The 130,511-nt window shown below is 40.9% G+C and overlaps 2 protein-coding genes across 2 annotated transcripts; one reads left to right on the top strand and one right to left on the bottom strand.

Moving 5' to 3' along the window:
* Nucleotides 1-24,906: 24,906 nt before the first annotated feature.
* LARP7 (La ribonucleoprotein 7, transcriptional regulator) lies at nt 24,907-50,543 on the bottom strand. Its single transcript, XM_075286312.1, has 13 exons — nt 50,484-50,543; nt 49,261-49,474; nt 45,279-45,379; nt 45,113-45,196; nt 39,911-40,075; nt 38,236-38,344; nt 35,497-35,868; nt 33,708-33,843; nt 29,734-29,882; nt 29,209-29,309; nt 27,516-27,675; nt 26,775-26,866; nt 24,907-25,232 (listed from the first exon to the last, which is right to left on the bottom strand). Exons 2-13 carry the CDS (start codon nt 49,472-49,474, stop codon nt 25,152-25,154), a joined length of 1,764 nt encoding a protein of 587 aa, XP_075142413.1. The 5' UTR covers nt 50,484-50,543; the 3' UTR covers nt 24,907-25,151.
* A 2,762-nt stretch (nt 50,544-53,305) lies between these two features.
* On the top strand, nt 53,306-110,868 carry ZGRF1 (zinc finger GRF-type containing 1). The gene is made up of 27 exons (XM_075284261.1): nt 53,306-53,368; nt 53,450-53,527; nt 55,664-55,723; nt 56,643-56,816; nt 58,819-60,337; nt 61,347-61,489; nt 64,147-64,326; nt 65,664-65,757; nt 66,609-66,709; nt 69,611-69,737; nt 72,434-72,879; nt 72,981-73,119; nt 79,412-79,593; nt 83,339-83,535; nt 88,938-89,077; nt 89,456-89,602; nt 91,162-91,276; nt 91,509-91,762; nt 93,621-93,780; nt 98,466-98,543; nt 99,636-99,783; nt 99,919-100,046; nt 102,279-102,402; nt 103,225-103,401; nt 106,021-106,155; nt 107,422-107,686; nt 110,747-110,868. Exons 1-27 carry the CDS (start codon nt 53,333-53,335, stop codon nt 110,866-110,868), a joined length of 5,469 nt encoding a protein of 1,822 aa, XP_075140362.1. The 5' UTR covers nt 53,306-53,332.
* Nucleotides 110,869-130,511: the final 19,643 nt, after the last annotated feature.

Here is a 130,511-nt window from a genome sequence, read left to right on the forward strand (position 1 = left end):
TTTCATTAATTATTCTTCATAATGTACTGGGAAGCTGGAAAACAATTCAGAATGGGGTGGATTTGAAGAAATAGTGCATTTGTGAGACTTTCTTACGGGTTTCAGTTTTACGGTGTTCACTGTGCAGCCAAAGTGACTTGTCATCTGTATTCTATGTTTTGGTACAATTCCAGGGATACCAAATTTATATGGTTTTATTTACATTTTAACCCCTTTACAAAAATCCAAAAGTGCATTAAAAATATTTTTTTTCTAAAAGTTGCTTTATGGTGACACCCGTAACTGTTTTTTATACTTCCGTTTATGGGGATGCATAGGGCGTCTTTTTTTGCGGGGCCGGGTGTACTTTTCAGTTCTACTATTTTGGGGATTTGCTTTTGCTTTGATCACTTTTTATTAAAATTTTTATCAGAGGCAAAACAGTGAAAAAACAGCATTTTGGCACTTTTGACTTTTTTCCCGCTACGGCATCTACTTTACAGGAAAAATATTTTTATAGATTTGTAAAATGGGCGTTTTCGTACACAGGAATACCTAATAAGTATGTGTTTCACAGTATTTAACTACTTTTATATGTGTTTTAGGGAAAGGGGGGTGATTTGAACTTTTAATCTTTTTTTTTTTTTTTTAATCTTTTTTTTCTTCTTTTCCTTTTTTTTTAAACTTTTTTTTTTTTTTTGCATTTGTTAGACCCCCTAGGTGTCTTGAACACCCAGGGGTCTGATCACTAATGCAATGCATTACAATGCTAATGCATTGCAATACATTGCAAAATACCAGCGATTCTATTGTAGGCTACCTAGCGTAGCCTGCAATAGAAGCAATAGAATGACAGGCCGGGGAGCCTTCACAAGGCTCCTGGCTGTCATAGCAATGTGACGCTGGCACTGGAGCTTACTAAATGGCGGTGCCCACACACTGTCAGGAAAATGGCGTCTCGGTCAGCTTTGATTGAGGCTCCGGAGAGGTTAATGCCCCCAATCGGTGTGGGCGTATAAAGCAGTAGACACCCAGTGGCTACGGAGGCTGCTTGGCTCCCGGGCAGCCGCCATAGCTAAACTAGTATGGCGGATGTCAGGAAGGGGTTAAACCACTCTAAAAAGCAACTTACAACAAAAATTGGGGAGAGATGACTTAGGAGATGTGTAGACAGATATCTAGACAGAGAGATGCTAGATAGATAGATAGATAGATAGATAGATAGATAGATATTTTCAAAAAGCAAGCAGCACTCTAAAAGAAGTAATAACTATTACTTTATTCACCCACGATAGACAGATAGACATATAGATAGATAGACAGTCCAGAAAAATGATCAGCACTGCAAAAAAAAGTGCAATGAGAGTATACAAAAAGCAGTGGCATAACTAGGAATGGCGGTGCCCCGCGGCGAACCTTTAACATGGCCCCCCCGACCGACGCCCGCTGAAGACCCCGACCAACCCCCCCCCCTGCATTCCTGCACGCTCTATCATGCCCCATTGGGGACCCTACACACAGTATTATGCACATAGTGGCCCCTGCACATAGTATTATGTCCATAGTGGCCCCAGTACACAGTATTATGTCCATAGCGGACCCTGCACACAGTATTATACCTCATATACCTTATACCTTTTCAGATCCCCAAGTATAATAATGATGTCTGTGGGGGCCTTGGCGTCACTTACCAATCCCGGCCCCTGTCAGGATCGGTAAGTAAATAGGACCCGTAACCAGCTGGAGTTACTCGGGGGGAAAAAACGCAGCGATAGTGGCTGTCGCCGGGCCCCTAATGTCCCGGGCCCTGTGGCAGCAGCTACCCCTGCTACCCCAGTAGTTACGCCACTGACAAGAAGTATACATAGTAGGAAGGGGCCACACGGTGGCTCAGTGGTTAGCACTGCAGCCTTGCAGCGCTGGGCCCTGGTGTTCAAATCCCGCCAAGGGCAAAAAAACATCTGCAAGGAGTTTGTATGTTCTCCCTGTGTTTGCATGGATTTCCATCCCATATTCCAAAAAAGCATACTGATAGGGAAAAATGTACATTGTGAGCTCTATGTGGGCTCACAATATACATTTAAAAAAGAAAAGAAAAAAAGAAAAAAAAAAAGTATACATAGTAGGATCTCGTTGTGCACAATGCTCATGCACACCACCTACATTGTGGCAGCCATATACTAGCATGGAACTAAATAGTACAATGTGGTGGACCGCCATATTAACTCAGGATAATGACATATATTGAAGAAAACTTCTTAACTTAGTCATCATGTTTGTTAAGGGTAAATCCATATTTACCACACTCACAGGGTACTGGGATCTGTCTATTATTAACACACACACAGCGGACTCCCATCTAATAAATAACTAAAACATAACTTTTAATGGTAACAATTAAAAACATACACTCTCTTGTCCACACATAGATTTACTTCACTAGTTGGGTTCTCTAATATGTTCAATCCAACTATGTATCTCTTTTGTATTCAAAATAAATAAAGCCTAAACAATCAGGCACACATCCTCTACAGATTACTGCATTGTGGCAATGACTCTAACCTTGGTACACACTAATCTGTATGTCCGAGTCCCTTTTTCCCTATACCACCAGCAGTTTAAAGAGTTGTGTCAACCGCCATCTGCACTTGAATATATTTAGCTAAAGTTTAGGCAACAATGTAGCTACTGGCTGATCACTAATGAAGCTAAATGGCTCAGGGATATTGTGTATACCGGTCGGCCACCCTCCAGCACTGCTTCTACTGATCTATAGAGACCGATACAGATTGCTTTCAGCCGTACTTTGCAGCCTGCCTACATATAGAAGCTAGAAGTGCAGATCCTATTTACTAGTTAGTAACACTTTCCTCTTCCTCTACGCGTTTCACCACCTTAGTGGATCATCAGGAGGCTAAATTAGTGAAAATGCAAGCGGCATTGATGTGCGGTGAAAAACGCAGTTCCCGGGGCCTTAGTGGTAGACCCCGGTACCAGTGTGGGCTCGACACTGAGCGCTGTGTGAAGCGGGTCTATATAGTCCTCCCGTCTCACAACACGCCCCGATACCACGCCCCTAGTTTTTCCCCTGGCCAATCGCCTACTACAAAGCGGTCAGCCTCTTGTCAGGGGGCGGGGTCATGTTCCGGGACACGTGATCGGCATTCTTCACGCATGCGCGTGAGATGGAAGACGCGGCCGCTGTCATCCCGGTATCAAGAACTTCGGGATCAAGGTAAGTATGACACATAGCCATCAATCAAAGTCCCTTTTCTGTTAATACAATGACCGATCACCAGAGAAAACCTGGCAATCAGCTCAGATGTACCTCAGCAAAGTCCCCAGCTAAGAGTATGCATGCAGCCATAGTTGAGTGACCCTATTAACCCCTTCACTGACGGGTTACAGTAACCATTCATCTTACTGGATCCATTGAAGTCTCGGCTATTAACCCCCGGTGACATCTTATTATTGAGACCATGGTAGCCGACAAATATCAGTCCATTCTCATCTCTAACTCGATGTTGGATCGCTACATATTCTACTCTATTGAACCTAAGAGGTACCTCATCATGGAAAAAGTTTACTACACATGCATGAGCTAACGCCAATTCAATATGCTGGCTAATAATTCTCACATGCTGAACTCAGATTTATGACTCACAATTTATTACCCCACTCTTTATTCAGAAAGGCTGGATACTTAAGTACACTTACTGTGCTTTTCTAGCACTCTCCCTCCATGTTGTTATAATGTGGAACTCAGAGCCTAAGTTCTCGCCTTCCCCCAATAGAGTGTCACCACTCGTAAGGGGGACAGAGACAAAGAACACAACCAATCCCACCCAGTTTAAAGGAAAGGGAGAAAGGAAATAGAGTCATTAAGGCCCAGTGGCTTCACAGATTTAAAACGGAAAATCCACTGGGCCTCCCTCCTTAGTATCACATTATCCCAATCTCCCCTCCTCACTGATTTTGGTACCTTTTCGATACCCTGGAATTTGATTGCGAATGGATCCCCATTATGGTAGGACCAGGTATGATTAGCCAAGGGAGTTTCTCTTCTATTCACTATATCACCCACATGCTCCAAAATGCGTCTTCGCCATTCACGTTTGGTCTTACCAACGTAATTTAAGCGGCAGGAGCATGTGGTGGCATATATTACTCCCTCTGTTCGGCAGCTGATGAACTCTCTTGTGGTAAACACCCTATTTGCTGCATAGGCATGAACCTCAGCCCCTTTCTTTACATAGCCACAGGCCCTGCAGTTACCACATTTGAAAGTCCCCCGCAGGTTTGATCTACCCAACCAAGTTGACTCTGGTGGTAGGGGGTTTAGGTGACTATGTGTCACCCTATCTCCAATATTGAGACCTCTTCTGAAGGTTATAGAGGGTCGATCTGGAATGAGGTCCCTCACCTCTGGATCTTGCTTTAGTATCCCCCAGAATGTCTCAAAAATTCCCGAGACCTCTCTTGCATGTTTGTCAAATGTTCCTATTATCCTTAATGTCTGTGTTCCCTCAGATCTCCTCTTAGGGACTAATAGGTTTTGTCTTGGAGTAGTTCTTGCTAAGTTCTGTGCACTTTCCAATAGTGGTCTCGGGTAACCCCTAATTTCAAATCTGCGGAGGAGCTGTTGGCTTTCTCTTTCAAAAGCGTCATCTGTGGAACAGTTTCTCCGAATACGGAGAAACTGTCCCTTTGGTATTGCTCGTTTTAAGGGGAGTGGATGATTACTATTCCATTCGAGTAGTGCATTGGTTGCCGTCTCCTTTCTGAAAAGAGTGGTCCCTAATGTTCCATCCTCCAGGATGAAGATGTTTATATCCAAGAACGGGATTTGACTCGTATGTATAGATGATGTTAAACGCAGGTTCAGGTTGTTATTGTTTAGAGATGTAACAAATTGATTGAACATCTCTTCTGTGCCGGACCATATCAGTATAATGTCATCTATATAACGTAGCCAGGTTACTACATATTGGGTCCATTCCTCATTATGTTTGTTAAAGACAAAGTTCTCCTCCCACCAACCTAAAAAGATATTAGCATAGGTATACATCGTAGGATCTCGTTGTGCACAATGCTCATGCACACCACCTACATTGTGGCAGCCATATACTAGCATGGAACTAAATAGTACAATGTGGTGGACTGCCATATTAACTCAGGATAATGACATATATTGAAGAAAACTTCTTAACTTAGTGCCAAGTCATCATGTTTGTTAAGGGTAAATCCATATTTACAAATCAAACAGATCTCAAATATAATAAGGCAAATATATGTATATCTAATCAACGAAATAGCAACGTGTACACACGGCCAAGATGTATATTTCTGTGGACACTGTAATACATGCCACACTAGGTGCTGCATTGACAAAAAACCCTCCGATATGGGTCTGTTGCAAAAGCCTTAGAGCAAAAAGTAAAGTCAAATCGCATCCGTAGTCATGGTTTTCTTGATTAAAACATCCTTATTTATTAGTCCAGAATTAGAAATATGTACAAAACATGAAACCAGTGAAAAAACACATAGCACTTACAACATGATGAGACAGACATATAGACGACAAACGACAAACTGAGTGCCTACGCGTTTCAAGGCTGTAGCCCCTTTCTCATGGCAAGATAAAATGTATACTAGCTGTAGCGATATATATACCTAAAAGCAACCTGGTATCAAACCGCCCACATTTGATTGGGCTGACTGGTAGCAGGTGTACTCCCAATTAGAATGATCTTGTTTGTAAACACACATAACATATACGTGACTCCATTTGTACACAGAAACACTGATGACAATCATATTACATACATAATCCCCATGTGACCAAAATGACGACATTTATCATGATGTTACTATATTGTGTTACTGCACATCTTCATAACTCCTAATATCTTATGTTACTATTTTAATTCTACTTATATGTAGATCCCTTATTCTAGTGATTATGTGTATACAGGAATACATCATTGAATAAAACGAATAAATACCTGGGTGGATGTTTGCTGGATTAATATTTCACCCCATAGTTTAGGCCGTTCTCCGGAGCTACCATGACTTAGTAGATGGTGAGTAACCTAGCAATAACCGCTGCTAGGAGAAAAAGTCACGTGGTGTACATCACATGGTACAACCCGTATCACATGACTTGGATGCGAATTGCCGATGTATACTGGAAAAATGAGGGGAGAGAAAAAAAAATAAAAAATACTCCACAGGACTAGTACTACAGGCTGTACCTGACATCACACAATGTGAATGTGTTCCTAACCCGGAAATGAACTCGGGTGTGGATCACATGGTGAAACCTGTGTGTCCTGATTTGGAATTGAATTGTTGATATATACTAACAGGATAAGGGGAGAAAAAACACTACACAGAGTTGAAAAAATACGGGCCACACCCTACACCGCACAATGTGAATGTGTACCTAACCCAGAAATGAAACTTGGGCAAACCCATACACCAGAGAAACCAAAACTGGTGACTGCTTGTATATTCCATACATGAGTGTTTACATGCATTTTAACTATGGTACTTCAGCCATGGCACATCATGAAACCTATTGATAAATATTAAATACATGCACCTATGTGAAAAAGTACATCACATGGTAAAAATGAAAATGCTGAAAATGCGATGGGGGCGTCCCCACTGCAGCTCGAGAACACGATCCTGCGACGCCTCTATCTTTGGCTGGATCCTCTCCTTCTCTGTCGTCTTCCTCCTGCGTCACCTCCGATGCCTGCACAGTTGGCTCTGCCAGTAAGACACAAGCAGAGACGAGTGCGAATGCCGGCCGGCGGCCATTTTTGGGAGGCCGCTCCTGCATTGAACTACAAGAGCAAGAGCCGCCTCCCAAAAATGGCCGCTGGCCGGCATGCGCAGTCGGCTCTACTAGTGTCTCACTGGCAGAGCCAACTGCGCAGGCGTCGGAGTTGACGCAGGAGGAAGACAACAGAGAAGGGGAGGATCCAGCCGAAGATAGAGGCGTTGCAGGATCGTGTTCTCGAGCAGCAGTGGGGACTCCCCCATCGCATTTTCAGCGCTGGGGCCCGCCCCCATCACTGCGAGAGAACTAATTTGCATACCAGTAAAAAACGGTATTTCTAAGGAACGGCACGGCAGAGATCACATCTAAAGGTAAGAGACGAATAGCCTTTCTAAAGGCTATTCTGATGTCTTATCCACAAAAAAAGAGGTATTAATGGTAGAATCCCTTTAATAGAAGCATAGACCATGTGAAGACATGGTCCTACTGTAAAGGGGTCTCCCAGGTTGATGGATATAATACAGCCAGGAGCCATAGCTGACAGCTGTAATCGGTGCTGACACTGATCACAGCTGTTAACACTTTAGATGTGTGGCTGCCATGGGCACCGCCATCTTTGAATGATCACCACCCTCCAGATTGTCATCGTGAACACTCCCAGGCTATTTTACTATTTACTGTAATATATTAGTATTGCAGTGAATAGTATGAACAATCAGAGCCCTTATCGTTCAAGGTCCCTAGGGGTCTGAAAATAAAAGTAAAACCAAAAATAAAAAAAGTTTTAAAAAGTATAAAAACACACAAAAAATATAAAAGTTCAAATCACATCCCTTTCCCTTGATCACATATACAAATAAACAATAATAAACACAAACATTTTAGGTGTCCCCACCCTCCAAAATATCCGAACTATTAAAATATAAAAATATTTATCCCATATGGGAAAAGGCGTAGAGGGAGAAAGAATCAAAATGGCCAAATGGAAATTTTTTTGGCAGCACTTTTCCTTCTACAAAAAATGTAAACAAAAAGAGAACATCAGAACTTCCCCAAAATGGTATAAATAAAAATGTCATCTTGTGCCACATAAAAAGACCCCTTATCCAGCTCCATACTTATAAATATAAAAAAGTTACAGGTGTCAGAACATGGCGACACACATTTTTTTCTATTTTGCAACGTTTTACATTTTTTAAAATGTATCAAAAACATTACAAATATTATAAAAATTTGCTATGACAGTTATTATACTAATTGCCAGAATACAGGTAATATGTCATTATTATCACATAGTGAATGTAGTAAAAACCCCATAAGGAATTGTTGTTTTTTTCCAATTCCAACTCATTCAGATTTTTTTTCTAGCTTCCCAGTACATTGTAGAGGATATTGAATTGTGCCATTACAAAGTACAATTTGTCCCGCAAACAATGAGCCCTCATGTGGACTGAAAAATGAAAAAAATTATGACTCTTAGATTGGAGACAGGGGAAAAACATAAATGCAAAAACAAACATTGACAGAGGCATGAAAGGGTTACGATGGAAATACCCTTTTTAATCATTATTCTTAATTTCTTTCAATGTTGTATTCAAATTTCCATAGGTTTTGATATAGCTGTAAATGGGCTAGTTTTTTTTATTTTTGAATAAGTAACATTTTTTTTTTTTTTTTTTTAATAGTGCCTAAATTAGAGTACAAATAATGCAATGATTATCTTTAATTGAAAAAAAACCCAAAAACCTATTTCCGGGGGAATGGAGCAAACAGCAATAAGGGCTAGTTCACACGTGAGTATAAGGGGAGGTTTTTGACAGCGGATTTCGCGTCCAAAACCTCCCCTTATAATGGTGGTCTATGGAGACCGCCGGGCTTCTGTTCTCCGCTAGCGGCGAGCTGCTGCTAGCGGAGAAAAGAAAGGACATGTCCTTTCTTCAGGCGGAAGCCGCGCAGGCTCAGCCGCGCGGCTTCCGCCCCCGGCAGCTCCCTCCTATGTCGGCTCATTCATTTGAGCCAAAGCAGAGGGTTAAGCCGCGACAGCGATGGTCGCGGCGGGCGGGCAGTTCACGTGTGAATTAGCCCTTAAGGTGATGCCAAATGTTTCTAATGGTTTAATAACTTACTCTAAAAAAAGTGACATATTTTGAGAGCCATAGTTTTTTATCCCATCAACAAAGCTGTGAGCAGGCTTTTTTTGCAGGATGATATAGTTTTCATGTAACATTTGATCACTTTTTATTCCATTTTTTTTGTACGAGGGGGATGAACAAAAACAGATACTTTGATATTTTCTTTGAGGATAAATAATGTAACAATACTATAGTCTGGGATTTTACGGTTGTGGCAAACACAGCTTATGACCAGGCAGATGTCTGAGTACTGTGCTGTGACTGTAACAAGCTGTGCATCTGTGTGTCCATCACATGGCCATGGACTGTATATCACATGGCCATAGATTTTTTTTTCATCAACTGGAAGTAAGCAGAATGAATGGAAGCAAGCAGAGATCTAAAAAAAACCATGAGGAATGATAAGTATATAGGAAAATTGTATAACTTATTTTAAAGTATGAAATAAATATTTGTCTGAAACTGGACAACCCCTCTAATTATTTGCATTCTCCAATATGTGATTTTGTACCAATGAGTTAATAAATGATTAACTGGAACTTCCTGTTATCTCACACATGCAGAATATAGACATCCATTTAAGAGTTGAATATTCTTGGCTTAAACCCTTGCAAGGAGGCGTTCACACTTACGCCCGTATCTGCCGGCTGTGTTTCCATCCTAATCCCTGGAGAAACTGGCTGGCGGGACGGCTTCCCGGTGGTCAGTTTTAAAACCCATTCATTTGAATGGGTTTTTAAAGCAAATCACCAGTGTCCGTATGCAGCCTCTCCATGGGGAAACCGTTTTTTTCGCTTGGACATAAAGGCAGACATGCAGGACTTTGAGTCCATGCAAAAAAACGGTTTCACCGTGGTGAGGCTTCCTACGGACACTGGTAGTTTGCATTAAAAACCCATTCAAATGAATGTGTTTTAAAGAAGACCACCGGCAAACAGTCCCCTATACAGTTTCTCCGGGGATTAGGACGGAAACCCCTGGGCAGAAAGCAGGCGCAAGTGTGAATGCCGCATAAGCCATCTCGAAGGCTTCTAGTGTTAGCACTGTCTGCTCTTCGAACACAAAAGGACAAACAAAATAATTGTTATGCATGACTATGAACAAACTAGCGAAACTCTGAAGATGTGACAAGAAGCTTGCTCAAAAAAATGTGCCGTCCATAGCTGAGAAATTGATTTGGTTATAACCTCGCATCATGCAGCAAAGGCTTCTGGGAAGTCGGGCATGATGTTCAGGGTGCTTGCTATAGAGGGCAGCATAACAGAGGCACTGTCTCCCTGTTTACATCTTGGGAGACAGATTTGCATATTCTTCCCATGTTCCCTTGCAGTGGAGCAATTATGGCTGTATAAGTCTCCACACACCTGAGAAGGTGGTCTCTCCCTAAGGATAGACGTTATCCCCACAATCTGGTCTTTCAGCCTCTCACTTAACCGGTTAAGGACCGGGCCCAAAAGTATGTTAAAGACCAGGCCTTTTTTTTCAAAACTGACGTGTCACTTTAAATGGCAATAACTTTGAGACGCTTTAACATAGACAAGTGATTCTGAGATTGTTTTTTCGTAACACCTTGTACTTCATGTCAGTAGTAAATTTTGGTCGGTATGTTATGTCTTTGATTATTAAAAAATATGAAATTTGGTGAAAATTTGGAAAAAAATGCAGTTTTCAAACTTTGAAATTGCATGTCTTTCAAATAGAAAGTCATACCACCCAAATTTTTTCATAAATATAATTAACCATGTCTTTCATTTATGTAGCAATCAAATTTTAATCACTCTTTAATTTTTTTCAGATATTATAAGGCTTACAAATCAAGCAGTAATTTTCAAAATTTTCAAGAATATTTCCAAAACACATTTTTCAAGGGACCAGTTCAGTTCAGAAGGGAAATTGAAAGGCCTCTGTAATAAAAACCCCCATAAGTCACCCCATTCTAAAAACTGCACTCCTGAAAGAATCCAAAACAGCAGGTAGAAAGTTTTTTAACCCTTTCAGCATTTCACAGCAATTAAAACAAAATGGAGGTCAAATTTACATTTTTCAATTCCTATCACTAATATATTCATTTAGCCCTAGAATTTACACATTTACTAAGAGTTAAAAGAGGAAATGCACCCCACATTTTGTTGCACAATTTCTTCCGAACACGACAATACCCCATAAGTGCTGTTACCCTAATGTACGGGCACACAATCGCTCTCAGAACGGATGGAGCGCTAATTGGATTTTGTAGGCCAGATTTTGATAAAATAGTTTGCAGGCACCATGTCCCATTTGCAGAGCTCCCAAGGTGCCAAAATAGTGGAAACCCCCCAAATGTGACCCCATTTTGGAAACTAGACCCCTCAAGGAATTTATCAAGGGGTATAGTGAGCCCTTTGACCCTACAGGTGTCTCACAGATTTTTTTACCATTTAGACGTGAAAATGAAAAATTACTTTTTTCATAATAAAATGTTACTGTAGCCCCAAATTTTTCATCTTTACAAGGGGTTAAAGGAGAAACTGCACCCCATATTTTGTTGCACAATTTCTCCCGAACACAACAATACCCCATATGTGCTGGTACCCTAATGTACGGGCACACGGTCGCTCTCAGAACGGATAGAGCGCTAATTGGATTTTGTAGGCCAGATTTTGATAAAATAGTTTGCAGGCACCATGTCCCATTTGCAGAGCTCCCAAGGTGCCAAAATAGTGGAAACCCCCCAAATGTGACCCCATTTTGGAAACTAGACCCCTCAAGGAATTTATCAAGGGGTATAGTGAGCCCTTTGACCCTACAGGTGTCTCACAGATTTATTTACCATTTAGACGTGAAAATGAAAAATTACTTTTTTCGTAATAAAATGTTACTGTAGCCCCAAATTTTTCATCTTTACAAGGGGTTAAAGGAGAAAATGCACCCCATATTTTGTTGCACAATTTCTCCCGAACACAACAATACCCCATATGTGCTGGTACCCTAATGTACGGGCACACGGTCGCTCTCAGAGCGGATGGAGCGCTAATTGGATTTTGTAGGCCAGATTTTGCTAGAATACTTTTCAGGCACCATGTCCCATTTGCAGAGCTCCCAAGGTGCCAAAATAGTGGAAACCCCCCAAATGTGACCCCATTTTGGAAACTAGACCCCTCAAGGAATTTATCAAGGGGTATAGTGAGCCCTTTGACCCTACAGGTGTCTCACAGATTTTTTTACCATTTAGACGTGAAAATGAAAAATTACTTTTTTCGTAATAAAATGTTACTGTAGCCCCAAATTTTTCATCTTTACAAGGGGTTAAAGGAGAAAATGCACCCCATATTTTGTTGCACAATTTCTCCCGAACACAACAATACCCCATATGTGCTGGTACCCTAATGTACGGGCACACGGTCGCTCTCAGAACGGATGGAGCGCTAATTGGATTTTGTAGGCCAGATTTTGATAAAATAGTTTGCAGGCACCATGTCCCATTTGCAGAGCTCCCAAGGTGCCAAAATAGTGGAAACCCCCCAAATGTGACCCCATTTTGGAAACTAGACCCCTCAAGGAATTTATCAAGGGGTATAGTGAGCCCTTTGACCCTACAGGTGTCTCACAGATTTTTTTACCATTTAGACGTGAAAATGAAAAATTACTTTTTTCATAATAAAATGTTACTGTAGCCCCAAATTTTTCATCTTTACAAGGGGTTAAAGGAGAAACTACACCCCATATTTTGTTACACAATTTCTTCCGAACACGACAATACCACATATGTGCTGTTACCGTAAAGTACGGGCACATGGTCGCTCTCAGAACGGATGGAGCGCTAATTGGATTTTGTAGGCCAGATTTTGCTAGAATACTTTTCAGGCACCATGTCCCATTTGCAGAGCTCCCAAGGTGCCAAAACAGTGGAAACCCCCAAAATATGACCCCATTTTGGAAACTAGACCCTTCAAGGAATTTATCAAGGGGTATATTGAGCACTTTGACCCTACAGGAGTTTCACAGAATTGGCCCAGCAAATTGGAAAATGACATTTTTTGCTATAAAATGTTGCTTTAACCCAAAATTTTGCATTTCCACAAGGGGTTAAAGGAGAAAATGCACCCCACAATTTGTTACGCATTTTCCCCCAACTACAGAAATGCCCCATATGTGGCTGTAAAGTGATGTATGGGCATGCTGTGAGGTCCAGAATGTAAAGATCGCTATTGGGATTTTGGAGGGCAAATTTAGCTGGAATATCTTTCAGGCACCATGTTGCATTTGGAGAGCCCCTGAAGTGCCAGAACAGTAGAAACACCCCAAAAATGACCCCATTTTGGAAACTAGACTCCTCAAGGAATTTATCAAGGGGTATAGTGAGCACTTTGACCCTACAGGAGTTTCACAGAATTGGCCCAGCAAATTGGAAAATGACATTTTTTGCTATAAAATGTTGCTTTAACCCAAAATTTTGCATTTCCACAAGGGGTTAAAGGAGAAATTGCACCCACATTTTGTTACACAATTTCTCCCGAACGTGACAATACCCCATATGTGCTGGTAATCTAATGTACGAATGGATGGAGCGCTAATTGGATTTTGTAGGCCAGATTTTGCTAGAATAGTTTGCAGGCATCATGTCCCTTTTGCAGAGCCCCCAAAGTGCCAAAACAGTGGAAACCCCCAAAATATCACCCCATTTTGGAAACTAGACCCTTCAAGGAATTTATCAAGGGGTATATTGAGCACTTTGACCCTACAGTTGTTTCACAGAATTGGCCCAGCAAATGGGAAAATGACATTTTTTGCTATAAAATGTTGCTTTACCCCAAATTTTGCATTTCCACAAGGGGTTAAAGGAGAAATTGCACCCCACATTTTGTTACCCAATTTCTCCCGAACGTGACAATACCCCATATGTGCTGGTACCCGAATGTACGGGCACACGGTCGCTCTCAGAACGGATGGAGCGCTAATTGGATTTTGTAGGCCAGATTTTGCTAGAATAGTTTGCAGGCATTCAATAAGTGCTTTAGCATCTTCTTAGAGTATCCAGATTTTTTGTGAAATGTTGAAAAAGATGCAAAAAAATGTAATTAGTATTTTTGTTCCCCAATGTATTCATCTAGGGGTATAATTTAGGGAATTTAGAGTTTATAACAATAGGAATTTGCAGGTTTATGCAAAAGATGGGGCTTGGTGGCAATCACAAAATTAGAAGTGGAATTTTCTGGGGAAGAGATCTAATAATGAAGAACAGTGTGGTATCTCTCAAAGCAAGGGACAATACACAGGCCTGGTTTTGAGGGGCATGAGGGACAATGGTAACGGGTATCTCTGCGTCGCCCATTTTTGGTGCAGACACGGCATTTTTTTTGCGCGTTAGCTCGTGTTGTTGTGGAGGGAATTAGACTAATAAAATGCCTTTCAGTGAGTCGTTTGACATCTTCAGACTGGGGGGTCTCTATGGGGTCCTGAGGGTCAAAAAGGAGGTTGTGAATTATTTTTTCCTGGAAATCCAGATATTTGTCGGTGCCTCCCTTCTTTTTATAAAGTAAAAAGGCATTTTGGATTCCAATTTGAAAGAGGTAAATGGCCACTTTTTTATACCAGGTTTTGGTTTTTCTTTTTACTAAATAGGGCTGTAAGATTTGATCACTTAAATCCACCCCCCCCATGTGTTTGTTATACTCGGACACACTTATTGGCTTATGCTTGTCTGCTGTTGCCCCTCTTTCCCTCACTGCCACTGTTCCTGTGGGGTGTATTGTGCTCAACAAATAGACATCTCTCCGATCTCTGTATTTCACCGCCAACAGCTCCTCACAAGAATAAGAACAGGACTCCCCCTTTTGTATGCCCTTCCCCACTAGCTGCTGCGGAAAACCAATTCGGTTTTTGCGCATGGTTCCACATGCTCCTGTGCTTGCACAATGCAAGTGTCTAAATAGGGCCACACCTGAATAGAAGTTGTCACAATACAAGTGGTACCCTTTGTGTAGCAGGGGCTGCATTATCTCCACCACTATTTTACTACTGATGGGAAAATTTGGGGGGCATCCTGGGGAATTAATTTTTTTATCTCGTCCCTCATATATTCTGAAGGCGGCGGTGTAGCCAGAACTGCTTTCGCAAAGCTTATATAGCTTTATGCCATATCTTGCCCGTTTGGAAGGGAGATATTGGCGAAAGCTCAGTCTACCGTGAAAACTAAGGAGGGATTCGTCCACACTGACGTTTTGCTCTGGGGTGTAATGTTGTAAAAAGGAGTGGTTCAAATAATTTATGAGGGGTCTCAGTTTGAATAACCGATCACGGTTTGGATCATCACTTGGGGGGGCCTGTGAATTATCACTGAAGTGAAGGAACCTCATTATTCGCTCATAGCGAAGCCTGGACATGACTGCCGAATATATTGGGGTTGACTGTGCGGGACTTTTTGACCAATATGATCTGATTGAGGGCTTTTTTACAATACCCATATTTAGGGTGAGGCCCCCAAATTTTTTCATTTCCACCAGATCTGTGGGTGTCCAATCTTTGGCATGGGCAGAGGAAGGTTTTTGGGTTATGTACTGGGTGGCATATAAATTCGTTTGAAGGACAATTTCATTGAGGAGGTCATCGCTTATAAATAAACTAAAATAATTCATGTGGGTAAATTGGGAATCATCCACTGTTATGCCAGGAGATGCAGTAAATGGGTGGACTCTAGGGGCAAAAGATGGAGGAAGTGCCCACTGGAGGGAACGCACATCAATTAGTGGGAAAGTGTCACTGTCTGCTGCCGCACTGCTAGTTCCGGCACCTTCACCATCTGAAGAGTCAATGTCATCAGGGAGAACGTCCCCTGAAGACAAATCTGAAATGACACTTGTATTGTCATTTTCATTGTCTGCAAATGTTTCAGTGTCAGACGCATCTGATGCATCTGACCAAAGAATGGCGTATGCCTCCTCACTAGTATAAAACCTCCTCGCCATAATGTCACTGATTGCGAGCCCTCTTTGGTAGAGTGGCTGTAAAGCGCCGCAGAATATGTTAGCGCTATACAAGTCACAGATATATATATATATATATATATATATATATATACCTATATGGTGGGTATATATATATATATATGTATATATATATCTAAAATTTATACGGTAGATATATATATAGTGCTAGAGAGCTGATTATTGTGAGCCCTCTTTGGTAGAGTGGCTGTAAAGCGCCGCAGAATATGTTAGCGCTATACAAGTCACAGATATATATACCTATATGGCGGGTATATATATATGTATATATATATCTAAAATTTATACGGTAGATATATATATAGTGCTAGAGAGCTGATTATTGTGAGCCCTCTTTGGTAGAGTGGCTGTAAAGCGCCGCAGAATATGTTAGCGCTATACAAGTCACAGATATATATATATACCTATATGGCGGGTATATATATATATATGTATATATATATATATATATATATATATATAAAATTTATACGGTAGATATATATATATATGGTGCTAGAGAGCAATTTATTGTGAGCCCTATAGGGTACGGTGACTGACACTTTCTGTAAAGCGCCACAGAATATGTTAGCGCTATACAAGTGACAGAAATATATATATATACCTATATGGTGGGTATATATATATATATCTCCCTATCTAGCTCTGATATACACAGATATATATATATATATTTATTTTTTTATATATATATATATATATATATATATATATATATATATATATGATCTATATATAGATTTGGGGATAGGGGATTAGGAATTAGGGGATCGATGGGTTTGGGGGCAGGATCGGGCAGTGGAAACTGTGTATATGGGTGTTTTTTAGCAAGCAATGTCTCAAGTCTCTCTCCTTCTTCTCTTCTCCTCACAAAGTAACAATGTGTAAGGAGAAGAGGAGAGGGAGGAGACTTGAGACGCTGCCTGTACTGTAAATAAAAGAGATCGCTGTGACTTGCTGTCACAGCGATCACATGACCGGGGACCAATCAGATCGGTCCCCGGCATCTTCACCAAGTCCCGGGCTAGAGGTAGGGGCGGGACTGTTACCAGGGGGGGGCGCGATCTGCTCCGAAATGGCACCTAAAGACCGGACGTATTTCGACAATAGTCCGGTCTTTAGGTACCAGCACATGAGGCCGTAAATTTACGTACGGCGGTCCTCATGTGGTTAAACCAAATCAATTCTCTCTAGGCTGCGCTGATGAAGTCCAAAGAGACAGAAATGGTGCCGTCCGTAGCTGAGAAATGGATTTGGTTATAACCTCGCATCATGCAGCAAAGGCTTCTGGGAAGTCGGGCATGATGCTCAGGGTGCTTGCTATAGAGGGAAGCATAACAGAGGCACTGTCTCCCTGTTTACATCTTGGGAGACAGATTTGCATATTCTTCCCATGTTCCCTTGCAGTGGAGCAACTATGGCTGTATAAGTCTCCACACACCTGAGAAGGTGGTCACTCCCTAAGGATAGACGTTATCCCCATAATCAGAAAAATGTGGACACATTGCTTTGCATTCCACATATAAACAGACAATGACGAGGCCCAAACCTTCTTCAATTATTTTCAACCATCTTATTTATATAGGTCAACTACTTACAGACTGTGAAAATATTGCAGCCAAGACAGGCAGGGGGGGGGGGGCGGAGGAGCAGAATAACAGCATCGCTTCTGCTGCTGCTGGCTTCATGCAGGGCAGGAGCATAGCGATGTTCCAGGCATCTGTGCCGGCATCTGTGCCGGCGTCTACGCTCCCCGGCATCCGCCTCTCTATTACAGTGGATGCCGGGTCTGTATTCACATATGCAAAGCAAAGCAGCGAGATGCCGCTGGCCCTGCGTGCACGCTCATAGACCAGTCTAGCCTTCACAATGCGAATACAGACCTGGCATCCACTGTAATAGAGAGAGGCGGATGCCGGGTCTGTATTCGCATTGTGAAGGCTAGACTGGTCTATGAGCGTGCACGCAGGGCCAGCGGCATCTCGCCACTGGTTTTGCATATGTAACCCCGCCCACCAATGACGCAACAAAGCCGGAAGAAAGAAGAATTTACAGCAACGAAGACTGGTGAGTATGCCACATGGGAATACCCCTTTAAAGGATACCTGAGTTGTTTAAATATCTGCAGGTTCCTAAGCAATTTGCATAAACTTTACTACAAGCTTTTCTATCAATTTTTCTGTTAATAACCCCATTATTACTGCAGCCCATTTTACATTTCTGTCTGAGACATAGAGTGTGTACAATACAGAGAATCCCCCACTCTCCTATCCATTATTACTACTATGAATTCCTCTACATGTATTTCTGCAATACAATAGAAAAGAAAAAGTTGAGAAAAGCCCAAGTAAACAGTATAAGAGATACCATGAGTAAGGGACTGATGTCCTGAAACGTGTAGGCTTGTCTGCTTTTGGTGCTGGACGTACATTTATATATATAGGATTGATGCTGTAAGTTTTTTTCTTCTTACGTGTTTTTTTCATTTCTGTATCTGGTGTTCATTTTAATGCTTTTCATCATTAAAAGCTAAGTTTTATTTTAATACCTTTTGTGCTGAAGACTTTTTTGCATTTGGATCTGGATCATTTAACCCCTACCAGGGGGTGGTTTTCGTGCTCTTAAGGCTGAGCTGGTACTTTACATTTTTTCAGCTGTGGACTTTTTGTGTTTTTTCGAGATTAAGAGATACTGGACTGCAAATCTAGGTTATGATGCAGCTAAAAAGTTCCCTGATATAGAAAAATAGAAATCTGAGAACAATAAGTAAAGCTGTATGGTGTGTTTAACTAATATCCCATCAGCAATAACATGAGCACCTAGTATAGACTCGCCTTATACGCACTCTGCGCTGGCTGAGTGCTGGCAGTTGCTTAGGAGCATCAGCAGCAGTACAGTAAATGGAACATGATGATAGGGTTACAGTGACACCACTATTCGGAGGCATCAGTGGATGGTGTTTGAAAATCTTCACAGATATATACTTAATTCATTGTGATAAAAGTAATTTTTTCCAGACTAGTGGTGGACAGTTTTGTGCTTTATGTTGTTACAGTGCCACTGGGAGCACTGAACACAAGGACAAGATAAAACCTCCATGGCAAACTGGGCCACTGTTCTAACCTACTGGTCCAGAGCTCCATGAGGTCTGAGTTATCTGCTGAAATATAGATGCACTCTAGGCACAACTGTACTACTGGTGCAGCCAGTGGGTGTCAGTTGCTGTCTGTTATCATCCAGTTGGTGCTGTGAGCCAAAAAATTTCTGGCTCATCATCTTCCAGATACTGTACCAGGGCATGGCTGCTGCTGCTGCTTTGATCTCTCCTGACAGCTAGACTTGTGGTACTGGCTGAGGAGGTGGAGTGCTAGCTGACTGAAGTGGACTGGGCGCGGAAAGAAATCACCTAGGTACTGGTGCGACTAGCAGTTGCATTGGTCTTCATAAACAATCAATGCAGAAGTGTCAGAAGGGTGGTGTCAGACAGGGTGGTGACTCAGAGCTCCAATCAGAGGCAGCCAGTGTCAGAGCTCAGAATCACACCCCTTGTCTGCTCCTGCCTAACACCGCCCTCCTGACAGTACAGAGCCTAAATAGTTGTTAGGGGTAGATCTGGGACCTCTGCAGTCACGGCTGTAAGGTTGCCAGGCTTCTCCTCGCATGTGTTGGAGTTTTGTGTGTGTTTATTTAAGCGCTGTCTGTGTGTTTCTCCCGAACCTTTAGTAGCGCACTTCCATTTCTCTTGCACCACTGGTTATTCAGTTCTTCTGGAAGAAAGTGTCTACATTGTACCTGTAGAAAACCGCTGTTTTTTTTTACCTCTTAGCTCCGTTACTTGACCCCTTCCTCTGCCTGCCAATTCTTCTCCTTTTCTTCTCTCTGTTATTACTCCTGCTTGCCTTCTAGATTCCTCTGCATCGATCCTATCTCTGTATAACGCTGATCTCACCTTGCCAAACCGGATTGCTGACCATTCTTCTGCCTGACCCTCCTGCACCACGCTGACCTCTTGTTGCGGACCAGACCGACGACCACGTGACCATCTCTGCCACATTCTCCTGGCTCCTCTGCTTCTTCTGGCCTTCTTTCAGTTTCAGTTCTGCTCTGGCGAGTTCCCTAAATTCTAGGTTTGCTAAGTCTGGCTGAAGGAATCTGCCAAGTCCATCCCCACCACTAGGGGCTCTGTTGAAGACATCCAGAGGCCAGTCTTGGTCCTGTGGAGGTGCACTGTGTGCTCAGGGCCATTTAATTTATCGGCTCCGCTGTACCTGTTTTTGGCGATACCTAGTCAGCCCAAAGTTCAGAACTGCGTTTGCTCGTAACAATAGTCTATCAAGCACCTATTAATTGATTCAAAAAGCTGGACTTGTTGGGAGTGGTGAACACATCTGTATATTTGGTATATGGCCAGGAACTTTCCCAATGCATATAGATGAACATAGCCTTAAAAGGGGTTGCTTTTATTATTTTGGGAAAACCTCTTTAAGCGGTCTGTAGCTAGATCATTTCACTTACCAGAAATGACTGACATATAATCTTTAAGAATATGCACCTGCTGTAAATGTCTGTACCTCTTTAAAAGCATTGCAAAACTGCAGCAAAGGGCTTTTTTTAAACCATTTGTTTTGATGGCCGTACATTCCCAAGCAAATGCACTTCCTCATTGTCAGGATGTAATTAGATAGATCTCTTTAAAAGGCATTAAAACATGTTACACAATGCAATTTGTATCTGAATTCCACTTGTTCATTACAGAGCATAATGGTAAAACGTTCCTTGCTGTTGCTGGCGGTGGAGCGGATGTGATAAATAATGCACTCTGTTTATATTTTTGTATTGTACTGAGTGGTGACAGGGAGATGTTCTCTGATAGCAGACAACTCTGGAATGAAAGTGTACCTGTTTTGTACATGCAGGGAAAGAAGCCAACATGTCCTGAACCAATATGTATAATGGATACAATAGAACCACTCGTATGGGTTGTCCTGGGAAATGAAATGTTATGAGGTTGTTGTCCAAAGAAAATTCATAAAATTTACTAATTATACTTTCCTTCTACATACGGTCCTGATTCCAGACCCCATGTTGTGGTCCAAAGCAACAGGGCGGTTACTTTCACCTCTCTGTCCTGGTGACTTGTCTCATTTTATTAGCTAACCCAGCCCCTTTCTCTATCTTTGCATCAACCATGATAAAGAGGCTACTATTGGCTATTGAATTGCGCCAGATAGCTCCTTTTATCATATCACCAACACCAACGGGGATAGAGAGCTCCACGTCATGTTGGAACCAAATGAAGCTGCTGAGACTGCAGGCTATGCTTCATTGGTCGCACGGGGATGTATGGAGGGGGCTCAGGAGCAGAGTTCTCTCCATACACTGCTATGCTATGAGAAGAGACTGTGGTCTCGAAACCTCTCGTAAAAGATGCCCACATTTTTCCTATATTTTTATTTGAGACTGTGTAATGTCTTATTTTATAGAACGATGCATTAAAAGTTAAAATGTTAGACTTTTTGTTTGCCGATGCTGGAAGTCTTTTACCTGAGGATTCACAATTTTCAGCCTAGAAGTCCAGGCGGTTTCTTTATTGACAAGAAAGAGTTGGGTTTTCAACCGATTAAGCACAGTGTCTATGAGAGGGGTAACTGTCATTATTGTCAAATGTAATTTTTACCACACAGCGAACACTGTAAAAATTAAAGCCATATGAAATTTGGTGCAAATGTTTTTCTTTTTTTTTTACAATTCCACCTCATTCTGAATTTTTTTTCCCAGATTCCCAGTACAGGATATTGACTACTGTCATTACAAAGTACAATTTGTCCTGCAAAAAACTAAATGCCATAATTTGACTCTGTGAGAAAGATGTGCAAAAAGCAACTCATCTAGTAGATAATAGCTTGACAGAAGCTTTAGGTATATTAAGATGATATAGCATTTAATTTGTGTGTCTAAGTGACATGACCAGAGTTAGATCTCCCGAAGAAGGCATTAGGTGTCCGCCGGTCTAGTAATATGAACCTATATCAAAAGTTGAGAGGTTTAAATTAATTTATTGGGAAACTGATCCTAAGGAGGAGTTGCCTGATATCAGAAACCACAGAAGGAGAAAAATGGATTTTTGTATTCACTATTGTATTCATTCGGGGGAAACTACACAATGGTTATAGGCCTGGCCACTAAGACGCTGACTAGGAATAACAAAATAGGTTGGCTCCGCCTCTGGGCTATAGCCTTTCCACAGACACTATGATAGCCACTTTGTACAGCAGCAGGACTACAGACAGCAATAAAAAATAAAAAAAAAAAGGAACACAGAACAAAACACCACCACTATGTCCATAACTCGAAAACGAACAAAAACAGCCCAGGCAGGAACAACAAGAAACAAGGGTGGGATTTGTATCACCCAATGAATAAAAAGAGAAAAGGATTTTATGGCGCGTACAAAAATCTATGGAGACCATCGTGCCCAGGACCAGTATGCAGAATCGAAGAGAACACCAAGTTCCTCCAAAGGTGGGAGACAATGGATAGTAGGGAAAGCATTTTGGACTATAGGAGGAGAATCTTGCACTGGTGCATATTGAAGATCACGCCCAGGAATTCAAGCCACTGAGAAGGCAGAAGATAGGACTTTTCCTCGTTGATGAGCCAGCCGAACTGGCGAAGGAGATCCAGAGATCCATAAACTAGTCAGATTGTTCAACCTGGAGGGGACTTTCACCAGGAATTCATCAAAGTATGGAATCATGGTGATTCAGATGGAGTGGAGGATGGACATGAGAGACACCATCATTTTGGTAAATACCTGTGAGGAAGGGGGGGGGGGGGCGGAGGCCAGCCCTAAGGCAAGCGCAACAAACTGTGAAACTAAGAAAGCGCTCATGACACAGTGTGGTCGTGATCTCCATGAATGCCACCACCAACCTCAAGGAAATTGATAAACCGGTTGAGCCCCTTCAGGTCCAGGATGGCATGAAGGGAACCATCCTTCTTGGGAATGGTAAACATATTGGAGAAAACACTCTTGGAATGCTTTGAAGCAGGGACAGGGATAATGATGCCCTTTCGTTGTATAGCGGAGAAGAACTCTTAGCAGCTGGTTGACACCACCTCTTGGACGCTGGCAAGCCAGATTTACTGAAAGACCAGCTGTCCCCCCACCTGAGAGTTCACAAGCAAGGAAAGACCTTCATGCAGAGGAGGACTTGGAAGTGGAAGGTCTGGAGGGCTGGGTGTGGGACTGCCAGGCAGGTCTGGCCTTGAAGGAGGATTTCTTTGAGCAGGAGTCCCAGAAACACTGCTCTCTGGAAGGAGAGGTGGAGCCACAAAAGGAGTGAAAATGCAGAGAATGGCTGAAGGAGGGAAGTTGGCGCTCAGAACACCACTGAGGGAGGAGAGAGCAGAGATTAGCTTCTTCAGGCCTTTCCAAAAAAAGCCTGCCCTGTTCGTCCGGTGGAAAGACAGGTCTTGCTGACTCAAGATGCAACGAGGAAGTTTGAGGGGGCAAATTTTTTTCAGGTAACCATACACAAATTAAGACATGCAAGCACAAATGTCCTTACATATCTAAGAAATACTAGTATTTAATGGCAGTCTGGTTATATAGTGATAACATTCATAATGTAGTTTGTAAGAAAATGTATTTCAAATTATGATTGTCTCTATAATGCTACTTATACATGTATTAAAAGAGAAGGAAGGAACCAATAACCAAAGTGTTCTATTCCATCAAATAGTTAAAAACGGAATAATTGTTTAACAATAAGACTAATGTTTAAATGGTTGTCGGGAAAATACAAGATTGATGACCAATGTCTGATCGCTGGTGTTCACAAAACTCCTCTTTAGGGTCAGTTTCCTAATAAATTAATTTAAACCTCTCAACTAGAGATGAGCAAGTACTGTTCGGATCAGCCGATCCGAACAGCACGCTCGCATAGAAATGAATGGACGTAGCCGGCACGCGGAGGGTTAAGCGGCCGGCGTCAAAGTGGAAGTACCAGGTGCATCCATTCATTTTGATGTAGTGTGCTGTTCGGATTGGCTGATCCGAACAGTACTCGCTCATCTCTACTCTCAACATGTTGGGACTTCTTGATCACTAGAACTAAAGGGTTCACCAAAATTAAGTCATCATCATAAACCAGAGATCAAGCAATGATAACCATAGCCTATAGCAATTAAACACGTGAAGTTCATCCAACTCTGCACATTTGCTATTCATGCACCTTTGTACTGGATTTAATTTCTTTTCGTCTATTAATATATATGCTTACCCAAGTTGAACTCATAACTTAAAAGATACGCTTTAGGTGTCAGTTAATATGTTTCTATGGGCACGTTTACTGGATGTCAAGTCTCTATGTTTATGAATACCTCAGAAACTTAAAGAGGACCTTTCAGGTCCTCAGGCACATGTGGATTTATATACTGCTAGAAAGCAGACAATGTGCCAAATTCCCGTTATGTGCCCCGGGAAAAGAGCTATTGGTGCCGTAACTGATAGCTCTTCACTGTCAGAGGGGTGTTTCTGTGAGGAGCACCCCTCCTGACAGTAGTGTCCATAGCTCTATACTGTCACAAAGGGCGTTCCTTACCGCCCAGAGATGACGTTGAGCAGTGAGGAATGCCCTACTCTTCCTGACAGTAGTCTCCCATAGACTAGTACTGGGGAGGCATTCTTCACTGCTCAGCATCATCGCTGGGCAATAAGTGAAAACACTACAAAAAACAGAACAGTACAGTATTTCAAATCATGCATGTTCAGAAATAAGGGTAAAACTTTTATCCAGGAATAATTTCCCAGGTAGTGTCCATTCAATTTACGTTGGCCCTATGCTTATGCTGCAGCTTCATCCCATTCAAATGAATAAGGCTGAGCTGCAATACTAAGCACAGCCACTATACAGTGTGTGGCGCTGTGCTTGGTAATCAAACTCTTTTAAAGAATGTAATGTAGGGGATACCATGTCAAATCTATTGCTCACTATACAACTACTTACATTCAGTTGATGCGTACAGTAAATGTATATTTTATTATAAAACAATGTTTCAGTCACTTTAACACAAAGATTTGATGTGACGGATTTTTGAAGCACAATGTACAAAGATTTGACAACAACAGTCTTGCATAAGAATACTTTTGTGTACTTCTGTATCAGAACATCCAATATGGAATTTCAATCTTTAAATGAAGCGCAGTCTAATTTACAAGCACAGGGTTCAAAAATAAAAACTGCAAAATGTAGAAACTGCTGTCACTCAAGGTTCATCAAGGAATCGGATGTGCTTGCTTGCCTCCTGTGATTTCAGAAGCCTCATGTTTTCACCTTTGGCAACCAGCTGCAATAAAAAACGCCAGTTAGGATATAAACTAGGACATGATGTTTATTTGCACAAAATAGGGACCAAAGGTTAAATTCACCAGTCTAAAGGCAACCATGTTACCCAGCTGACCCTTCCCAGCCTCCATAGGTTCCTTATGGGAGGGTTATGTCAAGGAAAGCTAACAGAAGGTCTCCTAAACATTATAAAGGACCATTACTAATTCCAGTAAATATGGTATAATTTAACCCCCTAACAGTCACATTGCAAAAACCCTCCCAAAAATGACATTTTTTAATTGCAGAATTTCGGACTAAAGTCTATTACTGGAATAGAGGTCTGGCTCCTTATATGCATTTTAACTAGAGATGAGTGAACACTGTTCGGAACAGCCGTTCCGAATAACACGCTCACAGCACGCTCCCATAGAAATGACTGGAAGCGGCCGGCACGCGGGGGGTTAAGCGTGCTTCCATTCATTTCTATGGGAGCGTGCTGTTCAGATCGGCTGATCCAAACAATGTTCGCTCATCTCTAATTTTAACCCTTTAGTGATCCAAATAATTTAGCCTTAAACCAGTAACATTTTGTCCCTGTCTTTCATAACTTTTTTTGATATTATTTCAATATAGCTTTACAACACCTTGTAATAAGATCTTTTGATTAGCAAGAGAAATAATGGGGGCAGGGAGGGTGATATCATGAACATCCTCCATGGAAGCCCCCCTCCCACTCTGAAGTGACAGGAGAATAAGAAATCCTTTTTCTTTCCCTGCACACTGGCTGAAGTGAAAGATGCAAGTATATGTAGCTCCATTTCAACTAGTGTTAAATCAGGATCTAGTGGGGCAACAGGCACTCTCAGGATTATTGGCTTTAAAACCAGATCAAAACTGTAAGCACTAGCCCCAGTGGCTCCCTCTGCAGTTTCTCTGCCCATCTCCAGCTGGGGCAAAACAGTTATCTACTTTGCTCAATGCGTGGGCAGGAAATGGAGAAAAATGTTAGGGGATGTCTACTTTGTAAGGCACGGAATCCTCCTCAAAATCCACCCCCTCACAATAGAGGTCTATGTAGACCGCTAGTAGTCTTTTTTGCGCTAGCGGTTTTTTTTCCCGCTAGCTGTTTTTTCCCTCTAGCAGAAAAAAGAAGCGAGCTGCCCTTTCTTGAGGCGGATTCCACCTCAGGAAATCAATACAAGTGAATGGAACGCGGAAAACCACTCCAAAAACCGCCTCGATGTTAAAAACCACTTCCTAATTCCTGAAGCGTTTTTTTTCTGGACCAAGTTCCACCACACCCTACTCACGTGTGAACTAGCCCTAAGTGAACAGATCTTCCAGTGACTAGCTGATGTGTATCTAGATAAGAAGTGTGCATTGGTACCTGTGAAATATTGCAGTTTGCCTACTGAAACCAATGAACTGATGGCAGAAGTACTCCTAACTGATGAACCACCTTCCAGATTGCCCATTTGTCCAAAAAAGACTACCCTTTTACTACATGCAATATATAGGAGGCGCACAATATTTATAAAAAACACACAATGAAGCATTCTACCTTTTGAGTACCACGTATCTTTTCACGAGGTCGGTTTAGTTTTGCTTGTCTGTCCACCAAGATCTTCTGCCAGTATCTCTGCTCACTATCTCCTGAGGAGGGTGGAGGGGGGTTTGGGATAGAAAAAAAACTTTAGCATTTACAAACACACAAGTCATGATAGAGAGTTCAATGAATGATAAAAACAAAATACTAAAAAAATCAAATAAAAATTAGCAAAAGCAAGCAATTCCATGATGTAAAAAACATAATCATCATAGGAATAAAATAATATAGCTTAAAGGTGCGTTCTCATGATGTAAAGTGGAGTGTGATCAGGCACGTCTATGCGTGACAGCAGTTTGCGCGCTCAAAAAGATCCTATTGATTTTAAATGGGAGTTATGAGCGTATACGCCGCGTTATTTTGCGCCTGCAAAATTACGGGCGCAAAATAACGCGGCATATACGCTTGCAACTCCCTTTGAAATCAATGGGATCTTTTTGAGCGCGCAAACTGCTGACACGCGTAGACGTGCCAGATCACGCTCCACTTTACATCGTGTGAACGCACCCTAAGTCTCAAAAAAAAAACAGAAAAAAAAGGCAGAAAAAAAAAAAAACAAAGATATGCAGCCATTCTGACCTTGTTTTGCCCGGATCAAGGTAAATTTTGCATGGAAATACTTCAGTAGCCATGTGAGAGGAGTAAGAAATATAATAAGTCATGAAGACAGCTAATGCCTACCAACCAACTACTTACCAGACAGGATGTTCATTTTCCAGTTGTGCTTCTTCTGCACTTCTGGGCAGGAATTAAGGGCCGTCTGGGCATCTTCAGGGGTTTTAAAACGAACATGACACTCTGTATCTCCTTCCAGCATATCTACATATGCCACTTCAGACACTCCAGCCAAAGCTTCCTGCAGGGGAAGATGCCATAGGCTAATTCATTTGACACTGGACATCCACAGTAGCCAGAGGGCACCTGCAGTGACTAAGAAACTATTTCCTATACACAAGGGGGCAGATTTATTAACAAAGGAGACCAGAATTCTAGCACAATCCGTGGAAAAAGTAGTCTAAACACATTTCTCATATGCAGATAAAACTTTATCACTATAAATTATATAATGGAAAGGGATGCTTCTTCTTTGAGGTTCAATTTCTCACTATTTGGACTTTCTTTGCTTGCTGTTAATGTGAACATTTTGTACATACGCCCAACCCGTGCTCTCCGTTCACTCAATGACCTAACACTTACATCCTCTATTACAGGGGTAGGGAACGTACGGCTCTCCAGCTGTTGCAAAACTACAACTCCCAGCATGCATACTGGCTCTGCTGTTCTGGGAACTCCCATGGAAGTGAATGGAGCATGATGGGAGTTGTAGTTTCACAGCAGCTGGAGAGCCAAAGGTTCCCTACCCCTGCTCTATTATCAGAACCTCCCACGCTCGTATACAAGACTTCTCTTGAGCTGCACCACTTCTCTGGAATGCTCTACCCCGGACAATCAGATTAACTCCCAATTTCTACAGTTTCAAACGCAAACTAAAGACGCATCTTTTCAGACAAGCCTATCACAATGTCTAACGTAAACCCTTAACCCTCCTCTGTCCCCACTCCCACATTTCCCCACATGATATGATGTCATCTCAGGATAACTTTATCTGTCCAAGCTCCATCCACATGTTACAGGACACGACTGGTGACGGCTCATAAAGTCTTATGTTTGTGTAATGAGTCACCTCTATTACAAAGGTGTCTGACCTCTGTATAAGTAATACCGCCCCTGCTACCTCTTGTGTCACCCCCTCTACCTCATAGATTGTACGCTCTTGCGAGCAGGGCCCTCAGTCCCATTGTGTGAAATGATTTTCTTTGTAATGTATCTGTCTGTATTTGAACCCTACAAATTGTACAGCGCTGCGGAATATGTTGGCGCTATATAAATAAAATGTATTATTATTATTACTAAATCTCATCCTGTACACAACTGCAATGCATTAAGTCCTAACCCTTTTCCATTGCACCCATTTTTTTTTTTTAATTATTCACTCTCTGCTTTCCAAAACTGCGTTTGTTCCACTTATTTACCTTTTATTTTTTATTTTTTTTAAAAACAGCATTCATTGTGCAGTTAAAATTATATGTTAGGCCTGGTTCACATCTGCGTTCGGTATTCCGTTTGGAAACGTATACACCTAGAAAAGCGGTTACCTGGGAAAACACGCAGACCCCATATACTATAATGGAGTCCGTGTGGTTTCCATTCTGTTCTCTCCACATGAAACAGGCGCAGAGAAGAGTCCTGCAAACGGATTAAAATGGCAGCACTCTAATAAATTCAAACATCCAGTTTCTTTATTTCAAGAAATTTTCATTCCAATATATACAAATACATAAAAATGTTTTAAGGAATATATATTAGAAAATCTTAGAACAAGATTTACCTTAACTTGTTGGCGATTTGAAAATGGTTCCGCACTGGTGATCTTCACAATAACCCCACTGACAAATTGGGGTCCGAGTGTTTCATTTTTCACAGTATCCACTACATAGACCACAAGCAAACAAAACAATGTCATGATGAAATGCAGAAATACCATATGTTTTACATCTACAAACTGGGTCATAATCTTTATCAGAATAGGTAACAAAACGATGGGGGGGGGGGGGCGCAAAGTGACCTGTGTATGACCAATTGAATACCGGTAGTTTGGTATACAAATATCCAGACAAGCAGGTTTAAAATGGCCATCCTATTAAAAGAACATGTCACCTATAAACATCATAGGTGAGAGAGGTCTCATTGCAGGAATTGCAATAAAAGGGTCAGTGTCCACCCACATGAACAGAGGATAGATTGCGCATAAAAGCAAAGAAAACACAGACGAAAATGTATTATTGTACAAGAAAATTTACACTGATGTAAGAAAAAATATCTTTTCCACTTAATAACACTGAAGATCATTTACCATTTTTCACACTGGAGTTCAGGCTTGTTTGTTCAACTTGCATTTCTCCCATTGAATCATTATTTCGTCCACTTATTGACTTTTTAAGGGTAGACATGCTGACTCTCTGCAATGTCAAATATTCAGCCTTGAGATCTAACCATTCTTGCCTGTAGTGAAAGGAAAAGGCGCAAATGTAACAAAAAACAATAGGATAAGACAAGGGAACATTATTACAAGTGGTAATGCTTGGTAAATGGAGATATACAGTATATATACTCTGAGCATCCTTGTCATTTTCAAGATAGATGCGTTTGCTGTCAATAAATGGACAGAATTAACATTTACTTTTAGAGGCAGATGGTGGAGTAGGGTTGCCCGGAGTGGTACTATAGCTGGAGATGGCCAGGGCCCTGTAGCACCATGATAGTGATCAGGGAAAGCCTGGTTCCTTGAGTGCTATACACATAGTCTGCACAGGGGAGGAGATGAAAAATAAACATACTCTCCTCTCCTGGGCTTCAGACGATGTACAGCATTATATTCCGGGCTCTTCCGGCTTGTGATTGAGATCACACTTCCCAGACGCCACTGCTGGGGCATGTGATTGGGCCCCAGCAGTCATGTGGGACACGTCGGCATGATGATATCAGTACGCCCGCACGTGACTGCTGAGGCCCAATAAAAGGCCCTGGCAGTGAAGCCTGGGGCACGTGACCTCAGTCGCAGGTAGAAGAGGACCGAAGAAGATCGAGGATGCCCAGGAGAGGTGAAGCAAGGTGAGTGTAAGTGTTAATTTTCATCACCTCCCCATGGTCTCTGATTATTATACACTGGTGTTTGAGAAGAATCCAGTGTATAATAATAGCATCGGGCCACTGTGGAGGAGCATATTATACTGAGTGGGGGCCATGGTGGGGAGCATATTGTACTGTGTCGGTGCCAGGAGGTGCAAGAACTTTAGGAGAAGAAAGCCTGCGATGCCCGTATATGCCTCCATTATGTGACTGGTGTGTCCCACATTAACATAGGCAAATTCCACTGCAGAGCCCCCTGTCGATGTTGCCCTGTACCTGTTGCAAAACTACAACTCTCATCATGCTTGGACAAGTTCGGTTGATGAAAGCTTTAGTTTGGCAACAGCTGCAGAGCCACACAGGTTGTGCAACACTGTTGCCCCTATACACAAGTGTTGCACAACCTGCGGCCCTCTAGCAGCAGATCCGTCCCATAATATATATGTTTTTTTTAAAAAACGGTTTTCCTCCTAAAATTTAGGTGCGTCTTATCATCTGGTGCATCTTATAGTCCGAAAAATAAATGGTTACTTGTTCAGCTCTGGCACAAAAGACTGCCATTTTATTTGCACAAAAATTCTGAAAAAAGCTGAAGCCATATTTACAGGAGACATTTTATCACCTCCAATAAGAAGCGGAGAGAGTCAGAGCTCTGAATCACATCCATTGCCTGCTCCTGCCTGACACTGCTCTCCTGACAGTACAAAACCTAAATAGCATATCAGGCACCAAAACTAACAGCACTGATGGATTGAGAATAGTAGGGGGCTAGAGACAAAATTCCAACTGTGCTATAGTCTGTAGAGAAGCGCCTATTAAATGATCAAAAGAGCTAGACTTGTTAGAAGTGGTGAAAAATACAGGAACCAATGGAGTAGTGCCTATTAAAGGATGTAAAGAAATGTAATTGTTGGAGGAGGTTTCTGGTCCTCTTTGAACAGGTGTTGGCAAATGCCGCTTTGTATGAAAGCAATTCACCCAAACCCTCCCACTCGCACTTGGCAGAGCATGCATGTGTTCTCAATGAGGAGAGAGAATGAGAAGTTCTCCATTGTTCTCACTATCTCCAATCACACATTAGCAAGGTATACGGATTGTCAAGACTCTGCAAAATGTAGTTGGCAAGAAAGTTGCTCCTATGATTTGTGAGGGTAAACAAAGTTGCACTCATCATAAGGAATGTTCCAAATACAACACAATGGTCTCCTGTTTGGGGTCAGTAAATCATGTGCATTTACTCCAGGAAGAGAAAATTGGCCTCATAGGGGATCTAACTCTTGGCACATAAAACATTCTAGAGCAGTATCAATTGATATCCTTTCAGGGATAAAAACAGTTAAATAGCAAGAGCAATCCTCTGCTCATTCCTAACAAATGAAACAAAAAGGTCAGAAATATCCACTCAAAATTGTACATTCAAGTGCATTTCAACAACAAAAGGTCACTGGCTTACTCTTCGGGATTACATGCATACTATAGACAGCCAGGTATAAAGTCAGAGCAGGGAGGCAGGCCCAAGTAGTCCTGCCAGGAACACAGGTCATGACATACTCGCTTCTTAGGTGAGTCACCACTTCTAGATAAATAGAATCTATCATTGCACTATTTATAGATGTATTTTGACCTCACAATATATATAGAACAAATTAAATACACTGGCTCCTAAAGTACACGGTCAGACTATAAACATACAGAATAGGTACCAATGAATCCAAGCACTCCAGTAGCATATTGAAGCAGTAGTAGACTAGTAGGTCTTTCTATTATCCTGATAATTCAGTATTAAACTACTGCTTCAATAATACTACTAGAGTGCTTGAATTCATTGCTATCCAAATCACTGGTTGGGATCCTATCAAAGCACCCACAGAATAACCTGTGCTGAATGCTGAATACAAATTGCAATCTAAGAAAAAAACATCCACATATACAATTAGGTGTTAAACTCTAACATTGTTCAGTTTTTAAATATGGTCTACCAAACTTTAAGATGCTCATTGCTCCCCTGCAGACATCTCTTTGTTGATGGTGTCTTCTGGTGTCTGCCGCCTCTATCGACCTGTGCATCACATACATTTCCTTTTTCGGCAGAATTCAGTGCCACATGACCATTAAGGAAAATCAGTGGCAACAAAAAAGGAACCGGTGATCCATCACTCACATTCGTGGATGCTACATGCTGGACCGAAGAGATGGGGCAGACACCGGAGCAGGTGAGCATTTTATTTTTTTTATATGTTTCACCTTCCCCACCCTCTTCACAGAGGTTCTGAAATTCTTCACCGGAAGGGAAAAAACCAGCAAGAAAATAATTTCATCAGAAAGAAAGCAGCTGACTGGCCCGGCCTGCCTTGGGAGGACACCAGAGCATCTGGAGACAGGAGAGTGTTTTTTTTGTTTTTTTTTGCATTACCTCCTCCGGCCTAATAATAAAGGGGTTTTTCAGACTAAAGAATATTTTAAGTGAGAAAAGTATACCTATACAGAAAATGGCAGAGTTTCTGTAAGTATAATTGACATGCTGCAATTTACAAAAAGGCTCACATTTTTTTTTTTAAATCGCAGCAGATTTTTTTGTAATGTGTGGATTGGATACTCAGCTGTTCCCAGTGTCTCCCACTGTGATTAAGTCCTGTTGCTCCGGGGTCTTGTTCCGGTGAAAGTCTTCTCTGCGTGTGAATACTGAGGCCAATCAGCAGCTTAAGTAAAGGAATTGTGGCATCACTTGCATACGTCACCTGTGATGTTCCGTGTCCTTTCCTCAGGCTGCCGATTGGCCGGTCATGTGCAGCGAGAACTTCTACCGGAACAAGACCTTGGGAGCAGCACAGAATACAGGAGAATATGTTATTTTTGTTTTCCACATTCCCCGACCTCCTTGACAACCCCTTTAAACCAGATAATTGAACAGTTGCACTTTTTAGTCCCCTGTGTGATATACACAAATTCTCCCTGTATTGTAAAACAAGTCATGTAAATAAGGGTTTGTTGCCACCTGATTCAATAGTAATCTGTCTGTGGGCATCAAGCAAATATCCAAAGGTTTCCAGTGAAGAGAAGCAATAATAAGATCTTTCAGATTGAACAACAAAGCTTTTTTGCCCTATTGTTTCCAGTGGTCAGTATCACAAGGGTGGACCAGCAGCTGCTTTTCACTTTATCTGTACATCAAAACGCACTTTAAAATATACAACATACTTGGGCAAAACTCTTAAGGGGATGACCTCCTCTCCAACTCTATGTCTCTCCCTATGCTTCTTCTTGCGTTTTCGCTTTACTTTGCTAGCAGTATCCTTCTTGTCACCTGTGTCCTTTTCTTCTTCAGTTGAAATCTCTGGAATGAAAAAGGGAACAAATAAAATGTAAAGACCTGCACCCTCTGTAGACAAAAAGGAACCTACTAATTATAGAAGTATTGCCATCTCAAAGTAATGGCATATTACTAGACTATACCACCGCTTTATGATAGGTAGAGGCTGAGGTCGCACCACACAAATTCTATCCAAAAGAGTAAAAAAACAAAAACAAAAAAAAAACCTCCTCTTACTTTTGAGGAATATGAAGTTTGCAGAAATATAAATAAATTATATGTAGGCATAATAATACAAAGAGATTTAAGCAAGGAAACCATTAATATAACGCCCTTCCAGAAAATTTAGGGTTTTTTTTTTTTTTTGCAGTCTTCACTGTATGGTCAAAATGATGTTCCTTACAATCTTTCGGTTTGCATGATCATACAGATACCAAATTTGTACAGTTTTTGTTATGTTTTAAAACCTTTATAAAAATTCCAAACTTAGAATTTGGCAACCAAAATAATTTTTCACATTTTTCACACACCTGTAACATTTAATGTTGCCATGTACAGAGTTGTGTGTTTTTATTTTATCTACACTAATTCAATTTTTTTTTTGTTATTCTGACATGGCTTCCCGTGTCAAAATCAGGACCAAAATATGCCATCCTGTGCTCCGTGTGGGGGCCTAAGGAGTGAGTGCCCACTGGGTTTTGGTTTTTGTGGAACACAATAGATTCCACAGCATGCAGATTGTCTCACAGACTGCAATACAACTGTATTCCAGTCTATGAGACAATCAGTGTAGAATTACTGAGGCCAGCCACAGGCAATTCTCAATAGTTATCTTTATACTGACAAGTCTCAGAGCCTTCAAAAAGGCTCCTGATGCCATAGACATCGGGCGGCTCCTGAGATTGTGACATGCAGGAGCTATACTGGCATCTAAATGTAAGAGGAGGGGTGAGGGCTGAGACCAGGGAAAGAAGGGCACAGAGAAGAGCTTGGGGGCCTTAGATGCACTAAATGCTTGAAATCAAAGAAGACTCATCGCAGGCATTAGCACCAGGTCTCTGCTATGTAAAACAGCAGAGATCTTGTGATTGTGGTCCTTGCTCTGCTGTTTTACACAGTTGAGAGACTGTGTCATATTTAAAGTACAGAAATCTGCTGTAATCATCCAGCGAATGTCTGCAAGAGGAGTGGAGGAGGAGCTGAAATCCAGGAAATGTCGTAATCAGCATCAGTGGAAATTCCCTGCTACACCCCTATTTTGAGATGGGAATAACTTTAGTGTAATGGGTGTAGCAGCAGATTTTTGTTGCAGATTTGAGGTAAGAGTAACAAGGATTCAATTATTAAATGGATAAAAAGGATGAGGGGAAAACGGATTTCCCTTATGGATCTAAATCATACATAGAAAAAGAGAATAAAATGGTCAATAGATCTGGTTATTTACTGGTTAATCAGCTTATACCCACAGTACCCGCACACTTGAGTGAAAACTCTATGGAGCTCAGAAAGATCCTCTGTCCTTATATAGCACAGGAGAAATAAAGTAACAACTGGACCTCAAGCCTCGTTCACACTAGATAGTCTGCTGATTGTAATGCTTTTACCAACACCTCATAGAAGTCTATGAAAAGCTGAGGAAACTCATTTATCTGTGATAAAACAGGACTGAAATCTCACCTCTACATTCTGTCAGCTCTGAAGATGCCACTTTTGATTTTGACTGTAGTTCACCTTTAACTTGTAGTTTCCTATACTTGGAAGAGTCCTGCTCCTCGGAACTGCTGCGTTTTCTCTTGAGGTGTCTGCCTTCCTCTGACTGGTCTGAGCTTTCTGCTCTATCCCGTTTCCTTGATTCCTTCTTCGAGGTCTGTTTGTTAGACTCTGATGTATCAGTCACTGAGCTTTCAGAAATACTGCGGTGCCGTTTAGATTTTGTGGATTCTTTAGTTGAGAATTCCCTAACACTCTGGTCATTGCTTTCGTCGCCTGCAGTTTCATCATTCTCCTTTTTGCTCTTTGACTTTTTCTTTTTTTTCTTTTTCTTTTCCTCTACAATGAAAAAAATAAATCGTATTAAGTTCTGGGGCTTCTGTTCATAACAATCAAAGAAGCTGTCTTGGATCAGTTGCATGACAGCTCTGAATAACTCCACAATGGCCCTGTTAGGGCGGGTTCACAACTGCGCCCGGTCTCCACTTTCGGGTTTCCGTCTTCCGCTGAGAGAAACTTTACAGGAGACGCAAACCTGGCGGTCAGTGTTCAGACCCATTCACTTGAATGGGTTTGCAAAGTTAGTTTTTTTTTTTTTTTTTTATTCGGACAAAGTCTGACATGCAGGACTTTGTGTTCGGTTAAAAAAAAAACGGTTTTGCCGCGGAGAGGCAGAAGATGCTCATGGGCGGTCACTTTGCAAACCCATTATAGTGAATGGGATTGAAAACGGACCGCCAGGTTTCCATCTCCTGTACAGTTTCTCTTGGCAGAAGATGGAAACCCGAAAGCAAAGACCGGGCGGAGGTGTGAATCCGCCCTCAGCTCATAATGGAATCAACAAGTTTCCATTGTTATAACAGCAAGAACTGACCAGCATACATTGCTATTCTTGGAGTCAAATCTGACATAATTGCTGACAGGATCCATAGGATAGATAAGTGTCCGATTGCTGCTTTACTTTGCAGTCCCATACGCTTGGATCTTCAACATGCATGCGTGACTGCTACTCTATTCATGCAGGAGACAAGGGATTCTCATGAATGGTCACCTATTTTGCGGATAAGTGTCAATTATGGGACAACTCCTTTAAGGACTTGGTTAAGAAGAACTGGTATAGATTATGTACCTTTTCAAGCGAAGTGCCCCCTAATGATAAAAAATTCCCAGCCGAGTACCCACCAAAGTAGTAATCTCTTATAAATGACTTATAACAGTTCTATAATGGTCCTCACAGTGCCCCCATGTGAAACATAATGGCCCCTACTGATGTCTTTATTACATGTTGCACTACATGAAGGTCCTACTGCACAGGACGGAAGCCCACAGCCATGGCTGTGGGAGCCATTCTTACTTTAAAAGTGTAGTGAGCCCGGGAGTGAGTAGTAAGCTGCATTCATCACTCTGCTCCATGCTTCCTTTCTGCTTCAGGTGCCAACTGCTGACATCGCAGCAGGCCCCAGTGAGTGATGAATGCAGCTTAAGGCTGAGTACGCGTCATTGCTGGTCTGTATTACATGCTACACTGTATACAGTTCACCCTGCCCAGTACTGATGGAGGCAACTGCTGGTGCTCCAGGAGTGAGTGATAGGCTGCCTTCACACAGAGTAACGCCGGGCTTGTAAAAATCCTCATTCACAGCCGTACACGCAAGCGCTGCGGAAGGCTCCTGAACTCTTCCCATTCACTTCAATGGGAGCGCTCGTAACGCCGGCTTTACAAGCGCTCCCATTGAAGTGAATGGGAAGTGTTCAGGAGCCTTCCGCAGCGCTCGCGTGTACGGATGTGAATGAGGATTTTTACAAGCCCGGCATTACTCCGTGTGAAGGCAGCCTATCACTCACTCCTGGAGCACCAGCAGTTGCCTCCATCAGTTCTGGGCAGGGTGAACTGTATACAATGTAGCATGTAATACAGACCAGCAATGACGCGTACCCAGTGGGGTACATAAACCACAAGATGAGAACCACTGATTAATACTGTTAAAATGGAACAAGCAGCATAGGCTTGGTTCACATCTACATTAAGGGACTCTGTTCCCCTCTCCACATGAAAAATGTGAAAAGAAAAGCGCTGCAAGTAGTACTTTTCTCTCTGCATTTCTCGTGCAGAAACCACACGGACCCCATTATAGCCTATGGGATCCACAGATTTCCCCAAGTGGACCTCCCAAATGGAAATCTAAATGCTGAGGTGTCTAAAAGGTCTCCCTTTCTCTGTTCTTCATGCAAAGATGTGCAAGATTGTATTTTGAATCCTTTAAGGACGCAGGGCAGTTTTTACCTTAATGCTCGGTGACTTTTTACAAATTTTCCTTTCAAGTATTCTGGGAAACCAGAGTAATAAATGGAATAGGAAGACTACAGTACCCAAAAACATGATAAAATTAAGATTTGGTTTAGAAGTAAGATGGCTGAGGGGCAACCTATTAACTATGTAGAAATCTATCAGTCAGAACAGGGGTCTTTGCAGACCCAGGACTTTACTATGAGGCAACCTAGCTCAGCCTGTTGTAGAACCTCATTGAAGACAAGCCTTCAGAAGTTTAGAAGAACATTTCCTGGCTTCTACCTCATGGTGCTTTTGCGTTCTTCTGGACGAACGTCTTTTATCAGTCTTATAAGCTTTGTTACTATGTAAATGAACAAACAGAAGAATGGATGTACACAGCTGTATAATTCCAGCAGTTTTACTATATATCATACCTGATTCATGTGTCTCTTCAGCTTTCAGCTCTGGAATAGGTTTGTTTTTAACGGTTTTCGGAAACATGCCTGCTTTCCTTGGTGCTTCCTCAGGTGGGTTGTTTAAAAGCTAAATAATGTGGATGTAAGAAAGTAAAGAGAAGTTTAATCACAGCTCCTATAACAAGATGTTGATAGCTGACAGACATTATCTTGGCAATGTAATTTACTTAAAGGGGCTCTATCATTTGGAAATAGCGTTTTTACATAGTGATATGTCTGAATAGCCTTTAAAAATGCTATTCAGGTGCTACTAGTAGGTTTTGAAAAGACCCCCTCATTTTTTTTTTTTTCCATATCGGTAAAACCGATATGCAAATGAACCTTTCCATGCACCCTGGGCATTCCCAAAGCCATCATGGATTGCCCCCTCCCCTGTGTCATACCTTTGTAACTCCCCCTCCTTTGCTTGTGCTCCTGAGATGCCCTCCTCCTCTGTAGGTGTAACCGCCTCCACTGTCTGTAGTCTCGATCACTGTGCTTTGAAATCTTAGGCATGCGAAGTAACGCTCCCTTCTGAGCGCTACTGCACATGCCCGAGTGCCATTTTCTTGTGCGCTCTCTTCCATGATCTAAATGAAAATGGCGCTCGGGCATGTGCAGTAGCGCTCAGAAGGGAGCGTTACTGTGCATGCCAGAGATTTCAAAGTGCAGGGATAGAGACTACAGACAATGGAGGCGGTTACACCTACGGAGGAGGAGGGCATCTTGGAACACAAACAAAGGAGGGGGCGTTACAAAGGTATGACGCATGATGGCTTGGGGAACACTCAGGGTGCACCGAGAGGTTCATTTGCATTTCGGTTTTACCGATATGTAAAAAATAACAGGGTGGTCTTTTTAGAATCTACAACCAGCACCTGAATAGCTGTTTTAAAGGCTATTCAGGCATATCACTATGTAAAAACACGATTTCCAAATGATAGAGCCCCTTAAATATACAGAAAATTTATTACAGTGGTAATACAGAATTACAAAATAAGGTCTTCTTTTTAGAAACATTTTCACTCCTGTCCACTGACTGTGTTTTGTGGTGCAGTAAATAAAAATAAACTGTAGTTTGCTTTATAAGATAAAGTACGTGGCCGGAAAGATGGAAATACGGTTATATACATGGGACACCTATTTACATTAAAAGTCAAATTAAAGGGAGTCTAGCAGCACCCCCTCTCCAACTTATTCAACTGTCACCACCATGTTAAAGATTTTTGTTTTATGTTTTACAGTGCATTCACTGGATAAACAAACACTCTTAATCATGTAGATGAGGGTCAGCCCCCGATTATTAGATTTGTAGAGTGCAGAGGTGTGCCAGAAGTCTGTATCTTGATTCTGCTCTGGCTCTCTGGGATGTCACAGACTCTGCTCTAGTCCAGCTGCTTTTACTCAGCAAAGTTGGCCATGTGACCTAGACTTGGAGCATCAGCAGGGGAGGCAGAGGAATGAGACTAGCAGCTCCCTGCTGCACTCTGCAAATCTAATAATCAGGGCACAGGGGATCTTCATCTGTATGCAACAATTTGCTGATTCTCTTCTGATCAGTGTATATGGAGATCATTCAAAGTACAACTGTTGTAACTACAATATAGTCAAAACGCTAAACAAACAAAAAGACCAAACCTCAATAAATATTCACCTCAATTGCTTTCACAGCTTCTTCTTGCTTCTCAAACTCAATGAATGCAAACCCTTTTGTGTCTCCAGTGGTTTTATACCGAGGGATGCTTATATAAACCACAGTGCCACATTTGCCAAACACCCGTTTTATCCAGCTGTGCGTAACATTTTTAGGAAGCAGCTCCTAAGAACACAAAGAATAAAAGAAGAGGTGAAATCGCATTGAACGGGACTTAAACATATTAGCAAAAAACTGAATAATTAATATAGACATGAAAATATGCGAATGGCTAACACTTGACACATCTGCTGAAGCAAACATAGTGGATTGTTTTGGTGATTCTTCATCTGCACCGGTATGGGTATATACAGTGGGATGGGGAAAATAAAGTACACTGCCTCTGAATGTATCATAATAAAATGACTGAATTTTCTCTACTGAAAGTAAGAAGAAATTGATACAGAAAGTATATTAGAAAATTGTATAATTATTCAAACAATAACACTAAGCATAGCTGAAATGAATCAATGTTTTACTTACTAAGAAGTGTAAGCACTGCAGGTAACTGTGTCAGGTAACTATATCAGGTATCATGTGGCATCACTTTACTAGGCCATAACATTTGCCTCTAAATATTCGTCTAAATCTGGACAACCCCTGAAAATACTGACGACGTGCGGCCAGTAATGAGGTACTGATAAGTGAAAGCACTGGTGGGCCCTTGAACTGAGTGCAGACATAGCCGCAACCTTTACATTACATGACACCACCTTCACCCCACATTTACCAACAAAGTTTCAGCTGTGAAACTCGGTCCACGTGTTGGTCAGAATTACTGCCCTGAACAGCGTTTTGGGTGAGAAACTCCAGGCAATACAGTTATCTATGCTACTAGTAGGTCCCACCACCCAGTGACATAGATGACTATTCTGCTAGCAATCCCTGTTCCGGCCAGTATATCTGAGCAACACACAGTTTTTGTGTGAATGCAGGGTTACACAGCACAATTGTCAAATTAATTATAGGGATCAAATGTACAGTGAATACCCTGACTAAAGATAGCCATAGACAATAGGGAATGTTCACGCAATTTTGTGAGGTCTTCAAACTCTCCCATATATTTCAGTGGGAGTCAGTGACAGATTCTTTTCCTCTAGTTGATTTTTCAGCTATAAGAAAAAAGAAGCAATATTGCCTTTAGGCAGATTACCATTTACAAACATTGAAATGAATAGGAAGTAGAAGAGAGCTGCTAGGTGGGGGGGGGGGGGGGGGGTTTGGAGCGATTTTTGTAAAAACAAGTTTTTCTGCCTAAAATCAGTGAAACACAGATTAAGGCTAAAGCAGATTTTGCTGGGCCAGATTTTTTCAGCCAAAGTCAGAAGTGGATTTAGCAAAAGCAAAAATGCTACTTTTATATTTCCCATTCCTTTTCAAGCTCCACTTCACTCAATAAACCGCAGCAAAATTTGCAACAACAAAAAAAAGCAGCATTATCGCAGCTCGGAGCCTTATTCTACACCAGGGCTATTTCTTAAGCTAACCAGGCCTGCAATGAAAAATAGCCCAGAATTAAAAGGAATTATCCAGATTCCAAAAATCATACAAATACATCCACAGCAGTGCTAAATATTCCCTTGGCTTTATTTTACTGGAGACTTTCTGTATCACTGTTATTTTCATGCAGTTAATCTGTTAGCAAACTAAAGTTTGTTTCTAAGTATGTGAAATACAGATTAAAATTACAGGCCATTGCTCTTTACTGGCCTTGTAGCAGCAAACTTCAGGCTGGGTTCATATGACGCTTTTCTTTGCAGAAGAACTGGACACGTTTTTTTAATTGCAGTAATGAGTACATCGAACTCCATCTAACCTGTATGTTAATGAGTATTAAACTGAAAAAATTCTGGTTTAATGGCTGTTAGAATAAAGGTGAGATGTATAGTAATGTGCTACTCATTACTAAACTAAAAACTGTATGCAGCGAGTCTTAACTGATAACTTGGCACCCCAGTTCCACTCTCCCCTGAAATTTGACTCTTTGATATAATGGACGAAGAATTATGGCCACACCACTCTCATATCTTTTTGCTGGAGTCCCTGTTTATAGCCAGAAAGGCTATTGCTCTACTTTGAATGGCTCCCTGTCTACCCTCCCTGTCAATGTGGAGGAAACTTGTGAACTCCATCTTGCCTTACAATGAAATCTTATTAATATTATAAATGTGAAAGTTTGTGAGTTTGGATGTTTGTGGGTTTGTGTGTTCGGATGTTTGTTAGTCAATCACGTAAAACCCGCTCGACCGATTTGGCTGAAATTTTCCACAAACATAGTTAATACACCCCATTGCGCAATAGGCTACTTTTCGTCACAATAGCGCACATACGTTTTTCCCAGGACCCCCACAAACCCCAAACTCACATCACCATCTCTGCAATCTCACACACTTTGGACCATAGCAAGCCACAAAATTCATATTGCCCTCTGCAGCCTCGCCCCTAACCCCACACAATCTCATATACATATACTTTACCACTTTGCCCCTCACCTTAACGATACTCCAGGAGGCTCTCTTTAACGCTCCGGAGCAGCCATGTTTGCCAACCCCCACCGCTCTGACAATCCGCGACACCGCCCACCCATGTCAATACCCCTAGGCGGTCTAATAAATGCAAAAAAAAAAAAGTTTAAAAAAAGTAAAAAAAATATTAAAAACAAAAAAAAAAGGATTAAAAATTCAAATCACCCCCCTTTCCCTAGAACACATATAAACGTAGTTAAAAACTGTGAAACACATACATGTTAGGTATCCCCGCGTCCAAAATCGCCCGCTCTACAAAGCTATACAAATATTTTTCCTGTTCGGTAAACGCTGTAGCGGGAAAAATGGTCAAAAGTGCCAAACCGCCATTTTTTCACTGTTTTGATTCTGATAAAAATTTGAATAAAAAGTGATCAAAGCAATAACATTTCCTGAAGATGGTAGAACTACAAAGTACACCCAGTCCCGCAAAATAAGACGCCATATACATCCCCGTACATGCACGTATAAAAAAAGATACGGCTGTCGGAATATGGCGACTTTTCAAAAAAATTTTTTTTAACAGTTTTGGATTTGTTTTTAAGGGGTCAAAATGTAACTAAAACCATATAAATTTGGTATCCCCGGAATCGTAACGAAACACAGAATACAGGGGACATGTCATTTTGGTTGCACAGTGAACGCCGTAAAACCAAAGCCCGTAAGAAAGTCGCTGAAATGCATTTTTTCTTTAAATCCACCCCATTTTGAATTTTTTCCCTGCTTCCCAGTACATTATATAGAATAATTAATGGTGGCATCATGAAGAAAAATTTGTCCCACAAAAATTAAGACCTCATATGGCTCTGGGAGCGGAGAAATAAAAAAGTTATGGGGTTTAGAAGGAGGGGAGTCAAAAACGAAAATCAAAAAATGCCTTCAGCGGGAAAGCGTTAACTTCAAATCCCTCTGTCCCAAAATCACTATGTAAAGTTTCTCACAACACCGTATAGCAGCTCAAATACAAATTAGCTTCAACACAAAAGTCTCACGTATTCTCTGAATTATAGCAAAAACAAGATACAAACTTACATTTCATATCCCATACCTTATACACACTACGAAAACCTTAACCACGCCTGTATATACCCACTTCTACAATCACCGCAGACGAAGTCGCGGGTACCAGCTAGTAGTATATAATGGAGTAGGGGCTGCTCTCAATTTCAAAAAGTTTGTTCATGGAGTAACTTACCGCTGACCTGGTATACAGCCCTATCTTTTTACACAGCCCTTGTTGCATTTATTGCTTAAGTGGAGGAAGATGATGGGAATGCCTGCAACCCAACTTGTAGTTTTTGCATTGATCTAATCTTCGGGACCATCCGTAGGGACACTATACTATCTAGAGAAAACAGAGTCTGTTTTGTTTTTATATGCCTTTATTCTCTACAGGTCAAACTGGATTTTATTAGAGATGAGTGAACACTGTTCGGACCAGCCGATCCGAACAGCACGCACCCATAGAAATGAATGGAAGCACCTGTGACGCCGGCAGGCCGCCAGCAAAGTCAGCGTCACAGGTGCTTCCATTCATTTCTATCGGTGCGTGCTGTTCGGATCGGCTGATCCGAACAGTGTTCGCTCATCTCTAGATTTTATCTGTCTTTCTGCTTCCTACCTTGACTCTCATCTGGCCTACTCTTTTAATTTTGCTTCTGAGTTGGACTTTGCAGCTTTGCATCTGGTTGTTTGCAGTTCGTTCATGGATATATTGTACAACATACAAATGGTAACTTACTGTACTTTCCCTTGTATTATTTTTTGCACTGTAAAACGTATTGTACTTTATTGTTCTTCAGGAAAAAAGCGCCATCGAACCCAGATTTCCAGTCAGTATTGAAAAATAGGCTGTAATTAATCAGCGTTTCACTTACTTAATAAGAAGTGAAAGCACCAGAGTACAGTTTTAGCATCCAGGTACATAGTGCGCTGTCACCCCAACGGTGATGACACTACATAACCTACACTTACAACTGTAGCTACATCGCATCCCATCCAATGATATTTCACTTCTATAAAACACAAACAAATTTCACCTGCATACCATTACAGACTGTGAAATTTATCGGTTTTTCACTTACATACAAATGAAACACTGGTGGCTGGGTTTATAGAGACTATAGCGCCTATCCCAGGGTACATAGTGCGTCACTACCCTAAGACTACCGGCAACACAACTCCCTCTGTAAACAAGGCTGTACTGTTGATAGTATTTTAACTGAATGGAAGAGAAATGATTCTGCTAACAATCATTTATCCCCCTCATAGTTTGCATCAGTCTGTATGAAAGCCAATGCAAACGAGGGCTGATTCATGGGTTCTACTAATTAGCCTGAGCAATGGGCTGTGTAATAAAGACCTTAGTTTGTGGGCAACTAAAAATGGATGCTTGGCCAAGAGCCATCCAAAGTGTCTGAATATCTGAATTATCCTTTTTTTTTTTGTTTCCATTGCCTCATGCCAACCTGGCATACATTAGGTGGCAGTAGACAAACATCGACAGTATACTTAACAGGGCAGTAAGATCTTTAGTATTAGCAAACAGCATTCATATTATTGGAGGTAATAAATAATCAGGTGAAATAAATGTATTTCGAGTTGCTTTTACAGCCTCAGACTATAAGCAGTCACTTACCGCATATACAGTTCGTGCATCAACATCTTGTGGTTTTTCCCCAAGGGGATGTCTTCTTCGGATTTTTGTACCATCTAAATTTACCTAATAATAATAAAAATAAAATAATGAGAAGCTGTCTAATGTAAGATCTTATGTAAACGAGCTGACAATAATAAAAACTCACCTCTACTATGGAGGAATTTTTCAGAGCTCTGGCAATAAGCTTGGGATCTGTAGTAAGTTTTTTCATTTTATTAAAAGATGCCAGTAGGGATAAGTCTATATCTAGAAAAAAAAAAAAAAAAAAAAAATCACGAGGGGTCCGTTAATTGCATGACATACTGAAAAAAAAAAATCATCTGAAGACTGACGTTACGTTACACAATTATTCACATTGCACATTTCCCAAATGTTGGTAAAATAATGCATGTTTCACACATCTATTCACATAGTAATCCCATGGTTAAAATTCATTATACTAATCCATATAGGAAAACATATATGAAAAAAAAAAATCAGACAAACGAACGCCATTCCTGTCCGTGCGTCGTGACCTGTATTACAGCTCAGCTTCATTCACCTGAATGGAAATTCAATACGAGTTAAATCCTAAAGACCAGAGTGGCACTATTGCATAGTCACCTACTGAAGTGGGCTCCATGTAGAAAAATGGATTGCTGTACTGACTGTAAAATCCTTTTCTTGTTGTATTCATTGGGGGACACAGCACCATGGGTATAGATCATTAGGAGACTAATCTTAGGAATAACAAAAGATGTAGACTCTCCGCCTCTCCAGACACTATGCTAGCCTCTTTGTACCGTATGAGAGACACACAAATGAAAAAAGAAAGCAGAACACAGAACCAACAGCCACAAACATGTCCTGAACGTAAAAACAAAAACAGCCCAAGGCAGGAATAACAAATCAAGGATGGGATCGGTGTGCCCCAATGAATACAACTAGAAAAAGATTTTGAGGAGAGCACAAAAATCCAATTTTCTCGTTTATTTCATTAGGGGACACAGAACCATGGGTTACCCAAAATCAATTCCAGAGGGAGGTAATTACACAGTCATGTAAACAACCTAGAACACAGCCACATGCAGAACCTTATAACCCAAGCTGGAATTAGCAGAGGCCACAAAATAAATCTGGTAGAACTTGGTGAAAGTGTGAACAGAGGCTTAGGTGGCAACCTTACAGACCCAGGCAGCAGAAGCCCAATACCGAACATCCCAGAAGGCTCTGACAGCACTCATGGAATGAGACATCACATGGCGTAAGTGGCCGACTCTTGAACCGATAGGCCTCCGTGATAGACAGAATCCACCTGGAATGGAAGCCTTGGAAGGAGGCAAACTTTTGCAAGGGTCCTCAGGTAGAACAAGGCGTCCGAACGACAGAAGGGGTCCATGAGAGACAAATAGACCTAGATCACGTCCAGACAGTGAAGAACGCGCTCATGCAGGTACTTGGGGTCGAGGCATGTCCTCATTAAATTGGAGAGAAGAAACCACCTAAGGCAAGAAAAATGGTGGATGATGAAGGACAATCTTGTCCTTGTGGAGAACAAGAAAAGTAAGCTTCTGGGACAAGGAAGCCAGTTTGGAGATCCTGTGGGCGGAAGTAACAGCCACCAGAAAGGCATCCTTCCAGGACAGAATGCAGACATCTTGCACAAAGGCTTGAAGGAGGATGCCTGAGGTGCCTCAAGGATGAGATTAAATTTTAAGAAAAGATGGTAGGGAGGAGCACAGTGCCTGCAGTCCCTGCATAAAAGTCTTCACTTGTGGCTGGAAGGCCAGTGTCTTCTGAAAAAGAATGTAAAGGGTAGACACCTCCCCTTAAGGGAAGAAAGACCAAGGATCCTGGGGAGAGAAAAGGAAAGTGGATGGAAGTCATTGCTCTAGCACCACTGCACGTAGGCCTTCCACATGCGATGAGAGATCTTAGCAGACTGGGGTTTTCCAGCCTTGAGCATGGTCTGGATAACAGGCTCCAAAAAGCCACAACACCTCAGGATCTCAGCTCCAACAGCTATGCCATTAAATGCAACGTATGGCAGGGTGAGACAGTGGTCTCTGAGTTCATTAGCAGGACTACTTCAGGTACTCAACAGAGTCACAGGATCTCAGATGTGATAGTGAGATCTGGGTGACTGGTGAGGCGCTCTGAGTAGAGCGCCGTTCCCCCAGGGGGGTGAAACTAGTGTGGCATACGAGATGAAGACCCCCCCCCCCCCCTGCACCTGAAAAAGAAAGAAAATTGTTTGTTAATCCTAGTGTCAGTCTCCCACTAGCCAGGTCTATATCCATGATGCTGTGTTCCCCAATGAAATAATCAGGAAACTAAAGCAAGTTACCACATGTGGATTTTTTGTGTGCCAACTTGATGCAGAAATCCATGGATCAGCTGTGTGGATTTTTTTTCTGGAGTGAAAGATCTGCTGTATAGACATAGCTTTTCTAGGAGGGGGGAAAAACCAAAACATCTCAGGCAACCACATCAAGGTTTGAGCTAGTTTGACCTCTGAGAGTCTAAAACAAAGACATCACTGCACTTGCCAGAGCACCTCTGGTTTCACAAGGGTGGCCCTTTATATCATGGACTTTCCACATGTCTCTTTTCTGAGATTTCATCCTCTTGCCATTCCTATTTATCCAAACATTAAAATGCACTGCAAAACCATATCTTTCCCAACAAGCTTACAACTTTACATAAAGATGTAGCACTCAGCTGCTCTTCTTCTACGTCCCTTAAAGAAAAGCTCACCCATCCCCACCAATAAGTTACTCACACTAAATAAACAGCCAACTTACATTTGTCCTAGGCCATTGTCATGAATCACTTCAATATACTCTCATTGTCCTAACAAAAGTCAAAAGTATCCCCTACTGGAATACTGTATCCTAAACCCATTTCTATGCTATATGGCGATTTATCAACAAGTTCCGTATTTGAGTTTGCAAAGAAAATAAGACCCTGTCACTATTCATTAGATCAGAGGATAAAACTAAGTTTTAATCAAACATAAGGCCTTTTACCATAGTTGTTACAATAACAATATTTGGAGCTATTCTCACGACTGTTTTTTTTTTTGTTTGTTTTTTTGACAGACTGTGATTTTCCTAAATCCCTGAATAAACAAATGTATGGAGGATTCAAAATGGGTACCTCAGAGATGAAAATTCAGTGTGAAAAATGTACAGTTTCTACTCATGTCCCACCAACAGAGTTTCATTTGAAGAAAAGATCACTGCTCAACCACTGTGCAAACTAATTGTAATTTAGCTCCTAAATCCGAAATGAGACACTCTTCTGGATCCCAGCCAATTGCACAAGTGAGTATGAAGCATTTAGGGAAGGTTATATACTAGAGATGAGCGAACACTGTTCGGATCAGCCGATCCGAACAGCACGCTCCCATAGAAATGAATGGAAGCACCTGTGACGCCGGCCGTCCGCCAGCAAAGTCAGTGTCACAGTGAACAGTCATCTCTATTATATACCATAGCAAAGCTGATGGTGTGCTTCATTCAGCGTGCTTTCAACTTTGTTGGTATCCTTAGCCATTGCCGAGATATTGGTGCCACTAGTTTTGGCTAACAAGATCAGTGCATTCGGCCGGCCTCAAAGCTTATGGTCATCACTGGGTGGTGAAGAACACACCTCTTCACAGTACAAGTCTATAGATGTATATCACCATCAAGGCTTTTCTCACCACCAAGTCATGACACTGAGCTCCTCTGAAAGTACAGGGGTATCAATAGCCAAATCTAAAGGCACCAATATCGCTGCAACAAGGTAAGATGCCAGCAAAACTGAAATTCATCACAGTGTCAACTTTGCTAAGGAGGACATGCTAGTGATTAAATGAAGGAAGCGGAACAACTCTTTGGACGCCTTCCCTTCATATAACAGCACTTTCAGTAATGGTCTTTTTGAATGAGATTTCAATCAAGTGTGCTAACAGTGAACCAAAACACGTGAAAAAACAAAACAAAAAAAACAAACATATGGTGTCCAAACTTTAACAAAACTGGTAAACCTTTAGGGTTGAGGTAACAACCGCTTTGTAAGGGAGCTAATAACTTAAATCTACATTCCAAGAGGACATATTCGTAAACAAAAGTCAGTATCAGCAATGTAATACTAGTACTTACAGCCGTCTCTGGATTTTTCAATTTGTTCCATCAAAAAACGATCTTTGTGAAGGTTGACATCACCAAACCAGAAGTCAACCTGTTTGGCGATGTCAGCCAGTAACTGTTTCACCCGATAACGTTTCTTTTTCTCACGATCCTTTCTCGTGTCAGTGCTTTCATCTTCCTTTAGTTCGTTCCTCGGTGTATCCATCTCCATCATAGCCATAGTCATCTAAGTAATTGAAAAACAACAACTGTATAAATAGATGATGATACTGATACTAAACTCTATCTTTAAATATTTCTAAAGGGAAACTTCACAGTTTTTCCTTCAGGAATTAAAAAAAAAAAAAAAAAAATTAAGTCTGCAGATTTTTGAAGGATATTTGGAAACAGGTTTTTTTTTGCCTAGCACAGAGGGTTCAGTTTCTTAAAAGACTCAGCATTTTTGTAAGTAGGTTTTGCTAAGGCCAACTTGAAAACTTTTCAGAAACTCTCCATTCATTTCTATGACAGTTTTAGGCTTGTTGTTTAAAGCTGTGGTCATTTCCATAACAGTATAGACGGCACTCATCTTGTGTATACAGCTATCAGGAAGACATTTAAAAGGGGTTTCCAGTGTTAAAAGCATTTTCGATAGGTCATCAGTATCTGTGGGTGTCTGACACACACAGATGTGATGATCTGCCTGTTAACAGCTAAAGGAAGCGATAGCAGTGGTAGGGAGCAGAAACAGGTCTGCTAGAGAAGAGCTGCACTTCCATTGCACCGCTGTCTAATTTATATTGGTAGCAGCAGACCTGCTTCCACTCCTTATATACTCCTTATAGCTGATTCCACTGCTTAGAGGAAAAATAAAGAGCAGCACCACCTACTGGATCCATAATATTAGTAGCCACATGACTAACAGCATGACAAAGTACAGGGAGCAGTGTGTAATTATATATATATATATATATACACACACACATACACACGAGGCATGCCTAGAACATGGGGAAGGAGTGCCAGAAAGCTGTAAGCAGTACAATGAGTGAATGAGCAGGGGGTTCACCCATGGACCAGTCTGAGTCTGTACATAAGCCACTACGATCAGACCAACACCAGAATATCTCCTCCATAAGTAATGTGACAGCCTGTGAGGAGGACCAGTGACCTCCAGAGACTACGACCCACTTAGTGATCTCCATAACGAGACTCTCCACAGACATCCCCAACATTGCCGACTTCCCGCAGCTCACCTGCCGCTCTCACATGTCACTCACGGCTCAGCAACAAAATACTATTGGGAAAGTGCCTGACGTCACTAGTACGCAACCCCCGCAGTCTAGGACCCTACACTAGTAAGGGTGCCCTTACTAGTGCCTGTGTTCCCATAGTAACACCTCGCTACTAGGAGATACAACAACTATTATTAAGTATTTTATTTCAAGTAACACAACGAGTATTGGAAATAGCTCGGAAAGGTTTATTAATGCAGTTCCTTTGAGTCTCTCCAAGTAGGTCGCTGGGTTATGACGTCACGTTGGCGCGAAGTGTTCGAAAAACGTCAACTGTAAGTATTGTAAGGCTGTGTTGTATCATAACTGCGTATGTGCGGTGGTGATGTCTTGTGAGTCGTCATGTAGTGGCCATTGGGGGCGTCAGTGCTGCTCTGTGTGGCAGCTGGAGTAAGGAAAGTGTTACATACAGTATATGGCGCACAATATACAATTCTCACCACTATGGCTTCTAAGCAATCTATATGCAGTTAGTGACGTAGTGAATGTATTTCTTTGTGACAAGGTACAGTGTTCCTGTGGCTCCTTCTCCCCTTGTCACTGAACAGCTGCATCTATCAGGCTTTATGTCAGAGGGCCGGGCTGGATGGCAACCATAGTGTAGTCTGTCAGCTAATCTGTATATGACGACAACATTGCGCTTTGTCAGAAAAAGCGCTGCGTCACTACCTGGCCCTATAGCGGCATATAAACAGTTTAGAAGGGATTTTGGTGAAGCCAGGCTGCTTTTTAACCTTCTTCCTGATATCATATTTCCCTGGTTTACCTCTCAAAATAGTGATCAAAATGTCATACATTCTCCAATATGGTAGCAATAAAAAGAAAAATGGCCTATTCAATTCAGGAAAACTCACAATGTTTCCTGTATGAGTGTCTTCTTTTTTTATTTATCTTTTCTTTATTTGTTTAAGTTTGTGTCTTTACTGTGTGTGTGCTTTTTGTTTGTTTTTTCCACTTTTCACTTGTCTCACAAAGGGGACTTGAGGCTGGGATTTCAGATCCCCTGTGCAATGTACTGCAATATGGGGCAATCTTGGCCCTGGATGCTGTGATCGTTATTGATCACGGCATCCAGGGGGTTAATCCACTGGAGTTGGAAGCTACTCTTGTACCCGTGGCACTATAGCGCCATACTACTGCCACACTGAGTGTTAACTATGCGCTAATTGCAACATAATAATAATTGAGTTTTTTGGGTTTTTTACTGTAATTGTCTTTAACCCCTAAAGGTCTGATCACTAAAGCATTGCATTACAATGCTACTGTAGAGATCTGACCGCTATGGCGGAAGCTCAGCTTCTGAGCAGCTGCTAGATTTAAATAAAAAACTTCCACTGTACTATTATAAATAATAATGTGTATATGTTATATACTGTATATATATATCTATCTAAAGGAGAAACAATAAATGCCCTATAGGCTCTGCTGCTAGCACTGGATATCCAAGAAAATGAGTATAGCAACACAACAAGAAAGATATTTGGATAGGGGGCAACACGGTGGCTCAGTGGTTAGCACTGCAGCCTTGCAGTGCTGGGGTCCTGTGTCTGAATCCCGCCAGGAACAACATCTGCAAGGAGTTTGTATATTCTCCCCGTGTTTGTGTGGATTTCCTCCCTTTCTACAAAGACATACTGATGGGGGGGGGGGGTACATTGTGATCCCTATATGGGGCTCATAATCTCACATTCAAAAAAAATATATATATATTTAGACTAAATATCCATCCCTCTGTATGGAAGACTTGAGCATATGGCTATCACTCAGCTATTAGACTGGTTTGTGTGAATAGATCTTTAAAAGGAGTTTTTCGATGGGAGAATTGATATCAAACTAATGAATGTGCCTTGTAGAGCTGTTTGTACAATTGTGTTTCTTATTATGCATTGTAGCTTCATTTTAGCTGAAAAGCGCTTTAGGGGCGCTTCTTCTGCTGGGGCTTCGCTCTGACCACGTGTCAGTTTTTAAAACCTGTTTTGTATAACTTTTTTAACTGAAAAATGGATGACCTTCATGGACGTTTAAAAACACATCTGTTACACGTTTGTTGTAACAGGGCCTAACCTATCTCTGTCGCACTGGGTTGAGATTCAGATTAATCTAACCACCATTCTGGAACAGTCAGTGCAGTTAGTTTTGGTCCTTCATTTGTTATTTAGACTCTGTCCTGTCGGGTATGTAGGTATGAAATTCGCCATTTCACTACTGCATCACACTAAAAATGACATTAGCAGCATCATAACACATGGTATTCACAGTTGTGGTTTTCTATTTTGTTTTCTGTCACATCCCCTTTAAAGAGAACCTTTCATATCCTCAGGCACATGCGGTTTTATATACCGCTAGAAAGTCGATAGTGTGCTGAATTTAATGCTTTCCAGTTATGTGCCCCGGGGCAAGAGATATCTGTGGCATTATCGATCTCTGCCAACTGTCAGAAGGGTGTTCCTGACAGTCTAGCTGGGCTGTGAGGAACGCATCCCCCCCCCCCCAACTGTCCTCGTCCATAGCTCTGTACTGTCAGAGGGGGCCTTCCTTACCATTGAATTCAGCATACAGTACTTCCAGCTTTCTAGCAGTATATAAAACTGCATGTGCCTGAGGACATGAAAGGTCCTCTTTAAAGTTAAAGAGGAAATTATATTATACAGTATGTCTTAAAAATGTGTCTCTGCCTTGGATGGTGAAAACTGTCTTGCATGTTAACAACATGGTATAGACTATATAAAAATACTAATGGATTTATTAATTCAGGCTTTTTTTAACAGGTGGGATTGTGAATGTGTATAAATAGTTCTCAAAGTGAAACTATGGCTTCCCAGATAACCGCAATAAAAGTATTCACTGTAAGTATATTTGTTTACTTATTTTGTTTATCAAAGGAAAATCCTAATTAATAATAATCATCATCATCAACTTTTGTTAAGGTTCTTTATACACACCAGAAGACTAAAAAGGCTAAGGTTTGGCAAGATGGTATTTTGAAGACATCAGGAGGACAACAGGTAATGTTTGTATTGTGTCTAATGTCATGATAATAATATGGCCCGCTGGTTCTGGTTCTATGTTTTTACCAGGTGATAGGCTATACATCCAACTCCACATCCTGGTCATGATAGAGTGGGAGATGAGATCTCCTGATATTTGTTAGTCTGTCTATAGGCCGTTGGTTATTGGAAACCTGTGATCAGCCCTATTCCCTCCTGCTCTTACAGAACTTATAATATGTCCCCTGCGTTTATTATAGTGTCAGTGTTGATTTTAACATACCCCCTCTTCTTCATTATTCCTTATTATTGGTGGGGTTTTGTTTTATGATTCTGTGACAATTAGCGTTTGTTAGACCCAGGGCGCTTGCACAACCCAATAATAGGAAAGATGCATCTTTTTTTCCTATTATGGGTTGGATATTTGTTCAGCAACACAGTGCCTATATGCTGTGAAAGCTTTAAGGTAAGCTCACACAGAGTTTTTACCGGCAGATTTTGAGGCAGAACTGCCCTAAAAGATGACCCTCAACTCTCCCGTTCATTTCAGTAGGAGTTTAGAACAGAACTTTATTGAAAGGGTGAAACTTTGCATTGAACACTGGGTGAATCAATTAGCTTTTCATTATTATTATTATTATTATTATTATTATTATATATAATTTTTTAAATTAGTGTATTTCTTCTTCCTTTTCAAGATTGTTGCCCTACTGACGTAGGGATCACCACATGGAACCTGTTTCAGCTCTTTGCAAGTGTATTCAGAAATCATATTTTACTCACAGATTATACAATATATAGCATACATTTACATATTACCACCATTGACTTCTACTGTTAAAAAAAAAAAAAAGAAAACTTTTGGCCTATTGGGTCCATTAAAAAGATATAAGACAGTCACAAATTTTAGATGAAAGAGGCCATCAAAATATTCTTTGGCTAATGAGAGAGTGCATTGTAAGTGAATATATTATAGTTATAATAAGGGCAAGTTAACAGTCTTGTCAGTAAACAAAAGTACAGTATACAGAGTTGATAGCCTACTGATTTATAGCCTTGACAACTGTGAGAAATATAACCAGTTTATACAGTCCACTATTAATATATACAGTACTGTAGACACATAGGCACAGTCTGTTCGACCCACCTTCTCAGCAACAACCTAAATCTGAGAACTGATATATTTCCTTTGTAGCAACGGATGTTTTTTTTAAAGTCAGATTTCTGTTGCTCTTTTATGTCCTGAATAGCCTTACATGACACACTGTTCTGTCCATTACAAAAAAATATGTAAACCTAAGTACAGTACATATTATTATTGTTTGTGACCCATCACAATCCAATACAAAATCTATGCTAACAGATCCGTTATATTTAGGGTTGAGACGATCTTGAGATTTCAGGATCGTTTTTAAAATCCGATTTCTGATCATTTTCCATTCGAACCTGATCCCAATTTAATAATCGAAGATCGGATTTTAAAACCAATCCTTTTCACTACACAGCATGGAGTCCAAAAATTGAACGCTTTAAATTTTAGACTCCACGCTGTGTAGTGATTTTAAAAAAAAAATCCTCTGACTACTTAATCCCCCGTGGCGTCCACTTACCTGCACAGATCCGCTGCCGCTCCCCATTCTTCTCACTCCTCTTCTCTCTCATTCACATGCCTTCAGAGCGCCGTGCGCACCTCCCTAGGCTAGTGTTAGAGATGCTGGGAGTAGGCGGGGCCTAGGGAGGCGGGGGCGTGCATGGCGCTCTGAAGGTATGTGAATGAGAGAGAAGAGGAACGAAAAGAACGGGCAGCAGCAGTGGCAGTAGATCTGTGCAGGTAAGTTGAGCGATCAGGATCGGAATTCCGTTCCTGATCTTTTTTAGGCGGGATAGGAATCGGATCGCGATCGTGAAATTTACTCGATCGGGATACAATCTTTTCCGATCCCTCAACCCTAGTTATATTATAAAACAGAAGCCATAATGTCAGTGTTAACAGAGCTTAATGGCTATATACTACATATAGATCCACTATTAAGGGATGTATTGAATAGTGATGCTACAAAAAGATGTAGGTGTTTAAACCATAAATTATATAAAGTAAAATAAAATACTTTTTTTTCCTATAAGAGTTTATATTTTATAATTCTCCTTTAACAGGCAGCATTATATAGTGACAAAGGACAACAATTGGACAGTGTCTATCTAAAAACTGGATTGGTGAGTGATGGCTGACATATTTTATTTCAGATGACACTTTGTATAAGGGGATAAATCTGCTCTCCAGTGATCATTGAGAAAAGGGGTGTGGAAAGAGCAGTGTACTTCATTCACTTACCCGACTGATGCAGAAGCATGCACACCAGTCCTTTTTGCATGGGGGAGGGGGTACGCTCCTGTAGTTCTATGGAGAACAGGAGCGTAAATCACATGCGCGCGTAAGCGGCCTCCAAAAAAATGGCCGCCGGCTGACCTGTGCACTCGGCTCTTGCCTGCGGCGCGATGGCAGTGCCGACTGCACAGGTGCCGGAGTGTGACCCCAGCCAGAAGAAGACACAGAAGAGGCGGTCACTGTTGAAGATGGAGGCATCGCTGGAGAGAGTTCTCTGGCAGCATTGGGGACGCCCCAGTGCTGTCTGAGTGCTGGGGCCCACCCCCATTGCTGCGAAATAACTCAATTTGCATACTGGTAAAAACCGGTATTTCTACCGAACAGCGGGCCGGAGGCAACTAATAAAGGTAGGAGACGAATAGCCTTTCTTAAGGCTATTCCGACGTGTCAGCTAGAAAAAAAAGTGTTTAAATGATAGGATCCCTTTAAATTGTTAGCCAAGTCTGACAAGCAATGTGTATGGCCCTTTTTAAAAATATATTATAGGCTTGTCAATAGGTCAATATTTTTAAAGGGTTTCTGTGCTAAAAAAGTACTGGTATTTGACTGAGGAAAGTTTAAAATAAACGATGCTCACCTTGACATGGACACTCAGATGGGCAAGGATAATGACAGTGAAAAATAGATGAGTAACAGTTATTTTATTATAGTAAAACCTTCTCCTCCCTGTGTCAATATCTTTAGCCCAGAAAACACCTTTAACATGTATGATACTATGTTTTTTTTAAATTCCACTTTCTCTCATAGGTGGGCCCTGGAGATGAACTGGAAAGTGATCGGTATCTAATCACAGTGGAGGAAGTAGCTGATAATACCTGCTCCGCACAGAGCACTACTGAAAATCAGGTTCAAAACTTCAACAGGGAAGCTGTGAAACCCATTGGCCTGTGGCCCCCAGCTGGTTTAAAGAGAAAATTTACTGTGAGAATTGTTTGTTTGTTTTTTTTGATGATTGACATTCAGGACATAACTATCAAAAATGGTGATGTCACGGGGAGAGTAGAAATTTCAATTTGGAATACCGTACTGTTCAAAACATGTAAACATGTAAGGAACAAAATTGTATACTCTCTTTTAGGCCTCACATGGAGTATTTGTTGCAGACTCTCCATGTGGATTCTGCCCTGAAAACACTTTATATTACATTATTAGTGGAGAGAGTTTCGTAGCTCTTAACCATAATGGGCAGCAAAATTTCTGTGCAAGTTGTGTTTCAGGATTTTAAGTCAATAACTTGTAGTTATGTTACGGATTTGCTGCAGATTTCTAAAGTTGATTTTACACGTTGCAATGTTAAGGGCCGTTTACACAACCATTGTTAATATCTATTGCTGTCTTTTGTCATATGATGACCACAGCAGACATTTAATTGTCTCAGAAAATGGACATGGACTGATTCTGCATCCTTTCCCATTGACATTAATGTAAACAACTTGACTTTATCTTCCATTACAAAGGTAAGCAAACATGATGGAAGATAGCTTCTTTCATGTTGTTTACATTAGTGTCAATGGGAATGGACATTCAGTTCATTCTCTTCAACAGTTTAATATTCATTGCTGTCATCCTAAGATGTAAGACAGCAATGGACATTAACAATGGTAGCGTGAATGCCCTCTTATTAAATGTTATGTTCACATCAGTGCAGCAGTGTCCATTGTTCTGCACCGTTGGAGGGCCAGAGCAACAAAAACATAGACTGCTAAAATGGCAGAACCAAAGGTGCCTGAAGCACTACAGTGATCATAAAGGGTTTTGTCGGGTATCTGTTGTTTTAAATTGAAACCAGATGAAAAAGTTGGACTTGCAGAACTTGCGATTTTTAGCGGTTACTGTGTCAGGGTCTGGGGTTGCTAGGTGGGGTGGCATAGACACACAAGTCCAGTTTCTTTAGTCCAAAACAACGGCAGAGTTTTATTTTCAATCAAAAGTGTAGTGCAGCAACAAAAGGAAACAATACAAAAATAAATACCTGCCCGGCTAGGCTCTAGCTAAACATAGAATAGGTTACCTCACCTAGGATAACAGAAATTCAAAAGCCAGTAGAATCGTTCAGGGCACAGCTCCAAAAATATGACCTCTCTGTCAGCTCTCCAGCCAAGCTCTGCCAAACTGTTGCTGCTGGAGCTGACTTCTTAAGCCTCCCTTGATGAGCAGACTCTCTGCAGCTGAGTCTCTGCCGGAAACTCCCCAAAGTCTGGACTGGAGGAGGGTGGAATGACAGGTCCCACTACCAACCTACCTGCCATTCCTAAAAATCCAGCCCAATACTGAGCATTTACCAAAATGCTCAGCAGATGAAAGTTATCTGCTGAGAACAAACATTCCTGGAGTTTTCTCATCTCACCCACCTGAGTAGTCTGGGTGAGATGTACACCCCTTCCATTACCTGACCAGCCATCGGCTTACAATATATTAACCTGTTGATGCACTTTATCATTCAATTCAATTGTTGTTCTGCCAAGCATGAGAAATGAGCAGCTTAAAGAGGTCAAGTCCTCTTTTCTGCAATGGCTATTTTAGTATACCATTTGTGTTCCCCATAACATAACAGTTCTGAAGAATATTTTATTTTAAGGCTATGTTCACATCTGTGCCAAAGTCTTGTGGTGTCTACTTGAAAATCTGCTGGTTTCAGTTTTAAAACAATGGATCCCAATGTAGTCAATGGGTCTTTTGGAGGTAGGTGTTAAAGCAATTTCAGTGCTCTGCCTCTCCGTTGTTCTGGAGCTCCAGTGCAAATTTGTTGGAAGTAAAAACAAGAGCGTATCAGAAAAAAATTGCAAGTAAAGATGCACCACAATTATGATATTGTAAGGAACACGATTATTTACAGAATTAGACATGCCAGGAGAAATCTCAGGTTCTCTATAAGAACTGGAGGCAAGGTAACGTTTACTAAAGCATAGCATTTATTTTCCAGGGCTTTCAAGTTCCTCGTGAGATTACAAAGAAGCCATCTCTGGAGAGGGAGGAGACTGCATCTCTTCAGTTGGCACATGGCCATTCTCCACAGGCTCCACAGCTATATACTACATCTCCCTTATTTGCTGTCCCATATGGAAAGCAGGCAGACAAAGAAGAACACTTAAATTGTTCTTCTGATCACACAATAGTGACTTCTACAAATCCAGATGTTAGAAAAAATATCTTTCCCAGTAACAATTCAGCTTCTCCACGCTCTACAATTGCAACAGAAAATGTTGACAGAACAGTGCAAGGAGAAAAGCCTAAACAGAATCCAAGAAGCACTGCAGAAATTTTGGCTTTGCTGAACACTCGACCAAGTCAACAAGGACCAGTAGCTGATCCATTACCTGCTCCTGTGTCTACTACATGCAGTAATGAGGTCCAAAAAACTTGTAAGCTCTCCCGTGAGCGATCACCTGTAAAAAAAGATCCTGTCAAGAGTCGATGGGATGTTTACTTAGAGAAGCCTGTAGCTTCCAGTACTGTTCAGATTGATCGCGATGGCTTTGTAGTGCCACCTGTTCCAAACAAGAGGCTTCGGATCAGCCACCCTAATTGTCAAATGGATAATAAAGCAAAACAAGGAATACCCAGAGAATTGGACAAAAAAATAGATACAGTAGAAAGCAAGCCTTTGTCTGATTCTCAAATATCTGAAACTGGCCTAACTAGTACTCAGCCACTTATGCCAGAAACATTGACTGATGATGCCAATACTCTTATCCCTGATGTTGAGAATAATAATGGACTGGAGGTCACGTTTAATCTAATGGATAGTTTTGATTTTACAGAATTAGATGAGGCTTATTCTATGGAAAGTGCACAAGACTCTACTGAAACACATGCAAATGAAAAACAACATCTTCTACCAGAGAAAAATCTAGAGAAACACAGTAATAGTGAACATGAAAAGAACGGATCACTTCATGAAAATATCACAGATTGTGATCTCTCTACAGTATCTGAATTGTCATGTGACAAAGCCAGAGGGGAACCTACTAAACAAACACTCCTGAATGGTCAATGTAATATGGCCCAACCTGGTGACAGTGACAACAAAGCAGAGGTAAAGATTGAAGCCAGTGGTATACAAACAGTAGGAAAGGGTTCGTTTTCAAACAAAGCTAATGAAGGACATATCCCATCCAGGCAGGTTATGTTTCAGTCAGTTGATCTAGCAAAACAGAAGGTATTTCCTAAATATCTGGATGACTCATTTTCAACTCTTAGAGGCAGTTCACCATATGTATTTCCAAATGCCAAAATGCCCCATGTTGACGGGTCGAATGAAGATTGTACCTTATACAAACAATTTCCTTCAGGAAGCTGCAGTTCACTCTTAAAATCTTTAACTGAGCCTAGAAATGCTCTAGAGAGTCTGAATGTGCTCAGAACAAGAGCGAGGACCCCAACCACTACCAAGAATACAGACCAGGATGACCAGTCATACTTGAAGGGGGTAGAAACGCAAGGTCAGGATTACAGATTTTTTATTTGACAGAAATAAAACCAAACCTATGCATGTTACTTTAAAAGCAATATTTCTCTGATGTCTTGTATTCCTCATATTAGTAGACTTTGTAGTGCTGAAAATAAGGGAGATCTGTTATCTCTCATGAGCTCTCTACTTTACTAAATACTTCTTTTCTTCATAAAATAACAATTCTGGAGAATTCTTCTTTTATTCCTACTCTTATGCAATTGCAGCTGGAATCAACAGTAAAAGTGGGCAGCCCTGCTGAAGTATGCCTGCATTGAATCCAACCTATGTAGCCTTGGGGTTCACACAACCGTTAGGACAGTCTTGCTCTCATCTGTCATAGGATGAGAGCAATGGACATTAACGGCAGTAGAATAATGGACACAGACGGAGCCCCTTCCGTCTGCATCTGCTCCAATTGACTATAATGTAAGAAATATGACAGATGCTGTCTTTTGTCATGTTTGTTTACCTGTGTAGAGGAAGAAAAATCCTGCATGCAGGACTTTTTATTCCATCAAAAATGTAAAAAAAAAAAAAAAAACATGCCGAAAGAAAGCTTCCATCATGTTTTTTAACATGGGGAGGTGAATGCAGGGGGGACATTAGACAGATGGGGCTCTGTCTGCATCTATCATTTAATGTTCATTGCCCTCACCCAGTTACAGATAAGAACAATGGACATTAAATAATGGTAGTTTGAGCCCATCCTTAGCACTAGGGCTGGTTCACGAATGAAGTTTTTGAGATGGACAGAGAAGTGAATAAAAAACAATCCCTTCTTTTCACGTAGTAAGGTTTCTGGTAACTGCAGCTAGGGTTTTATAAGTAAAGCCTAAGGTATATAGGTATTTCAGATTGCACTTAGCCCTAGTAACTTGCTGAGAAAGAATGAAAATATTGTATTCATTGTGCTAAAGTATAAAGAAATATAGTATTGTATATTCGATTCATTTATACTAAAAAGGTACTTTTAAAACAGAATATGTTGCATACCTTAGTTTTTCGCAGGTTCAGTCAGAGTTTGCTGCCCCAGCAGCTAGCTAGGGAAGTTTACCAGGCTTCACCTTTATCCAATGCAAGACCCCCTGTTTCACCATTATTTACTACCTCACATAACTCTTCGCCTGCCTCATCATATATGGTAAATATTGTTGTGTTACTTTTTGTTCTAGAATAACAATAAAGTACTATAAGATATCAATATCAGCTATTTTCTTTATGAAGAAATGAGTGATTATATTATTATAATGAATGGACGTGCACAAGCATAATAGAGCTGGCATAACATATGAAACATAGCTGGTTAACATAAAAGCACCTTAGTTGACTCCCCATGGACACAGATCATTACTGGCATGGCAAAAAGGAGGAAATGGCAGCCATGCACAAGTCATATCGAAAGTTTCGGCAACTCTGAACTGTATTAACATTCATGTTTTGCAGAGTGTAGATACTTCTATATTGTGCGATACATTATTATACATCCTCACCTGGTGGTTACATCAGCCTATGTGCTGCACAGAACATGATTTCCTCGTTTTCTCGGCTGAACTACAGCTCCACTTTTTCCACAACGCGACTCCATCTTTCCTAAATGGCTGACAGCCATGGAGAGTGATAGGCAGTATAGCTTCTCTAAAGCCTGGTTCACATCTGCATTTGGGTTTCCGTTCGGGAAGTCCCCTTGGGGAACCTCTGAATGGAAACCTATCCGCATAAAAAAGCAGTTACCTAAGGAAACCCACGGACCCCATAGACTATAATGGGGTCCGTGTGGTTTCAGATCTGTTTCTGCACGAAAAATGTGGAGAGAAAAGTGCTGCTTCCATATTTTATGAAGATAGGGGAACGGAATGGCCCACATGCAGATGTGAAATGGGCCTTATTTGTTAAAAATCTAGCAAATGAATTCCTATGAAATTAAATAAATAGCAAACTATGTATCTAAGCAATTATAAAATATTACTAATTTTTACTTTTTGTGCATTTTTCTGAGGCATTGTTGAGACTGCGTCGAATCTTGATGGGGCTATATTTTAGAAACCTACATTGTTCTTCATTGCCCATAACCTTCCATGTAAAAATAAAAGTACACTGTTCAGTATACAGTGTGGCAGATTTACTAATATTGTCTAATAGACAGTGCAAACTTATTCACAAGAACACAACCAAAAAACTAATAAAAACTGAGGAACGACCTGTTTTTTTTTTTCATGGCCACTTTGCTTCCATATGGCTTCTTTCTCATGGATCCCACACAAACTTGAGTCTGTTGTGGGATTTATGTAAATGTATTGTGAAACAGAAAATAAGACTTTTTTCTAAAAAAAAAATATTGGACAGGCCGTTAAAATGGTCAAATAGATACATAAAAAGCAGTGTATTTAAAAAACTGCTGCTACAGAAATAGCCGTCATGCCCCCGTTTCATTTACAGGTGAATAAAGCATTAAACTGCCTAGTCTATTTGCCTAGTTAAGGCTACTTGTGCACCACTGTGTTTCTGTAACTGAACGACATGGCTGGCACACAGATGGCACGCCCATGCACTGGCCATTCTCCCGTGGCGCCATTCATTCAATGCAACGAAGATGAATGGATCGCTGTGCTACCCGAGAAAAACCCAGATGGCACACTGCCCTAGCCCACGTGCAAGGAGTCTTAGTGTACACCATCCCCCTCTTCTTTAATGCTTTCTTTATTTTACCTTGTTGGACAAAGTGCAAAAACTGTGTAAGGCTAAGGCCCCAGGGGCCGGAACCGCCGCGCTAAAGTGCGGTGGGAACAACCATGGCGTGAACGCTTTGTGGTTCTTCTCGCAGCGCTTTGAGTTTTCCTCCGCGGGATTTCTGTTACAGTTATATCTATGGGAAAGCCGCCGGCATTTCCGTAGATATAATTGACATGCTGTGATTTTCAAAATCAGAACGGTTTTGGAAATCGCAGTGTGTCTGCGCTGCGATTTTTTTCCGCAAAGTGGGCATGAGATTTGCATGAATCCCATTCACTTTGCAAGTACTGTAAAATGCTGCGGCCAAATCGCGGCGTTTCCGACCCGTGGGGCCTAAGGCTGAGGCCCCAAGCTTTTTTGTTGCAGATTTTGCTGCATTTTTTTAAAGCCAAAGCCAGCAGAGGATTGCGCAGAAGTAAGAAGTATAATAAATTACTATATATTTCTCATTCCTTTTTTGCCACTACTGGGTTTGGCTTGAAAAATTGTATCAAAATCTGCAACAACAAAAAACGGTGTTTCTGCAAAATGGGGCCTTAGCTCAAGGCTGAAACCACATATTGAAGATAAGCAGCATTTTGTGTTGCAGATTTTTCTGCTTTTGATCCAGGAGTGGATTCCACAGAAGCTATAAGTATAAGCGCTTCCTTTTATATTTCTTATTTCTTTTGAAATAAGAAATACAAAAAAAATAAAATTGCAAAATCTGACACAAAAAAACGCAGCTTTTCAGCTGAGTGGCTTTAAACACTTAATAAATGAGGTGTAAGTCATGTTTTGTGGCGTAAATTACACCAGAAATATGGTCTATTTTCATTAGTAAATCTAGCCCCTTTTTTTTTTTTTTGGTCTCCATCAGGTACTTTCCCAGAGTATACATCAAAGTTATTCACAAAATGTATACAAAATGTGTACATAGCCTTAGAAACTTTGTTTCAATGTTTTATGTACTGTAGTGAAAATTAGATATTTTATATCCAATAAAGACTCCAAGCAGTAAATCATATCAATCTTTATATACTGTATATTTAAATTTTTCGTAATTCTAATGTAATGTTATTTTATTAGCCACACCGGCAGGTTGAGTTCCAAGGTTACAAAGTGAGAGGATCAGTATCTAGTGAGAACGTAGTTAGGCGCCCTGACCCCAAGCCACACTGCAGCACGTCTAGTGGCAGAAGTCTATACACTAAATCAACCAGTAGAATCATTTCATCAGCCACTCGCGTCCTGGGTGGCATCACACCGGTAAATTGTTTTATATATACATTTTAAGCATCTATGGAATGAATTAGTTTTGTAAAGTTTATTTTTTTTCATGTTTCATTTATCTGCTTTGACTAAAACTGAAGTTTTTTACAGAAAAATTGTAGTGTCTATATTAATAATAATAATAATACATTTTATATAGCGCCAACATATTCCGCAGCGCTGTGCAATTTGTAGGGGTCAAATACAGACAGAAAGATACATTACAAAGAAAGTCATTTCACACAATGGGACTGAGGGCCCTGCTCGCAAGAGCTTACAATCTATGAGGGAGAGGGGGTGACACAAGAGGTAGCAGGGGCGGCATTACTTATACAGAGGTCAGACACTTTTGTAATAGAGGTGACTGTCATTACACAAACATAAAACTTTATGAGCCGTCACTAGTCGTGTCCTTTAACATGTGGATGGAGCTTGGACCTATAAAGTTAGCATGAGATGACATCATATCATGTGGGGAAATGTGGGAGCGGGGACAGAGGAGGGTTAAATTTTGGGGATTCTAATTATAGTACGGAAGGGTTTACGCTAGAAATTGTGATAGGCCTGTCTGAAAAGATGTGTCTTTAGTTTGCGTTTGAAACTGTAGAAATTGGGAGTTAATCTGATTGTCCGGGGTAGAGCATTCCAGAGAAGTGGTGCAACTTGGGAGAAGTCTTGTATACGAGCGTGGGAAGTTCTGATAATAGAGGATGTAAGTGTTAGGTCATTGAGTGAACGGAGAACACGGGTTGGGCGATAGACAGAGATGAGGGAGGAAATATAGGGAGGTGCAGCATTATGGAGAGCCTTGTGGATGAGAGTGATAACTATATTTTATTCTGTAATGAATAGGCAGCCAATGTAACGACTGGCACAGACCAGAGGCGTCACTGTAGCGTCTAGACTGATAGATGAGCCTGGCCGATGCATTCAGAATAGATTGTAGAGGGGAGAGTGTAGTGAGGGGAAGAGGATTAGTAAGGAGTTACAGTAGTCAATTAAAGTAGTCTGTATTAAAGGCACTTCGCAATTTTAAAGAAACGGATCTCAATAAATTGAAATAAAAAACAAAATCTTTGACCTGATGAATCTAACAATATTGGGTATCCTTGTCATGGATGCTAAATATCCACCATATTGAGCCGGTAGTGTTAGCAGGTATACTGAACCTGCCGTGAGCCGCCACAGCTACAGAAATTACATGGTATGGTATTACAGTGACGCATTGCAGGGTTTTTTGGTTGTTTTTTTTTTCCAACAGAAGAGGATGTTTGTTTTTGCTTTTTAATTTATTTCTATGCAGTGTATTATATCAATTTTTTTTTTCTTCTTAGGATTCGACTAACACTATCCAGGAAGAAACATTTTTTGATGTGAACATTTGTACATTTCACTCAGAATCCAAACACCGTTCCTCTCTTTATGACGGTATTTGCAGAAGAATATTTAGAATTACTGTATGAAATAAAAGCTGTAGATGCGATGTTATGGCTGACTTATGTTTACCTGTAAAACTATAATATATAACAATATACCTGGCAGTCTGGCCGCTATACCCCACAGAGGTTGTCAGATTAAAATAGCATGGACTCCTGTTTTCTCCCGCTATAAGGGCTAGTTCACATGGGGTTTCACGTGAACACATTCCGTTGCGGATGCCGCGATGGGATGATGGTGCGGTGCATCGGTATCCCGTCGCGGCTTTCCGCTCCAGATCAGGCCCAAATGAATGGGCCTAGTCCGGAGGCTGGTGTTGCGAGGCGGATTCCGCGGCTAAATCCGCCTTAAGAAAGGGCAGCTTGCTTCGTTTTTTTGTGAGCGGGAACAAACTGCTCACAGAAGAAGAAAATGACCAGTTCCCATTGATTTCAATAGGAGGCGACAGGATTTTGACGCAGATTCCGCATCAAAATTCTGACCATTTTGCCCAGTGTGAACTAGCCCTAAGAATGCAGGAGAAGTTGGAATGGAGAATGTACCCTGCTGCTTTATTCAAGGTCTGTGGTACTGGTGACAACAACTAAACGCTCCTAACTGCTGCATTGGGATGCCCTTATTCTGGTCTATCAGTTATCACCTATCCCATGGGTTGTTGATAGATGCTGCAATACCCTTTAAGTCCTGTTCAACTGAAGCACATAGCGCCTAGATGTTGTAGATGTAACTACTTGCAAATACAATAGATTTTTTTTCTGCAACTATTTAGATGTACTGCATAGAATTTAAACGCAATAGAGGAGCACTTCTTTTTATGATGATCACAATTGCTTTATCCACAGTTACATCCAGGCAGAATTGCCCACCTCGGTGGAATTTGGAAACTCCACATTCAGAATGTGATTGGGAGTTTTCGCAGAGGTCATCAGGCAAATCCAGTGAGGTCAGTCTACTTTGCTACATAACGTAATTACTGGTAAAGTGCTTTTCAGATTGGTCAATTGTTTGGAAGTAGCTTTCCTAGGAATGTTGTAAGGTCAAGTTTCCACATTTGTTTTTGAATTCAGACCCAGTAGTAAAGAAAACATTTCTCCTTTATACCTTTCCTCACCATTTAGGAAATATACCTAGTTTTGGCATCAAAAACTGCATACAAGGGAATCTACTTCTTCTCCAAAGCATATTCAACTGTTACCACCACATTACAAAGCGCATTATGTATGTTACTTTTGTAGATTTGGAGAAACACAACTTTGAAGTCATATGCAGATGAGGTTGGTGCTCTGGGGGCGGGCCATCAATCCTAGGAGCTTTGCTCTTGTTGCTCAATAGGATGGGTGATGTCATAGCAGCGAGAGGATCAAATCACACTGCATGGGCTGGCGTAGGCAGGAGATGGTAGAGGTCTGTATGGCAAGTGCAGTGTTTCAAAGAACCAAAAGCCTGGCTCAAGTGCACCAACTGTGTAAGATTTTTTTTTTAAAATGTAGATTGTGAGCCCCACATAGAGCTCACAATGTACATTTTTTTTTCCCTATCAGTATGTCTTTGGAATATGGGATGGAAATCCATGCAAACACGGGGAGAACATACAAACTCCTTGCAGGTGTTTTTTTTTTGCCCTTGGCGGGATTTGAACACCAGGACTCCAGCACTGCAAGGCTGCAGTGCTAACCACTGAGCCACCGTGTGGCCCCGTAACTGTGTAAGATTTTAAGGGGGTTGTCCAGGATATTTTTTTTGTTTTTTTTTAAATTCGACTGGGGTAGCTGAAAAAAACATAACAAAAATATACTTTACTGTCGCCGGTGATCCGGTGCCTCTCATCGTGGTCTGGTCTTGCTACTGCAATGTTTTCTTCGCCTGGACATCCCCGCCTCACTACCTGTGACATCTCCTGGTCTTTTCCTTCGGCCGCTGATCATGTGACTGCTGAGGCCAATCAGCGGCTGAAGGGAAGGAACCTGGACATCATAGCTGGCAAGGATTTTCCCCGCAAGAAGACAATGTTGCAGCAGGTCTGGACCACACTGGGAAGACACTGGAGCACCGGGACAGGTAAGTGTGTAAGTGTGTGTACATTTGCATGAAAATAATATATATATCATTTTATTATTTTATTTTATTTTTTTATATACTCACATAAGCTAACCTGTTCCTGATGCTCCAGTGTCCTCCCAGCGCAGTCTAGTCCTGCTATGCCAATATCTTTTTGTGGCGGAAGTCCTTTCCGACTGTAACACCTTCCCTTAGGCCGCTGATTGACCTCAGCAGTCACATGATTAGTGGCTCAAAGAAAGGACCCTGGAACATCACAGGTAGTGATGAAAAATATGTTATAATCATATTTTATTATTATTGAGATTTTTTTTCTCTTTCCCTTAGCCTAATTTATTTTTTTTAAAAAATTGTCCTGGACAACCTCTTTAAATTAACATAGCAAAATTTTGTTGGTTTATCACTGCAATGTGCTCTGTAACACTGTGGTGGTTAAATATTCTTGAGGAAGGTGATAAGACCGCCTTAAAAAAAACCCTAAACCTGGAAACACAACTTCAGTCTTCCAGGAAATATATCACATGCAAGGAATTCCTTCTTTTTGTGTCCACCCCTGACTGTGGCTTTTAAAGGGTTGTCTACTTACAGTCCAATATTGAGAGACAAATGTTATTGTTTGTATAATAAAAAGTTGTACTATGTTCTAATATACCTTCTGTGTTAATTCCTCCTGTTTTTTTCTAGATCTTTGCTAGCTCCCCAGTAGATAAAAATCAGTCCGTGGTTATGTATGCTATGGACTGTGGTATACGTGCACAGATCAGTATAGTCACAACACGGTAATTAGACATCTGACAGGTAATAAGCTGTGTACTTGTTGTCCGTTACATGACCATGGACTGAATTCTATCCACTGGAAGCAAGCCTAAGGAATGACAGCAAGCAGAGCTATAGAAAACCATGAAGAATTGATAAAGTATATTGGAAAATTGTGTAACTTTTCATTATGCAAACAATAACATTTCTTTGTCAATATTGGTGTAAAAGTGGCCAACCCCTTTAACTGCATCAAAAAGTGCCACAAAAAGACTGCTTATGCCATAAATCCTATGTGTTTAAAGCATAATTTATTTATCCCTGATGACTCAGCTGTCTCTCCATAGACTTCTATAGTACCGATTTGATCAGTGGCAGAAGGCGGCCAATAAGTGAAGAAATGCGCTTTGTTTATAAAATGTATTTGTGAATCGAACCAAAGCTTCATGCACCACATCTATAACCTCATTTGGCATCTGGCTTGAATTTCCTTTCTTTTCGGTAAAGGAAATCTAAAGCATCCTAGCAGAATTCATGATATTAATAATACAGGGATGACACATCTGACCAGCCTTATTGCTGTTGCTCATATAAACTGTTCCAACATCCTAACCTTTTAGGTAATTTTCTAGTCTGTGTGGCTTTTGCAGTGGTGTAATACTAATACCACATACAATCGGAGAATCCTCCATGGTATGAAATATAATAATACATATTATAGGACTTCCATTTGTGGAATATTTTTGTTTTTGAACAAAGTCCAAACACTATAGGATACAAAGAAATATACATTATTGTGGCTGACTTATCTATATTTGGTTGCTTAGGCACTATGTTTTTTCTGTTCTGTCATAGCCTCAGAAGAAAGCTTCTGTCTTGCATTTTACATTAATAGTGATGACAGGAAGCTCCTTCTGTATCCATTATTGTGTTACTTTTCAGTCTGTTGTTCCGATCCTCTGACAAATCAGAACTCTGCCAAAACAACACCAGTGTAAACCTAGCCTTATCTGTTCTGGTCACTGTTCAGGTGAAGTCTCCAACACAAAATCCATTTGAAAAAGAACGTAATTTTTTCCTGAGACCAAGACAAGGCGATATGACTGAGAAATCTTCATCACTGCGACGTGACTGTTCAGCTTCACTAGAGCAAGACTGTAAGAGCTTGAATTCCTTTCAGCAATATCAATTAACTTTTTAAGGTGTTAAAGGATAGTTCAACCTTTGTTGCCAATTTGTTGCTATTGTTTTAGTGGATCTAAAATGAAAAATGAAACAGAATCTTATTGGTTTGGGTCTGCAGCAAGTAGTCTATATCTTTCAGTGGTAATAGCCTACAATCAGAAACTGTGTTCTCTTATCCAGCAGTCATATCGTCATCCATATATCTTCTACTTCTTGCAACCTATATTAAAGGGATTCTACTATTAAAACCTCTTTTTTTGTGGATAAGACGTCGGAATTGCCTTTAGAAAGGCTATTCGTCTCTTACCTTTAGATGTGATCTCTGCCGCGCCGTTCCTTAGAAATACCGTTTTTTACCAATATGCAAATTAGTTCTCTCGCAGCGATGGGGGCAGGCCCCAGTGCTGAAAATGCGATGGGGCGTCCCCACTGCTGCTCGAGAACACGCTCCTGCGACGCCTCTATCTTCGGCTGAATCCTCCCCTTTTCTGTCGTCTTCCTCCTGCGTCACCTCCGACACTAGCAGGGCTGAGTGCGAATGCCGTCCGGCGGCCATTTTTGGGAGGCCGCTCCTACATTGACCTTCAAGAGCAAGAGCGGCCTCCCAAAAATGGCCACTAATGTCTCACTGGCAGAGCCAACTCCGCAGGCGTCAGAGGTAACGCAGGAGGAAGACGACAGAGAAGGGGAGGATCCAGCCAAAGATAGAGGCGTCGCAGGATGGTGTTCTCAGGCAGCAGTGGGGACGCCCCCATCACATTTTCAGCGCTGGGGCCCTCCCCCATCGCTGCCAGAGAACTAATTTACATACCGGTAAAAACCGGTATTTCTAAGGAATGGCGCAGCGGAGATCACATCTAAAAGTAAGAGACGAATAGCCTTTCTAAAGGCTGCTCCGACGTCTTATCCACAAAAAAAAGAGGTTTTAATGGTAGAATCCCTTTAACCAAATGTATGGTACCTAGTTTTGGTGAATGGAGGAAAAGGAGTATATTGTATGGTCATACTAAACAGAATTTGTGATTTGTTATTATAGGAACATTATTTTTTTATAGGAACTGTACACATATAACAAGAATATATTATTTAAAGAGGACCTTTCACCACCTCCACCAATTCTAGTTCTTAGCATCTGTTAGTAGGTGCAGCTCTACTGATTCCAGTCCAGTTGGATATTCTTCTGTAGTCCCCATCTCTCCCAAGCAACAAGCACAGATAGATTTGGTGCCTGTTGTGCTATTAAAGCTGTGTAATGTCAGAAAGGCATTCTGTCAGGCTTGGACATGTCTGTCTACCTCTATCTACAACACTAGCTACTTGTGGTGCTGCTATATTGTTTAGGTGAGAAACGATTGGATATATGTTAAATAATTTTTACACATTTTTGCATTGATTTAGAGTGATGTGAATTTAAGTAAGAAATTTTTGGGGAAACCTCACCAAACAGCTAAAAGTTGCAGCTAAAAGCATAACTAAAGCAGTCAGATAACTTTTTATTTCTGGCAGTATTTGTGCCTTTAATACATTTTGGATAACCTCAGCATTTTTTCACTCTTTCCTTGACTTCTGTATTGAGAGCTTGTCCTGCCTCTCACTGAATGGTACTGTGCACAGCAAAGGGTCTCTTCAAACAGTTCTATCTCTGACATTATGAAACTTAAAAACTTGCTTTTTGTGTCATATGAAAGAGGCTGCAGTGCTATCTAAATTATTTCCATAGAAGAAAATTCAGACAGCACCTCCCAATGTGAACAGGTGCAAGCTATCGTGGCAAAATACATAAAAACAAAAAAATATAGCAGCACTCTGACATAGCACAAAGGCTATAAGGAACAAAGAAAAAACTATAAAAAATACTATAAACGAAATATATAAATACATTTGAGGTTCTTTGTTGTACATATTTGATCAAACAATAGGAAGCCCACCTGCCCCGACAAGGCGACCTCATTAAGGTAGGACCCTACACTAATACCTCTCCTGGACCCAAGTATGGGTCTGCAGTGAGAATACATTATTTCCAGAGATATCACCGGTTGAAAACACAGTCAGGATTAGGATATTTATATATGAAGCTGTATAGTATATATGATATAAAATCACAATCCTGACTGTATTATTACAACCAGTGATATCTCTGGAAATAATTTAGCACTACCGAATATCCTCTTTTATTAGGCACAAAAGCGAGTTTGTATATTTTATAACGTCTGAGACATAACAATTTCAAGTGACCCTCCCCCACCCTCATTTTCTCTAATTTACGGAGCCCCGTACACAGGAACATTTGGTGAGAAGCAGAAACTGCTCTCAATACAGAAGAAAGGAAAGAGTGAAAAAATGCAGGATTTCAAAAAATTTGTGAATAAAGTATATTAAAAAAAAAATATATATATATTAATGACACAAATGCTAGCAGAAAATATAAAGTTGTCTGAAGTTTAGTTACAATTTAAGGCTAAGGCCCCAAGTTTCAGAAAAGCTGTTTTTTTTGTTTGTTTTTTTGTGCAAACTTTGCTGCAGTTTTTGAGCAAAAGCTCATATGCTTCCTTTCTGCTCACTCTAGTCCTTGATTTGGCTAAAAAAAAAAACACAGCAAAATCTGCAACAAAACGTTTGAGGACCTTTGATGACATCATATTTTATTTTATCTATATCCAACCCTTAGATTTTTTGGATTCCACTCATATAACCAAAGTACAGTCTACAGTTACGAAGCAATTGACAGCTGTCTCTGTTCCAGAGGATGAGATGAATGATATCCCTAAATCCCTAAAGCCTAGCACTTTGTTCTTACGGAATGCCAGAAGTGTCATGTCTTCAGAAATACAGTCAAGTAAATGGACAGTGTATCAGAGCAATCCTGGAAGTTCACACAATGTAAACAAAGAGGACAGTGAGTTTTGTCCACAAAGTGTGTTTAGAAGGCAGAATGAAACAGATATTGACGCTTCATCTCACCTTGGCTCTTTAAAGGATAGACATGGCTACCCTAAAGTTAATGATAATGGATCAGGGGGGCAGATCCTCACGAAAATCCTTAATCCATCTGATCACTTTCGGCCTCTTATAGGGAAAAGGAGTTTTCAGTTACAAGAAACAGTAGATGAGCCGGTGTGTATCCATAAGTGGTAGCCTTTATCCTGGGGTGTTCTAGGGGAATGATCTTTCATGTCATGTTTACTTTTATTGCTGTACCATATTTATCTCACTAGATTTTGCTGACCTGCCAACTTGGATTTCCATGTAGCAAGACTGTCCTATCTTCTTCAGTTCCTAGAAGGAACATAAATATTCCAGTTTTGTTTAATTCCCCAGCACATTATAAGCAAGTCTTCAATGCATGCCTTGCAGGTGAGACAATGTTTGTTACATATATCTTATATATTGTGCACAGTACATAAATTATCTTTAGAAACAGTCTTACTAAAATCATTCTGGTCTTTTACACAAAATGAAGCTTATATATAACAAAAGAGTTTTATATAATTTTCTGTATCCGTTCTCCAATGTTGTTGAAGCTATCTGCTTGTTCTGCTTGTTCACATTATCATTTACTTTCAGGAAATACTTCTGTCTTGGTCATGCGGTTATCAGACAGAATCATTTATCATTGTCAGAGCTGTGTTGTGTAACATGCTGTATACCTCTTTACATAAACTGTGAAGATTCCTATTAAAGGACTACATGCAGAGATTTGGCATGCCCTGTTGAATTTATATATCATATACAATTGCTGAAATCATAACACCAGTTTAATTCTGACTGTTCCATATTTCTGTTCATCTGTAGAGATGAGCGAACACTAAAATGTTCGAGGTTCGAAATTCGATTCGAACAGCCGCTCACTGTTCGAGTGTTCGAATGGATTTCGAACCCCATTATAGTCTATGGGGAACATAAACTCGTTAAGGGGGAAACCCAAATTCGTGTCTGGAGGGTCACCAAGTCCACTATGACACCCCAGGAAATGATACCAACACCCTGGAATGACACTGGGACAGCAGGGGAAGCATGTCTGGGGGCATAAAAGTCACTTTATTTCATGGAAATCCCTGTCAGTTTGCGATTTTCGCAAGCTAACTTTTCCCCATAGAAATGCATTGGCCAGTGCTGATTGGCCAGAGTACGGAACTCAACCAATCAGCGCTGGCTCTGCTGGAGGAGGCAGAGTCTAAGATCGCTCCACACCAGTCTCCATTCAGGTCCGACCTTAGACTCCGCCTCCTCCGGCAGAGCCAGCGCTGATTGGCCGAAGGCTGGCCAATGCATTCCTATGCGAATGCAGAGACTTAGCAGTGCTGAGTCAGTTTTGCTCAACTACACATCTGATGCACACTCGGCACTGCTACATCAGATGTAGCAATCTGATGTAGCAGAGCCGAGGGTGCACTAGAACCCCTGTGCAAACTCAGTTCACGCTAATAGAATGCATTGGCCAGCGCTGATTGGCCAATGCATTCTATTAGCCCGATGAAGTAGAGCTGAATGTGTGTGCTAAGCACACACATTCAGCACTGCTTCATCACGCAAATACAATGCATTAGCCAGTGCTGATTGGCCAGAGTACGGAATTCGGCCAATCAGCGCTGGCTCTGCTGGAGGAGGCGGAGTCTAAGGTCGGACCTGAATGGAGACTGGTGTGGAGCGATCTTAGACTCCGCCTCCTCCAGCAGAGCCAGCGCTGATTGGCCGAATTCCGTACTCTGGCCAATGCATTCTATTAGCCCGATGAAGTAGAGCTGAATGTGTGTGCTTAGCACACACATTCAGCTCTACTTCATCGGGCTAATAGAATGCATTGGCCAATCAGCGCTGGCCAATGCATTCTATTAGCTTGATGAAGCAGTGTGTGCACAAGGGTTCAAGCGCACCCTCGGCTCTGATGTAGCAGAGCCGAGGGTGCACAAGGGTTCAAGTGCACCCTTGGCTCTCCTACATCAGAGCCGAGGGTGCGCTTGAACCCTTGTGCAGCCTCGGCTCTGCTACATCAGAGCCGAGGGTGCGCTTGAACCCTTGTGCACACTCTGCTTCATCAAGCTAATAGAATGCATTGGCCAGCACTGATTGGCCAGAGTACGGAATTCGGCCAATCAGCGCTGGCCAATGCATCCCTATGGGAAAAAGTTTATCTCACAAAAATCACAATTACACACCCGATAGAGCCCCAAAAAGTTATTTTTAATAACATTCCCCCCTAAATAAAGGTTATCCCTAGCTATCCCTGCCTGTACAGCTATCCCTGTCTCATAGTCACAAAGTTCACATTCTCATATGACCCGGATTTGAAATCCACTATTCGTCTAAAATGGAGGTCACCTGATTTCGGCAGCCAATGACTTTTTCCAATTTTTTTCAATGCCCCCGGTGTCGTAGTTCCTGTCCCACCTCCCCTGCGCTGTTATTGGTGCAAAAAAGGCGCCAGGGAAGGTGGGAGGGGAATCGAATTTTGGCGCACTTTACCACGCGGTGTTCGATTCGATTCGAACATGGCGAACACCCTGATATCCGATTGAACATGTGTTCGATAGAACACTGTTCGCTCATCTCTATTCATCTGTATTAATGTAATTGGCAATAACCGGCAGTGAGTTTAATAGGTTAGTTTTTTTTTTTTTGTTTTTTTTTAATAAATTGAATGTTTGAGCCTCACAATTAATAAAATAATACTAAATATAATTATACAACCTCAAAACATTTCTTGCCTTTCCATCCTTGAATTTTACCCTTCTGGTAACATGACATGTCTGTAATTTTCGCCAGTATATTAGAAAGTGTCCCTCCTCACATCTCCCATCTTTTCCCTCGTGTGCAGTCTCAAGTCCCCCACTAGACGCATTTCCTCTCCCCCCCCCCCAAACTAAAAAAAACTTACTCTGAGTGAGATCTCTAGATGCCAGCCCTAAGTAGTCTATCCATTTCCCCCATTGCTTCTCAAACTTCTGTAGCTCCCGTCTGTTCATATATAGTAACTTTGATCCCTATGGGCCCATCAATGACCCTGTAGCTTGAGTCTAGTCCAACCAGTGACTTGCTATGCCTTTTCTTACATGATATATTATTAGCAGTCATGGCCAACTTGCCCATCTGGTGCCGTCCGCATCTTCTAGACATCCAGATGCATCCCCTTTTTACCTCTTTGACTATGTCATTGTGTGTATTCTATATGTAATGTTTCTGACACATTGCTATACCTCTACTAGCACTCCAAGTTCAAATGTATAAATATCCACTTGATCCTCTATACACCTAGGACAATGTATATCTCCCTTAATCATTATTCTTTGAAGAAGTAGAGGGGTCCCATAAATTCTGTGAAATAGAAACAATTGTGGTTGTCTTTGTGCAACATTAATGGGACAACTTACTTGGTGATGGCACCTTTTCCAGTCTCCACTCTTCAATTGCAGAGTGTCATTATTCCCATCCCTGCTTTAGAACGTTTCCACATAATTTATTCCAACCTGTTCTTCGTCTCCATGAAGGACTGCTCCCTTCACCCCTTCCTGGACCTGAAGGGGCTTAACTAGTTTGTCCATGTCCACAGGTTCTGTATGGAGTTCCTGCTGTCGTTGGTGGCACCTTAGGTGAATTTTGCCTACTTCCACATTCCCATCACACTGTCCGTGTGTCCCACCTTCGGAGAAACTCTTTGTGTACTCTTTAGTTCTGCATGCAGGTCTTTGGCTCAGTGGTCTCAACCTTTGGGGCCATGCCTTATACTAAATTCCACTCATGTCCTCTACAATTGGCGATACTGACCTACCTCCATCCTGACAGCCTATTTTCTTCTGGACGGTAGATTACCAAGGCCAACAAAAGCTCGACCCGAGTGCTCACTTCACTAGCAGATCTTTCTCCAGTTGTGCTCTTAGTAGGGTACGCCAGATGTTGACCTCTTCACTTCCCACCTGAACCACAAGCTCCCCCTCTACATGACCAGGTTCCAGGACCCTCAGGCCATCGCTAATGACACTCACATGATTCCCTGGTCAAACTTCTGCTTTCTGTACCGGTCCCTCCTCTTCCTCTTCTCCACTGGGGTCTCAAAAAACTCAAGATTGAGGGGGCTCAAGAAATCCTAAGTGGTTCCAGATTGGTCCCTTCGTGCATGGTATGCAGATATCATGTTACTGCTGGCGAACGCTGCTTGGACTCTTCCTCTGCAAGTCAAACTTCTGTCTCACAGACCGCTGTTCCACCCCATTTTATCTCAGCCACATTTAACGTTGTGGCTGTTGAGGTCAAGGTGTCATGTTTTATTAGAGCCTGTTATCCAGACGGCTCAAGGTTTGTAAACTCCAGTCTGCTAAGTTCAATAATTGCACTTAGAACGCTTACATTCAGTGGTGTGAGAGTAATGACGTCCATCCGCTCTCTTCTCTTGCCAGGATCCTGGCTTTTCTCTAGTCCAGTCTGGACTAGGACCTTTCTTCTCTTGAAGGGCAGGTGTCTCTCCTTTCCGTTCTTTTTCAGAAGTACCTGGCCTTTTGGCTTCAGGTGAAGACTTTCCTGCACGTAGTGCGCTTCCCTACTGTCTTCCCGTGGGTCCTTAATCTTCTCCTAAGGGTGCTTTAGACTTCTCCCTTTGAGCCTTTGCGCGAGATCTCTCGTCAATATCTGTTTTGGAAGGTTGCCTTCTTGGTGGCCATTACTTCTTTCCACAGGGTCTCCGAACTAGCTGCCCTTTCCTGTTAGGCTCCCTTTCTTATTCTCCACAAGGACAAGGCTGTCCTCCATCTGCTACTGTCTTTCCTGACTACAGTGGTGTTTTGTCAAGTTTTATCTACACAAGTTCTAGATACGCTGTAAAGAAAGCCAGTAAAGTAGGATAGAGTACGATTTTATTTAAAGGGGTTGTCCCACGTCGCATACTCACCACACTTTGTTGCTATAAAATCTTCTGTCTTCTGGCTTTGTTGCATCATTGGTGGGCGGGGTCACATATGCAAAGCCAAGCGGCGAGATGCCGCTGGCCCTGCGTGCGCGCTCATAGACCAGTCTAGCCTTCACAATGCGAATACAGACCCGACATCTGCCTCTCTCTATTACAGCGGATGCCGGGTTTGTATTCGCATTGTGAAGGTTAGACTGGTCTATGAGCGCGCCCGCAGGGCCAGCGGCATCTCGCCGCTTGGCTTTGCATATGTGAATACAGACCCGGCATCCGCTGTAATAGAGAGGCGGATGCCGGGGAGTGTAGACGCCAGCACAGATGCCTGCAGCATCGCTATGCTCCTGCCCTGCATGAAGCCAGCAGTGGAAGAAGCGATGCTGTTATTCCGCTCCTCTACCCCCCCCCGGAATAGCAGCATCGCTCCTGCCGCTGCTGGCTTCATGCAGGGCAGAAGCATAGCGATGTTGCTGGCATCTCTGCCAGCGTCTAACCCTCCCCAGCATCCGCCACTCTATTACAGAGGATGCCGGGTTTGTATTGGCGGCCCCTTTCCCCCAAAGGGTAAACCCCCCCCCTCTAGGCTCGCTCCCGTGCACATAGCCCCTCCTCCCTCAGAGCAGCAGATACATCACTTGACTTATGACCAGATAAGTCAAGGGATGTGTCCCAAAAAAATGAATAAAGTAAGATAGTGGACAAACAAAGCAGTTTTGCTGAAGCAATGTATTTAGGAAAAGTCTTACATCCACATTAGCAAACAGTATAGATAGGATCCTTGTGATGGGACAACCCCTTTAAAATAGTATAATGACAAGTCAATTATGGTAAAATGATAGTGTATAAGTCATATAATAAATTGAATACAACAAATAGTGTGATTATTGCATACACAGACCTTGCCTGGTAAACCCCTTTAATATGTGGCAGTGTTTGGCAAAATTAGATAGAAATACTGAATATGCATATGTGTTTTTTCAAAAGACCCTATAATTTTTTTTAAGCTAAAGCCAGAAGTAGATTTTAAGAAAGAGAATTATGTAAAAAAAAGGCATAAGGTTAAGGTCCCACATGCGGAATCTCCAGTGGGAGAGCGGCCTGCTGAAAAAAAATTGCTGATAATGCTATTCTTGAGTGGCTGGCATGAACTTTGAACTTGTGCATCGAAAAGTTTGAAAAATCACAAATGAACATGCAGCAATAATGCATATGCTATATGCTCGAAACCCACAATACAAGACACTTTGTGTTACGGATCCGTTTCTGCAGTGTATGGATAAAATTTCTTGAAATCTCATCTACTACTCTAATCATGTACTTCGCAGCAGGTTAGCGACCACCAATTATGCAGCGGTTAATGCAATGTGGGCCTTAGCCTGAAAGTTTTTTTCTTATGATAAACTTTTATATTTCAATTAGAAATGGCATGGAATGTGATTGGTATGGTCTGACCAGAGGGCTTCTTTTGAGTCATGAGGGGGCTCTAGGGGTCATTGTGTTTAGAAAAGACGCAGCTGATTTCAATGCAACATCAGAAGAATTTTTCCTCTTTTAACACTTGTAATTCCTGACTATGACCAGCAGGTGCCACTATTATATTTGAGGCTTTTGTGTTAACATGGAGAGCATAAATGAGTGCACAAACTTGAATATAAAAGATTTTATATAAGATATTCTATCACTTGACTTATTTAACTTTGCAGAAGGTATTGGTACCTATTTACCTGCAACACATCTCCTTTTTCTGTGCAGAGCATTTAAACATAATAATGTATGAACTATCCCAGCGACTGCACAAAGCTTTCTCCAAAGTCGACATGTCTTTTTATTACTCAAGTGACGATGAGACACAAAGAAAACCTAATGCTGCTCCACTTTGTCTACACAAGCAACAAACTAAACTCGTAATGGTCAGGAAAGAAGGTTCCAACAAGGTAAAGTCTTCCTTTCCATGTAATATTTATTGGATTGAGCTATGAATTTAGATTACAATGGTAAACTCACAAAATGTCATTCATTTACTCTGTTAGAACAGACGAAACATATCAAGTTTCCAATTGTTCCTCTGCTCCTGTGTCTAGATATTGTAGTTCTATACGTGTTATAACGCCCATACTTATATATTAAGATAAGATAAGATAATCCTTTAATAGTCCCACATTGGGGAAATTTCAGAATATTCATTCCCTATCAGAACATCCACCTAATGTGCCCACTGCTTGTGAGAAGCTGTTTCTTCTAGGACACTGAATCTATTTAGCTGGCCAGTACAAAAGTAGGAATGACTCCACCAACCACATACAAGGAGATCCATGTAGTCTGAGCTACTGAGCATGTGTGACCACAGCATTAGATGTTAAGTGGATGTTGAAAGGAGTAGTAGACGTATTTAACAGCACAGGAAAGAGGTTTAAAGAGGTTGTGCGGAAAATAGAGAGTAGGTATATTCACCTGTCCCTGGCGCTCTGTTGTCTGCCGCCAGTGTCTGATCTCACGCTGTGCCCCTACTACAGAGGTCCTGTGCTGCACACACTATCACAATCTACTTGTGACCAAGATGCAAAAAAAAAAATGTCACACGGATGGCACGTGGAAATACACTAGAATGTATAACATCTATTATTTCCTAGTCTGCAAAACTTTTAGCTAATGTGAAAAGAGGCTTATCCCCACAATTCTTAACATTGCCCCACAAATGTTATTGACAAAAAAATGGTAACTGCCAATAATAGCGGAAATTCTACACAATATAATCATTAAAACATATAATTTATTGGAAAAGTATATAAAAGTTACAAAAACATAGACATAGGAACAAACCTATGTATCCACTTAGATAATTCCATATGGTAAGGGGGATTACACAGACAAATAATGATAGGGGATATGATGTAGATTTATCTGAATATGCACATCGTCCATGGGTAAACATATATTAATTGCAAGATTGGTTATAATGGTCATTGTAATATGCACATAACATTAAGGAAGCAAAGAGCCAACAAGACTAGTTGAAAAAATGGTAATGTACTCCAGTTACCAAGACTGCCTTACCACATGTCACGGGCATGAATACATATGTTTGTACCCATATGTTTATATAATTTTACAATAAATTATATATTTTATTCAGTATATTGTATGGAATTTCTCCTTTTTTGGCAAGTCACCATAGTGGTATTGAATTCCGTGTGCATATTATACTTCATTAGTAGAGATGAGCGAACAGTAAAATGTTCGAGATTCGATATTCGTTTAGAATAGCCGCTCAATATTTGACTATTCGATTGAATATCGAACCCCATTATAGTCTATGGGAGAAAATGCTTCGCTACAGGGGATCCATTCAACTCAGGAGGGTCACCAAGCCCACTTTCACACCCCAGGAAATGATGCCAACACCCTGGAAAGCAACTGGGACAGCAGGGGGAGCATGTCTGGGGGCATCAAGTACCTTTATTATGTCAGGGTCCCCTGTCAGCTTGCAATATGCCGGAGCTGACTTTTTCCCATAGGAATGCATTGACCAGTGTTGATTGGCCAGTCTACGGGATTCGGCCAATCAACGCTGGTTCTGCCTGAGGAGGCGGAGTCTAAAATCGATCCACAACAGTTTCCATTCTGGTCCGATTTTAGACTCCGCCTCCTCCTGCAGAACCAGCGTTGATTGGCCGAATGCCATAGACTGGCCAATCAACGCTGGTCAATGCATTTCTATAGCGAGATATAGCAGAGCTGGCCGTGCAGTTAGCCTGGCTACTTCGGACAGATGAAAGAGCTCTGCACTACACCCAACCATCCCTCCAGCTACTCCTCCTGTACTAACACGACTAGCTCAGCTTGGCTATTCCTTAGTACTACTAACACGCTCAGCTCGGCTATTCCTTAGTGTAATAGTTGAGCTGAGCGTGTTAGTAGTACTAAGGAATAGCCAAGCTGAGCGTGTTAGTCTGCTGCATATCTGCCAGCTCTCCTACATCTCCTACACACTCAGCTTGCTATTCCTTAGTACTACTAACACGCTCAGCTCGGCTATTCCTTAGTGTAATATCCCAGCTGAGCGTGTTAGTAGTACTAAGGAATAGCCCAGCTGAGCGTGTTAGTAGTACTAAGGAATAGCCAAGCTGAGCGTGTTAGTACTACAAATCCACCATTCATCTAAATTAGAGGTTATCTGTTTCCGGCTGCCAGTTCCTTTTTCCGATTTTTTTTCACTGCCTACGTTGTCGTAGTTCCTGTCCCACCTCCCCTGCGCAGTTATTGGTGCAAAAAACGTGCCAGGGAAGGTGGGAGGGGAATCGAATTTTTAGTGAGTTTGCCACCTTGTGTTCGATTGGAATCGAACACCTTGAACGGCCTGATATTCGATCGTACGCTGTTCCCTCATCTCTATTCATTAGCCCCAATTTTTCGTTATATTCTATTTCCTATTTTGAAAAAAAAATGCAAACAGAAATGTCGGATTGATAAAAAATTTGTCATGTAGTTATATTTCTAAGTGATTACACTCCTCTTAAACTATACCGCTTTTTAAACAGCATAAAGTAGGTAGGGGCCTCATTAGAGGTTTTTGCACTGAGGCCCCTATCTACACCTCTGTTCTGCAGTCTCTTCAGAACGCAAATTATGATAAGCAGAAGCTCATGGGAGGTTACTAAACAGAACTCCCTCTGGGGTGACCTTTCCTGGTCCCCTGGAATGATGTCAGGGCCTACGTGCACTGCTGATCCTTGTGACTGGGTCTCAGTTAACATGTTAGCAAAAACAATGTGAGGGTAAATCACCAAAAGGGCTATTAAAATTGAATCTGAAGGCAATGAACAAGTTTAGCTTGTACTTTGGAAACTCTCCTAGCATATAGCATCTCATACAGTCTGCACCCCCACACAGCCAAAGGGAGAAATGTGGGTACAGGCTGGGGAATTGGGGGTGCAGACTGTGTGAGAAATAGAGGGGGACATTTCCCCCTTTTGCTTGCACAGCCTGCACCCCCCATTTCACACTCTTAGTCACATGCTGTACACACTCTTTCTCATAAATTCCATGTTCCATCAGTCTCTGCTCTTAGCAGCTAACTCTTCTGCTATAATACTCCTGTCCTGTACGATAAAGATGTGTCATTCATGAGCATGCCCTTCTATATGCTGGCTCTTTGTAGTGAACAATGGGAGTCTGCTCCTAACCATCAGCTGAACGCTCACATTGCCACTCTCCTTACTGGCTAACCCCATCCTACCTCCAAATGGGTCACTCAGTCTCCTTTTAACCTAATATTATGACATCCTTTGGATGACAGCAGCCCAGGGTCGTATTATTGGGTTCAAAGGAGTAGTTTGTGGGGGGGGGGGGGGGGTGTCTGAGTGTCTACGCATGGACGACAATAATTTATAAGGAGCCACCCCGAGCCAAAAAAGCTGGCTCTTCTTAGTGAGCGGATCCAAGTGATCCAGCTCAATACAAAGAACTAAAATATTGACCATTATGGTACAAATCCAGAATTGCTCCACCCACCCATGATCTCTTGGTCATGGTGTCTTCAAATAAACTAGACTGTCCTTGCAGCCACTGTCCCTAGGATAAGCGTGAGTTTATAGCTGATTTTAAAGTTATATTTTCTTTTTCTAATAATTAACATATAAACTTGTAGTGCTAGCACTTATATTTTTTTGCCTGTATTAGGGCCGATTCTTTTATGCTTGTGATGCACCCCAAAACAGTCAATGTAATTTCTTTAAATGGCTGGATGAAGTAAAGGAGACTCATACACAGAGGGACAACCACGAATCCAGAGTTGTCATAGCAGATATGAAGAGTCTGTCCAGCTATGCCAGATGTCAAAGTATAAAGCTGTATGAAGAGAGCCATCTCATTATTAGGTATGTGCCAATTGTATATTTCACTTATTAGGTTTTGCAATGGGACCCAACAGGCCAATGAGTAGATTTCCTACTCCCATTCCCCCATTCATTTCAAAACATTTGGCCAGAATCCACCGAAGATTGAGCAGGGTACTTCTGTTTTTTTCAGATTTTTTTTTTTTTTTTTTGCATCTAACGGAAAACGAGTGGAAGGTGGAATTTTTGGGGTGGATTCCTCCACAAACATTCTGGTGTGTGAACATAATTAAAGGGCAATTCCCAAATATGGTGAACATTTTTGTAATATACTTACAGTCCTATGAAAAAGTTTGGGCACCCCTATTAATCTTAATCATTTTTAGTTCTAAATATTTTGGTGTTTATAACAGCCATTTCAGTTTGATATATCTAATAACTGATGGACACAGTAATATTTCAGGATTGAAATGAGGTTTATTGTACTAACAGAAAATGTGCAATATGCATTAAACCAAAATTTGACCGGTGCAAAAGTATGGGCACCTCAACAGAAAAGTGACATTAATATTTAGTAGATCCTCCTTTTGCAAAGATAACAGCCTCTAGTCGCTTCCTGTAGCTTTTAATCAGTTCCTGGATCCTGGATAAAGGTATTTTGGACAAACAATTCAAGTTCAGTTAAGTTAGATGGTCGCCGAGCATGGACAGCCCGCTTCAAATCATCCCACAGATGTTCAATGATATTCAGGTCTGGGGACTGGGATGGCCATTCCAGAACATTGTAATTGTTCCTCTGCATGAATGCCTGAGGATTTGGAGCGGTGTTTTGGATCATTGTCTTGCTGAAATATCCATCCCCGGCGTAACTTCAACTTCGTCACTGATTCTTGAACATTATTCTCAAGAATCTGCTGATACTGAGTGGAATCCATGCGACTCTCAACTTTAACAAGATTCCCGATGCCGGCATTGGCCACACAGCCCCAAAGCATGATGGAACCTCCACCAAATTTTACAGTGGGTAGCATGTGTTTTTCTTGGAATGCTGTTTCTTTTTGGACGCCATGCATAACGCCTTTTTTATAACCAAACAACTCAATTTTTGTTTCCAAAATGAAGCTGCCTTGTCCAAATGTGCTTTTTCATACCTCAGGCAACTCTATTTGTGGCATACGTGCAGAAACGGCTTCTTTCTCATCACTCTCCCATACAGCTTCTATTTGTGCAAAGTGCGCTGTATAGTTGACCGATGCACAGTGACACCATCTGCAGCAAGATGATGCTGCAGCTCTTTGGAGGTGGTCTGTGGATTGTCCTTGACTGTTCTCACCATTCTTCTTCTCTGCCTTTCTGATATTTTTCTTGGCCTGCCACTTCTGGGCTTAACAAGAACTGTGCCTGTGGTCTTCCATTTCCTTACTATGTTCCTCACAGTGGAAACTGACAGGTTAAATCTCTGAGACAACTTTTTGTATGCTTCCCCTGAACAACTATGTTGAACAATCTTTGTTTTCAGATCATTTGAGAGTTGTTTTGAGTAGCCCATGATGCCACTCTTCAGAGGAGATTCAAATAGGAGATCAACTTGCAATTGGCCACCTTAAATACCTTTTCTTATGATTGGATACATCTGGCTATGAAGTTCAAAGCTCACTGAGGTTACAAAACCAATTTTGTGCTTCAGTAAGTCAGTAAAAAGTAGTTAGGGGAATTCAAATCAATAAAATGATAAGGGTGCCCATACTTTTGCACCGGTCAAATTTTGGTTTAATGCATATTGCACATTTTCTGTTAGTACAATAAACCTCATTTCAATCCTGAAATATTACTGTGTCCATCAGTTATTAGATATATCAAACTGAAATGGCTGTTGCAAACACCAAAATATTTAGAACAAAAAATGATTAAGATTAATAGGGGTGCCCAAACTTTTTCATAGGACTGTATATTAATCTATAAAACTTCCTTTAAATAGAAAACAGTCTGTAAAGTTCGAATCGGTAGTTCTCTAACTAAGCATTGCCAAGGAGAATCCTTCATGCAATACCAAGAGCTTTAGCATTTGCCAAAGGTGAAATGTTCACATCAAATTGATGTATCTAGGCTTTCTACAGCTTAGAAAAATGGTTCTGGTATCACATTAAATCTGTTTGTAAAGATTGTAAATATTATTAAATTATTATAAATGGAGATATCACCAATGAAAAACAGGCAGGAATGTGAAGATTTTTTTTTGTTGTTTTTTTTAAATGAAGCACGAACTGCTGCATATCTTGCTCAAATTCTTAACTGTGTTTTTAAGCTAGTGATATCTTAGGTTATGTTATAGCTAATTCTGCAATCTCTGCTTTCATGTGATACTAGAACAATTTTCCTAGCTTGTATAAAAGTGGAGATACAGTCATTTGAAGTGACCATTCCACCTTTCAAGTGCTACAGCTCTACATACTGGCTACACAAATGTGTAGGGATTTCCTTAGTAACAGTTCAGTTGGAATTGTAGAGCCTAGTTTCTATTAACTCCTTCCCAACATCCGCTGTAATAGTACTTCAGTATTGGCTCCTGAGCGTCCGCCATGTCTGTGCTGTATTATACAGCAGAAACCTGGTGCTAATGTCTACAATCAGTGCCCGCACTGATCGCAGGAATTAACCCATCTGGTATTCAGAGGAATACAGACGTAGTCCCAGTGGTGAAGTTAGGGTCCCACCCCGTCTCAATAGGTAAAGAAGGAACTTCACACGAAGTATGTGTCAACCAATCAAACGTGTTTATTGGTAGAGTAAACGTTTTCGGTCTCTGTGGACCTTCATCAGACTCTGTGTGACAAAATGGATAATCGTATATGGTATCGGTCTGGAGGTAAAGGTAAATTCCCGGTACCTCTGCTGCCGCTGACCCAAGCCCGCTTGTAGTATATATGAAAACTGAAATCAGTTGCGCAGAATGAAAAGGCAGTCTGCCACAGGGAAGCGCGTTTCAACAGTGGGGACTTGAACTTGCAATCATTACTTATCATTATACCATAGGTTGCAATACTACTATATTGCAGTCTTCTTTTATGTTCCTTCAGCAGGCAGGCTTCAATAGTAATATTTCTTGGGCAGGTCTGTTATCCTTTAGAAGGTTCCAGCTGCCATAATAACCAAACCGCTCTCTTGATCCTGTGTTGCGGGAAAAGTTTGGTAAATGAAAGTAAAAGTCATTTATTTTCCCCCCTAAAGTGCTGTGGTTGCATCAGATTGTCTCGGATTTCAGGTAGTATCATAAATTCTGTGCTGTGTAAAACTTAGTATCCACTGAGCTGTAGGCTAATTGGCCACTGCCCCACTGATTCTATACAGTTGGAATTTTTTTTCTGCAGCCCCCACTCTTCCTGAGTAATCAGTGCAGTTAGTTTTGGTGTGTTCTGTGCCAAATGCCAATTAGGCGCTTTACTGTCTACTAGGTGGTTGCAGGATCTAATTGGCAAGTGGGCATGATACTGTATTTTCTAACAAAGTCAAGTGTCTTAGATCTCAGAATCAACCCCATGCCTACTATTACCAATTAAAGGATGTAAAGTGCTAGAGTCGGTCGTGGTGGTAAAAGTTACTCTTTAAATTTTCTCCAAATTTTGCCAATTTTTGTGCAATTTTCCTTTCTACATTGAGAGAGTAAACACTAGAGGTGAAGTCAGGCAGCTTACACCCTAACCCAGCATTAACATATTTCATATATAATAGGCCCTTGAAATACTATTATATTTATGTGGCACTCATTGGGTGTGGACCCACTGCGTCACTTATCTGCGTTGACTTTGGGATGCTCCTGAGGGGGCTGTCTCAGTGGCTTCCTAGTTTTCACCCTTTAAGGGTGCATGCACATTATGAGCTTTATATGTTTCACAGATTAGTTTAATGGATATAAAAAACAAAGCTCCTGGTATTACCCAGGCTGGTTGAAAGACACACGGGCATAGCACCAAGGGATCAAGTAAGAGAGCAATCTGGAGAGAGCCAAGGGCAGAACCCAGGCAGATACTGAGAATAAGCAGTAGGTCAGTACTGGCAGCACAGATTCAGTGGTCAGGAGCTAGCTGAAGTCAGATACAGGTAATCTGCAGAGCAGGAACGAGGTCAAGTAACAACCCTGTATCAATACACAAGTAGATAGAAAGGCATCTGAGCAACTATGTATGAAGGAGCCTTAAATAGCCATGTCTCTTTGCAGAGTGGATGGGGAAGAATTATTGGTGTGCCCTGGCCTTTTAAGATGCAGAAAGAGAGGTCAGACACAGTAGGGCTAAAGGCTGGAGAAACATTGTAATGAAAAAAATATATACCGTATTTTTCGGACTATAAGACGCACTTTTTTTCCCCAAAATTTTGGGGGAAAAGAAGGGTGCATCTTATAGTCTGAATGTGGCACCCGCCGTAATAGAGAGGCGAATGCCGGCAAGGGATAGACGCCGGCACAGGTGCCGGGGCCTGAGACATCGCTGCGCTCCTCTGCCCTGCATGAAGCCAGCAGGGGCGATGCTATTCCGTTCCTCTGTCCCCCCGCCGCTGGCTTCATGCAGGGCAGAGGAGCGCAGCGATGTCTCAGGCCCCGGCGCCTATCCCGTGCCGGCATCCGCCTCTCTAGTACAGCGGATGCCGGGTCAGTATCGGTGGCCCCTTCTCCCCCGGGGCCGGTCCCCATCGGCCCCGTACCTGTAAAGTTGCAGGCCGGCTCCTACGCGGCGATATCGCAGGAGCCGACCTGTTCGGGTGACAGCCGGGAGCCTAATGAGGCTCCCAGGCCTGTCACTGCTATATATTAGTATTGCGGCTGGGTCTATGACCAGCCGTAATACTAATAGACAGAATGTCCCATAGACAGCAATACAGTTGTATTGCCGTCTATGGGACTTGCAATCAAGTGACCGCAGGTTCAAGCCCCCGGGGGGGAATAAAATAGTAAAAAAAAAAAAAAAAAAAAAAAAAAGCTTTAAAAATATAAAATAAATAAAAGTTCTAAATCACCTCCTGTCCCTAGAATATATATATAAAAGTAGAAAATCATATCTCATAAACCACTGGGGTTTTTTTCAATACAAGGTGATCTAAGCAATAGATATTCCCCAAAATGGTATAACTAAAAAGTACTTCTGGCCCCGCAAAAAAAAAACACTCTATGCGTCCCCGTACAGCTGCAGGGTCACCTGTCAATGTGGCCTTGCAGCTGTTGCAAAACTACAACTCCCATATATTAAATATTTTACCATTTTTTGCTTCAAAATTTTTTTTCCCTATTTTCCTCCTCTAAAACCTAGGTGCGTCTTATAGTCCGAAAAATACGGACTATAGTTGTTTGGATATTAGGTCTGAAAGTGAAGAAAAGTGCTACTTGTAAATAAATGTAGCCCACCCTATGACCTTTTTTAAACCCCAAGTGTCTATACATTTTACATTTACAGAAAAACATCATACTTCCCAAACAGACAATATGGAAAATTTACAAAATATGCCAGCATGGATAGAGAATATGGTGGTGAATTGAAAACAAAACTGTATCTGAAGTTGAGTAGGAAGGACAGTTCTTCTGCTTACAGCAAAGGTAACAATGTGAATGTGTAGCTGCCCTCTGATGGCTCGAATACTTGTTTCATTGCATTTATTATTTTATAGTGTTTGGAAATGTAAAAAAAACAAAAAAAAAACAGTTGTTTCTAATGGACCATGTGGATTACTTCAGCATTGCGGGCGATGTAAGTCCCTGAAATTTTTAATTTCGAAATGGTCATGTTAGTTGTTTGTTTCGTTTTTTTTTAAGAAGGGCTGTTGCCGTATCCTTGGAGGTAACCCTAAAAGTTCAGTGATATGACCTAGCCAGTAGTCTGCCCATTAGTTACGTGTAAATTGTTGTCAGCTTGAGAATGAACAGTTATATATAACTGCACTATTTATAATCACCCACTTTATCATTTTTTTTCAGATGATCTCTGGGTTGTTTCAAAGACCCTGAACTTTGATCCACAGGATACTTTTGTTGCTTGCAGTGTTTTCTTTGGACCTTCTGCTAACAATGATATAGAGATTTCACCTTTGAACGGATACAGTCCATCCAACTGGCCATCAAACAGTACGTGATTGATAAAACTATACAGAGAAATATGAAAATCATAACATAGGCTTTTCTATGGCAGTGTGCATAAAATGTAATTTTTTTTCCCCATACATGCTGTACTACTGCATACTAGATAAATAGGCATAAATACACTACTGACAATACTAGCAGAGTGAGCGTTTACATATATATGAGGACTTTAACCTTTTAAAGAAAAAAGGATCCATTGACCTTGACAGCAAATTAAATATCAACTTTCATTTGTAAAGCGGATTAAATACAGAAAATAACCCGATTATTTGCTTTGGGCATTATTTTTTGTGTTGGAGGTTCTCCTATTGCGTGGTATTCTCAAGATGAAGGCCAACATGATGTCTCAGTGGTTAGCACTGCTGCTTTGCATCTGTATGCAGTTTAACTGTTCTCCTCGTGTCTGTTAGAGTTTTTGTCTTGGTACTCCGTTTTCAGAATGTAGTAGAAAAACGTTCTGATGGGGTATTTGGCTTCCTATGCAATGTGGAAATTAGATCTCCCTGTGAACAGAGATTGATGTGAATAATGGCAATCTCTGTATAGCTCCGCAAAATGCATTTGCGCTATGTAGTAACATGAGTAAAAAAATAGTTGGATATGGTTATGACGTGTGATAACAATTTTATCAAGGAGCTTCTATCCTCTGTTACCCCGTGCCATTCTGGAGAATTAACGTGCATGTATTTCTGCATGCGGTGCTCATACTCAATAGTGAATAAATTGTAATGGGGTTTAAAATTTTATATATATATATATATATATATATATATATATATATATATATGTATATATATATATATGTATATATATATATGTATATATATATACATATATAATATATATGATATTTTAAACCCATTTAAATCTTTCAGGACACATTTGAATTATGTTTGAGTATATTTTATCTAAAAGAATAACTCAATAAAATTATGCAAGTGCTTTTTTTACGTGGAAGCTAGAATAAAAGAGCAAATATTTTGTTTTCCAGCAAGAATCGAAGCAATAGCATTAAAAAAAAATCTGTAATGCAGTGTTATAGTAACAACGTATCAGTTAAATTGGCTGTGAATTTATTGATTGTTTAGGAGTATACTATCTATGACCGATCCTTAGTATAGGTCATCAATAGCAGATCGGTGTGGGTCCAACTCCCAGTACCGTTGCTCATTGGCTGTTTGCAGCCGTTGTTGTGTGCTGGAATTGGCATGGCTCCATATACTCCAGCAGTTGGGTATGGTATTGCAAACACAGTACTATTCAGGACAATGGGACTGATCTTGCAGTACCCTTACTGGCCACTGTCTTAATGTACAGAACTGTGCTATTTCTTTTACTTCATTCGGTACTACTTCATCAAACATCTGATCGCTAGGTTTGCCATTATATGGCCCCCTGCCAATCTGCTATTGCTGACTTATGCTAAGGATAGGAAGATCATCAATAGTATACTTATGAACAGCCACCTTTAATAATCAGAGCCTTCCTTTCATATTTGTTGTCATGAGATAGAAAGACACTGATGTAATTGTTGTTTTTTGCAGTGGTTGTCCATGCTTTACTAGTCTGTAATGCAAGTTCAGAACTGACATCTTTGAGAAATATACAGGAGCACTTTAACCCATCATCACTGCCTATAATGCCTCATCTTCTCACACTGTAAGTACACCAATTATAGAGTTACACTATAGAGCTGCATGATCACCAAAAATAAGCTATGCTGGTAAATTTTCACTTCACTACATGTAAGTAGAATACATTATTCTTGTTCTGAAATTGGGCTGGGGACTGACTGCATTTACCAGATCTTATTTTATGACTTGCTGCTCTCATTTCTCATAAGGTATGTAAAAAGAAGTCACTAAACTATTTGTTTCTTTGTCTTTTTTAGTTGTCCCGGATCATTGGCATCTGAGAAAACAAAAATTCCTAGAGGGAAATTCAAAGCCCCTGCGACCACTTCTAAGGGGTCCAGCAAATGTAACATCACAGATTATACATTTGTAAAGAATTTAGTAAGAGACATGATCAAGCGATTTTGCTTGAATGATGACCAAGCCACAGCTTTGATGAAAGTTGCACATATGATGGTTAGCTCTGATGAATTCCAGGGCCCCCAGGCTGCCCCCATCACAATTATTCATGGTAAGAGAAATAGTATTATTCAACCTTAAGGCCTCCATACACTTCAGATTGTCAGCCAACTGGACGAATCTGCGGTCACTTGGATGGATGTTATTGGTCAGGGCTCGTTCATATCTGCGTCTCGGCCTCTGCAGGTTTCTGCATGCAGAAGACGGAAACCTCATAACGGAGACCCGAACGCTGGTGTGAACCTAGCGTCACATGGAAAATGAAATATATAAGCAGCATATTATAGAGCAGGAGAAGATGAGCACATTTATATAGAGATTTGTATGAAAAGATTTTGCATAACTTGTAAATTATTCAATGAAATGTTTTCTCTTTCTGTGCAGAGTAGTGAAGGAGGTAGTGTTATGGACTGCTATCGCTGCAGGGACAGTCATGGGGGGGAACTGTCAATAACTTGCCTTTTATGCATAGTAAGGGTAGATATTTCAATAGATAAACTAATCTGTTCAGTTCTGAATGCTCAATCACATACTCTCTGCAGATTGAACTGTATTTTTCATTTGACAAGTTCCCTTTAAGACAGACCTTGGCAATGTGCGGCCTGCGGGACACATCTGGCCCTCTGACTGCTTCTGTCCAGCCCGCATTTTTTGTGGAAGTTTGTTCTAGGACCTGTGATGATGTCATCACAGCCTATCACCAGGATAGGCTAAGACTCGTTAGTGGGCGGAGCCACACGGGACAGTGTGTTTGATGCAAGCTGCCGGCAATGGAGGTTGCTGGAAGATAAAGAGAAGAGACAGCATGTGTGAGCAAGAGGGGGGAACTAAGGGCAGATGTAGGGGAGCAGGTAAACTGAATGCACATGGAGGGGGGACATTAAACTAGGGGGCAGATGGAGGGTGACATTAAACTGGGGTCAACTGGAGGAGGATATTAAACCATGGGTGGTAGCTTGAGGGGGACATGTCTGGCTCTAGTTGTCCCCAGTTTAATGTCCCCTCCACCTACCCCCACTGTTTAATGTCCCCCTCCAGCTGCTCCAGTTTAATGTCCCCTCTAGTTTAACACAGTTTAAACTGGGGCACCAGGAGAGGGACTTAATACTGTGGGACATTTGGAGGGGAACATTAAAATGTGGGGACATATAGTGTATAGGTGACTGTAGGAGGATTATACTATGTGGGAGCACATGGAAAGATGATTGAGAATGGGCGGAGTCAGCGTAGAAGTGGGTGGAGCTAAATTTTCAGCGGCGCACATGGCCCTTTAGAATAGTTTCAATTTCTCATGTGGCCCCATGGGAAAATTAATTGCCCACCCCTGCTTTAAGAGCACAGAGGAGGGTTTGTGGAGTGTTTAGTGCAAAGACTCCAGGATACTGCACAGGTATGGGCATACCATTGCAGCATGAGGAGGATTCAGACTTTATTTCCATGGTCATACAGCTAGTATGTCCACTCCCCTAAGTAGGCTTAAACCTCTAGCAGAAAAAGGAACCGATTGAAGTCAATGGGAGGCTTTTTTTCAGTACTGAAATTCCACACCAAATTCCTCACCATTTTCCTCCGTGTGAATGGACCCTAGCTGTTTTTCTCAGAGTTGCTGTGAGACAGAAGGATTCTCCAGGAGAATGTCAGTGATTCACTAAGACACATGTGGGATGTGGTGGATAAATGGGTGTCTGACACCAGCCCCATCATGGCAGTTGCAGACCTGTATATAATGTTGCATCTTGCCTGAACCCTTTGGGCCTTGCTTGTATAATTCTTCCTCACTATTGCTACAGAATGTATTACCGGTATGCCAAATAAATTATTTTCTAATACACTAAAAAAAATCCATTTAAGTGTATTTCAAATTAAAAATATTTATTTTAATGCATAATGTTATATTTGTAATATTTTAGGAGTTTTTGGTGCTGGAAAAAGTTGTCTGCTGGCAGTGGTTGTTTTATTTTTAGTTCAGCTGTTTGAAACATATAATCCCCCTGAAGAACATGGTTCAGTCCACTGGAAATTACTCATTTCATCATCCACAAATGTAGCAGTTGACCGCGTCCTCCTTGGGTATGTAAAGATTTCAATGACTATATGAATTGTACCTCAAAGACGCTTATTGTTATATAAGTGCATCCACTCTTTTCACAAAATATACATCATAGCTGCATGTGATATTTCTTTCAGTTGAGTTTTGTTTCTTTTCTTTAGTTGAATTCACTGAACTGATGTTCAATGTAACACAATATCTTAGATCACTTGTATTCCACAAAAGACGGTAGCATTTTGTATTGCTTGATAATGAATCCTGGAAACTATTATGTGTAGACTACCATTTGAGCAGATTTACAAAGCTTCATTATTGGAATTGGTTAAAAGATGAACCAGATGAAGCAAATACAAATAGAAAGGGCACAATCTCTGTTTTCTGGGATCGGAATAGTGATGGATTCTCTTTTGGATAGCCCATAAATATCAGAAATGTGGGTTGTTAATCAGCTCTTTTGGGAGGAAGCTGAAGTACCCTACACCCTGACTACTATGTAGACAGTGTACAGATAGACACACCAGTGTAAACCATGAAGCTGCCAGTGGATACGACCATGAATGCAGGAACTTTCTAAGGTCACAAAATCCGCCATAATTTCCTTTTTGTGGCCGGGATATCTTCTGATACATGTAGTGTCCCTGCCTGATAACCCGGCTACAATAAGAAAATGAGGGCTGGATTCCTGATGAGTCCCAGACCAGAGAAAGCTTCTGCATTTGTGGTCATATATATTGGCAACCGATCAAGACAACAGACTCTCACCACTAAGATGGTTAGAGAAAATCTTTAAAACTCCGCAGAATTTTTAACTATATATATTTGCAAAAATGCTTAACTTTTAATTATCTACAAATATAGATATGATTATATTCATGGGAATACCCCTTTAAGATTGAAGCAGCTGGTAGTGCATGCATCCCCCCCCCCTTTCCTCCAATCACTTTGTTGGGAATGGCTGAGATAGCCGGTCAAAAGCTTTTGGCTATTTTTAGCAGTCTTGTAGAGAATGAATGGAATGGTACCTTGGATGCTTGACCTTCCACACCATTTTGATTGGGGAGCAGGACCCCTGTTCTTCTGATCAGACAGGAAGTACCTATTCAGTAGACCGGATTTATCTTCATACAGTACTACAAGTATACCCTTTTAAAGACTTCAGTGTAAAAATTGCATATGTATTTGCCATCTAGTTAAGGGCTCGTTCACATCTGTGCCTGTACTCCGTTCTGCAGGTTTCCGTTTTCTGCACAAAACAGGGGCAGGAGACGGAAACATGTTTCAAGCCCATTAATTCTGCATGCAGAAGACGGAAACCTGAAAATGGAGTTCAGGCGCTGGTGTGAACCCAGCATAATTTAGTTTTAGGATTCCTTCTTTCTTATTGGAAACGGTAAACTACATTAAAGGGGTTGTACCACGTCGGATACTCGTCGCAAGATGCCGCTGGCCCTGCGTACGCGCTCATAGACCAGTCTAGCCTTCACAATGCGAATACAGACCCGACATCTGCCTCTCTCTATTACAGTGGATGCCAGGTCTGTATTCGCATTGTGAAGGCTAGACTGGTCTATGAGCGGGCACGCAGGGCCAGCGGCATCTCGCCGCTTGGGTTATGCATATGTGAATATGTGTCCCAGCATCTGCTGTAATAGAGAGGCGGATGCCAGGGAGTGTAGACGCCGGCACAGATGCACAGATGCTGGCACATACGCCAGCACAGATGCTTGCAACATCGCTATGCTTCTGCCCTGCATTAAGCCAGCAGCGGCAGAAGCGATGCTGTTATTCCGCTCCTGCCACTGCTGGCTTCATGCAGGGTAGGAGCATAGCGATGTTGCTGGCATCTGTGCTGGCGTCTAACCGTCCCGGCATCCGCCTCTCTATTACAGCGGATGCTGGGTCTGTATTGGCGGCCCCTTCCCCCCGAAAGGTAAACTACCCCCCCCCTCCAGGCTCACTCCTGTGCACTTGGCCCCTCCTCCCTCCCGCCTGAGAGCAGGTGATACATCACTTGACTTATGACCAGATAAGTCAAGGGATGTGTCCCAAAAAAATGAATAAAGTGATATAGTGGACAAACAAAGCAGTTTTGCTGAAGCAATGTATTTAGGAAAAGTCTTACATTCACATTAACAAGCAGTATAGATAGTATCCTTGTGATGGGACAACCCCTTTAAGGGACAATCTCAGTAAAGGTGAACAAGAGTGCAGTTATTTCCTGTCCTAAAGTGTGAGGGACTCTTAATTCAGTTTTTTAGACTCAAAGTTATGGCAGACATGTAGATAATGTGTTACCTCTTTCCAATAAACGGAAATGAGGTTGTGGGTCTCCTGTCTGAAATATTGAACACACCTGTTCCACTCTCCCCTTAGATGTGTTTGTTTAGAATTTTAGATGAAGAGATATGGTTACATGGCTACAGGAATCCCTTTTCTTGGCCAGAAAAACCATTGCATTACGATGGATGGCATCCCTCTTGCCCTGTTTATCCATGTGGAGGAAATTGGTTCACTCTATTTTGCCATATAAGCAATTGGTTTATAAGGGTAGAGGCTGCCCTCAGAAGATTCAAAAGGTTCGGGGCCCATGGTGTAACTCAATGTCGACCATTTACACTGCCCCATCATTTTGCACAGCCCTTAGCTCATTTATTGTTTAGAAAACGAGGACTACCAGGAGTACTTAGGAGCTCTACTACAATTTAGACCTCTGTATTATCCTTGTCTTTGTATTATTCATTGTATATAATGTTTATTGCATGGTTAGAATTATGGTATTTTATTGCATTTCATATTTATTTGCCCCTTTTGTACAACCAATGAAGGTTCTTTGAATCTTTTGGACCGAGGCTCTCCCTCAGGGCATATGCCCATGGACTTGGCAACAGTGTCGATTTTGCAGCATTGTTCTGCTCTTGTTTATTACATTATTTTTTTTTATTTTTTTTTTATCCTATCCCATCCCTCTACGTCCTTTACCATATACTGGTATGTCCTGAGACTATTGAAATGTTTGAGTACCATTGTTTGGTTTTCTTTTATATTCTACAATAAAATGAAGTTAAAAAAGATAGCCATACTCTCAATAAAACTAGTTGAATTATGACTGTATACATGACGGTATAACTTCTCAGTGGCCATATCCTTTGAATGGTTGGATGGATTTTAAAAGGAAAAATACCAAATTGTTCAGGGGCACAGAGAGCTTTAAATGTTGTATGTTATTTAGCACTTAACTTGGTGACAGGTCCTCTTTGTTGTTACTTCCTCCTCAACAAATGTTTATTGTGGTTGAAATCAACCATTTTTATCAACTTTACTCCATTATGTACCTAAAGGGAATAGGCTCTTACTGATATCGTGTAATTGGGATGTGAGGGGTCGCAAATCTTAGTGGAGATCTGCTAACTTTTCTGCCTTTGAGCAGTGTTTCTATCGGACCAATAAACTTGCCGCCCCCCGGTGTGTTTTTGTTTTGCACCTTTAATTGGGGAGGATGGGGTTATTTTACAACTAACAAAAGATTATTTCATTTACATTAAAAAGATGAATATGTTTTGGAAATAGTGTAGTTAAGGAGATGAGATCCTCTCAGATAAACCAATTACCATTCTTCAGTCTAAGCCCCTATAACTGTATATTGAGCCTGTGATACCAAAACATGAAGATTATCCTTTCAGTGCTGGAGGGTATATCATATTGTTGGGGCTTAACAAACAGCAAAATGGAAACTATAGAGCTAAGCATTTGACACTCTAGAACAAGTCCCAATGGAAGAAGCATATGCTCCCATGTTTTCTGTAATAACCGTAATTTATGACCTTGTTAGAGAATTTCTTGTCATGGCTAATCTCCTTTTGTGTGTATTTTATACATGTTCATTGCCTGCAGGCTTCTCTCTGGGTGCTACACATCTGTTAGTTCATACTGAATGCACCTTCCTGAGGACATTGTTTTAAGCAACCATAAATACTGGCTAATTTGGGTAAATGACACCAATACACCATAACCCCCTACTGCTACCTGCACGTCAGAGGTCCCAGGCAGACGTATGCCTTCCATTTCAGCATAAACATTGAAACAAGTAGATGAGACACTTTGGCATTTCAAAAATTAAAATGGTCGGAGTTTTTGGGTGCAGTGGTTGCTGGGAAAGGGGAGGGGGTGTTTTAGTTGTCTGTCTGCCCCTTCCCTGAGCTTGAGGACTGTTTTTTCCCCCACTTGTAATTCAGCCTGGCTGAATATAGGGTATCTGCAGTGCTCCTATTAACCCCTTCCTGATGGAACAGGAGCACTGCAGATCCCCTATATTCAGTAGACTGGGCACTTTCAGACACAGGGATACCTAATGTGTTTGTGTTTCACATTAATTTTCTACTTTTATATGTATTCTAGGGAAAGGAGGGATTTAGAACTTTTATTTATTTTACTTTTTTATTAAATTTTTTTTAAAGCTTTTTTTTTCTTTTCACTATTTTATGGGAGATTCTATACATTACTATTGCAGCTGGTCCCCCCTTGCCACTTTGCGATGTGGGTGCATTGGTTCAGCATGTGTGCTGTTGTAAACAGCCCAGCACAGGAATAGGCTTTTAATAACATATTTCTCTATTAGATAAACTGAAATGACTATGTATTGTAGGAATAACTTGTGAAATAACTATGAGCTCTTTGACATAAGTCTGTTGTGTTTGGTTTGTTACAGGTTATTACATGTCGGGTTTGACCAGTTTATTAGGGTTGGAAGCCTAAGAAAAATTGCTAAGCCCATCCTGCCGCACAGGTAAGCTCACAGTTGCCAGTACACTATTCTTTTACAGTTTTCCATGTATAACGTATGGGATTCTGTTAAATTTTTTTGTCACATGTAAACACATACATACTTCCAAACTGTAGAAATTACCAGAATGACATTTGTTTTTTCCATACACATAATGTACAGTGTGATGGGTTTCTTTCTAGTCTAATAACCCTCTAATACATTTCTAATAAATGTTTAATATACTCCTGTGACATTCTTGGTTTGGTAATGTAGAGAATTGTGCATCGACAGTGGTTAAAGATGTTCTGAACCAAAAATATATTTGTAGAAAGGCTGATCGATCACTATGGCCTCTTGAGTAGTTGAGTTTTGGTTGTGAAGGTGGTCATACAACTTACCCCTGGTTCACATTAGCATTTGGATTCCATCCGGGGGAGTCCGCATAAGGACCTCCCTGAACGGAATACCAACGCAACTGCAAGCACTGTGATTCGTGCGGGCAGTGCACGGCAAGCACATGGACCCCATTATAGTCTATGGGGTCCATGCGCTTTGACAGCACAGCACTTGTAATTGCGTTTGTACTCCGTTCGGGGGGTCTCCATGCGGACTCTCTGTAGATGGAGTACAAAAGCAAATGTGAACCAACCCTTAGCTTGTTCAGCCAACGGCTCTTACTTTGACCCTGTCCCATACACAGTAATGTTAGCTGAAGGTTACCTCCCGTAAAAACAAGGTATTGGGCATTTTGGAATCTTACATGCTCAATCCTTTTGTAAAATTAAGGAATCTGAACACCATAATACGTATTAGGAAGTTGGATGGTCCTGTGAAATTGGATATTTCTGAAGGTAATATCAGGAAGCATGTCTATAGCAAGCATTCTTCGAGCGACTAATACTGCTGTCTCAGTGGTTGGAACACAATGATGAATTGGTTTTCCCATCATGATTTATTCTGCCTCTAAATTAGATAATTTATTATCCCTGTTTTTTGTGATAACCTGGCTTCAACAGTAATATCCATAAGATTACTGATGTATATTCTGTCTGATTTTATCACTGTCAATGTTACTTTTCCTCTATGACCTCTACAATGTTGTTCTATTTGAAGCTTACATGCTGGATCTGAGAATGAAAGTGAACAACTTAAGGAACTTCAAGCTCTCCTAAAGGAAGATTTAACCCCTGGAGAAAAGGCATATGTTCGAAAAAGTATTGAACTACATAAACTAGGCACTAATAAGATGTTATTGGGACAGGTATGTAGAGTGTGTTTTTTTTTTTTTTAACTTTTTTATTTGAAAATCTTCGCTATCCATAACAAATTTGATTTACTCTTGACCTGCTCAAAACTATTTTTTATTTATTTTTGTTTTGTTTTTGCGTATTACCAGGTTCGTGTGGTTGGTGCAACTTGTGCAGCTTGTCCCTTTCCTTGCTTGAATAATCTAAAGTTCCCTGTTGTGATCCTTGATGAATGCAGTCAGATGACAGAGCCGACATCTTTGCTTCCAATTGCCAGGTAATGTAGACATAGGATAACACATTTATCATATTTTATGTAATATTTTCTCATAACAAAGGTTTCCTTTAACTTTTTCTGTCCCTTTCTTAGAATAACGCAATAACGCAATAACGCAACATGGACTGTGTGCACTGTCATACAAGATAGACTGATCTCTATGCGCACTAAAACCTTGGTATCAATCCAGAGTATGTCTTCTGTACTTTATGTGCACTGCAAAATGCAATGCAAACTTAATAAAAAAAAAGATAAAAAAAAAAGGGGCTACACGGTGGCTCAGTGGTTAGCACTGCAGCCTTGCAGCACTGGAGTCCTGGTGTTCAAATCCTGCCAAGGGCAAAAAAACATCTGCAATGAGTTTGTATGTTCTCCCTGTGTTTGCATGGATTTCCATCTCATATTCCAAAAAAGACATACTGATAGAGCTCACAATGTACATTTTTTCCCTAAGTGAGGCTCACAATCTACATTAAATAAAAAAAAAAAAAAAAAAAAAGCACAATGCTTTTTTGCTCCATTTTTTCCCCATAGCATTTTTTTAGGGCCTTGGACTGATTTTTCACCAGATCCAAAGTTCTCTTTTATTTGGTCATAAGTTAGGTGAATTCAGGAGAGCCTTGAAATGGTGTGGAGGAGAAGCTGATGGGCCATCAGCCTGACGGAAGATAAAGGGCATTTTACAAGTTGTATTTTAATGTTTACACATATAGCTGTAGAAGCTAAAGAAAGCAAATTTCTTAATTACGGTAATCATTACAAAAATGATTTCAGACCAGAAAATATACAAGTCAAAAATGTATATACCATATATACTCGAGTATAAGCCAAATTTTTCAGTACATTTTTCATGCTGAAAACGCCCCCCTTGGCTTATACTCGAGTCAGGGTCCACGGAGCACAAAAAACTGGAAGGACCTGTATAAATTAAATGAAGGGGGAGGTCCTTTAGTGCTACTGCTCTGTGATTGGCTTGTTATTAGGTCAAGTGACTGTGATGTCATCAAAGGTCCTGTAGCCACTGGTATGTAACATCTGCAGATAAGGTTGAGTCTAAATCTTAGTAGCTCCGCCCACACCAGAGTCTGATCACATGGTCACAACATGATCAGAGGTCCTTTAGCCCACTAGCATCTACTCTGCAGATAAGTCAGTGGCCAAGATTCATTGTGTCTTATAGAAGATATCTGTCATATGGAGGAGAGGAAGCTACAGTAAACACAAAACTGAAAAATACAGGTACATACTGGGGTTACTCTGCCTATTAATGTCAGGCATATGGGGTTATTACAGCTGGAGAGGGGAACGGGGAAGGAGATTGAACAGCCCACTTACTTGAGATTTCCACAAGGAATGTATAGTTCCACTGGGTTAAATGAAGATACTTGATACAGGAATGGATGAAGCACGTGATAACTGCCCGTCGGCCATGAGACGATTATAGGAGATACATAGAAAGGAATCCAGCTCCTACTCCAATTCCATAAAATATAACTTTTATTGCATCAACTTAAAAAATCCATGGAGGATGCAAATCACAATTCATGTCACAGTAGATCCATGACAATAAGGAAAAGAGCTGACGCGTTTCGAGGTAGAGAAAAGGACCTCTTAGTCGTAGCTACGACTAAGAGGTCCTTTTCTCTACCTCGAAACGCGTCAGCTCTTTTCCTTATTGTCATGGATCTACTGTGACATGAATTGTGATTTGCATCCTCCATGGATTTTTTAAGTTGATGCAATAAAAGTTATATTTTATGGAATTGGAGTAGGAGCTGGATTCCTTTCTATGTATCTCATATGGGGTTATTAATTTAGTTTCAGCAACTCCATGTGCCTCACATTAATAGCAGTTAACCCCATCATGTCCCCATGTGTCCCACATATCAGTAACTCTTATGTGAGGCACACAGGGGGTTAATGTGAGGGACATGATGGGGTTAATTGCTATTACTATGAGGCACATGGAGTTACTAAGCTGTAATGCACATGACCAGACTTTTTATCTGCAATGGTGGATTCCCCCCCTCGGCTTATACTTGAGTCAATAAGTTTTCCCAGTTTTTTGTGGTAAAATTAGGGGCCTCGGCTTATATTCGGGTCGGCTTATACTCGAGTATATATGGTAGCCTTTAATTCTGGCATTTGAATGGCTGCAGCTCACGCTATTCCCTGATGGGTCATACTGCAAAGAAGAATTGTGCTGAATTAATTTTTTTCTGTCACATACAGATTTCAGTGTGAAAAGCTGATTCTGGTTGGAGACCCAAAACAGCTTTCTCCTACTATCCAAGGATCTGAGGCTGCTCATGAATTTGGACTGGAACAAACTCTTTTCAATCGGCTTTGTTTAATGGTATGGTTATTGTGTCTGCTTTATTCAAACTAGTGTTTGTGTCTTTATCATCCAAATATGTTTCCATTAAAACTCTCTAATAATTTAATTGGAATGTTCTTATTAAAAAGTTCCATTAGTTAGCTTTGGCTATCCTTAGTTTAGTCAGTCAAGTTTAAGAGTTTTGCCTCTGTTGCAGACTTTAATAGATTACAAAGCACGTATAACCCCTCACAGATTAGCACCGTAATAGTAGAGCCAAGGCACTTAGCCTATAGAGGAACTACAGCATACTGCTGCCTGATCATGTGGGTACCGTGTGCACGAGAAAACAGTGTCTGTAATATATAGCATCCATCCTGCTCAAATAATGGAGATTAGAGAATTCCTTGATCTCTATTCTTAAGAATAAAACATGGATTTTTATCAAAATGGAGTTGCAATGCAGAATAAGAAAGGCATCTTTGGAAAGTGTAGAAGCAGCTCTACAAGGTACTGTAATTAGTTTCATAATGATTATCGTGCTGACAGACTCCCTTTAAAGGAAATGCGGAAAAGGGTTTCTAACCTGGAACATTATTTTTTCCAAAGTAGCAGACATTCCTTATCTGTTTCTATAAACTATTTCATATACAATCAAAGCTACTTTCTGCAGTATTGAGAACCCTATTGTGAGAGTCTTGTAACAATGAGCATCAGCATTTCAAATTATATTTCATTTTAGAGATTATCTTTAATCTGGTAGTAATTTAACAATAAGTGTTCAATATTTTAACATATATATTTTAGAATAAATTGAAACATTGTATTTCTATATATTTATTACCGGATATTTATCTCCAGGGCCATCAAGCAGTAATGCTGAGAACTCAGTATCGCTGCCATCCTTCTATTAGTGCTATAGCTAATGAACTGTTTTATGAAGGAAATCTTTTAAATGGAGTATCTCATGAAGACAGGAGGCCCTTATTGAGCTGGTTACCTACGTTATGCTTTTATAATGCGAATGGCACAGAGCAGGTAGGCATAAAGAAAATGTGGGCTTACTATAACATGGTGTACTTTGCTGTCAGTTAATTGTCCTTCCATTCTTGTATATGTACTGTGTGTTAGATGTAGAAAGTGTATTCCATGAACAAGGTAGAGTATAGCAGTCATGATTTAGAATTACAATATTGTATACTGTATGCATGAAAGTAAAACAAAGCAGCCATTATATATTATTTGCAAAATTGAAATTCTGCAAGTTTATCTATTGCATCTACAAGTATGCAGTCATAAGTAAAACTACCGTAAGTACACCTTCTTTGAATTCTGTTATCCTGACAAAAAACATCTGGCCCTTATAAGTTCCTAAAATGAGGAAAATACGACCTTAAATCACCAACAACACACAACAGATTCCACGGTGTCATTATTTAACAAACATGAAATCTAAATGAAAAAGACATATCTTTAGCAGTAATAACTTGAAGTAATGTTTATCTCCTTTGTGACTGCCAGTACAACTTTTTGATGCAACCACTATGAGTTTTAAACTGTGCATACATCTTTTTTTACAGCTAATGTACAGGCAACCATCGCATCCATTGTGAGTTTCCCATGCCCGATGAAGTCGATACGTGGCCAATTGCTCTTAATGCCCAAGAGTGGAAAAACTCATATCCTGAGTGTTTAACCCTTTTTGACACAGTAGTCCACGGTTTGTGAACCCAGTCACACATGCTGAGAGTAGCAAGTGAGACATATTTGCCTGGCATGGAAGCCCAGCGGTTTTGATTGGACCAAACACGTCCGAAACAAAACTCCTATTATTATACTTTGGGGTCTCTTCACATCCCAGAGCAGAGGTCCAGGGGAGGTAATAAAAAAAAAAAAAAAAAAAAAAAAACAGTGTTACCCACATTCCCTGGACTCCGACAGCCCTTATATAAACGTGATTCCAGGAGTCGATGTTGTTACATGACAGACAGGTGCCTCTTTAAAGCCTCTTGGTCTCTCATCAATGTATGACTATTAAACAGTGTATCATGCAAGAGATCAAATGGTCTCATGTCAAAGTTCTCTAGAGGGACTAAAAACTACTGTATAAAAGACCAACAACTTTGTATATGTTACTTAAAAAACACAAACATGAAAAAAACTAAAGCTTGTTTCTCCCAAGTGTTTGAATTAAAATGAAATAAATAATATAATTTGCTTTTTTTTTGTTTTGCTAATTTGTAACAGACATCGTGTCATGGGCTCACAGTGTTTAGCTTTGGGCCACTCCCAAGGGCTTTGTTTAAAGAGCTTTCACCACCTCACCAACAAGTCCAGATCTTTATATCGCCTAATAGCTGCCGCTCCACTGATTCCAGCACAGTTGACATTTTTTCTCTAGCCCCCACTGTTCCCAAGCAATCAATGCTGTTAGTTTTGGTGTCTTAAATGCTACTTAAGACTCTGCACTGTCAGAAGGACGCTGTCCAGCAGAAGCAGACAAGGAGTGTGAACCTCAGAATCATGTCCCCCTTGCCTGACACTGCCCCTCTGAAATTCCAGAGCTTAAATAGCTCATCAGGCACCAAAATTATTGTGCTTGTTGCTCAGGAATGGTGGAGACTAGAAAGAAAATTCCAGCTGCGCTGGAGTCAGTGGAGCGGCACCTATTAACAGATGCTAAGGACTACAAATGTTGCAGGTGCTGAAAGGTCCTCTTTTAGTAGCCTCCCTGGTTTTCACTTTTTTAATCCCTGTAAAGGGATCTGGTCTTCACTCCAGGAGGACTACTAGATCGCTATGGGGAACAGGGACTGTGATCACCAATCCTGCTACATAGCAGATATGTATGGTCCTTGACATGGAAATAACTGATAGCTTTGGGACAGATATCCCTTCATCATCACAAAGACTGGCCTTATAACCTAGCCTCATCACTGGTCAGTAAAGAACGTGCCCTTCCCCCCCAGACAGTACTCTACATTAGCCTTGCCTATCAGTGGGGGCGTTCCTTACCAGCCAGTGATGACGCTGAGCTGTATGACCCGCCCTTCTGAAGGTGAAGGGATAGCAGTACCAAAACTATTAGCACCAGGGTGCATATTGTCAAAGGTGACAGTGTGCTGAATTTAGTATACTGTATTGTCATCTTTCTAGCGGTATGTGGTACCCTCCCGGTGCTAGAGACATAAAAAGTCCTCTTTAAGGCTGGGGCCTCACGGGGCGTAAATGCCGCGATTTGCCCGCAGCAAATCTCAATGTTAAGAGAAAGTCCGCAGTGGAAAATTCTGTGAACTGTCTCTTAAAAGCGCTGCGTAAAGAACCGCAATGCAATCACGCAGCGGTTCTTTCCGCAGCGCTTTAGCGCTACGATTACGACCTGTGGGCCTTAGCCTAAGGCCCAAAAGTAGCCAATTAGTAAGGAGTTATATAACAGTCTTAAAAACTGAATAAAGCTAGTGTTTATAATAGGATTGATTTACATCTGTTTATGTCTTATACATTACTTTAAATAAGCTGTTGTAAAGTAACGTGTTAATGGAAAACATTTATAAGTGGATAAATGCTTAATTTTTTTCATATAATTTTTATTTATTACATAAGCCATTTCTACGTATTGTTAGAGTTTTGCGAGGCAACACTTATTTTGTTTTGTAGGTGGAGTGGAATAACAGCTTCTATAATGTGGAAGAAGGCAACTTTACAGTGAAGCTGATCCAGTCACTGATCGCAAGTGGCATACAAGGATCCAAGATTGGTGTCATTACACTCTACAGATCACAGATGAATATGGTAGCGTTAACCCTTTCTCTGCTTCCATCTGTACATGTATTTATGGTGCAAGATATAATTCAAGTCTAATTCTCATAGCACAGTTTTTTGGATTGTATGATATTAAAAGTAGAAATTGAATTGATTCCAAAGCTTTTACATTACAAAAAAGGAATGACCAAGGAAAATGTACGTGTGTTTGTTTTTCTCCATATTTATAAGTTAGATAATATTTTGAAGAGTTATTAGTTTAATTGTGGTACAGGAGGAAAGCTATATCTGTCCTGCAAAAAATACTCACATCAGCAAAAGAGAGAAAAAAGTTCAAAGAAAAGGGAACAAATTTGTTGTGGACCAAATAAAACTAAAGGAATTTGACAAAATACATTGTATCCCTTATTTACAGGCACACTACTGCTCCTTTCACTTTTCTTCATCAGTGGAGGTCTCATCGATCAAACCCTCACAGCTTTTTCTATAAAGAGAGAAGTTGTATTCTTGAGGAGGCCATTTTAAACAGGTCGTGGGACTCAGATCGAATTTTCATACTGATGACCTACTCAAAGGTCCATAGGTCATCAGTATGTGATCTATTGGGGATGACACCTGGACACCACACATCTTTTCTAGCAGCCTCTGGGTACTGGAAGCTTCTAATGGATGGGCTGCGCCTGCAGTGCTGCTCCTATTCAGGTAATGGGAGCAGTCTTGCAGTTTATCAGAACCATCGCAATACAGTGGACAGGGGTGTTGTGCCATTTCTATTATTAGAATAGAAGTAAAAGCAGCTTCTGGCACCCCGAGGCTGCTAGGACAGATGATCTGTGTGGTGTCTGGGTGTTGGATCACATAATGATAACCTGTGTGATCCACAGGATAGGTTATCAATATGAAAATTCGATTTGGGGCTGGAAAACCCCTTTAAGGAAAAATTACAGATTTTGAAATAATAGTTCTTCTTACAGGAGCTTAAAGGGGAACTTTTACCACATCCACCAACTCTTAGCATCCTTCAATAGGATAAGCTTCACTAATGCAGCTAGAAGGTTTTACCCCTAGCCCCACTGTTCCTAAGCAATTTGTGCTGTTCAGTACCAGAAATTCTAATACGGTTCTCTACTGTCAAATGGGCTGTCCTTGGCTGGAGCAGCCGGTCTAAATAAAAGAATTCAAAGAATTGGAGATGGAGGTGGTGAAAGGTCATCTGTAAAGTGTACAATAGATGGTTTATATGTTTGTCTCTGTACATGTTACTTAGTAAAGAATTATTCTGTTTTCTGTATACAGATTTGTTATATGCTTAGCTCTGCCGCTGTATGTGACCCATCGGAAATTAAAGCAGTTCAGGTGTCTACAGTAGATGCCTTTCAGGGAGCTGAAAAGGATGTTATCATCTTGTCTTGTGTCCGGACAAGGCAGGTCGGATTCATAGACTCAGAAAAGAGGATGAACGTTGCGCTGACTAGGGGAAAGAGACATTTATTAATTGTTGGAAGTCTTGCCTGCTTGAGAAAGAACCAGCTGTGGGAGCAGGTCATCCATCACTGTGAAAGTACGTAAGGGAACACCATTTAGATAATCCAATGTGTAACTATAGCTCTAACATTGAATTGCTACTATACGAATTGTGCTTGCATTGGTGTTGAATTGCCAAGAACTGTGTGTAAGCTAGCAAAGGTGAGGTCTATAATCTGGAACCCCCATCGATTCCGTATGTGGTGTTAATGGGAGCTATAGTGATATGATAATATACAAGCTGAAGGCTTCCAAATTCATGCCATATTTATGGAAAGATACTGAATGCAAAACTGTACAAATTTATTCTAGGAAGAAAAAAATCCTACAAGGCATAATAGTACCTAATATAATATAATAAATCTAAGTACCTTTTTTGGCATGTTGCTATGATGTGCGATCGATATAATTTGGGAGTTACAGCTGCTCTGAGCCCTCACTACTCTTACATTGGTGATGTATTCTAGGGATATGTCAGAATTGATTAATTAAAGAGGACCTTTCACCATTTTGCCCACAGGCAGTTCTACACTCACCGGCCACTTTATTAGGTACACCATGCTAGTAACGGGTTGGACCCCCTTTTGCCTTCAGAACTGCCTCAATTCTTCGTGGCATAGATTCAACAAGGTGCTGGAAGCATTCCTCAGAGATTTTGGTCCATATTGACATGATGGCATCACACAGTTGCCGCAGATTTGTCGGCTGCACATCCATGATGCGAATCTCCCGTTCCACCACATCCCAAAGATGCTCTATTGGATTGAGATCTGGTGACTGTGGAGGCCATTGGAGTACAGTGAACTCATTGTCATGTTCAAGAAAACAGTCTGAGATGATTCCAGCTTTATGACATGGCGCATTATCCTGCTGAAAGTAGCCATCAGATGTTGGGTACGTTGTGGTCATAAAGGGATGGACATGGTCAGCAACAATACTCAGGTAGGCTTTGGCATTGCAACAATGCTCAATTGGTACCAAGGGGCCCAAAGAGTGCCAAGAAAATATTCCCCACACCATGACACCACCACCACCAGCCTGAACCGTTGATACAAGGCAGGACGGATCCATGCTTTCATGTTGTTGACGCCAAATTCTGACCCTACCATCCGAATGTTGCAGCAGAAATCGAGACTCATCAGACCAGGCAACGTTTTTCCAATCTTCAATTGTCCAATTTCGATGAGCTTGTGCAAATTGTAGCCTCAGTTTCCTGTTCTTAGCTGAAAGGAGTGGCACCCGGTGTGGTCTTCTGCTGCTGTAGCCCATCTGCCTCAAAGTTTGACGTACTGTGCGTTCAGAGATGCTCTTCTGGCTACCTTGGTTGTAACGGGTGGCTATTTGAGTCACTGTTGCCTTTCTATCAGCTCGAACCAGTCTGGCCATTCTCCTCTGACCTCTGGCATCAACAACGCATTTCCGCCCACAGAACTGCCGCTCACTGGATGTTTTTTCTTTTTCGGACCATTCTCTGTAAACCCTAGAATGGTTGTGCGTGAAAATCCCAGTAGATCAGCAGTTTCTGAAATACTCAGACCAGCCCTTCTGGCACCAACAACCATGCCACGTTCAAAGGCACTCAAATCACCTTTCTTCCCCATACTGATGCTCGGTTTGAACTGCAGGAGATTGTCTTGACCATGTCTACATGCCTAAATGCACTGAGTTGCCACCATGTGATTAGAAATTAAGTGTTAACGAGCAGTTGGACAGGTGTACCTAATAAAGTGGCCGGTGAGTGTATATACTGCCGGAAAGCTGACAGCTGAGTTCAGCGCACTGTCGGCTTTCCCGATCTGGGCCCAGTGTGAAGAGCTTACGGTCCCGGTACCGTAGCTCTTCTATGGTCAGAAGGGCGTTTCTGACACTCAGTCAGAGACGTCCTTCTTCACAGCACAGCCAATCGCACTGTGCTGTGAGAGCCGGGAGGAACACCCCCTCCCTCCCTGATAATGCTCGTCTATGGACGAGTACTGTGAGCAGAGGGAGGGGGTGTTCCTCCCGGCTCTCACAGCACAGTGCGATTGGCTGTGCTGTGAAGAAGGACGTCTCTGACTGAGTGTCAGAAACGCCCTTCTGACCATAGAAGAGCTACGGTACCGGAACCGTAAGCTCTTCACACTGGGCCCAGATCGGGAAAGCCGACAGTGCGCTGAACTCAGCTGTCAGCTTTCTGGCAGTGTATAGAACTGCCTGTGGGCAAAATGGTGAAAGGTCCTCTTTAAAACTGCTTAAAGGGAGTCTATCATTTATTGAAATGAGGATCTTGGAGCACAGGATCTTCTATTACTGAGCACTGCAACGTCTTAGCCCATCCTGCAATGGAAAGATAAACTCACACTGAGCTGAATGTAGGACGGTTGTATGTATAATAGCAGGATTTGTTGGAGTTCGTCCCAGGAAACACTCTTGCCTTGAATCCGCAGCCTTACTTACCAATCCCCACTCCTTCTCGCAGCCACCTCTGCTTTCCCTTCTTCTCTCCAGGAGGCACCAGCGAGGTGATATGAGATAACAGGCGTCCCCTGAAGGGCAGAAGGGGAAGCGGAGGTGGCAGGGAGTAGGAACGGTGATCGATAAGTAAATAGGGCCTGTTACCCACTGGGTTATTCCAACAGGCAACTGCCTATTTAAAAAAAAAAAGCAGCAAGGTCACACCAAGCATTGATCTGATTTACATTTTTCTATTGTTCCTTCACTCTGAATTTTGCTAATGGATTAAAAAAAACTACTAACAAATCTAGTTTTGAAAGCATTCTTACGCTAGGTGCACACTAGCCTTGTGCTCTCCGTCGTTCGGATTCCCCAAGGGGAATGAATTTTGTCTCGTTAAAACAGCGGTTACACTGGCGGACTCCATTGACTCTAATGGAGTCTGATAAGTATCCTCCGTTTCAAATCTGAAAGCAACACAGAGGGAAGTTCTCCGTGCAAGATTTTCAGCGGTTTCTGCGACTGAGTCTCCAAGAACATTCCGGCGCAAATATGAACCTAGCCTTACTAAAATGTTTGCGAAGTACTGGATATAGTCTATAATGCCTGGTGTGACTAAAGTATAAATGAATAAGACATTAATGCTGCTTTTTTATTGTTCCAGGGCATAAAGGTGGTTTAAACAATGTAAAACAGTGGGATGAAAGGCTAAATGCTATACTACTACATTATCAAGAGAAGAAAAAAGAAGAGGAGAGGCATCATGTTCACACAGGAAGCCGATGAAATAAAAAGCTTAGAAGGTAAATGCAATGAAAAGTCCCCAGTATTGAGTGTTTATGGTTGATACCTATTTCTGCCTGAATTAAAGAGATGACAATTACCAATTAATGCCAATTATGGCTGACTGCCAAAACAGCAACAAGTGTTAATTTTCCCTGCAGCACCACCACAGGGAATATTGAGCATTACATGGTTCCTTTTGAATTCAGTGGTCTGATGGTCTGACTTTGTAAACGGATCCTGGAGGAAGAAAAAGATCACACATGTTAAATTTCAATGAACACGATCCTTTGTATTCATGGCAGAAAAGACGAACATTATTTCCCTTTCCAAATATGAGATCATATGCACACTCTTCCAAAGGAAAGAGGAATAGCTGTCTAGTGTCACCACTGTAGGGTTAGCAATGCCCCTCCTATATCTTTCCAGGGAAAGCACATAGTGGATGTTACAAGATATTCATTTTCAAGTCTTCGTTAAACAAGGAAATAAACAATAAGTTTCTGAAATGTGCCTTATTTTGTCAGAAGACCTTATAGTCTACTTAAATATTGCATTTCATTTATCAAATATCCACTAGTGGGAGTCAGATGGATAGGTCATCAATTATCTTCTACTGTGATATACATCACAGTAGATATTGAGACATCATACATTGTTATATCATACATTTCTGCAGTACATTAGAGAGGTTTTCCCATGAATATAAACATATTTTTAGATATATAAAAATGGATAATTTTTGCAAATATTAAAAATTTTGCTGAATTTTAGGCTAAGGTCCCATGTTGCAGAAACGCAGCATTGTTTTTTTGCAGATTTTGCTGCTGTTTTTGAGCTAAAGTCAGGAGTGTAAAGAAAAGGAATGGAAAGTATAAAGGAAGCATTTCGTCATTTCCATTCTATTGGATCCACTCCTCAAAAAAGCACAACAAAATCTGCAACAACAAAAAAAAGTTGTGTTTCTGAAATGTAAGGCCTGAGCCTGAAAGGTTTTTTTGAATCTTCTTAGTGTTGACAATCCGCAGATGTTGTGTCTCTGCTGGATAATCTGTCCGCAATACAAAATCATGTCCGAGTTTCTCAAAAGTTCTTGTATTCATTGGCAACCTATTAAGACAAATGACTGTCACCACTAAGATGGTTAGAGAAAATCTTTAACTCTCTGCAAAATTTTAGTTATTTGCATATTTTAGTATTTATTATGCTCATGGGAAAACTCCTTTAAAAGCCATGTGCTGGGTTTCTGACAAGTGCCAGACTACAGAAAGTTCCTGCGTTCATTGTCATATCCATTAGCAACTGATCAAGCACTGTCACCACTAAGATGAGTAAAGAAAATCCGTAAAACTCTGCAAAATTTAAAATTACTCATATTTACTAAAATGTTAAAAGTAAAGATTCATATTTTTAATTTATAGCTAAGTGTAAACTTAGAGCTGGATATCTAGTGGAGAATTACGGATTGGGCCCCCAGACTTCCTGACCTTTGGCTCTGATTGTTTACTGGTTGTGCACAAGCGTCTCAGTCAAAGACTGGGGACACCTGTAATAAATAAATACTGAAAATATAACGTGCCTCTAATTCATTTATAATATTGAATAGGACCCAATCCCTTTAGGACATTTCCCATTAAAACCATCTTTTATTAGAAAATAGTTTAAAAAGTTTTCTCAACAAAACAAAAAACACCACCCTCCACCATTAAAAACACTCCAGTTTTCATTCTGAAAAACTAAAAACTTCATCTGCTCCTTATCTTAAGTCTAGGAATAGCTAGAGAGATTCAATGATAAGAAAGTGCTAGCTAGGTCCGAAGTATGCTATTTTAGTATCACTATTTTCTAATAAAAGATGGTTTTAATGGGAAACGTCCTATAGGGATAGGGTCACTCATCCTATTCGATATTATTAAAGACTGGGGACACGAATGAAGGCTTATCACTAGATCCCTGACTGAGTAGATTTATTTACCGTATATACTCGAGTATAAGCCGAATTTTTCAGCACAGAGTTTTTGTGCTGAAAAAGCCCCCCTCGGCTTTTACTCGAGTCTAGCAAACAAAAATAATTTTATTTTATTTTTTTTTTATTTTTTTTTTTTGGGGGGGAGGGGGGTCTATGAGCAGCCGCAATAGTAATGTATAGAATCTCCCATAAAATAGTGAAAAAAAAAGAAGCTTTAAAAAAATTATAATAGAAAAATAAAATAAATAAAAGTTATAAATCCCTCCTTTCCCTAGAATATATATAAAAGTAGAAAATGACTGTGAAACACAAACACATTAGGTATCTCTGTGTCTGAAAGTGCCCTGTCTACTGTATATAGGGTATCTGCAGTGCTCATATTCTGTCGGGAAGGGGTTAATAGGAGCACTGCAGATACCCTATATTCAGCCAGACTGAATTCCAAATGGGGAAAAAAAACTCAGTCCTCAAACTCAGGGAAGGGGCAGACAGACAACCAAAACACCCCCTCCACTTCCCCAGCACCTACTGCACCCAAAAACTCCGACCGTTTTAATTTTTGTAATTTTCCAGTAGCTGCTGCATTTCCCCCCCTCGGCTTATACTCGAGTCAATAAGTTTTCCCAGTTTTTTGTGGTAAAATTAGGGGCCTCAGCTTATATTCGGGTCGGCTTATACTCAAGTATATACGGTAAGTTTAGCAATTTATTTAAAAAAAAAAAATTAATTGGAAGACCCCTGTAAACTTTTAATTGTCTTTATGTGTAAATATAGTTATGTTCATGCGAAAACACCTTAAAATTAAAATCAATTTTCGATTACTTGAGAAATTTACATAATATACACTTGAGGTGGCTACACATGCCTTTTTCTTTTGGGTTCTAGGCATACAGTCCTATGAAAAAGTTTGGGCCCCCCTATTAATCTTAATCATTTTTAGTTCTAAATATTTTGGTGTTTGCAGCAGCCATTTCAGTTTGATATATCTAATAACTGATGGACACAGTAATATTTCAGGATTGAAATGAGGTTTATTGTACTAACAGAAAATGTGCAATATGCATAAAACCAAAATTTGACCAGTGCAAAAGTATGGGCACCTCAACAGAAAAGTGACATTAGTATTTTAGTAGATCCTCCTTTTGCCTCTAGTCGCTTCCTGTAGCTTTTAATCAGTTCCTGGATCCTGGATGAAGGGATTTTGGACCATTTCTCTTTACAAAACAATTCAAGTTCAGTTAAGTTTGATGGTCGCTGAGCATGGACAGCCCGCTTCAAATCATCCCACAGATGTTCAATGATATTCAGGTCTGGGGACTGGGATGGCCATTCCAGAACATTGTAATTGTTCCTCTGCATGAATGCCTGAGTCGATTTGGAGCGGTGTTTTGGATCATTGTCTTGCTGAAACATCCATCCGCGGCGTAACTTCAACTTCGTCACTGATTCTTGAACATTATTCTCAAGAATCTGATTATACTGAGTGGAATCCATGCGACCCTCAACTTTAACAAGATACTCGGTGCCGGCATTGGCCACACAGCCCCAAAGCATGATGGAACCTCCACCAAATTTTACAGTGGGTATAAAGTGTTTTTCTTGGAATACTGTTTTTTTTGGACGCCATGCATAACGCCTTTTTGTATGACCTAACAACTCAATCACAGGACCTTCTTCCAAAATGAAGCTAGCTTGTCCAAATGTGCTTTTGCATATCTCAGGCGACTCTGTTTGTGACGTGCTTGCAGAAACGGCTTCTTTCTCATCACTCTCCCATACAGCTTCTCCTTGTGCAAAGTGCGCTGTATTGTTGACCAATGCACAGTGACACCATCTGCAGCAAGATGATGCTGCAGCTCTTTGGAGGTGGTCTGTGGATTGTCCTTGACTGTTCTCACCATTCTTCTTCTCTGCCTTTCTGATATTTTTCTTGGCCTGCCACTTCTGGGCTTAACAAGAACTGTCCCTGTGGTCTTCCATTTCCTTACTATGTTCCTCACAATGGAAACTGACAGGTTAAATCTTTGAGACAACTTTTTGTATCCTTCCCCTGAACAACTATGTTGAACAATCTTTGTTATCAGATCATTTGAGAGCGGGCTGTCCATGCTCGGCGACCATCAAACTTAACTGAACTTGAATTGTTTTGTAAAGAGGAATGGTCCAAAATCCCTTCATCCAGGATCCAGGAACTGATTAAAAGCTACAGGAAGCGACTAGAGGCAAAAGGAGGATCTACTAAATATTAATGTCACCTTTCTGTTGAGGTGCCCATACTTTTGCACCAGTCAAATTTTGGTTTAACCACTTCCGGACCGCCCATAGACTATATACGTCCGGGAAGTGGTTGCCTTGTTCTGCCAGGACGTACCTGTACGTCCATCAGAACACAGCAGCTGCACGGAGATCGTGTAGCTGCTTTCACTAGGAGCCGGCTGTAACTTCAGCCGGAGCTCCCAGAGAGAAGACAGGGCAGATTTATTACCTCCCCTGCCTTCTCAATCGCTGTGTATACAGCGCTCAATGAGCGCTGTATACACAGCTATGGACGCTGCCATAATTCAGCTGCCCTCTGACCCGGCAAACACGTGATCCACTGGGAGCAGAGTCTTACCAGAGCTGCTGGGTCCTACAGGACTCAGATCAGCTCAGTAAGCTGTATATACAGCGTGCAGGAGGCTGTATTCCTCCTTTATCTGAGGCTAAATGTAGCAGCCCCAGTTATAGGATAAATCAGCCTCCAGTACAAAAAAATAAGTGATCAGATGTCCCCAAAGGTCTCTTATCACCTATGGGGACACAATCTGAAAAAAAAATATATATATAATAAAAAAGTTTTTAAAAAATGTAAATAAAATAATAATAAAAAATAAATAAATAATACGCTAATGAAACGCCGTTATTAAAGGTTATAGCCCCACCCCCGACGACACCATACAAAATAAAAATTACCGTAACGGAGAGGAAAAACTATATTATAAAGTTTTTCAGTGACACTTTATGTTATTAAATTTAAAAAAAAAATTGAAAACCAGACACAATTTCCCTCCTATTTTGTTTATATTTTCCCAGATATAAAAAAAATTAAAACACATTCGAAAATAAAGATAACATAAAAATTAAGCCCTATGTGTCCCCGAAAAAAGACGCAAAAATTAGTTGACTGAGACATACGGGAAAAATGTTACAGCCCTCAAAACCCCACATACAAAATAAACTTAAAATGTGTCTGATCCTGGACCACAAATTGGCCCGGTACTGAAGTGGTTAATGCCTATTGCACATTTTCTGTTAGTACAATAAACCTCATTTCAATCCTGAAATATTACTGTGTCCATCAGTTATTAGATATATCAAACTGAAATGGCTGCTGCAAACACCAAAATATTTAGAACTAAAAATGATTAAGATTAATAGGGGTGCCCAAACTTTTTCATAGGACTGTACAACCAGAGATGACTGACTGCAGTTTATTTCCCTCTTCTCATAGTAAACACATGCACACTCAGTCAATGTGAGCGTGTGTATGTATGGGAGAGAGGGGAGGAATAACTGTGGGAAGAATAAGCGTTCAGCTAACAGCAATATACACTCACCGGCCACTTTATTAGGTACACCTGTCCAACTGCTTGTTAACACTTAATTTCTAATCAGCCAATCACATGGCGGCAACTCAGTGCATTTAGGCATGTAGACATGGTCAAGACAATCTCCTGCAGTTCAAACCGAGCATCAGTATGGGGAAGAAAGGTGATTTGAGTGCCTTTGAACGTGGCATGGTTGTTGGTGCCAGAAGGGCTGGTCTGAGTGTTTCAGAAACTGCTGATCTACTGGGATTTTCACGCACAACCATCTCTAGGGTTTACAGAGAATGGTCCGAAAAAGAAAAAACATCCAGTGAGCGGCAGTTCTGTGGGCGGAAATGCGTTGTTGATGCCAGAGGTCAGAGGAGAATGGCCAGACTGGTTCGAGCTGATAGAAAGGCAACAGTGACTCAAATAGCCACCCGTTACAACCAAGGTAGCCAGAAGAGCATCTCTGAACGCACAGTACGTCGAACTTTGAGGCAGATGGGCTACAGCAGCAGAAGACCACACCGGGTGCCACTCCTTTCAGCTAAGAACAGGAAACTGAGGCTACAATTTGCACAAGCTCATCGAAATTGGACAATTGAAGATTGGAAAAACGTTGCCTGGTCTGATGAGTCTCGATTTCTGCTGCGACATTCGGATGGTAGGGTCAGAATTTGGCGTCAACAACATGAAAGCATGGATCCATCCTGCCTTGTATCAACGGTTCAGGCTGGTGGTGGTGGTGTCATGGTGTGGGGAATATTTTCTTGGCACTCTTTGGGCCCCTTGGTACCAATTGAGCATCGTTGCAACGCCAAAGCCTACCTGAGTATTGTTGCTGACCATGTCCATCCCTTTATGACCACAATGCACCCAACATCTGATGGCTACTTTCAGCAGGATAATGCGCCATGTCATAAAGCTGGAATCATCTCAGACTGGTTTCTTGAACATGACAATGAGTTCACTGTACTCCAATGGCCTCCACAGTCACCAGATCTCAATCCAATAGAGCATCTTTGGGGTGTGGTGGAACGGGAGATTCGCATCATGGATGTGCAGCCGACAAATCTGCGGCAACTGTGTGATGCCATCATGTCAATATGGACCAAAATCTCTGAGGAATGCTTCCAGCACCTTGTTGAATCTATGCCACGAAGAATTGAGGCAGTTCTGAAGGCAAAAGGGGGTCCAACCCGTTACTAGCATGGTGTACCTAATAAAGTGGCCGGTGAGTGTATATAGTATGCATAGAGTATGGCCACCTTAAGAATGTCCTTTATAAGTGATGGGATTGGTTTGAAATACGTACAGTGTGATGGTACTAAAGGTGTAACCATGAGATGTGTTATAAAAGTCCTCAGTCTCTTACGTGTCAGTGGTTCTTTGGATCATTATCCGCTTATATCATTGTTTGTGTAGAAATTTTCAGATGCCATCTGTGACTTTTTCCTTTAACTCTCTCTCCCAGACCTGAATGAAGAACAGAAGATGTTTCAATCCTCCACTATTGGATTTGTGTGAAAGTTAAGATAAACTTGTGTGATTTGGCCTTTGTGGTGTTAGTAACACTTACAATACGTTGGAAGGAGTTTTGTAATGTTCTATTGTTGTAATGTTCTAAATACTAAAAAGTTTGAAATTCACGTTAACCTATCTTTATTTAATTTGTTCTGTGGTTTTCTTTGTTTAGTAAGATCTTTATTTATTTTCCTTACTTGTATATTGCCCTCATATTCCGCAGCACTTTAAGATCAACAGGAATATCAACCACGTGAAGCCACAAAGAAATAGCCGCTGTTCTGTTATAAACCTTAGTAACTACTTTATCTGCTTTGTCTGAATTAAACTCCTGTTTGAATTACAAGTATATTAAATGTATATGGATACTCTAAGAAAAAATAAATGATAAAATTGACACTAGGTGGCGCTAGTGTATTCCTTGTTGTATCACTGTGTCTAATTTTGTGTATTTCTATCAATGTCTGTATAACAACATGGACAATGCTGGCTAGGTTTTATGATTTTATAAGATCGTAGCATTCCGCTGGAATTTGAAATGTAGATGGGAATTACCAGTGCAATTGAATAAAAATGTTAATTTTTATGCAAAAAAAAAAATTTCAAAAAATTATAACTGCAAGTATTTACTTTTTTTCTTTTGCTGTGTGCAGGGGTATTTTTTTCCATAAAGAGTGCCTTTTAATTTGTAATAACTTTGTTCAATTATCTTAAAGCAAGAGACTTAGAAATGAATAAAAATGAAATTTAGGGCCATTAAATTATCTTATTTTAATTACTGCTGACATCGTCGTATAGTTCCTTAAAATCTCAATCAACAATCCATTAGAGCTCAACAGGAGTAAAACTAAATCCTCATTTAAGTGTATTTATCCAATCTCTTTTCTCTCTTTCAAATGCTAAATCCATTTTAGCATATGCCCCTTCTTTCTCTTGCCTTTTTCTAAAGCCTAGCAGCTTCTATTACCCTTGTAAATATGAAAGATGCTAATCATATGACATATCACGTCTCAGTCGGGGCCCGGAATAAAGCCTTGAGATGTGGGATCATTGCATCCAGACAACAGCTTCATCAGCCAGAAAGTTGTTTTTTTTCTCTTTGCCTTCAACTCTCAATCCCTTCTTTGTCTGCAGGAAAATGTAGGCAGTACGAGCTTCCATGGCCATATGGTCCACTCTGTATTTTGTTAGTCTGATTCAGTATGCTTTCTGAGACTAGGTAGTGTAGAGAGTCACAGTATTCTTTTTTTTTTTCTTTCTGGTCTTTAGGTCTGTTTGCTAATGTGCTTGTGTTTTTATTGTTTATGTTTTAAGAATTGTTCATTATTGCATAATCTAGCAATAAGCAGGTAGTATTGTTGTTCAAGAATCTCAAATGTTTCAAAAAACATTTACTAAAAAATATAGGGACAGATACGGGTATTTAATTCTATAATTGAACAGCCAAGAAAATTAGCATAAAAATGTACTTTTATTGATTCAGATAAAATTGGCACAACACGTTTCATAAGGGATCATCAGGAGAGAGATATCATTATTGTAAGCCTAAATAACTAAATAACTTGAGGTTAAAACTGCAGTTCCTGGCGCACTGATGGTGGACGCCATCATAGTACTTGTGTCCACCATCAGGGCGCCAGGAACTGCAGTTTTAAACGCAAGCTATCTCCTAGGCTTGCAATAATAATATCTCTCTCCTGATGATCCTTTATGAAACGCGTTGTGCCGATTTTAACTGAATCAATAAAAATTAATTTTTATGCTAATTTTCTTGGATAAAAATATAGGGAGTACACACAGTGAAGTAGAATGATCAACATTAGTACACCAGTGCAGTAGTTAGCCATAATCAATCAGGTTTTTACATTACTTTTCAATGTATTGTAAAAGTAGAGCTGACTGGTTGGGTCAGATCTCTCCCAATAGGACCATGTATACTATATAAACTGGCCTAAGAGTACGGTACAGAATAATGCTTAGTGTATTTATTAAATATGAAAGTTTTAATTTTTTTGATTACTGATATAAAGCCAGGTCTCAACTACATATTGTGCCTGATTCACTTTTGTAATTTGTGTTGCACTACAATAGACCTGACTGTGAAAACTCAGCAGACACTCAGCTGCCTTTGGCCTCCTGTCACTTATGTATGGGTATTGTAACTCATAGCACACTTGTGACAAAATGTATCTGACAGACTGGTAATAACATGCTGAGGGTGACATAGCAGTGCCGTGGCATGTATAATAGTGCATGTGCATCCACACCATACTGAGCAGTAATAATAGTAATACATTTAATTTATATAGCGCCAATATATTTCACAGCACTTTATTCCAGGTCTCTTCAAACATTGTTCATCAGCACTAAAGAACATGAAATTAGATGCAAAAAGACAATGCGTCTTTTCTTTCATACATAGAACACCAATTCTGCTAAATAACCAGTATACTTGCATTAATACATGACAATTGAATCGATTGCACCCTTCAATTTTATTATTTTTTTTTTTTTATATATCCACAGGGTAGGTCATCAACATGTGATCTGTGGTGGTCCAACACCCAGACCTCTCACATAGCAGCTTTTCTGGCAAACTCCAGGTACCAAAAGTTATATAAGTGGACAGTGAGCGGTTGAAGACTCCCTTATTCAAGTAATAGGAGCAGTGCTGCAGTTCCCCGGATCTACTTCTATATAGTGGACAGAGCTGCTGCTATAACTTGAATAGGAGAGCCTGAGCACGCTTCCCATCTTCTGCTGTAATTTCAGCGCCTGGAGGCTGCAGGAACAGGTGACCTGTCCAGGATCCAGGTGTCCGACCCAAGAGATCAGTTTAAAAATCCATTTGGGAACAGACAACCCCATTTTGGGTAAAAGTTGAATCTGCCCGTGTAAATGGATCCTAACCTATATAGTGCTGTTGTAATTGTGAAATGAGATGGTCTTCTGCAAATGTCATGTTTACAACCCTCTAGGCTCTGAGCTTTGCCCTAGCAGGAATAGTAATGTAAATCTGTAGTGTGAGAGTACAGTGCTTTGTAGATACGTCTTTAAATGACAACTAATGTGTATTTATTTGTAAGGAGTAGCCTAACTTGGACGGCTGCCTACAAATCCCCTCCCTCTCGTTCTATTCGTAGCTCAAACCCCAAAAGGCTTTCAGCCAAATCATTAAATTCAACAGAGGTGGTCAAGCTAGCACAGCTTTTCTGTGATGCCTTGAAAAGAAAGGCATCCTTGAAGTTTAGAAGATGCCCAAGGAAAACTCCCTGAAAGACATGAAAAGATTGAGTTTCCATAGCTGTCGGAGCACGAGAGCAGTGTAAGAGCACAAAGAGGGATTGGAGCACTGCCACTGGCCCACTGCTCTATCTCAGCACAATTGGGTCACTGAAATGGGGAATTAATTACCATTGGTGAGTGGGCAGTCCATTCACCACTGGCTGAGTTTTATTAAACGCCAATATAAATAACAAAACAACTCTTGTGGCTGCACTATTCCTACACGCCAAAGGAAGGATTATGCTGAGGATTAACATCTTAAAGTCTATGAGACTTTCTGACTCAGGGCTCCGAGCTGGTAATCGTATTTGTCTGCTGTATCAGCGATTAGTGCTCTCATTCTCCCACTTTTGCCTGGATGGCCAATGTCCCTTTTTGCAGGCAAGAGCTGCAGCACAATAGGCTGTTCTTTTCTATGCATCTTTGTAGTATGAGAGGAATATAATAAAGCACAGTCTGACCGCTCTTCTTAATCTTAACAGCGGCACTTGGAGGGTTATCCATGATTGTTGTGCTTGGAAAAGGAGGGTAGGTGGGAGGCTCAAAATATAGTGGATCTCTCTATATTTCTATAGAAGCAGATGAGGGGAGTAATCCATGAAAGTGTGTGTAGAGTTCTATAAAATAAAAACAAACCTCATTGATTAAAAAGAAAAAGTTTCCCGACTGTCACAATATTATTTGTCTTATCTATTATAACTAGAAAGGAAAAGACCATAATTATTGTTCTATCATTCACAGATTTCTTATATTTGTAAGCAGATCGGAACACGCAGAATCTGAAGGATAAGAGGACAAAATTGATGCTTTCTATTAGAAAACAGTGCTGGGAAATTACTAAACTAAGTGCATCAGAATCCTGTGTTAAGTTGCGTCAAAAACATATTCTGTGCGCCACATTTATCATGTGTTTCAGACACTTTTTCTACCTCCCTTTTACAAGGAAAGTGACCTAGCAGTAAAGGGCAAGGTTAGTAGGAAATGGGTTATGGCTTAAAGAAGATCTTTCAACTCCACTTCTTAGCATCTGTTAATCTGCAGCTCTATTGATTCCAGTGCAGTTAGAATTTTCTCTGTAGCATCCACTGTTCCCGAGCAACAAGCGCAGGTAGTTTTGGTGCCTGATGTGCTATTTAGATTCTGTACTGTCAGAAGGGCAGAAGGTTGTGATTCAGAGCTCCAATCTAAGTCAGCCAGTGTCAGAGCTCAGAATCACACCCCTTGCCTGCTCCTGGCTGACATCACCCTGCTGACTGTACAGAGCCTAAATAGCATATCAGCCACCAAAACTAACAGCACTTATTGCTTAGGAATGGTGGGGAGCTACAGAAAAAATGACAACCATGTCATAGTCAGTGGAGCAGATGTAAAGAGCTGGACTTGGTGGAGGTAGGGAAAAGTCCTCTTTACAATGTACTAATTTTGATGCAAAGTAATAAAGTTAGAAAATCGGCACCTAGGGTGCACTTTGATTTGAAATTTGGCAAGTATTTGACTACTTTGTCTAAGTTAAGACTGGCTAAATTGGATTGAATATTAGTACATCTGAATATGTACAATGAATACACAGAGTTTTGTGTATCAGGATTAATACCACATATTACAAAAGACATGTAAACTGACACAATAATACATAGTGACATGGATGCTCTAAACTGCATGCGGCTATTGGTATCTTTCAACATCTCCCCATTAAACCCCCTAAATATTTAAAGATTTATCTGTATCTATAGAGGAGATTCTACTTCATTCTTTTAAAGGGTGTTTAGTGTACTCACTGCTGATGTGATAGAACATAAATCAGGACTCCCGTTTGTTGTATGTGGTGTCTCTTTCTTTTTTAAAATATAACAATACCCCCTATATTTCTTTCCAGTTGACCTCCTTAAAAAAAGAAAGACTTGTTGCTATTCGGCAGGCTACTTGTGGGGTCTCTCCCTTTCATAGTCACCACTGACTATAAACACACCTAAACTTCTGTGGTTATTTTCAGACCTTACAAAGTTCAGACAAACAAAGAGCTTTCTTCTAGACTTGGAGAGACCCCATTCTTGCAGAAGTGCTGGTGGGACAAGCTGAAGCCATTGTGTGTGATTTTTTGATCCTTGCCTAGTTTGGTGCCTTTGTTGATGTAAAATAGGATTTTGCTACAAAAGCTTGGAGTTGAACAATTTGACCCATCGGACCAGTTCATATGCTGGAAAGTAAAGACATGACTTTTTTTCACCATGTCCAGTAAGGCTTTTTTTCCCCTCAGTTTACAGTTTAGGTCTCGCTATTACTGTACTCTTGAAAAAAAAAAACACTGCATTGCTGCAACCTGACACTATAACCACATTTGTAAGACCATACAATTGTAATTTGTAAAACATTAAAACGCTTGAATCTATATACCATGCAACTTTTTATTTTCATTTTATTGAAGTTTGAAAATAAAGCATGTACAATAAAACATTAGTTTCTTGAGTAGAAGATACAAATCAATGCATCATAACACAAGGGACAAAAGAGCAATGGACATAATAAAGCAACCCCCCTCTCGTCACTAACTCACTACCTGCAAGATTTGATGGATGAATTATACTAGTTAAATAAGTTGTTGACTATGTAAAACTTCCAAAGTGTACCATACCATGTACTTAAATCAGTTATATAACAACCTCCTAATATGCAAAGGTCTCGTAGTTATAAATGGGCCCCATGATTGCAAGAACCGCTCCGGGGTCATGTGTAACCAATCCATATGAAATAACGGTTTCACTTAATCAGCGTGAAGCAGATTGGATTTGGGTTCATCTAATGTTGAAGATTATTTTTCCGAGTAGCAATAACTCAGATGGCAATTAAAAAAAAAAGGCCTCTATCTGCTTCCATGGTAATGATAAAAATCACCCATTCAAAAATCAAAGATACATGGATGTTTAATGTTATTGGCAAGGTAGTCACAAGCTGAGTTCCATGCAACATGTGGGAGCCCCAGAAATTATGTAAATGTCAGAATTCAGAAGGAGACTTTTGGCATGCGAGTACGTGGAGTTGGGCGAAATTTTCTACTGCATTAGCCGGGTGATCTACGCTCTATGAAAGATCAGTAAAGCCATAACTTGATAGGTGCTGACATATACTTATTCAAGGTAATTGAGGCATCTAATAAATCTTTTGTGGTAAGAGGTAATAGTTGTCAGAACTGTTTGACAACTCCCGTCAACACAGTGGACCATTTAAAGGGGTTGTCCCATCACAAGGATCCTATCTATATTGCTTGTTGATGTGGATGTAAGACTTTTCCTAAATACATTGCTTCAGCAAAACTGCTTTGTTTGTCCACTATCTTACTTTATTCAATTCTTTGTGGCCACAGCCCTGACTTAGCTGCTCATGAGTCAAGTGATGTATCTGCTGCTCTCAGTGGGGAGGGGGAGGGGATAAGTGCAGGGAGCGAGCCTGTGTATCTAGCTATTCCTGTGTCTACACCACGTGACCTAGCTCCCTGCTCTCAGATAGGGGAGAGGAGCTGCTTTCATTTCTTCTGTTCTCCCAGTTATCAGGCTAGCTAATTCAATTGTGTTCATTATTGCAGAGACAGGCAGTCTCTGTATGTAACACAGAATGGAGTTGCTCCTGCCTGTACTTCATAAACCAATATGGGTGGGCGGAGCTAAACGGCAGGTTGCATGTGAAACCCCGCCCACCAAATGATGCAAGAAACCAGGAAGAAAGAAGATTTTACAGCAGTAAAGACTGGTGAGTATGTGAGATGGGAATACCCCTTTAATGCAATGTCTAAGGGCCCATTCACACGGGCACAGAGGGGGTGGATTATGGTGCGGAATCCACGTCATAATCCGCGCCCTCACAATGGTGGTCTATGGAGACCGCTAGCGTTCGTTTTTCTGCTAGATTTTTTTTGCCGCTAGCAAAAAAAAGAAGCGACGTGACCTTTCTTGAGGCGGATTCCGCCTCAGGAAGTCAATAGAAGTGAATGGGAGGCAGAAACCGCGTTGTGTTTTTTAGCATGGTTTATTAAGGTCCATTCACTGTCCGGGAGGGGAAAAGTACCTGGCATTTTCTGAAGCGGTTCTTACCAAAAACCGCCCCAAAAAATGCCTCAAGGTTTAAAAACCGCTTCCTAATTAGAAAGTGGGGGTTTTTTTGGACCAAATTACGCCACATGTAATTCACGCGTGAATTTAGCCTAATAACCCAATATATACCACTCATGGAAATCACCTCTAGGCTAAGACCCTACATTGTGGAAACGCAGCTTTTTTTTAATTGCAGATTTTGCTGTGTTTTTTTTTTTTTTTGAGGCAAAGCCAAGAATGGCCACAAAAGGAAAGTTCTTATACTTTTCCATTCTGCTCAATCCACTTCTGACTTTGGCTCAAAAAAAAAAAAACTAAGCAAAATTTGTAGTTCCAACTTGTGATCTAGAGATGAAGCAGGGATATGGGAATTCACATGAGCTATGTAATTCCAGATTGATTACTAAACACTGAAATTTCTTTGTAAAAACGTACCATGAGAATCAAGTCAATCAAACAATAGATTACAGCCCTACGGTTTCAAGAGACCATATATCCATTTCTTGTCTTCTTAAAAAGAATGATCCGTTCAAGGGAAATTAAAAAGAACAATAAGCAGATGGTCCTTATAATTTCTGGATCTGACGCTATGCTAGGAATACAGATACTGCTGTTGGAATATGGTCAGTATGAAGGTGTAGCAGTGCTAGTAATCTGACCAGGTAAGAACAATTACTGTCCTGTGAAACATTGGTAAAGTGTGAGGAACCCCTAAACCAGTCTTAAATATCACGTAAATGTGAAGCCAAGAAGATAACGCCTCAATTTGTTTTATATTGTTGCAATTTATAAATAATTATAGGATTAGACCATCCCACTTTATGAGCAGCCAGGGACGTCTAAGCACTAACTTTTCATCAAAAGGTTTTAACAAAACCAGTACAGTCTGCAAAATAAATAGCGTTTAGGGAATAGTATCATTCTAGTTAGGTGACAACAACCAGAGTAAGAGAAGAAAAAATGTTTCCACTATGACAGTAAAGAGATAACCAGGCCAATGATAGGAGATGGGAGAAAGATGATAGGATAGAGAATTCTGGTGTAATAATAATGAATTTGGTACAGCCCCCTGCACATCCTTGACACCCCCTTCCCCTTTTTTTAAATGCGGCAAGGGTGACGTAAGAAACAAAATGTTTGAATTTTTTATTTTTGTAAAGACGTTTACCTACATCTGATGTAATGTAGAGGGTAGTTTAATTCCTAGGTAAGTAAAATCGGGCGTTTGCCATCTAAATTGGAAAGTGGCATGTCATCTCATTCTGATGATACAAAATATTGGTAATGCTTCAGACTTATCATAGTTCACTATAAAGCCTGACAACACATGAGTTTTTATTTTTTGTTGAGAAATTAGGACTAGAATTTTGCTTCCTAGTTTGACCAAAAGAATAATGCTTTATGATACTGGCATGTATAGAGCCTTATACAACATCTCCCAGCTATAATTAATATATGTTGACTGAATGAGACCATATGGAATTTTATTTCTAAGAGCATAGGGAAGATTTATTAAGACTGGCATTATTAACAGCACTATTCCTAACCCCTGAGTCGGAGGAGGCGCATCCTCTGCATTAGCCATGCACCGGATCAGTAATGTAATTAGATTTCTTCAGTCATTTAAGGCAGAATTCTGGCATAATGATAATAGATCTAGCGGACCTGAACCAAGCAGGTGAATCTTGTGGGATGAATCTTGCAAGGTTCATCCAACAAATACTGTAAGTGCTGCCCAGCAACCTTCATTCTAAAGGCATAGAAAGGAGGCCAAGTGTCTGTAACAACTAAGCAGGCTCCCTTCCATCCATGGGCCCCTGTGCAGCCAAATCTGCTGCACATGTGATATGTCAATATTTTGTAGAGTGCTGCGGAATATTTTGGCGCTATATAAAACCGATGTGAACCTAGCCTCAGTTGCATATGTGTGCTTCTGCATTACTACTTTCTGCCAGTAGATGGCAGATGTTATTCAAAGAGAAAATCTCCATCATTCAGGTCAGTGATGGGGTATTTTTATTATTCAGGCCAGTTATACACACTCAGAAGTGAACGTACCATTGGTGACACCTGTGCAGCTGTACCGCAGCCCAGAAGGTCAACAGCGCCCTATTACACACAGTTTCTTTGCAGGTGGATTTTTAAGGCCCCAAAAAATGCTTCCGAACTCTCCCATTAATTTTTAATGGGAGTCGGGCAGATTTTTTCCACTAGCTGGAAAAAAGTTTCAGAATTTATCTTCAAGTGGATTCTGCCTTGCAAATCCCGTTGAAATGAATGGAAGGTAGAAAAAAAATGCTAGCTTTTTTTCTTCTGCCTCCCATTCATTTCAATGGGGAGTGCAAGGCGGAATCTACCTGAAGATAAGTCAAGACTAGTGATGAGCGAGTAGTATTCCATCAAATACCTCGCTGGCATAGGTATGCGTGTAATCGGCTGAACACCAAGGGTTAAACGCATCGAATATTCGATGCGTTTAACCCCTTAGTGTTCGGCCGATTACACGCATACCTATGCCGGCGAGGTATTTTATCGAATACTACTCACTCATCACTAGTCAAGACATTTTATTTTTTCCTCTAGCAGATAAATCAGCTAGAGGGATAAATCTGCTCCTGATTCCCATTGAAATGAATGGTAAAGTTAGGAGGCATTTTTTTTTTATGCAGTGTGAACTGCATGGTGATAGAGAGGCATGGAGGAGGGGGGAGTCTATACTGAAATATTGCAAAACATGGAGCCTACTAATGTTCTTGCACATAGGGCCATCAGTTGTCTGTGTCCACACCTGCACACACTATATATCTATGCTATATATTGATGACAGTCACAACAGATAGCAATATAATATTAAAGCCAGGTTCACATTATTGCATGGCCTCCGTTAGTGGGTCTATGGGATCTTCGGGTAACCGCGTTTTAAGAAAATTAGATTCCTGTTCTTCGGGTTCCCAAGCGGACCTGATGAACAGAAAGTTGAATGCTAGTGTGAACCTAGTGTAAAGTAAGTATGTTTTACTTCTAAAACATTCCCGTTTTTTCTAAGTATCTACTGCTAGCATGAATATATCAGAGCTGTTCACAGACTATATTGAATATATTTACATAACTTATAAGTTTTATATTTTGTACAACCTGGAGCAGCAGGATATTGTGTAGTACTGATCATCCCACTGAGAGACACAGAAGTTGCCAAAGTGTCTTATAATTTCAATACACATGCAAGTCAGTGAAATGCTAATGTGTCTTACCAGGCTTCTCAACACAAGAGGCATTTTAATGAAAGGAGTAGGCACTTTAGAAAGCAGCAGTAGGAGACTGAAAGGCCGGTCCTAGGGGATGATATCAGGAATGTGCCTAGTTTCTATGGACACTACTAACCTGTCACTGGTTGGGGACAGAAATTGATCATCTCTGTTGTTTTTATAATAAGGAATGTCTAGTGCGTCTGCAAGTCTGATCAGGTACAAAGCACTTGCGATAGTGAGCAAACCTCTTCACCTGTCTACTGGATAGGTAATAATTGTCTTTTCACTGGGACCCACATCATCATAATAATTAGGGTCCAAGCCTGTCTTTTCACCGCAATGTACAACTGTAGGGAAAAGTTTGAATGAAAAGATGGTCCCACGTGCACCTTGCCACCCTATGTGATGTCTAGGGATGAGAGTGCCAAGTAACTGACAACTGCACCATTCAGATTCTTCCCCACTGTGGTTTTGTAGGGAACAAGTGATTATGAAGATAATATTGTTTCCCTTAGTCCTAACAGAGGCACAACTGGGGTATTTTCTGCCCCTGTGTGCTGGTAGGACAGGCAGATTTTTAATTAGCCAGTATTAATTTCACATGGCTAGGTTCCCTTAAAAGGACACAGCTTCCTCCCCCTTTGAACCTCTGGAAGAGGTGGACCTAAAATTTTTGACTTACAAAGTCGCATTTCTTCTCGCATTAACATCTGCAAAGAGAGTGAGTGAGCTCCAGGCACTTTCCTCAGAGCCACCCTACACCTCGTTCTTCGAGGACCGGGTGCAACACCGGTTCCTCCTGGGGTTTAAGCCTGAAGTGCCTTCAGGTACAAAGATAAATCAGCTCATTTGTTTCCCTGTCTTTTACCCATCTCCCTCCTCTCCAGAAAAGGAGAAGTTTCACATCTTAGATGTGGTCAGATGCCTTCAAATTTATTTGCAGCGCACTCACCCCTTCAGAAGGTATGAAAACCTTATGATCAACTACCTTGGTAGCCGGAAAGGCCTCAAGGCATCAAAAGCATCTATAGCACGCTGGGTAAGAGAAGCCATAAAAGGTCCACCAATGGGACCTTACTTCGGTCCTTTCTGCACTGTGCGGTAACTGCTGGTCTCAGCTTAGTTGCCCCTTTAATAAAGGTGCTCACCAAAGGATCCTGAGACAAACGCCTCCCCAGATAGGCAGACTCAGCGGCAACATGTATCTTCAGGCTAAAGGCAGCCAGTCCTTTGTCTAGACCATCCTGAAGAAAGTCCAGGATCACCCTCACTGGTGGATCTAAGGAGTCCACTTGATGTTCAAGACACCAGGCATTAAAACTGTTACCGATCCTACAGTAGCTCCGGTTTGTAGATTCAGCTCTGGTAATAGCAAGGGTCTTCAGGACGTTCCGGGACAGTCCTCTATTCCTTAATAGGGACTGGTCAACCTCCAGGCTGTCAGGTTGAGTCTCCTCAGATCCTGGCATCTCAGCTGTCCTTGGGTCACCAGATCTGGGAGGGGGGAAGCCTCCAATTCACGCCTTGACTCATCCACATGAGCTGGGCAAACCAAGTCCTTTTTGACCAGAACGGGATTATGGCAATTCCCGAGACTTGGTCCTGTCTAATTTTCATCAATACCCTCGGTATGATGGGAATTGGAGGGAAGATGTATACCAGCCTGAACCTCCAAGGGATAGACAGGGCATCCACTGCCAAGGGATTGTCCTCCTGGTACAGAGATAAGATATTCCTTTAATAAGATATTCCTTTAATAGTCCCACAATGGGGAAATTTCAGTGATACAGTTTCATAGATGTACAGTAGTATATAACAAGAGAGAAAACACATAGAAGCTCATAGCAAAGAAATCCTATGAATCATAGCAACTAAAACGAAAGAAACACAGACACACTGCAGGATCATTTACTTTTCTGTGTAGAGTGATGTTAATAATACAGCTGAATGTGGTTGGAGGACACGA

The sequence above is a fragment of the Leptodactylus fuscus genome, chromosome 1 (assembly GCF_031893055.1).
Source record: "Leptodactylus fuscus isolate aLepFus1 chromosome 1, aLepFus1.hap2, whole genome shotgun sequence".
NCBI lineage: Eukaryota > Metazoa > Chordata > Amphibia > Anura > Leptodactylidae > Leptodactylus > Leptodactylus fuscus.

Bases quoted from the DNA above. Each gene is read 5' to 3' on its own strand.
- LARP7 (XM_075286312.1), bottom strand. From the start codon at position 49,474: ATGACTATGGCTATGATGGAGATGGATACACCGAGGAACGAACTAAAG. The intron at 45,197-45,278 runs GTGAGTTTTTAT...TATTATTATTAG, and splicing joins AAAATTCCTCCATAGTAGAG to GTAAATTTAGATGGTACAAA. The intron at 25,233-26,774 runs GTAGAATGCTTC...TTTTTATTGCAG, and splicing joins AGATACGTGGTACTCAAAAG to CTGGTTGCCAAAGGTGAAAA.
- ZGRF1 (XM_075284261.1), top strand. From the start codon at position 53,333: ATGGCTTCCCAGATAACCGCAATAAAAGTATTCACT. The intron at 53,528-55,663 runs GTAATGTTTGTA...CTCCTTTAACAG, and splicing joins AGACATCAGGAGGACAACAG to GCAGCATTATATAGTGACAA. The intron at 107,687-110,746 runs GTACGTAAGGGA...TTATTGTTCCAG, and splicing joins GGTCATCCATCACTGTGAAA to GGCATAAAGGTGGTTTAAAC.